General features: G+C 34.5%; 7 protein-coding genes across 22 annotated transcripts; 6 read left to right on the forward strand and 1 right to left on the reverse strand.

Annotated features, from left to right (window-relative positions):
- The first annotated feature begins 13,341 nt into the window (after positions 1 to 13,341).
- On the forward strand, positions 13,342 to 19,305 carry LOC107640192 (uncharacterized). The gene is made up of 2 exons (XM_088486800.1): positions 13,342 to 13,538; positions 18,306 to 19,305. The coding sequence occupies exons 1-2, from the start codon at positions 13,342 to 13,344 to the stop codon at positions 19,303 to 19,305; spliced, it is 1,197 nt and encodes a 398-aa protein (XP_088342926.1).
- A 30-nt stretch (positions 19,306 to 19,335) lies between these two features.
- On the forward strand, positions 19,336 to 20,577 carry LOC148563426 (uncharacterized). Its single transcript, XM_088486801.1, has one exon. The coding sequence runs from the start codon at positions 19,336 to 19,338 to the stop codon at positions 20,575 to 20,577; it is 1,242 nt and encodes a 413-aa protein (XP_088342927.1).
- Positions 20,578 to 24,929: 4,352 nt separating this feature from the next.
- Positions 24,930 to 95,505, forward strand: LOC107642999 (putative sodium/metabolite cotransporter BASS5, chloroplastic). 3 transcript variants are annotated; one of them, XR_015883707.1, is made up of 8 exons: positions 24,965 to 25,429; positions 25,535 to 25,665; positions 25,814 to 26,007; positions 26,084 to 26,336; positions 26,424 to 26,677; positions 26,760 to 26,842; positions 27,142 to 27,401; positions 95,467 to 95,505. XR_015883707.1 is itself a non-coding variant. In XM_088488867.1 (7 exons), exons 1-7 carry the CDS (start codon positions 25,169 to 25,171, stop codon positions 27,202 to 27,204), a joined length of 1,239 nt encoding a protein of 412 aa, XP_088344993.1. In that variant the 5' UTR covers positions 24,930 to 25,168; the 3' UTR covers positions 27,205 to 27,458. The 3 variants fall into 3 exon arrangements, 1 of the variants encoding a protein (XP_088344993.1); XR_015883708.1 differs by lacking the exon at positions 95,467 to 95,505 and adding an exon at positions 27,480 to 27,814 and having other exon boundaries at positions 27,142 to 27,352; XM_088488867.1 differs by lacking the exon at positions 95,467 to 95,505 and having other exon boundaries at positions 24,930 to 25,429; positions 27,142 to 27,458.
- Positions 46,793 to 79,964, forward strand: LOC107643001 (transcription factor TGA10-like). Of its 14 annotated transcripts, none has more exons than XM_088488304.1 (12): positions 46,793 to 47,077; positions 47,377 to 47,421; positions 47,589 to 47,648; positions 47,802 to 47,879; positions 48,846 to 49,214; positions 49,301 to 49,345; positions 49,444 to 49,551; positions 50,117 to 52,557; positions 53,021 to 53,065; positions 54,962 to 55,113; positions 55,286 to 55,354; positions 77,032 to 77,160. In XM_088488304.1, the coding sequence occupies exons 1-4, from the start codon at positions 46,793 to 46,795 to the stop codon at positions 47,823 to 47,825; spliced, it is 414 nt and encodes a 137-aa protein (XP_088344430.1). In that variant the 3' UTR covers positions 47,826 to 47,879; positions 48,846 to 49,214; positions 49,301 to 49,345; positions 49,444 to 49,551; positions 50,117 to 52,557; positions 53,021 to 53,065; positions 54,962 to 55,113; positions 55,286 to 55,354; positions 77,032 to 77,160. The 14 variants fall into 14 exon arrangements, with proteins under 14 accessions (XP_088344430.1, XP_088344425.1, XP_088344426.1 ...); XM_088488299.1 differs by lacking the exon at positions 77,032 to 77,160 and adding exons at positions 56,854 to 61,527; positions 63,678 to 65,069 and having other exon boundaries at positions 50,117 to 53,065; positions 54,965 to 55,113; XM_088488300.1 differs by lacking the exon at positions 77,032 to 77,160 and adding an exon at positions 79,887 to 79,964 and having other exon boundaries at positions 50,117 to 53,065; positions 54,965 to 55,113.
- Positions 95,506 to 100,868: 5,363 nt separating the features above from the next.
- On the forward strand, positions 100,869 to 102,892 carry LOC107643000 (YCF49-like protein). Its single transcript, XM_016346533.3, has 5 exons — positions 100,869 to 101,261; positions 101,347 to 101,425; positions 101,518 to 101,586; positions 101,813 to 101,928; positions 102,440 to 102,892. The coding sequence occupies exons 1-4, from the start codon at positions 100,963 to 100,965 to the stop codon at positions 101,918 to 101,920; spliced, it is 555 nt and encodes a 184-aa protein (XP_016202019.1). The 5' UTR covers positions 100,869 to 100,962; the 3' UTR covers positions 101,921 to 101,928; positions 102,440 to 102,892.
- Positions 102,893 to 126,577: 23,685 nt separating this feature from the next.
- Positions 126,578 to 134,381, forward strand: ARK3 (armadillo repeat kinesin 3). The gene is made up of 19 exons (XM_016346537.3): positions 126,578 to 127,177; positions 127,303 to 127,403; positions 127,526 to 127,648; positions 128,052 to 128,237; positions 128,392 to 128,613; positions 128,736 to 128,892; positions 129,323 to 129,472; positions 129,834 to 129,922; positions 130,105 to 130,308; positions 130,568 to 130,681; positions 131,051 to 131,173; positions 131,267 to 131,398; positions 131,786 to 131,921; positions 132,571 to 132,663; positions 132,845 to 132,970; positions 133,078 to 133,203; positions 133,346 to 133,489; positions 133,635 to 133,763; positions 133,846 to 134,381. The coding sequence occupies exons 1-19, from the start codon at positions 126,937 to 126,939 to the stop codon at positions 134,004 to 134,006; spliced, it is 2,757 nt and encodes a 918-aa protein (XP_016202023.1). The 5' UTR covers positions 126,578 to 126,936; the 3' UTR covers positions 134,007 to 134,381.
- A 3,318-nt stretch (positions 134,382 to 137,699) lies between these two features.
- On the reverse strand, positions 137,700 to 139,042 carry LOC107643005 (Putative AT-hook DNA-binding family protein). The gene has a single exon (XM_016346538.3). It carries the CDS (start codon positions 138,728 to 138,730, stop codon positions 137,798 to 137,800), a length of 933 nt encoding a protein of 310 aa, XP_016202024.2. The 5' UTR covers positions 138,731 to 139,042; the 3' UTR covers positions 137,700 to 137,797.
- Between the last annotated feature and the right edge of the window lie 5,137 nt (positions 139,043 to 144,179).

A 144,179-nucleotide genomic window follows, 5' to 3' on the forward strand; every position in this document is an offset into this window, starting at 1 on the left:
TGCAGTGGTTGGTCGGAGTGCTGGAGGCAGGGGTTGAGCTTTGCAAATAGGGAAAGAAGCAGCTCACAGATGGTGGTTCGGACGATGACAAAGGTTTTGGTTTGCGAAGAAGAGTGGTGCGGCGAGGCTAGGTGGTGGTTTGACGGTGTTCCGGTGGAGCCGAACAACGAAGAAAATGAAGAAAAAGAAAACTGTGGTGGCATTGGTGGACGAAGCGGCGCTGGTGGACGGAGCGGCGGCCGGAGACGGGAGGGAGCCGAGAGGTCTAGAGAGAGAGAGAGAGAGAGAGAGAGAGAGAGAGAGAGAGAATTCAAAATGAGAGAGAAGAGGGTTTGCACTCTCAATTTAGGGCACTATTATTGTCGGATTTATCGGCGAATAAATCCGATGGTAGGGCTTTACGTGTTACCAAAACGAATCATTTTACTAATCAAGGTCACCGTTAGATATATCTGACGGTAAATCCAACAATAATGATCATGCCAATTTTTTTCTTTTTTGCCTCCAAATATTGCTCGTGGATTTTCCGTCGAAAAAACAAATCCGACGCTAACTTACTAACACAACGAATTCATCGTAAATTCTGCTGATAAATCTCCTGGTAATAGTGCTACTAACGTACGACGGTAAATTCGACGATACACAGTATTTTTATTGTAGTGACACTTTGCATAAACATCCATCAACGTGTTCCCAACCCCCAAACTCCCGTTGAACCCCCTCTTAATCACAAAACCATGAACGCCTTCAGTAGTTCTCTTCTGGTGCACCCGAGAACAAGCCGAAAGCATTGAACCTACAATTATTGGATCCACAAAACCATCCTCCTCCTGAACACACCCCACATTCTCAGTCTCCTCAACTAATAGCTCCTTAAACAAGCGAATGGCCTCAATAGTGCAACTATTTTGGATATACCCAGCAATAATTGAAGTCCAAGACACCACATTCCTTTGGGGAATTTCGTCGAACAAATTTCGGGCGTCTTCCAAATGGCCACACTTAGAGTACATATCAACTAGAGTTGACTGGTGCACGAATTGTGAATCACACTTTTCACAATTCGTACCACTAACCAGCAAGTGCACTGGGTCGTCCAAGTAATACCTTACGTGAGTAAGGGTCGAATCCCACAGAGATTGTTGGTTTGAAGCAATCTATGGTTATCTTGTAAATCTCAGTTAGGAGGTCAATTATAATTATCAGTTGACTTGCAAATGAATAAGGGAACATAAAATAAATACTTGGTATGTAATAATGGAGAATGTGTTGGAGTTTTGGAGATGCTTTGTCTTCTGAATCTCTGCTTTCCTCTGCCTTCTTGTCCATGCACGCACGTTCCTCCTATGGCAAGCTGTGTGTTGGTGGATCACCGTTGTCAATGGCTACCATCCATCCTTCCAGTGAAAAGGGTCCAAGTGCGCTGTCACCGCACGGCTAATCATCTGCAGGTTCTCAATTGTACCGGAATAGGATTTGCTATCCTTTTGCGTCTGTCACTACGCCCAGCACTTGTGAGTTTGAAGCTCATCACAGCCATTCAATCCCAGAATCCTACTCGGAATACCACAGACAAGGTTTAGACTTTCCAGATTCTCATGAATGCTGCTATCTATCTAGCTTATACCACGGAGATCCTGATTAAGGAATCTAAGAGATATTCATTCAATCTGATGTAGAACGGAGGTAATTGTCAGACACACGTTCATGGATTGAGGAAGGTGATGAGTGTCACAGATCATCACCTTCTCCATAATTAGGCGCGAATGGATATCTTAGATAGGAACACGCATGTTTGAATGGAAAACAGAAATACTTGCATTAATTCATCGAGACACAGCAGAGCTCCTCACCCCCAACAATGGAGTTTAGAGACTCATGCCGTCAAAGAGTACAAAGTTCAGATCTAAAAATGTCATGAGATACAAAATAAGTCTCTAAAAGTTGTTTAAATACTTAACTAGTAACCTAGGTTTACAGAAAATGAGTAAACTATGATAGATAGTGCAGAAATCCACTTCTGGGGCCCACTTGGTGTGTGCTGGGGCTGAGACTAAAGCTTTCACGTGCCTGGGGCTGTTTTGGGCGTTCAACGCCAGCTTTGGATCCTTTTCTGGCGTTGAACTCCAACTTGCAACTTGTTTCTGGCGCTGGACGCCAGAATTGGGCAGAGAGCTGGCGTTGAATGCCAGTTTACGTCATCTATCCTTGAGAAAAGTATGGACTGTTATATATTGCTGGAAAGCCCTGGATGTCTACTTTCCAACGCAATTAGAAGCACGCCATTTGGAGATTTGTAGCTCCAGAAAATCCATTTTGAATGCAGGGAGGTCAGAATCCAACAGCATCAGCAGTCCTTTTTCAGCCTGAATCAGATTTTTGCTCAGCTCCCTCAATTTCAGCCAGAAAATACCTGAAATTACAGAAAAACACACAAATTCATAGTAAAGTCCAGAAATGTAGATTTTTCCTAGAAACTAATGAAAATAAACTAAAAACCAACTAAAACATACTAAAATCTATATGAAATTAACCCTAAAAAGCGTATAAAATATCCGCTCATCACAACACCAAACTTGAACTGTTGCTTGTCCTCAAGCAACTAGACAAATAAAATAGAAGACTAATAAGTCAAGAAGCAATAATATCTCAGAGTTTTTGAGTGAAGTTCAGATTCTAATTAGATGAGCGGGACTAGTAGCTTTTTGCTTCCGAACAGTTTTGGCATCTCACTTTATCCATTGAAGCTCAGAGTGATTGGCATCTATAGGAACTTAGAATTCAGATAGTGTTATTGATTCTCCTATTTCAGTATGATGATTGTTGAACACAGCTACTTTATGAGTCTTGGCCGTGGCCCTAAGCACTTTGTTTTCCAGTATTACCACCGGATACATAAATGCCACAGACACATAATTGGGTGAACCCTTTTAGATTGTGACTCATCTTTGCTAAAGTCCCCAATTAGAGGTGTCCAGGGTTCTTAAGCACACTCTTCTTTTTGCTTTGGACCTTGACTTTAACCGCTCAGTCTCAAGTTTTCACTTGACACCTTCACGCCACAAGCACATGGCTAGGGACAGCTTGGTTTAGCCGCTTAGGCCAAGATTTTATTCCCTTAGGCCCTCCTATCCACTGATGCTCAAAGCCTTGGGATCCTTTCTATTACCCTTGCCTTTTGGTTTTAAGAGCTTTGGCTTTTTCTGCTTGCTTTTTCTTTCTCTCTCTCTCTCTTTTTTTTTTTTTTGCAAGCTTTGTTCTTTGCTGCTTTTTCTTGCTTCAAGAATCATTTTTATGATTTTTCAGATTATCAATAACATGTCTCATGTTCATCATTCTTTCAAGAGCCAACATATTTAACAGTCTTAAACAACAAATTCAAAAGACATATGCACTGTTCAAGCATTCATTCAGAAGATAGAAAGCATTGCCACCACATGTTGCTAATTAGAATATTTCTTATTAAAAACTCGAATTTTATTGCCTCTTATTCAAAAGATCTACTATTTTATTCATGTTTGCTGATAATGAGAAAAATAGACTATAACTTAATTGGAGGTAAAATCAAAATAGACACTAATTACTACTATATGACTCCTAAGATAAACTCCTATAACGACAACTATCACAGAGTTAAAGCAGAAATTGGAATTTAAAAACCTTTGTTCTGGGAAGTGGATGTTCCTCGGATCTGTGGGGTGCTTGGTCCTTCAAGAGATAACTTCTGGCGCTTCAATTCCCTCAAGTCACGCCCTTGCTCTTCTTGTTCTTTAATCAAATAGCAAAGAATTTGACTTTGTTCCTTCTGTTCCTTTATTATTTGTTCCATAGCTTCTTGCATCTTGGTAACTGATGTTTCAAGATACTCCCAATATTCAGATTGAGGGATTTCTGGGAGAAATTCCTGTGTTTTCTTCTTGATGGGGTCATCCTGTGCTTGTTGTTTTTCCATTGATGCTTTGGTGATTGGTTTCTCAATTGAGATATACTCAGTTATTCCCATCCTTACTCCAGCATCCTTGCAGAGCAGAGAAATCAAGCTTGGGTAAGCCAACCTGGCCTCTTTAGAATTTTTGTTAGCAATTTTGTAGAATTCAGTTGAAATCAGTTGATGAACTTCCACTTCTTTTCCCATCATGATGCAATGCATCATCACTGCTCTTTTAACAGTGACTTCAGAACGGTTGCTAGTGGGCAGCAGAGAATGCCCAATGAAGTCCAGCCATCCTCTGGCGACTGGTTTGAGATCTTCTCTTTTGAGTTGATTTGGGACACCCTTCGTGCTGGTGGTCCACCTGGCTCCAGGAATACATATATCCTCTAGAATCTTATCCAGGCCCTTGTCTGTTGAAGGAGTTTGGATCATCTTTCAGCTGAGGTAGCTTTAAGATCTCCCTGATCTTGTCAGGGATGGTATGAACAATCTTTCCTCTGACCACGGTCCGATATCCATAGAAAGCAGTTCCAGATAGTTTTTGCTTGTCTGTCTGCCACATATTAGCATAGAACTCCTGGACCATATTCCTTCCCACTTTTGTTTTAGGATTAGCTAGGACCTCCTAGTTCCTGATTCGAATTTGCTCCTGGATCTCCGGATATTCGTCTTCTTTCAGATCGAATCTAACTTCCAGGATCACTGATCTTAGACCCATTATTTTGTAATAATGGTCTGAATGTTCTTTAGATAAGAACTTCCCTTGATTCCAAAGTGGTTTTGGAATGCTCTCTTTCTTGCCTCTTGAAGTGGGTTGTTTTCCCTTAGGAGCCATGATCTTAGTGATCACGAATAAACACACCAAACTTAGAGGTTTGCTTGTCTTCAAGCAAAAGAAAAGAAAGGAGAGGGATATAAGGAGAGCTAGGTGCAATTGTTGATGGAAGGGGAGGGAGGCCGAACCCATATTTAAAGGGAGGGGGGTGGGTTCAAAAATTTAGAAAAGATATGATAAAAAAAAAGATTGATTTGGAAAAGATTTTTGAAAAAGATAAATCTAAATTTTGAAAAAGATAATGTGGAGATTTGAAAAAGATATTAGTTGAAAAGTTTTTAGAGTGAAAAGATATATTTGTTTTGAAATTTTTGAAAAAGAGTTGCATTGGATTGAAAAAGAGGGTTTGTGCTTATGGATTAAGATACATTTGGTATTTTTAAAGTAGGATTTTTAGAAATTAGGGATTTTAGAAATCAGGGTTCTTAACATGTTTATGCAAGAAGTCATGAATTGAAACATGAAAATCAAAATTAAAATGAAAAATATGAAAAAAAAATGAATTTACATCCTCCCCACCATCCTGGCGTTTGAACGCCCAAACGCTGCTTGTTTTGGGCGTTCAGCGCCCAAATGCTGCCTCTCCTGGGTGTTCAACGCCCAGCTGCTGCTTCTTTCTGGTGTTGAACGCCAGGAAGTCCTTTGTTACTGGGAGTTTTTCTGAACGCCCAGAATGTTGTAAATCTGGCGTTAAACGCCCAGAAAGAGCTTCTTTCTGGCGTTTAACGCCCAGATGGCTATCCTCACTGGCGTTCAACGCCCAGTGGATGCTTCTGTTGGGCGTTGGACGCCCAAAACAGACTTTTACTGGCATTTTCTTGCCAGTGAGCTCTTTTTCTCTGTTTTGTGTGCAGAATCCTTCTGTAACCCTGTGAACTTATACAATTGACTCTTTACCTTAGGATCAGTGAACTTTATATAAACAAATAAAAATAAAAATAGGGCAAAATGCTTAGAGGATTGATGCCCCATGGCTGGGTTGCCTCCCAGCAAGCGCTTCTTTATTGTCTTTAGCTGGACCTCGCTGAGCTTTTAGTCTAGCTTCAGCCTTGAGCACTCTTGCTCATCATTACCTTCAAGATAGTGCTTGATTCTCTATCCATTGACAATGAACTTCTTATCAGAATCACTATCTTGAAGCTCCACATAACCATATGGTGATACACTTGTAATCACATATGGTCCCCTCCACCGGGACTTCAGTTTCCCGGGGAATAGCCTGAGCCTAGAGTTGAACAACAGAACCTTTTGTCCTGGTTCAAAGATTCTAGATGACAGCTTTCTGTCATGCCACTTTTTTTATTTTTCTTTATAAAGCTTGCCATTTTCGAAAGCAGTGAATCTGAATTCCTCTAGCTCATTTAGCTGGAGCAATCTTTTTTCTCCAGCTAATCTGGCATCAAAGTTCAGGAATCTGGTTGCCCAGTAGGCTTTATGTTCCAGTTCCACGGGCAGGTGACATGCCTTACCATAGACCAGTTGGTATGGAGAGGTCCCTATAGGAGTCTTGAATGCTGTTCTGTATGCCCACAGAGCATCATCCAAGCTTCTTGCCCAATCCTTTCTACGGGTATTTACAGTCCGTTCTAGGATTCTTTTTAGCTCTCTGTTAGAGACTTCAGCTTGTCCATTAGTCTGTGGATGATATGGAGTCGCCACCTTGTGGCGAATCCCATACCGGACTATGGCAGAGTAAAGTTGTTTGTTGCAGAAGTGAGTGCCCCCATCACTGATTAGTACTCTAGGGACCCCAAACCTGCTGAAGATATATTTCTGGAGGAACTTCAGCACTGTTTTAGTATCATTGGTGGGTGTGGCAATGGCCTCAACCCATTTTGATACATAGTCAACTGCCACCAGAATATAAGTGTTTGAGAATGATGGTGGGAAAGGTCCCATGAAGTCAATTCCCCATACGTCAAACAACTCAATCTCCAAGATTTCTTGTTGAGGCATGGTGTAACCATGAGGCAGATTACCAGCTCTTTGGCAACTGTCACAGTTACGTACAAACTCTCGGAAATCTTTATAGAGTGTGGGCCAATAGAAGCCACATTGGAGGACCTTGGTGGCTGTTCGCTCACCTCCGAAATGGCCTCCATATTGAGATCCATGGCAATGCCATAGGATCCTCTGTGCTTCTTCTCTAGGAACACATCTACGGATTATTCCGTCTGCACATCTCTTAAAGAGATAGGGTTCATCCCACAAGTAGTACTTTGCATCAGTGATTAATTTTTTCTTTTGTTGCCTGTTGTACTCTTTGGGTATGAACCTTGCAGCTTTATAGTTTGCAATATCGGCAAACCATGGTGTTTCCTGAATGGCAAATAAATGCTCATCCGGAAAAGTCTCAGAGATCTCAAGAGAGGGGAAGGACGTCCCTTCTACTGGCTCTATCCGGGACAGATGATCAGCTACTTGGTTCTCTGTCCCTTTTCTGTCTCTTATTTCTATATCAAACTCTTGCAGAAGCAACACCCATCTGATGAGCCTGGGTTTCGAATCCTGCTTTGTGAGTAGATATTTAAGAGCAGCATGGTCAGTATACACAATCACTTTTGATCCTACTAAGTATGATCTGAACTTGTCAATGGCATAAACCACTGCAAGTAATTCTTTTTCTGTGGTTGTGTAATTTTTCTGGGCATCATTTAAAACGCGACTAGCATAATAAATGACGTGCAGAAGCTTGTCATGCCTCTGTCCCAATACTGCACCAATGGCGTGATCACTGGCATCACACATTAGCTCAAATGGTAATGTCCAGTCTGGTGCAGAAATAACTGGTGCTGTGACCAGCTTAGCTTTCAGTGTTTCAAACGCCTGCAGACACTCTGTGTCAAACACAAATGGCGTGTCAGCAGCTAGCAGATTGCTTAGAGGTTTTGCGATTTTTGAAAAATCCTTTATAAACCTCCTATAGAATCCTGCATGCCCCAGAAAGCTTCTGATTGCCTTAACATTGGCAGGTGGTGGTAATTTTTCAATTACCTCTATTTTTGCTTGATCCACCTCTATTCCCTTGTTTGAGATTTTATGCCCAAGGACAATCCCTTCAGTCACCATGAAGTGACATTTTTCCCAGTTTAAGACTAGGTTGGTCTCTTGGCATCTCTTCAGGACAAGTTTCAGGTGATCAAGACAGGAGCTGAATGAGTCTCCATATACTGAGAAGTCATTCATGAAGACTTCCAGAAATTTTTCCACCATATCAGAGAAAATAGAGAGCATGCATCTCTGGAAGGTTATAGGCGCATTACACAGCCCAAATGGCATCCTTCTATAAGCAAACACTCCAGATGGACATGTGAATGCTGTTTTCTCTTGATCCTGGGGATCCACTACAATCTGGTTATAGCCTGAGTAGCCATCCAAAAAGTAGTAATAATCATGACCTACCAGTCTTTCTAGCATCTGGTCTATGAATGGTAAAGGAAAATGATCCTTTCTGGTGGCTGTATTGAGCCTTCTGTAGTCAATACACATGCGCCACCCTGTAACTGTTCTTGTAGGAACCAGTTCATTTTTTTCATTATGAATCACTGTCATGTCTCCTTTTTTTGGGACGACTTAGACAGGGCTCACCCAGGGGCTATCAGAAATAGGATAAATAATCCCAGCCTCTAGTAATTTGATGACCTCTTTCTGCACCACTTCCTTCATGGCTGGATTTAGCCGCCTCTGTGGTTGAACCACTGGTTTAGCATTATCCTCCAATAAGATTTTGTGCATGCATCTAGCTGGGCTTATGCCCTTAAGGTCACCTATGGACCACCCAAGAGCTGTCTTGTGTGTCCTTAGCACTTGAATAAGTGCTTCCTCTTCCTGTGGGTTTAAAGCAGAGCTTATGATAACTGGAAAAGTGTCACCTTCTCCCAGAAATACATATTTCAGGGATGGTGGTAATGGTTTGAGCTCGGGTTTAGGAGGTTTTTCCTCTTCCAGAGGAAATTTCAGAGGCTCTTTAATCTCCTCTGAATCCTTCAAATCAGGCTGAACATCTTTAAAGATGTCTTCCAACTCTGATTCGAGACTCTCAGCCATGTTGATCTCTTCTATCAAAGAGTCAATAAGATCAACTTTCATGCAGTCTTTTGATGTGTCTGAATGCTGCATGGCTTTGACAGCATTCAACTTAAACTCATCATCATTGACTCTCAGGGTTATTTCCCCTTGTTGGACATCAATGAGGGTTCGTCCAGTTGCTAGGAAGGGTCTTCCTAGAATGAGAGTAGCACTCTTTTGCTCCTCCATTTCCAGTACTACAAAGTCAGTGGGAAAGGCGAATGGCCCAACTCTGACAATCATGTCTTCAATCACGCCTGATGGGTATTTAATGGAGCCATCAGCAAGTTGGAGACATATCCGGGTTGGTTTAACTTCTTCAGTTAAGCCAAGCTTTCTGATAGTGGATGCAGGTATTAGGTTGATGCTTGCCCCAAGATTGCATAAAGCTGTCTTGGTGCAATTACCTCCTAATATGCATGGTATCAGAAAACTCCCAGGGTCTTTAAGCTTTTCAGGAAAGCTTTTTAGAATGACTGCACTGCATTCTTCAGTGAGGAGAACTCTTTCTGTTTTTCTCCAATCCTTTTTATGACTCAAGATCTCTTTCATGAACTTGGCATAAGAAGGTATTTGCTCAAGTGCCTCTGCAAATGGAATCTTTATTTCAAGAGTCCTGAGATAATCTACAAAGCGAGCAAATTGCTTATCCTGCTCCTATTTCCGGAGTTTTTGAGGATAAGGTATCTTGGCTTTATATTCCTCAACCTTAGTTGCTGTAAGTTTATTGCCTACAGAAGTGGTTGAAGAAGCCTTTTTAGAGGGGTTGTCATCAGCACTTGTGTGTGTCTGATCCCTCACTGGCAATTGAGTGCCAGAGTTAGAAGCTGGAGTGACGTTAGACGCCAACTCCTTGTCTGTTCCTGGCGTCTGAACGCCAAAATTGTGCCCATTTTGGGAGTTCAACGTCAGATCCTGCCCATTTTGGGCGTTCAACACCAGATCCTTGCTTGTTTCTGGCATTGAACGCCAGTCCTTGCTTGTTACTGGCGTTGAACGCCAGTCTTGGGCATGGTCTGGGCGTTCAGCGCCAGCCTTCCACCAGATTGCTGGCGTTTTAACGCCAGAATTACTTTTTCCTGGGCTCTTACTGTCCTTAGGTGAATTTTGGGTGTTTGCTCATTCCTTGGCTCTTTGCTGCCTTGAGGTGGGATATTTAATATTTTTCCACTTCTCAATTGAACTGCTTGGCATTCTTCTGTTATTTGTCTTGACAGCTGCTGCTTTGTTTGCTTCAATTGTTCTTCCATATTTATATTAGCCATCCTTGTCTCTTGTAGTTTATCCTTGAATTCGGCTAACTGCTTTGTTAGAAAGTCCAATTGCTGATTGAATTCAGCAGCTTGTTTTACAGGGCTGAGTTCAGCAGTTACTGTTTTAACCTCTTCTTTCATGGAAGGGTCACTGCTTAGGTACAGATGCTGATTCCTGGCAACTGTATCAATGAGCTCTTGAGCTTCTTCAATTGTCTTTCTCATGTGGATAGATCCACCAGCTGAATAATCCAGGGACATCTGAGCTCTTTCTGCAAGCCCATAATAGAAGATGTCTAACTGAACCCACTCTGAAAACATTTCAGAGGGACATTTTCGTAGCATCTCTCTGTATCTCTCCCAGGCATCATAAAGAGATTCATGATCTCCTTGTTTGAAGCCTTGGATGTCCAGCCTTAGCTGTGTCATCCGTTTTGGGGAAAAGTATTGATTCAGGAATTTTTCTGTCAGCTGTTTCCATGTCCTTATGCTGGCCTTAGGTTGGTTATTTAACCACCTCTTAGCTTGATCTTTTACAGAAAACGGAAACAGTAATAGTCTGTAGACGTCCTGATCTATTTCCTTATCATGTACTGTGTCAGCAATTTGTAAAAATTGTGCCAGAAACTCTGTAGGTTCTTCCTTTGGAAGACCGGAATACTGGCAGCTTTGCTGCACCATGATAGTGAGCTGAGGATTCAACTCAAAGCTACTGACTCCAATGGAGGGTATGCAGATACTACTCCCATATGAAGCAGTAGAGGGGTTAGCATATGACCCCAGAGTCCTCCTGGACTGTTCATTTCCACTTAGATCCATGATGGAGAAAGGGAGATGATGTCAAAAAAAAATTTATTTTTATTTATTTATTTATTTATTTATTTATTTATTTATTTATTTATTTATTTCAAAAATAAAATAAATTAAAATAAAATAAATAAAAATAGGTGAAGATTTTCGAAAAAATGAGGAGAGAGAAAGTGGTAAGGGAGTTTTGAAAAAGATATGATTTGGAAAAGATTTTAAATTTTTAAAAATAATTTTCGAAAATTGTTTTAAAATTAGAGAGAAAATATATTTTTGAATTTAGTGAGGAAAGAAAAACAATAAAATAGCACAAGATTTAAAATTTTTAGATCTAATGCTCCTTGTTTTCGAAAATTTTGGAGGGAAAACACCAAGGAACACCAAACTTAAAATTTTAAGATCAAGACACAAGGAAAACTCAAGAACACTTTAAAGACTCACAAGAACACAAGAACATGAAGAAAGAACACCAAACTTAAAATTTTTAGAAAACCAAACTAAAATTTTCGAAAAACAAAGAAAAATCAACAAGAAAACACCAAACTTAGAGTTTGGCACAAGATTTATTCAAAGAAAAATTATTTTTGAAAAATATTTTAAAAATAGGATAGCCAATTACCAAGAACATAAGCACCACGCTCTAACTAATTGAGTTATAAATTTAAAGTGTTTTAACAATGTATAAATAATAAAAGACTCTAAACCAAAAAGAAAAATTTTTCCTAATCTAAGCAACAAAATAAGCCGTCAGTTGTCCAAACTCAAACAATCCCCGGCAACGGCGCCAAAAACTTGGTGTTGTTGCCGGATCAAACTTGGCACTGATGTTACCGGACCAAAAGCTTGCCGAAAACTCGAACAATCCCCGGCAACGGCGCCAAAAACTTGGTGCACGATACAACTAACCAGTAAGTGCACTGAGTCGTCCAAGTAATACCTTATGTGAGTAAGGGTCGAATCCCACAGAGATTGTTGGTTTGAAGCAATCTATGGTTATCTTGTAAATCTCAGTTAGGAGGTCAATTATAATTATCAGTTGACTTGCAAATGAACAAGGGAACATAAAATAAATACTTGGTATGTAATAATGGAGAATGTGTTGGAGTTTTGGAGATGCTTTGTCTTATGAATCTCTGCTTTCCTCTGCCTTCTTGTCCATGCACGCACGTTTCTCCTATGGCAAGCTGTGTGTTGGTGGATCACCGTTGTCAATGGCTACCATCCATCCTTCCAGTGAAAAGGGTCCAAGTGCGCTGTCACCGCACGGCTAATCATCTGCAGGTTCTCAATTGTACCGGAATAGGATTTGCTATCCTTTTGCGTCTGTCACTACGCCCAGCACTCGTGAGTTTGAAGCTCATCACAGCCATTCAATCCCAGAATCCTACTCGGAATACCACAGACAAGGTTTAGACTTTCCGAATTCTCATGAATGCTGCTATCTATCTAGCTTATACCACGGAGATCCTGATTAAGGAATCTAAGAGATATTCATTCAATCTGATGTAGAACGGAGGTGATTGTCAGACACACGTTCATGGATTAAGGAAGGTGATGAGTGTCACAGATCATCACCTTCTCCATAATTAGGCGCGAATGGATATCTTAGATAGGAACACGCATGTTTGAATGGAAAACAGAAATACTTGCATTAATTCATCGAGACACAGCAGAGCTCCTCACCCCCAACAATGGAGTTTAGAGACTCATGCCGTCAAAGAGTACAAAGTTCAGATCTAAAAATGTCATGAGATACAAAATAAGTCTCTAAAAGTTGTTTAAATACTTAACTAGTAACCTAGGTTTACAGAAAATGAGTAAACTATGATAGATAGTGCAGAAATCCACTTCTGGGGCCCACTTGGTGTGTGCTGGGGCTGAGACTAAAGCTTTCACGTGTCTGGAGCTGTTTTGGGCGTTCAACGCCAGCTTTGGATCCTTTTCTGGCGTTGAACTCCAACTTGCAACTTGTTTCTGGCGCTGGACGCCAGAATTGGGCAGAGAGCTGGCGTTGAACGCCAGTTTATGTCATCTATTCTTGAGTAAAGTATGGACTATTATATATTGCTGGAAAGCCCTGGATGTCTACTTTCCAACGCAATTGGAAGCACACCATTTGGAGTTCTGTAGCTCCAGAAAATCCATTTTGAATGCAGGGAGGTCAGAATCCAACAGCATCAGCAGTCCTTTTTCAGCCTGAATCAGATTTTTGCTCAGCTCCCTCAATTTCAGCCAGAAAATATCTGAAATTACAGAAAAACACGCAAACTCATAGTAAAGTCTAGAAATATAGATTTTGCCTAGAAACTAATGAAAATAAACTAAAAACCAACTAAAACATACTAAAATCTATATGAAATTAACCCCAAAAAGCGTATAAAATATCCGCTCATCATTGACGAAACAAAGAGATCCAATTCAAAACCAAAGATGAAAGCCTATTGATGGGTCTGTTTTCCAGCGCAAAGGTCGAAGAGCGAAGAACAAGGTTTGATGGAGCAAGGGAAGGTATTGTGGTTGGGAATGAGGGACAGCTTGCACATGGAGGAGAAGGCGCCGAGGGCCTCGAGGGAGTCGCTGCATCGGGCGAGGTCGGCAATGAGGGAAAGCAAATGATATCCCTTGGTCCTTCAGCGTTGTTGTAGTTATCGCAAGCTATGCAGTTCAAGAAACCAAATCCTAGAGTAGCTCCATCGATGAAGAAAGAAAGAAAGAAAAAGGGGAAAATGGCAATGAAGAAGATGATCGAGTGTGTTTGTATTTGATCACACTTTCTATTAGCAAAAGAAATCTCCAAACAACGTCGTTTTGAGATTGTCCAGTGTGGCAAAATTTTAGCCATGTCAGTACCAGAAATGACACAGTGATCACTATGGTGCTTGGAGTTTTATCTGGAGGATCACTATGAAAAAATTTGAATTTCGAGAACAATTTCAAGTAATCGCATGAATATGAGAAATTATTATAAGGATTTATCCTTGTGTGGGATGATTCCACTTCCAATAGCTTCCTTGATCGGAAAACGGGAACAAACCAAACTTCAATTAAGCTTGTATTGTTGATTCTGCTTGCATCTACTTATGTTGTTGTTGTTTTAATTAAGCTTTTGTCATGCCTATCTAGTTTTGGACAGTTATTTAATTTATAGTTTTATACATATATTAATAATATAAGGTGAATTATATGGTAAAAATGTAAGTTTACATATTTTTCTTTTTATGGAATGAAAGAGAGATTGAAAAAAATAGGACCCACACTTTGAATAACAATAAAATAATAAAAAATAACTATAAAAAGAATTTATTTTCTCTCTTTATACCACTTCAATTTGTATAGTAGAGTGCCCCATAGTATAATAGGAGCATATGCCATTTTGATTTTTGTGCTATCTTGAGTTTCATCAATCCCCTATTAAAATACATGATTTGAGAGCTTCCATATTAGTTATAAACATGTTTGATAACTTTTTAGGATTTAATAAAATAAATTAGTTTTTGTTTGGATGTAAAAAATATAATTGATTACCTTAGGCATCAGATGATACCTTGTGATAATTTTATTTAAAAATAAAAAATAAAAATAAAATAATATGTTGCACGTGATAGTCATCTTAACTATCCATGGAGGACAAGTTTCATCTCTTCACTATTTTCTCTCTTCACGCTAACATGCATCTTTTATTTTACGTTCCTGGGATATTTTAATTCTTATTTAATTCGAAGCAGCTACTTTTTTTTTCTTTTTTTTTTTTTTTGTATTATAACGGGACTAAAGAGATGCTTAAAAAAAATTAATTACAAATTAAATGAATTCTATTTTAAGATCTAAGCTAATTCGAGTTAAAAAGTCAGCACATCTATTCTTCTTTCAATATATATTTACAAAAAGAACCTCCCAAATTTTCTTTTTTCAGCAACTAATATTTTTCAAAAGGGCATTTGGATGTTTGTTCAAATCCCATTTTCCATTAATTTTGCCAATTACCATTTGGGAGTCACATTGCACTACTACTAATTTTTTTAATGTCCATAGTCCATGCAACTTCAATTCCTTCCTCAATACCCAAAATTTAACTTTGTACGCTGAACAATTCCCAACAAAATGAGAGAAACCTACTACCGATCTTCCGTTTGCATCTCGTAGCAGCTCCCCGCAGCCAGCTTTGCTCGTGTTTCTGTCCCTTGAATTTTTCGTGTTTAGCATTGTCCATCTATCCTGGCGGTGGTGGAGTCCAACTAATGTGGATATCCTCTCTTTTCTTCATGGTAATCCTTCTTCGCCTCTTATTGAATGCTTCTTTTAATTCTTCTATCCCTTTCAGGATTAACTTGTGAGTTTAGGGGTCTTTGATAATTTTGATCATTTATTTTTCTTCTTCTCCATGTCCACAATTTTAAGCAAGTAATGATAAAGATGTCTAGCTAATTGTGTCTTTGGCTGAGACCCAATTAATTATCTAAATTGAGAGTTATTCAGTGAATCAGTGTTGCAGATTGTTATTGAAGAATTCCATTGCAATTTTAGGTTTGATAAGCTGCTTTTACATTTTTGACACCTTTGACCAGTTTTTGATGGCGTGGATAATGTCCTCCTTACTAACATTGCAAATTGAGCAGATTCCACTACTCCCAAATAGAGAATCTCTCATTTGGTATGTTAAAATTTTCCCATATATAATTTTTCAGATGACTATTTTGGATTTTTGGAGTCCTTCCTACTTCCAAATTTTTGTCTAATAATTTTGACTGAATTTTATCTAGTGTTGCAGAACTTTATTTGTAGTTCCTATAGAAAAATCTCCATTTTCTGTATGTTTCCAGCCAATTATATTTTTTTTTTTTCCTTTCCCATGCATAAACTAGTTTTTATTTGGATTTGGCAGGTTGATATGATAGGTCTTATTGACGACCCTTTTTCTTATCTTTGGGTCACACAAAAGATCTTAGACTAATTTGAATTGAATTCCTATTATCGTGTATATAATAGCATTCTTTGTCATTTATGATCACCCCTTTCACTCTCTCTTTTATTCCTTGTTTGACAGTGGAGCAAGTGCATAATATGGAAATATGAAAATTACTTATAATACATAAAAAAAAGGATAAAAAAAGTGAGAAAATATTTCAATGCAATCTAGTCTTTAAAAATTAAAAGATTAGTGTGTAGAAATAATAAATGTATTTTAGATATTAATATTTCATTAACTTGTTTGGGGATTAAATATTTAAAGTGATAAAGATAATGTAGCTGAATATTATCCAATTCTAATCTGTTTGATGTCTGTCATTTGTTACGGTAAATTTTAGAATGTTAGATTTAACGATGCGTATATATTTTTCTAAAGTGTTTGAAAATATTCTGGGTAATTTTGGAATGTTCTAAAACGTTTCAAAAGATTCCAAAAGATTCTAGAAGACTAAAAATGTTCATGAAACATTCTAGAAGAGTATAAATATATGTAGAAATATAAAAATAGATGTAGAATAATCTAAAAATATTTAGGGAAATATAGTAGGTTAGATATTTGTTATGGAAATTCTGGATATTCGATCTGGACCATTGATTAGATTTAATGCCAAGTATTCATTGAAGAAGTGGATGAATATAAATAGAGGGTGAGAATTTGAGTTTAGGCGTATTTGTAATAAATACTTGAATAATAAAGAATTTTTTCCACTAAAATTTTATTTCTCTTGTATTATTAACTTTCTTACTAAATATTGAACATTAAACTGATTTGGTCTTAATTCAAAAAATTGAGTAAATCTAAATGACAATACAACAGTGTTGAAGTGTGTACAAAATAATGACACATTACTACATGAGCGATTGAGATAATAGACGGCTAGTTGCAAGTCCTATGATTAAAATGATTTTTTATTTAAACAAATAAATAAAAATGGTTATTTCTCAGTATATGCTCACGAATTAAGCTGTAGTCCAAAATGGACAAGATCTAACCCAGAATCAGCAAAATCAATTCATAGATAGTACAGGAGAAATAGAAGTGCTATTATTAAAGAAAAGACAGACACGTGTGTGTTATATTGTAAGTTTAAATTATCTTAAAAGTTTTGATCATGTTGTTAGTAGAAATTTTTTTTATTAAAAATAAATTAAATAATATATTTATTTATTTACTGAATTTTAATGTGTGCATATAATAATTTTTTAAGAGTTTTTGATGAATCGTTAAATTTTAAAATTAGACTCAATTATTAATAAAAAAAATAATAAATCGAGTCTAATCTTTCAAAGTCAAATTTAAAATCAGTTTTCGAAAGTCAAACTTAGATTTTGCTAAACTAGATTAAACAAGAGAATAGATGAAAAAAAGAGGTTTAAAGAGTGCAAATGCAACGTTGTTTTGCCCTTCAAAACCATATTATAAAAAGATGGATTAAATTTTAATTCTTTTCGTATGACATTCATTCAATTTAGACACTAAATTTAGCCTTCTTACCCACTATTTGAATGATTATTTATTATTTATTACATATCTATTTCATTTAAATAGATTTTACATATATAATTATGATTTTATGAGTCTCATTATATATTCAAGCGATTTACGCAATTAAGTAACTAAGTCATTTAATTTATGTGTATAGGATTTCGTTTTCTTCTTCTTCTTCCTTTCTTCCTCCTCTTGCTTCTTTTTCTTCTTTTTATCCTTTTTCTTCATTTTTTTTTCATTATCGTCATCGTCATCACTATCATACCACCACATTCATCTTCTCTTCCTGTTTCTTTTTTTATTTGAATTTCTTTGATCATCTCTTTTCTTTTCTTCCTCCTCTATTATTATTATTATTATTATTATTATTATTATTATTATTATTATTATTATTGAAACAAGAAGAATTATAAAAAAATAAAATAAAAAAGAGAAGATGAAGAAAAAAAAGATGAAAAAGAAGAAGCAGTAGAAGATAAGAAAAAAAGTTTTGAATTGTGCAAAATTTATTAGAAAAATAACACCAAAATGTACCTTAATTAACTTAGCAATAAACCAAAATTACTTAATGATTACGACACACAAACTCAGTTCAAAAACAAGAAATGAACTGAAACTAAACTAAAAAATAAACCAAAAATTACTTAATGATCGTACCACAGAAAATCAGAACCAATAATACAGTCCATTAAACTAAGTTTGATATACATTAGCCAATTTTTTTCTTTAGTAGCCAATTTTTTTCTTTAGTAATAGGAAAATGATATGACCTTATTAGATGATAATTTAAAAATAATAATGATCAACTGAACCTTAGTTAATTTATAAATAAATCGAAATTAGTTAATGATTTGAACAAGTAGATAAAAGGGTTAAGTACTGTTTTCGTCCCTAAGGTCTGGGGTGAAAATTAAATTCGTCCCAACCTTTTTTTGTCGACGTGGTATCTAGCTCTGGTGGGTCGAACCGGAATGCCAACACTATAGCCACGGCGGCCGGTTCGAGCTCGAGACCTGCGGTTGCTTCTTCCTCCGTTCCAGTGTATGAGGCAGCGGTCCAGCCTGCCGCCTCCCCATCGTTTGCTGTTGATCTCGCCGGCAATGTTGGAGACGAGGTTGGATATGAGGAACATCATCCGACTGAAGTACAGTGTCCTCCACCGGCTGGTGTTGGCGAGGGATTGTGTGATGATCCAGATGATGATGAAGTCGAGCCGGATATTATCGCTGATGAAAGCGGCGATGATGTTGGAGCGAGTGATCCGATAAGGCCTACTGGTGGTTCTAGTTCTGGCACAAATCAGTACCCACCCCATTTTTCATCTTTGGATCTGGATGCCATGAGGCAGGACGAACATCTTGGGCAGCTAGCTAGATTTGGCGCTAGAGATACCGAAGGGTCTGCCGGTATGACAAAGTTCCAGGTTGGTCAACAATTCCAGGATAAAGATGAGGCGCTGTTGAGTGTCAAGAGGTACAGCATCCGCCGAGGGGTACAGTACAAGGTAGTTGAGTCTGACTATCGCCGGTACGTGAGAAAGTGTTCTGAGTTTGGAAATGGGTGCACATGGTTGATTAGGCTGAGCCTCCGACAATGCAAGGGCATCTGGGAAGTCAAGCGGTACAACGGGCCGCATACCTGTCTCGCCACCTCCATCTCCAGCGACCATAGGAGCTTGGACTACCACGTGATAGCGACATTCATCATGCCAATGGTTAGGGCTGACGCATCCGTCAACATCAAGGTGCTTCTAAATGCAACGGCAGCACACTTTGGCTTCAGGCCTACATACCGGAGGGTGTGGATGGCGAAGCAGAAGGCGGTCGTAATCATCTACGGGGACTGGGATGAGTCGTACAACGAGCTCCCTCGGTGGGTCTTAGGAGTTCAGTTGACTATGCCTGGCACTGTAGCAGTCCTCAGGACCTGTCCTGTTCGAGTTGGTGGATAGGTGGACGAGTCTCAGGCTTATTTTTATAGAATGTTCTGGACTTTTCCCCCTTGTATCGAAGCATTTCGTCATTGCAAGCCGTTGGAGAGTATTGATGGCACCCATCTATATGGCAAGTATGGGGGAACGTTGCTTGTGGCGATTGCACAGGACGGGAATTCCAACATACTCCCTGTAACATTCGCACTAGTTGAGGGTGAGAATACTGAGTCATGGTCCTTCTTTCTCTCCCACCTCCGTCAGCACGTGACACCTCAGCCAGGTCTGTTAGTTATTTCAGATAGGCATAACGGCATCAAGGCAGCACTTGAGGCACCTGATGGGGGATGGCTACCTCCGTCTGCATACCGGGCATTCTCCATTCGACACGTTGCAGCGAATTTCGCTCTCACATTCAAGGGCAAAGATGCCCGGAGGCTTCTTGTGAACGCCGCATATGCGAAGACCGAGGTGGAGTTTGACTACTGGTTTGACATCCTGCGCTCTGAGAATCCGGCAATGTGTGACTGGGCGAACCGAATTGAGTACTCGTTGTGGACACAGTACTGTGATGAGGGTCGGAGATTCGGGCACATGACGACAAATATATCAGAGTGTGTCAATTCAATCCTTAAGGGGGTAAGGAACCTCCCCGTGTGCTCGCTAGTGAAAGCCACATACGGAAGGCTGGCTGAGCTATTTGTCCGTAAGGGGAGGAAGGCCGAGGCTCAGATGGGTACCGGACAACAATTCAGTCAATACCTAGTAAAGTGTATCGAGGCCAACCTGAAGACAGCCAGGTGCTTCACGGTGACTGTTTATGATAGGGATAACTCGGAGTACACCGTGGCAGAGACGACGCCAACAGGTTCATTCTCACTTGGTACCTACAGGGTCTCACTGGGGTCTCAGACATGTGATTGTAGATACTTCCAAGCACTTCATTTCCCGTGTCCTCACGCATTAGCATGCTGTGCTTATTCACGTCTTACTTGGCAGCCTTACGTCCACCAGGTCTATCGCCTTAGTTCCGTTTTCGGTGTCTACCAGATGGGATTTACACCTCCCATTCCGGAGGGTTTCTGGCCACCCTATGTCGGGCCTACCGTTATACCGGATCCGAACATGAGGCGTGCGAAGGAGGGTCGTCCAAGGTCCACACGCATTCGCACCAACATGGATGATGCAGATCCAAACCGGCTAAAGAGATGCGGCCTCTGCAGGCAGCCAGGACACAGTCGTCGGAGTTGTCCTCAAGCCGGACGACACACCGGGACAGTTGGGATTGAGTAGGAGCGTTGTTGCGTCTTGTTTTATTTATTTTAGAATCACCACATGTATTTAATTTCAGTTATCATCCAGTGTTCTACATGGAACTAAGTTGTAACTTATAAGTTATGAAAGTTGAATGTCATTCTAGTTATGGATTTAAGTTTCTAAAACAAAGTTCATAAGGTAATGGGATGTCTGATAATACATAACATAATTATAAGGTGACTGCTTGATGAACAAATACCTTAATGAAACCATACATATGAACGATAACCAACAAAGAAGGTACAATAGATAAACATAACAACACGACATACACCAATATCCCTAAGTCATCTAAAGAGGTGGGACCCCGTGAAGCAACGGCGTGGAACACGTGTCCTCTGTGGTCGCCGTACAAGTGGCTCCTCGTCCTCAATTGAGTCGCTGTCGTCATCGGGAGCTGCCTGTGTCGGGGTCCTCGACGGGACATGGACGGGTCTGGATGATGATGGGCCGGCAACTGAATGTGACCCCATAGTCTGGGCCGATGCAGGTGTCCCACCAAGGGAAAAGGTATGCATAGGAGGCATCGTGGGTGGCTCGTTCAGATCTACACCTAGCGGTGCCTGTGGCCCTGACGTGTGAACCCGTCCTGGTGCAGCCTCATCCTCCTGCATGATGGTCCTGATATCCTCAAGGAAATGTGGTCCACCGAACTCGGCAACAACGCCATCGCTGGCAAGGAAGTCTGGAAACATGGAGCCCGGACTCACCCATGGAGTACTCTCTTGAAGGGTCTGATCGTCACTGGGAACACCGACAAAATAATCTCCAAGAGAACCACCAACACCCCCAGCGTCAGCGTGGCTCGTGGGATCCCCCATACCAGAACCATACCACTCACCGTCATGACCCCCCTGATGGGGCCTATCAACCCCCGCCGCATCACCCCCCCAGTTGCATCCCCCCCAGGCTGATGGGCAGCCTCTCTAGGCGCAGCCCCTCTCCTCCTGCCTCCACGACCACGTCGTCTCCCGCCACCCCTAACTGCGTCGTCACCGTCATCCATAGCTTGCTCCAACCAATCTACCTCACGCTGGCTACAACGTGTCCCGACTCGGGCTCTCCTCTCAATACGACGTCTGTCAGGAACATCATCGACTCGATCCATCTCTGGAACTCGGCCTGCACCCCTCTGCGTAGCCTCCTCCGGAATAGGAATACCTCTCGGATCCCCCAAGAGCATCTCCGGTGAAAGGAACCTCTTTCCGTGCTGATGCCACCATGACAAGAACTCATGGGAGGGGCCGGGATCGGGCACGATGTCGAACTGTAAAATGTGATCCGCACGCTCCTGCCAGTGAAGATGCCAGTCAGGTAAGTGCGACGGGAACCAACGGTCACCTCCTCTCCCGTCCTTCGACATCAAGAAGTCGATGTTCAGGGCGGGTCGCGGTGGGGGCTGAACGCCACCAAATTGCGGTAACACTCTATTAACCTGATGCCACTCGACCACCGCAAAGTAAATCAGGGACGTCACACACCGCCATAACATCGTATGCCGAGGCTCCAAGACCTCCGGATGGACAACCTGGATGACGTCGAGTGCGCTATAGGGCATCCATATGAACTGTAAAAAAACCAAATAAACGCAATTTTATACTTCTGACACAAAAGATAAACTGAAAGAACAGGTGGATATACATATCGGCTCAGCGTACTTACATCCCGAGGCTGTAACAAGTCGATCTTCAGGCGAGCCATCTGTACGCGGGGTCCCTTGTTGCTAATCCCAGGATTGTAACCAGACCATCTGTGTAAGAAGTTAAACATTTTATTGCAATCATGAGTCACTATACAATGCATGAAACTGCTTGCATAATCGAAAATATATACAACAGGCATACATAATACAAAACAATATCGGTACCTCGAGGCAAGGGGCCAGCTAAACGCATCATGCCCAGTAGGCCTAAAAGTAGGAAACCTCCAGAAGATCCAAGACTGCAATAACTGTAAAGGCCCAGCTAACTTCACGACATGTCTATTGGCGACCCGGCACATGCACCGGTACAACCACGCTAGTGCCACCGACCCCCAACTGTAGCCACCCATCTCCTCAAGCCGAGCGACATATGGTAGCCATCTGATGTGTATACGATTGCCGGACTTATCGGCAAACAGCTGCATGCCCAGTAACATCATCATGTAGGCACGGACAAAGCGCCTAACTGTCTCCTCGTCCGCCCCCTCGGGACACTCTCCAAATGTCTCCTGGAACCAGGTGCAGTTCACTGCGAATTTCTGAACTTGGTTCTCGGGAGGTAAAACACCAAGTAACTCATGGAACCACTGCCAGGCAGGCCTCCCACCCTCAATGTAAAGGTGGAAGTCTGTCAGACAACCACTGACGTAATGTCCGTCAACTGGCAACCCCAGCTGGTATGCGACGTCCTGAAGCGTGATGGTGCACTCTCCGAACGGCATGTGGAAGGTGTGCGTCTCAGGCCGCCACCTCTCGACGAATGCACTGACTAGGGGCTCGTCTAGTTGAAACCATCTGTCGTTCAGTCTCGCAAGATGGTACAAGCCGGCCATCTGCAAGTACGGAACGTACCTCTCATCAAGACGCATCCCCTGCTGCCGCCTAACGCTGGATATGCAACGCCGAGGCTGGGCAATAGATAAAACGCATAATTAGAACATATCCAAAAACCAATAACATATACAGTTTACTTCATAAAGAACCGAAACAAAAATCGTAAAACTTAACGCATAGTAAATGAATTATCAACATTGTCTTCAGAAACAGCTAACACAAACCACGTGAAAAAACCATTAACAAATACAACAATCACTAACAAGTAAAACCGTTAACAAAAGCAGCTACTACATACCCCTAACAGAAACCAATAACAAAACCCACTAACATAAAAATCATTTAAAAAAACCACCTCCCTACACCACTATCGTAAACCGCTAACACTGACGTAAACCACTATAAAAAACCATTAAAAAAAACCACTTGTCCATACCACTATCCAGTAAACCGCTAACACTAACATAAACCGCTATAAAAAACCATTAACAAAAACCACTTGCCTAAACCACTATCCTAAACCCCTCTCCTAAACCGCTATCTCAAACCACTTTCCTAAACCACTATCCTAAACCACTACCAATAACATAAACCATTATCAAAAACCGATAAGAAATACCACTATCACTAAACCACTATCATAAGACACGGAGAAATGGCAATATCATAAACCGCTTTCATCAACCACTACCTTGAATCACTAACAGAAAACACTATCAACAGCGCAACATCATAAACCACTAACCTCGTCGTTGATCACCCCGGCGATATGAGCAACTCCATCCAAACGATAAAGCCTCCCAGGATCGTCCCCCATCGCCTGAATATGCCGCTCCGGTCTTACTCGGCCCAAATGTTGGTCGTTTTCTCTGGGATTTGGTGGGGTATGGGAATGAGAGAGTGATTCGAATGAACTTGGTTCGAACTCCTTATATAGCCGAAACCATTGTAATTCGAATCAACTCCATTCGAATTACTCAAAACCACCAACTACACCTAATTCGAATCAATTTGATTCGAAAATCCCTCGAGTGCAACTCTCCTACTAATTCGAATTTATATAATTCGAACTACCCTATCCTAATTCGAAGCTTATCGTTTCGAATTACTTAGAAATATTGCGTGCATAATTCGAGTCTTATTGTTTTGAATTACGTTGATAAAGTTCTTGCAAGTAATTCGAATGGAATCAATTCGAATTACGTGGAAAAATGATTCGAATCCAATTGATTCGAATTACATAAATATGAGTTCTGGTGGATTGAGGTATCAAAGTTTGAATTGGCTGATTTGGGTTAAAATGAGCTGCCCTTGGCTCATTTGGGTTTTTTGTCCTTAATTTTTTTAGAGATTAAAATGTCTACCTTTAAATTATTTAGAGACTAATTTAAATAATTACTCTTAAAACAATGATAATAACATTAACAATTATAATAATAAGAATAATAGTAATAATCATTTTAATAATCAAAGAAATACTAATACTAATTATAACAATAATAATGATAATAGAGATATTATAATAATAACAGTAACAATAATAATGACCCTAATGAAAACAATAACAGCAATAATAAGTGAAATAATAATTATAACAATAATAAGAAAGAACAATGTAATAGACCAAAATAAAAAAAAGATCAGTATAGATGCAAAGATTATTGCAAGAAAGATAATATTAGTTATGACCATAAAGTTAACTTATATTTAAATTTGTCCTAATTAAAATAATTAAATATTTATGAACCCATCCTTATATTTTTAGGTATCTTTATTTATTGCTTGGTCCTTTAAGATCTGGATTATATTTTTCCCACCGAAGAAAGCTCCTTGTTGTAGTTGTAGTTTAAAATTTGAAGAATTGTAGGGAATATTATTATTCCAAGATAGTAGGTGGTCAACAGGAGCGCTGCCCGGTTGTCAACAAAGAAGCGAGGGAATAGAATCGTGTTCAGGGGAAGCTCTCGTCTGAAGAGGACGGCCAAACAAAAACTGTGCTGTGCTGTTCAAAGAAAATAAGATAATAAAAGAATGAATTCAATTTCGTTGAAGCAATTGCATACTGTGAGCTCCCCTTGTCCCATTCATACTTCAAGGCTAAAACCAGTTCTACTGCGATGCGTCTCCAATCCATTCTCCACTCCTCTCCACTCTCATCTACCGACTCCACGTCAACGTCCCTCCATCTTCCACTCCTTTCACTTTACAGATCGGAACCCCAATCTTCGTCTTCCATGCGCACCTCTTCACTCCTCCGATTCGCTTGTACCCGATCCCTCTCACCTGCCTCAGGTTTCAATTCTTTTGTTTGTCTCGTGTATTTATATCAACTATTTCTTGTTAGGGTAATTTTCCGTGTATTTGCAATTCATGACAATGCGTATTTCATTTTCTCAGGCAGTGAAGCCAGATTCAGTGCCTATTGGGGACATTCTGAAGCGGGCGAATTCATTCCTTCCTCATGTAGTCCTTGGCAGCACGCTGCTAGCTCTAATATTCCCACCTTCATTTACCTGGTTTACCACCAGGTCTGTGCATCTCAAATCACCCTTTTATAATTATTTGCATTTTGCCATGTATCTCTACGAAACCTAATTGTATAGACGAATAACGTTTTTCCTTTAAAAAGTTATTTATTTCAGCCATTAGTCCATTATCTGTTTATTTGATTCGCAGATACTATGCACCTGCACTAGGGTTTTTGATGTTTGCAGTGGGGGTAAATTCAAGTGAAAAGGACTTCCTTGAAGCTTTTAACAGGCCAGTAGAAATTGTAGTTGGTTATGTTGGCCAGTTTGTCATGAAGCCCCTTCTAGGGTATCTGTTTTCCCTAATTTCTGTAACTGTATTTGGTCTACCAACACCTATAGGTGAGGATGGGCTATGTTAAGATTAGGAAGACCTGGTGGGATATGCTTTCTAACTTCTGGCCATAAAATGAATCAGGCGCAGGAATTGCATTGGTGTCTTGTGTTAGTGGAGCGCAGCTCTCGAATTATGCTACTTTCCTCACCGATCCACAGATGGCGCCATTAAGCATAGTTATGACATCCCTGTCTACTGCATCTGCGGTTTTTGTGACGCCCCTGTTATCACTTTTGCTCATTGGAAAGAGACTGCCTGTAGATGTAAAAGGAATGGTGTTTAGCATTACACAGATTGTGGTGGCTCCTATTGCTCTTGGCCTGCTTCTAAACCGGTAGTTATATCTATAGTTTCGGATAAAGGTGTTATTCTCTGTGTTTTTTCAAAGAGTGTTATCTTTCTTACAGATTTGTTTTGACAGCTTCCTTCCTCGTATCTGTAATGCTATTCGACCGTTTTTACCTCCACTGTCAGTATTTGTGACGGCTCTCTGTGTTGGAGCTCCTCTTGCAATTAACATTGAGGCTGTTAAATCCCCATTTGGAGCTTCTATCTTGTTGCTTGTTGTTGGTTTTCATTTGGCTGCATTTGTAGTTGGTTATATCTTAAGTGGATTTGTCTTCCATGATTCTCCTGATGTAAAGGCATTGCAGCGAACAATTTCCTTTGAGACAGGTACGAGTTTTCTCTATATTATTTCATCAAGTGGTTGTCTTCTCGAATGTTACTGCTAGTAACTTCATTCATCCAACTGCAGGAATGCAAAGTAGCCTTCTTGCTCTGGCCCTTGCTAATCGGTTCTTCGATGATCAACTAGTCAGTGTGCCTCCTGCAATTTCTGTAAGTCTGGCTACCTTGTTAGACTCCAATTAGAGTAGTTTTTAAGTAGTCTCTGCCTTTTTTCGCTTTTGCATATATTTGTTTAACTGTTTATACTTTCTGCTGTTCTGCATGAATGACATATTATTTAAATGTCTTTATTTAGTACTTACTCAAAGCAACCAAGCTTATTGCTTCGTTGTGAGAAAATCTAGAGCTTTTTCTTTTCATTAAAAGAAAAAGAAAAAACTGATGCAACCATTTTCGATAAGTATATGCATTATTGTATTGCAATATAAGTAAGCTAATTTTGCTTGCAGACTGTAATAATGTCTTTGATGGGATTTTCTCTTGTGATGATTTGGGCCAAGAGGAAAGAGTAAGAGGTTGATAGTAAAGCAGATGAAAGGTATGGTTTGAGGTATGTACTGCACATTTTTCAGGAGGCACCAATAGCAGTTGGAGAAATGTCATTCAAAGCAGTTTTAACGTTTAGCTTTGAAAGTTTGAGGGAAATTTTCATGTATGAAGGTAATTGTTTGTGCAAATTGCTTAGTAGAGATCAAAATTGAGGAATCAAGTGCGAATGGACTCACATATGCCTTTTGATTTAAATAATCGTGTCTCATTTTAATTCTTTCTCCTATGTTGACGTTAGGAATGGACGAAGGAAACCCTTCACTGGCAGGTAGTTTATTGCCGGCGAGCCTTATGATATCCCCGGTTCTGGAGACTACTTTGCAGTTTTGCATTGTTTTTTTCTTTTGCAACACAACACCCTCACACGCACTACACTACATTGGTTCTTTTTATCCACCACCACCAGTGGGATTTGAAAACCAAGCCAACAACCATACATTTTTGTTTCGATTCGTTTCATTTTCTTTTCCTTTTCTTTTTGGGTACATTTTATTTTGGACTTGCTATGTTTTTATTTTTTTGGTACATTGATGAACAGGAAATTGAGACTTCTAAATTCTAAGAAAAAGAAAATGATCCAAATAAGGGGGAAAAAAGTGGGTTCTGGTTCCTAATTGCGTTAAGCTGTTGCGATAATTATCTGTTGCAATTTACATATATAACCCAACCCCCTCCCCCCTTCTTTCCAAAAATATATCTATTACAAATATTGAGTATGTTGGGTATGTCTAAAATAAGCACAATATTGTATTTATTGGATGTGTCATATTTTTATAAATTATTAGATTTTATTAAATATAAATTAAAAACTAATATAAAAGAAAGAGTATTGATAAATAGTAATAAATATAGAATATACTAGACGTCACTAGTACATAAATAAATAAGTAATTAAGTTTTTTTTTATATACAACATTCTAAATATAAAATATATAAATACAAAATTTTTTTTATTTATTTGGATCAATTATCATGTAATAAATTTTCTATAATATTAAAAAATATATTAAAATAATATTCTAAAATAAAAAATAAAAATATTTATAAATTGGCTTTTTCAATTTTCCTTATGATTAATAATTCTCCGTGTTGAAATTTTTATTACATTTTTATAGCTAAAAATTTCTAATTAAATTATATAGTATAAAAATTTGCTAATCCTTAATTTCATCGACGGATACAAAAACATCACAATAAATATAAAAAATAAAAATCAAGAATTGATACTTTTCAATTAATATTAGTTTTTTATTTTTTGATCGATTCACTATTTTGTTGGTTAATTATTGATTAAGAATAAAATTAATTTCTCAAGAAAATGGAATAAAATACTCCGCTACAATATATGATTTTTTTAATCTACAAATGAATAATAGGTTAAAAAACAAATGAAAAAATGGAATTAAATGACTTTTTACAAATATTATTTCTTGCTAATATTATTCATTTATTTTTTTAATCTATTATTTTAGTATTTTATTATTTTTTCTACAATATATGTTGGGGGGACCCAATAGTATTTGTCTTTTATTTTTTTAATAACTTAAGAAATAATATTTGTACATACTTTATGTGGCAATTTTTTATATATGGGAGATTTTTTTGTAAAATACAAAAATATTAAATTTTTTTAAATTTTATAAAATATAAAGGTGAAATTATAAAACAAGAATCACTGGGTGAAATTTTTGGTTTTTTAAATAAAAATAAAAATAAAAATTGTTGCTTGAGATTTTTATTTTTTAAATTAAAATAAAAATTTGTTGGGTATTCATTTTAAAAATAAAATATGAATCGTGGTGAGATTTTTGTTATTTTAAATTGAAAATAATAATTTGTATTAAAATAAAAGTTTTTTGGGTTTTCATTTTAATAATAATTTGTATTATATAATAATATTTTTAACAAAATAATTAATTAATAAAATTTTAATATAATAATTTAATTATTTGTCATAATATTAAAATAAAATTTAATTATTTTATATTTTTATGTTGTAATTTAGAATATTATTTTAATATAATTTTTTAATATTATAAAAATTTTATTACATGATAATAGATCTTAATAAATAAAATATTTTTCGTATTTATATATTTTATATTTATTATTTAAAAATAAAAAATTATTTTTCTTATTTAAAGTATTATATATTAAAAAATACTCAATTACTTATTTATTTATATATTAATAACGTTTAGTGTATTCTATATTTATTATGCTCTATTAATACTCTTTTTTTTATAGCAGATTTTGATTTACATTTAATGAAATTCAATAGTTTATAAAAATGCAGCACATTTAATAAGCACAAGTTGTTGTGTTTATTTTAGAGATACTTACAAATATTTATTATTCTTTAGGTAAAACAACATCCTTTTTAAGAATCACAAGGGTGAATACCCTTTTTCAGTCCTTGACCATTTTTTTTTTTGGGACATATTACACCTTAATCATCATTAAACTTCAATCAGGTTCCCACCCATTAATATAATTGGACAAACTCCCATAATCAATTGCCAACAAGTTATCAATATGACGTATTAGGTGGAGTCAGAGTTGTCAAAGTCAAGTGTCACGTATCAATAAGAATAGTTGCATGAACTTAAAATTCTCTCCGTAACACTTAACCTAGAGATCAATCAAATCAATATAATTTACCTCAAAATAAGTAACCATACTTTACAGAATTAAAGCAACAAGGAGAACTTAGTAACAATCAGGATTACAACAAAATTAACCAAACAGTTTTCACTTGTTAAAAGCACCAGACCACTGCCCTTCTCAATATTTTTGTATTTAACCATCTTTTTTCTCTATCTCTGCAATCATTTCTTTTATCTTTTTCGTTGGGTTTGCAACTCCATGTTGTGCCACTTCATCAATATATAAAGAGGCAATGTACTCATTTAGCCAAACAAAATATTTGTAATATCATGCGTTGTTCTATAGTAAAGATACCTACTATTAAATTTTAAAAATCACCAAATAACTCGGCAAACCTAACAAAACTCTAAATATAAAACTTACCTTAAAATAAGAACAACCAAAGAGAAGTCTCCTTAAATTTTGTGAAGTGCCAAATTCGAATAAGATGGCGTAAGTTCCGCAATTACACACTAGAAAAACAAATTTCTTCTTCATTCTCCTCGACATTCCTTCCAAACTACTTCCATCAATACTAATTCGAGTGCTCCAACTCCACTCATATCCATCGCATTTTTTTCGCAATTGCATGAAGAACCAAAATTTGCAGTACCCATGTCCATCGTTGGTTAGTCTTCTCACATAGATGCAAGATGAAAATTCTACCTTTTCAATCATTTGAGAAATGGGGTTTATGAATGGCAAGTGACGTCGACGTTTCAATTGTAGGTAGGGGAGTTTTTAATCCCTGCAACGATTCTTATTGACACGTGGCACTTGGCTTTAACAACTTAGACTTCATCTGACATGTCATACTGGTAATTCGTTGGCAACCGATTACAGGAGTCGATCGGTCCAGTCATATTGATAGGTGAAGACCTGATTGAGATTTAGTGATAATTAAAGTGCGATATGTTTCACAGAAAAATGATCAGGAGCTGAAAAGAATATTTACCCGAATCATCATCTAAAACTTTTATACCGAACCTTTCACTTGTTTTTCTTTTTTTCTTTGGGTCAGGACCTTTTACTTGATTTAGCAATGATTATATCTTTAGTTCAACAGATTATGCATTTAATCGTCAAAACCTTTTTTCTTTTTTCTTTTTTTTATCCTCTTTTTGGCATGAATCCTCAATAGTTTTTTTCTTTTTGGTCTTGGTATCCTAAATTTGTTTTGTTTTTGAACAAGGTATCCTCAATAGTTTGATTGTCCTATACAAATATTTTTTGGTGAACGTCCTATACTAATTTTACTACTGTTTTATGCTGGATTATTTTTGGACATCATATTGGGCTGCCTTCAGTCTTGGTTATAGGATGCACATCCAAAGGCTCAACAAAATAGGGCTTTTTTGGATAAGTGAAAAAAAAGTAGGGTTGAGCTATTAGGGGGTAAAAATAGCTTTCAAATCCGTGGGCCCTCATAATTGGGTTTAGCTTTTAGGCCCAAAATAAAAAATATTCCCGATCGTGAACAAAAAAGGAAGGTTATCCGAAGTGAGGGTTGGAAAATTGCAGTGGATAGCGCTGTGGTGTTGTGTCCGAAAATTGCAAAGATGTCGGTGGCAAGCTTGTACTCAGGAAGAGGTTGGTGTAGTGCGGAAATTCCTGTTCCGTGGAGGTCAAGATCCAGTTGCAGTGAAATTAGAAAGCTTTTGAAATGTGAGATAATGGGAAAGGTTGAATGTGAAAGCAATATATTGAAATCGGTTGGTGTAGTTGGAGTTGGAGTAACTGTGTTGCAGTTTGTGAGCTATGTAGAACCCGCGTTGTCTCTGCCGTTGCAGCTCCATGAACCACCGTTGGCCTCTCTTTGCATGCCCACGTGGGCCGTTCACGTCTCCAGCGTCGCTGAATGGTCCTTCTCTCTCTCTAACACACTCTCTGCTTTATCATTCATGCTTTCATTTCGCTTCATTATATTGTTGCTTTTCTATTTGAAGGATTATAGCCATGGCTTTGTCCTGGCAAAAAGGCGAAAAATCCGGTCATCAAGCTTGGAAGGGCCTCTCTTGGGGTATGGTGAGTTTTTCCTTAATTTTCTTTCTTGGGATGCTCCCATGCATAAAATGTCTTTTTTTAGATATTTTTTAATAATTAAAATTTAACTCATATAATTATTTAAATTGTATTATTTTCGTCAAAATTATGTCAGATAAATTAATTGATAAAAAATTAGTGAATCAAATTTTGAATCAGTTTAAATTAATATTTTTTATAAAAAATTACTACAATATTTCTATTATATAAAATGACTAAAATACTCTTATTATATATATTAATTTTAAAAATTCTAAATTCTAGTCGTTTTTTTTTCTGTCGTTATAGAGTTAGAATTTAAAGTTTTCAAAATTAATATATATATATATATATATATATATATATATATATATATATATATATATATATATATATATATATATATATAAGGATATTTTAGTTGTGTTTTAGTTGTGTTTTATAATAGGGATATTTTAGTAATTTTTTATAAAAAATATTAATTTATACCGGTTCAAAATTTAATTTATTAATTTTTTTGTAAACTGATTTGTCCAGTCTAATTTTTTTGTAATTTATTAATAATACAATTTAATTGATTATATGTGTTAAATTTTAATTTTTAAAAAACATCTTTTAAAAAAGACATTTTTGACATCTTTATCTAAGTGGCTCCCTTCTTTCTTTTATTATTAATTAGCTCTTATTTGTGTGTATGTGTGTGTTTGTTCTGATTGATTGGTTCTAGGTACTTCTTCTTGGTGGAGCACTTCGTGCATATACATGACATTTCTTTTATAACTGAGTCCTCGAGGTAACTTCATTATGTCAAATTATTATAATTTTAGGATTAATGAGTTGTGCTCTCAAATCCAATCTATGCAGAAGTCCAGTTAACATTGCTATGAAAAATTTCTTGCTGCAAAATAATAGGTGATACGTCACCCTTATTCTCGGCCGCCCGAAAAGCTCGGCACGTGAATAGATAAGATCGGCCTCACACCAGCTGCCCGATAAGCTCAGCATGAAAACAGACAGGAACGGCCTCACCCATTTGAAAATAAGAAACGTGCTCAGCAAACCTAATCACCAAAACAGAATATCATAACCAACCTACAAACTAGGACTTATTCTCAGTAAAACGGATAAAACAACTCCTATAAAGCCGAGCTAATATCCTCGGCTAAGGTTCAGGTTCCATTCTCAGTATTCTATTCTTTACTTAGCTAATTCACTAAAGATCATTACTAACTTGAGCGTCGGAGTATCTTTTGCAGGTATTCCTACCGCGGTGTTCGATCCAGACCGACGTATAGCTCTTCCTCTCCGACAGCTGCCTGCTCGGAACAGCTAAATCTCGGTCACCCCATTGCCAGGACGAAACACTTGGCGCCCACCATGGGGCCGGAATATATCTGACCTCACCATTCATTTTATTTAGTATCTTACCTTATTTTGCAGGATTCTCTATCCTCGAACATGGCTGACAATGGGAACCCCCAACCCACACAGGCAGAGCTCTTAGCTCAGATCGCCGAACTCCAGGCGGAGGTGTGGAAGATAGCTGAACTGTCCGCACAGAACAATGGAAAGCACGAAGGAGAAAGCTCTAAAAGCTCGACGCAGGGCAATACGGAACTCCTGAACATCACTCCACCAAAGGAAAAGCTCACCCTCGAGAACCCCTTTTTTGATGAGATCACTAAGTTTCAGATGCCGAAAAACTTTGTATTACCTACAGCGCTGGAACCATACAAGGGGTTCGGTGACCCCCGAGCTCATGTCAAAAAGTTTTAATCCATGATGTTTTTTAACGGCGCTAACAACGAGCCCGTGCTTTGCCGAGCTTTTCCTACCTATCTTGATGGTGCTACATTACTGTGGTTTTCTAAACTGTCTGCAGGTTCAATTTCCTCCTTTGAGGAGCTGGCAAAATCCTTTATTGACTATTTTGCTGCATCAAGAATTTATGTCCACAGATCAGACTACCTAGGCACAATCAAGCAAGGCCAACATGAGAGTTTAAAGAACTACATGACCAGGTTCTCCGAGGCCACTATGGAGATCCAAGATTTGGATCCTGCTGTCCACCTGCATGCCCTCAAGGCCGGCCTCCGACCAGGCAAATTCTGGAAAACCATTGCGATAACAAAACCAAAAACACTGGAGGAGTTCCGAGAAAGGGCTGCAGGTCAAATTGAGATTGAAGAGCTCCGAGAGGCCCAAAAGCCGGAGAGACAACCTCAGCGGAGGGATGAGGAAAAAGCTTTCAGATCACCAGGCAACAAGGATACAAAGAGGCCCTTCAAGCTCACACCAAAATATAACACGTATACCAGATTCAATACCAAGAGAGAGAACATCATAAAAGAGATTCTGAATGCCAAAATCGTGAAGCCACCAGCCCGAGCAGGGAACTACCAAGACCAAAGGTTCGTGGATAGAAGCAAGCACTGCGCCTTCAACCAGAAGTTTGGCCATACCACAGACGACTGCGTCGTTGCAAAAGACCTGCTCGAAAGACTGGCACACCAAAGGCTCTTAGGCAAATATGTCGAAGGTCAAAAAGCCAGAGGTACAAACTCGGACAGGAACGAACACAAACAAGCAGTAACAGATAAGAACAACAAAGAACATACAGCTTCTGATCCGCCAAGAGGAATCATCAGCCACATATGAGACTAACCACGTACCATAACCTTACTTAGAACAGTCTATGAGGATTTACAAGTGGTAAAGCAAATGAAGACTTCCGCTATCGAACGAATAGTGGCTTTTAACCCCTCTGTTGTGCACTAAAGGCAGTTTCCTGCTGTTATGCCAAATGTTCTTATATAGTGAAGGTAAGAGTTCAAGATGCTTGCGCTTTTCGTCTTGTTGCATGTGCCTTACGGTATCCAAATCCAGTCCTCTCTGCTTCCTATGATTGAAGTGAAGATCTGCAATAGACTGTCAGGTGTAGGCTTGCTTCGCATAGGCTCGGGTCGGTGGTAACTAAATATAGAGAGAAGAAAATCAGGAGGATACGCAGGCGGAGGTGAAACAAACTCAGCCAGAAAATAAAGCTATAGGGCAATGCTGGCAATCGAGGGAACATTGCAGCCAAAGAAGGAGGAGGACCCAGATGTCACAATATCCTTCAATCAATCAGACTTCAGATCGGCAAGCCCTAACCTCGACGACCCAGTAGTAATCTCCATCCAGGTTGGAGAGCTGTTGGTAAGAAAAACACTGCTGGACCCAGGTAGTAGTGCTGATGTTTTGTTCTATTCTACCTTTAAAAAGATGAAGTTATCAGAAAAAACAATACAGCCTTCCTCTGGAGAGCTAATTGGGTTCTCTGGAGAAAGGGTCCACATCATGGGACACGTATGGATAACGATCACGATGGGAGAGATCCCTATGTCAAAATCCATCAATATTCAGTACCTAATAGTAGATTGTTATAGCCCTTATAATATTATTATTGGGAGACCCGCCTTGAATATATTCAAAGCGGTAGTGTCTACCTTACACATGTGTGTTAAGTTTCCAGTACAGGAAAACAGGATAGCAACAGTGTACGCCGACCACCAGGAAGCTTGGCAGTGCTACAATGCCAGCCTGAAACAAAGCCCGACGAACATGACAGCTCGGGCACAAGTCCAAGCAATACACGACACTGCAGAGATCCCTACGTTGGCCGAGCTCGACCCAAGAGAAGACCTCGGCGAGAGACCCCAGCCAATGGATAACCTCCACCGAGTGATATTAACATCAGATGACAAATAGTACACACACATTGGTGAAGCACTAGAAGGAGAGGAACGCAAAAAGCTTATAAGTTTACTGCGCCAGAATGCCGACCTATTTGCATGGACACCGGACGACATGCCTGGAATAAGCCCAGAAGTCAGCTGCCACAAGTTAGCAATTGACAAGGCAGTCCGACCAGTAGCACAAAAGAAAAGAAACCTCGGAGAGGAGAAAAAACAAGCAGCACTCGAAGAAACCAAAAAGCTCCTCAACGCAGGTTTTATCAGAGAAATCCGCTTCACCACATGGCTATCAAACGTGGTAATGGTAAGGAAAATTTCAAGTAAATAGCGCATGTGCGTCGATTTTACAAATCTAAACAAAGCTTGCCCTAAAGATGCATATCCATTACCTTGCATTGATAATTTAGTTGATAATGCTTCTGGTTTCAAAGCCTTGAGTTTTATGGATGCATACTCTGGTTATAACCAGATTTTGATGCACCCAGAAGACCAAAGCAAAACAGCTTTTATAACAGAACATGGAAATTTTTGTTACAAGGTAATGCCTTTTGGCTTAAAGAATGCAGGGGCGACATATCAAAGATTAATGGAAAAGTATTCCAACAACAGATAGGCCGGAATATAGAAGTCTATGTAGATGATATGGTAGCAAAAACACCTGCACAAGGGTCACACTGTGATGATTTGGTAGAAGTTTTCAACCAACTCCGAGCATATAACATGAGGCTCAATCCAGACAAATGTGCTTTTGGAGTCCAAGGAGGGAAATTCCTTGGCTTCATACTAACCTCACGAGGTATAAAAGCTAACCCAGAGAAATGCAATGCAGTGCTGAGCATGACAAGTCCAAAGATAGTAAAAGAAGTCCAGCAAATAGCAGGGAGAATAGCCGCCCTATCACGTTTCCTGCCTGCAGTGGCAAACCGATCTTATCATTTCTTCCAGACATTCTCTAAGGGCAAGAAATTCACATGGACAGACGAATGTGAAAACTCCTTTACGGAACTCAAACAGCTCTTAGCATCACCTCCAATACTCCAGAGACCAGAGGCAGGTAAGCCGTTGTTTTTTTATTTATCAGTATCTAACCATGCCATAAGCTCGGTCCTAGTGATGGAAACAGGAAAAAAAGCAAAACCCAGTGTACTTCATTAGTAAGGTACTACAACCAGCAGAAATAAGGTATCCGAAGATAGAACAGCTAGCACTGGCACTAGTCACAACGGTAAGAAGGCTGCGACATTACTTTCAAAGCCATACAATCATAGTACGAACAGACCAACCACTAAGGCAGATACTAACCAGACCCGAGCTGGCCGAACGGTTAATAAAGTGGTCAATCGAACTATCCGAGTTTGACATCCAGTACGAGTCGAGAAAGGCTCTGAAGTCACAAATACTCGCCGACTTTGTGTCAGAGATGACCAATGAGGCACAACACACATCAGCAAATTGGAGTATACATGTGGATGAAGCATCAAACAGAGAAGGAAGCGGAGCTGGGGTACTGCTAAAAGAGGGAGAGAAAGTGATAGCCGAACAATCACTACAATTCTGCTTCAACGCAAGTAACAACCAAGCGGAATATGAAGCTCTGCTAGCAGGATTAAAGCTCGCCCAACAACTCAGAATACTTCAGATAACAGTCTACTGCGAATCATTGCTTGTAGTACAACAAATCAAGGGCGAGTACCAGGTAAAAGATCCTTTGTTAGAGAAATATTGGCTCATAACAAATGATCTCATCTCAAAGTTCAGTAAATTTGATATTATTCATGTAAACTGAGAACAAAACACCAGAGCCGATGTGTTATCCAAGTTAGCCACAACAAGGCAGGCGGAAAACACACTGGCCCTGTCACAGCTAACACTCAACAAGCCGAGCTTTGAGCAGGACACAATCTTAAGCATCATGCAGGTACCAGATTGGAGAACACCCTTTTTCAATTACATCAACACAGGTGCCGTGCCAAACGAGGAGCCGAACTTGCCGCTCTTCCGAAGAAGAGTAAGTTTCTATACAGTACTCAGAAATACCCTGTACAGACGAGGACACTCCCAACCACTCCTCAAATGCATCAGTAAGGAGGAGGCCAAAGATGTCATGGCAGAAACCCACGAAGGGGTTTGTGGAAACCACATCGGTGGCCGAGCATTGGCCGCAAAGATACTGCGAATAGGATACTATTGGCCGACAATAAAAAGGGACTGTATCTCGAAAGTAAAGGCATGTGATAATTGTCAAAAACACGCCACCCTCATGGAGATCCCGGCTGAAGAGCTCCACACCATAGAGGTAAGCTGGCCTTTCGATAGGTGGGGATTGGATATCCTCGGACCTTTTCCAAAAGCGCCAGGTCAGGTAAAGTTTCTTTTAGTATCAATAGATTATTTCTCTAAGTGGATAGAGGCACAACCGCTAGCACATATAACGGCAGAGAAAGTGCAATCTTTCTTATGGAAAAATATTATATGCAGATACGGTATCCCAAGGGAGATAATCTCGGATAACGGGAGACAATTTACAGACCATAAGCTCGCTACCTTTCTAACAAATTTTAACATTAAACATCATTTCAGCTCAGTCGAGTACACGCAAACCAACGGGCCAGTTGAATCAGCTAACAGAATCATCTTGCAGGGATTAAAGAAAAAGCTCGGCGAGGCTAAGGGGGAGTGGGCCGACCTCATTCCAGAAATCCTATGGAGCTACAACACCAGCATTCAATCTGCTACAGGAGAAACTCCTTTCAAACTGGTATATGGTGCAGAGGCACTAATCCCAGTAGAAGTCAGTGTCCCGACGTTACGGGCCGAGCTATATGATCAATCAAATAATTTACAAGTTGGGGCAGCCGAGCTGGATCTTGTGAAAGAAGAAAGAGACATCTCAACCATAAAGCAGCGAGCTAGAAAACAGTACATAGAGCGAAGACACAACAAAAGAGTAGTTCATAGGTCTTTCATTAAAGGATACCTCGTACTCAGACAAACAGAAGAAGCTCGGAAGCCTCCAGCACATGGCAAATTAGCAGCAAATTGGGATGGACCTTTCCGAGTTCTCCAAAATCTCAGAAAGGGGGATTACAAGCTAGAAACCCTTAAAGGAGATCAACTTCCGGGAACCTGGAACGTCTCCTCATTAAGGGGATATCAATCATAACACATGCTGTAAATACGCGAATGATGGTACTCTTTTTTCCCTCCGAAGATTTTTTCCCAAAAAACACTTGGATTTTACTCGGAGAGGGTTTTAATGAGGCCGGACGCCACAAAACATTATACCAATGTAACTTACATTACAAGTAAAACATTTTTATCATGGCAGTTAGCATATATTTCAACCAACAAACATTCAAAATAATCCGAGCTTCATACTCGGAAAACACAAAACGTACGCCGAGCATATTACTCGAAAAAATACAAACAAACAAAACAACATTAAGTTGCCCAAACAAAGCCTAAAGGCTCACTCCACCATACCTCCTATATCAAAGCTACCGCTCTACTTATTGACAGTCTGATAAGATAAGAAATGGCAACAGATAGCCATCTTCAATACATACACGCAATTGATATCACAACACAACATACCATTATCACAACTTTGCCAAATATCATATTTTATAAAAAACTAAACAAGTCACCGTCAAACCGAGCTATATACTCGGAAACCAAAATAACACGACCGAGAATAATACTCGAAATTGTCCAAAAGAACCAAAACAGTCAGATACAAGTCTCAAATCCAAAACACCATATACAAAACCTACAAAATAAAAGCACAAACTAAAAAAGGCCTAATCTGCCTTATCACCCATGCTGGATCCTTCGCCATCACTTCCAGCACCAGCCTCGTCATCCACAAGCTCACCATTCACGACCACCTTCATAACATCAACCTTCGAAGGGTCAGATTCCGGGTATAGCACCTTGACCTGAGAAACGGTGCGATCAAATCCTTGAGCAAAAGCCTCATAAATCCCACTTTCCAACTCTTTGATCCGAGCAGAAAGCTGATCATTCTCGGACCCCATAACCTTCAGTTTTTCAGACGATGTCTTCTGCAGTTTCCTCTCGTCAGCCAATTCCAGCTCCTTCCTCTCCATTGAAGCAGAGAGCTCAGCAATTTTTTGGTCCTTCTCCTGGATAATCCCAAATAGCTCCTCTACACGGGAAGCCTCTTTCTCCTCCCGCTCCAAGGCAAGCTCCTGTGCCCGACCAATGGCAACGATCCGAGCACCAATCACCTATGGAAAAGAAAACAAGTAAATAGGTGACATTAACAAATATTTACAACATTACAACAAAACCTGTACTTGAAGAAATTGGCTAACACCAGCTCGGCCAACTTCGTCAATCATCTTCATGTCATCCGGGAAGCAGCAAAGTTCATCAGCCATGGTGCTAAAAGGATACCACTTTGCCCACAAAGACCTAGCATGCTCGTTTTCATCGTACCCATAGAGCTTTTTTTGTGATTCATATGCAGACTCAACCATCTGCAGAATCATAGAAGACTCCCCCTTACCCTCTAAGACCTCGGCAAGGCTGCCTTGAGCTTGTCCTCTTTTCCTCTTATGCTTCTGCCCAGGACCATATTGAACCAAAGCAGCAAGACCTTTCTCGACATTAGATGAAACTTCTTTCTCACCTTTCTTGCATTGATTGAAGAAAGACTTCAAACCTGCAGTGGTGATGGCATGAGCTTTCTCGACTGCAAATCACAAATAACCAAATCAGGAACGACAGATCAAAACAGAAATAGGAAACAAACACAGTAAAACTAATTACCTATGTGATCGTATACAGCCTGTCTATCAGTATCCCATTTCAACATCTCGGCAACCGACAACAAATCTTTTGGACCCAAGGACTTAAACAAAAAATCCATCACGATATCATCATCAGGAAGCCTATCATCTACATCCAATGCTTGATACGGCTTGGCACACCAAAATAAAGGAAATCTCTCGACTAAATGCTCGTTCAAATAAAATGGGAAATCCTCAGGTACACTCCTAACCCTTACAAACATGGATTTAAAGTCCTTAAACGAAGACTTATATAGACCAAACACAACACGACGGAGATAGCTACTAAGGTTTACCCACAAGCCCCTATTCACCCCTTTTTCTTGAAATAAAGAGAAAAACAGTCTCAAAGACGGCGGATGCTCCAACAGATCCATCAAAATTTCGAACGCTCGGACAAAACCCCAGGAGTTAGGGTGAAGCTGTGATGGGGCACAATTTAACCAATACAACACCCCACACTCGAATTCGGTAAAGGGAAGTCTCACACCCAACTCAGTAAACAGACAACTATACATGAAAAAGAAAGACCAATCGTCCAGTCGGTTGCACACTCGGTCACCTCTCTCACAAGGTAATAACTCTATCCTAACATTACTACCCTCCTTGATCCAGAAATCTGAACCCAACAACCTCACCGATTCCTCATCATCAAACTAGGAGGCATACTCTTTCACCCTAGCATCCACCCAACCATATAGGTCACCCACATTACAGTTCTCCATTAACGAGGAACGAAACGGAAAGACAAAAAAGCAAAAAAGAAAAATAGAAGAGGAGTTAACACTGACCTTTCTTACTCATTCTCAGTCAGGTAGAAGACACAAACTTTTTTTCAAAACACAGCAGTGTGAAGGAAAGGAGAAATGAAACTATAGATAACTCCCCTAAAACACAAACGGTTACAATACCACAAGCATTTAATCCAGATTGTTAAAAAAGATAAGCATTAAACCCACTACAAAATCCAATGGACAGGGGTGCCTAGAAAAACGGGGCAGTTTCACATCAATCATGTCATAATGGCACGCAGAACGAAGCCACCCAAAATGTTTTGGATTCTGTACAGAACCAAGCCGAGTTTGGGGGCTGCAAGGAGCATATACGACAACAACTCAGCGACCGAGGATTGCGGTACTCTTGGTTCGAAAGCTCGCCTTAGTCCTGTCCAAACCAACGCAAGCTTGGGGGCTATGATACGTCACCCTTATCCTCGGCCTTACGCCAGCTGCCCGATAAGCTCGGCATGAAAGCAGACAGGAACGGCCTCACCCATTTGAAAATAAGAAACGTGCTCAGCAAACCTAATCACCAAAACAGAATATCATAACCAACCTACAAACTAGGACTTATCTCCAGTAAAACGGATAAAACAACTCCTATAAAGCCGAGCTAATATCCTCGGCTAAGGTTCAGGTTCCATTCTCAGTCTTCTATTCTTTACTTAGCTAATTCACTAAAGATCATTACTAACTTGAGCGTCGGAGTATCTTTTGCAGGTATTCCCACCGCGGTGTTCGATCCAGACCGACGTATAGCTCTTCCTCTCCGACAGCTGCCTGCTTGGAACAGCTAAAGCTCGGTCACCCCATTGCCAGGACGAAACAATAGGCATATATGTTGCTTCATTCCCCGTTCCATTTAGAATATGAACTTTATTAAAATAGGTTGAACATACAAAATGAATGGGTGGTTCCGTTATGAGTTGCAGGTATTGGTGTTTCTTCAAGCGGGGCTGACCGAAATTGGTAACTTCACAATGTGCATTGCTGCTTACAGGATATACAAATCGTCCAGCGAAGGCTCCATTAATTTTTGAATGAGAGCAGTATGTATATATATATATATATATATACCTTGAATGGAAGTTCTATTCTTCTCTTGTGCTGATTCTGATTGCTAAACTATATCTTCCATGAACATGCTGATCATTTACCAAAATATATTGATAGACAACTATAGAATAATCCCATAGGCAAAGGCATAGGGTTCACATGATTACTTGAATTCTTTTCATTACATTGAAAAAGAAGCTTTTCAAAGCTACAAGTTTTGCTCAGTTTAAGAATCAAAACAAAGTACCTTATTACTTGTGAAAGTAATTTAGTGAAGATTTTGCCAGGGTATTAGTTAAAAATTCTAAATAGAAAATATTCAATAATAATCAATACATTTGAAAATTTCAACATGTATTTTACATCTCTAAGATCAGCTTTGTGTGTGTTTAGATAAACTACAACTTACTAGGGTAGTGACTTGGGTAAGCTTTTGTAGAATTCATTCTAAATAAACTTCATTGGAGAAATGTAAAGCATGTGTTATATATTGAAGCAAATGGCATTTGCATGCAGCCTTCCACGAGATCAAGTAAGCAGAGAAGTCCCCTCCAAAATGGTTTGAAGATGTGGTCCATTCCTTTCATAATTCACGTCATTTTTCTTTTCAAGTAAAGAAAAGGCATCCCATCTTATCTACTCTCTAAAAAGTCCATGCCACCCCATAAAGATAATGAAAGCATTAATCATGGCTCATCAGTCACAAGTCAAAGTGTCAAACTTTGATCATCTACATGAACCTATAGTTACTCTCTCACTGCTCGTCTGCTCCCCTAGTTTCAGTACTAAAGTTACCTCAGTTGTGGATTCAAATCCACCCCTCTTTTTTTTTTCCTTTTCAATTAAACTACTGGCATTTGTTTCTATTAGCAGAACTTCCACTAATGCAGCCTCCTCTTATTGTTTTTGTTAGTTAGGATGGTGTTTAAGATGTTATTATTTGATCACTTAGTTACTTTGAAAACACATGCATGCTAGCTATTGAATCTCAAATGGATCTGTTTCTCTATTAATCCTATTTTGGCTATTCCTAGCTCCTTGAATTGCAATATTTATTTTGGAAACTAACTAAAGGAGTTGGCCTAATGTCGTGACTCGTATAAATCTATGGATGTTTCAAACTGAACTTTATTGATATGTACATACTATAGGGGAAAGAAAAAGCTGGTTCTGCGGGGTTCAATCTAATCCTTCAATTTTTTTTAAAAGCAAATATATATGTCAAACTAAAAGGGAAAAAAAGAAGATTGAAATAGAGCATATATAACAAGTGGAAAGAGAGATTAGATAAGCATTGAGAAAAACTGAAAATTGATGCACCAAAACAAATTTAAAAAGCAGGATAAGTTTGTTATCAATTTTATCAACAATTGTAGGTTTCAATTATTCACTTGCTTTTTATTTGACGTTTCGTATTCATATCGATCTATATTGGTAATGATCATAGTGTGAAACAAGGTTGTCCTGTTATAAGTTATAACTAATTTGTGTGAAACAAGGTTGTCCTATTATAAGTTATAACTAATTTTTTGGTATTGAGTTTGTTTAACTCATTCAGTTTTAAATTTTAACAGTAGATCAGAATATTAAGTCATGTTTTAGGACAATTCCTCCAAACAAGTCTAATTCCACACAAAATATGTAAAACTCATATATGATTAATAGTTCAACCCTTAATATCACTATTCGGGTAAATAACCATTTTTGACCATATAAATTTAATGGCTGCAAAACTAATAAAAAAAATTAAACTAATACTGTATTCATGAAAGATGAATATTGTTTAACAAAAGTAATCAATCATTGAAATTAAATTTGACTCTATAGAAATTATTTTAAAAAGACAAAATAATTTTGTATACACAAGGAAACAATGGCAAGAAAGAAACAAAGGATCCTTACATATTATATATGAACTAGACTATTTGTATTTCAAGAACTAAATCAACCACTTATGTAGAATGCATACTGAAATGTGAAATTCATATGAAAATGTAATAAAGGGAGCCACTTAGATAAAGATGTCAAAAATATCTTTATTTAAAGATATTTTTTAAAAATTAAAATTTAACACATATAATTAATTAAATTATATTATTTTTATTAAAATTAGATCAAACAAATCAGTTAAGTAAAAAAATTAATAAATTAAATTTTAAACAGGTATAAATTAATATTTTTTATAAAAAATTATTACAACATCTTTATTATAAACCACAACTAAAATATCTTTATTATATATAGAAAACTTTAAATTCTAACCCTATAACAACAACAGAGAAGAAAAGGACTAAAATTTAAGATTTTTAAAATTAATATATATAATAAGAGTATTTTAGTTATTTTATATAATAGGGATATTGTAGTCATTTTTTATAAAAAATAATATTAATTTAGATCGATTCAAAATTTGATTCACTATTTTTCGATCAAATTAATTTGTCTGATCCAATTTTGACAAAAATAACACAATTTAAGTGATTATAAGTATTAAATTTTAATTATTAAAAAATATCTTTAAAAAAAGACGTTTTATCCGTCTTTATGGGAGCATCCCCATGTATAAAATATCGAATGCACATATACACAAATACAATTGATGATTTTTTTTTTTGCATTAAAAAAATAATCTATGGACACCTCTATATTATATACAATTCACATAGAATATCCAACACATTGGGAGTCATATAACCTAAATCAATGCATAGTATTCTGGTGTGGTAGTTACTACTCTACAAACATTAGTTTCATATGCAATCAACACAACACAATTACAATATTCAGATAACTCAATTCTCTCATGATAAGTTTATATATTAACGGTCTTAAACAGACCCGAATCTACAACACTAAAGACATGCATTAGCTTTATATTTTGTTATCTCTCATGAGGAACAAATTTGTCTGACCATTTACTCATATTATAGTCAAACAGAGAGTTGTAGATATATCTAAATGGTGGATTTGTGAGCACAAGATAAAAATGAGATGAAGCTGCAGCAAGTAATTCATGATTACCAATGAGTACTATATTGGTCTGAAACAGATTTTCCAATTTCTATAAGTAGAAAGGAATCTCAACAGGGAATGGACGTTGACTCATCAACAAAGAAGTATAACACCAAACAAATCCATCTCAGACCTGGGATTAAATACACAAAGTGGTTGCTAATATGCTATATGCTTATGAACAAAAGATTATACTAATAATATAATGTTTTGGTTGAAATGAAATGGCATGGCATTATAGTACAACTTTATCAACACATGTTAAAGTTGTTATATATTACTAGTATTTTTTTTTAATAAATATATTAAAAACTTATATTATATATTTTTTAACTTAAATTGTAAAAAATGAAATAATAATCCAATGTCCTCCTAGGTTTAAAAGGATATCAAAGATTGACCTTTCTTTTTCACCCTTTTTTTGGGGCCATATTTTGATGGGAAAGTAAATACTAAAGAAAAAACAAAGTCTCATCAAAGGTAATTAATCTATCTCATTGCTGAATTTATTGTGTTCCCACTAAGCATTTTTTTTTTCGGTGACTTAAAAAATTTTTCGTGACTGTTCCCACTAAGCATTTGAAAAATACAAGAGTCATATTTGTTTTTAAGTACATATTGTCCTGAAGAGACCCACAAAGGGAACCAATAAGAAAACACAGGCCGTTACAAGAGAGAGAATGGAGTAGGACTCACTGATTCTAGTGCCTTCCTTCACAAGAACCCACATGTCCAATTTCCATTTTTTTATTAAATTTGTAAAATTTTTATTTTCTATATAATTTTTACTTGAGCCACCTTTGAAGGCCCACAAGGGATAGAGACATGTTTGCTGGGACAGTAATCACAGTATGTTAAGCAAGCACCACACAATATTTTTTCTTCAAAATGAAATGAAATATGATTTCAAGTTAGAGAGAGTGGCAAAGCAAGCCAAAGACATTAATCAATAATCAACCAGGTTTCTTCATAGAAAATAGTAAAAAAAAAGAAAAAGAAAGAGATAGAGACAGAGAAAAAGACAAAGACTCACCCTCCTTGCATGATTTTCTTTCTTTATTTTTTCTACTGACTCCATAACTGCTGCAAAAGGAGGAGGATTCGGTTCCTCATTTCTCTTGTCTTTTTCTATGATTTTATTTATTTTGGTATAGGCTTCAATAGTCCTTTATGGTTTGGTGATCCTCTCAGATTTTACTTTTGTGATTCTTGCAGCTTTATTCACAACAACACCCAGACCTACAGCTACACTAGAAATGTTCCCTTCATGGCAATCAGATTTCACCAAACCTCAAGGGTACTTGTACTACTCTCATCTTTGACCATTCAAAATTATTAATATAAAGTTTCTTATGCTTACAAGTAATAAGTTCAAACAATAATGATATTAATATTAATCATGTTGGGTTTGAATCATGCTCATCAAAATTAAATCTTCGCAATTAGGGAGGTTCAAAATCAGGAAGGAGAAATAGAGAGGGATGGATGTGTACAAAGTACTCACAAACAAACAAAGAGAGAATCTTTTCAGTACTTATCACGTATCAAAGTTTTCTCATTTTAAACCCCCGTGTCCTACCAAGTTTAATTACTATCCTCCTCCTCCTCCTCTTCTTCTTCTTCTTCTTCTTCTTCTCAAGTTCTAAGCCACAAAAAACAATGGCTGAAAATGATCCCTTTTGCTACCCTTATCATATTGATTATTGCATGCCTCAAGAGAAATGGTCTAAGGGACTTGATCAGCATTCAGAAACTCTTCCTAGAAATTCTGTGAGAAAATATAATCATATTTTTCTTTTCTTTTTCATTTTGGATTGAAAAAAATTGTAGCCCCCTTTAATAGCTTAGCTATCTAAAACATGTTCTAAACTTGTATCCATTTCCCTCCCTCTTTTATACCAAGAAGCTTCTGCTATGGAAACATTTTTGTTCTGGTTTTCTAGTCCCAAATTCTACACTGATTTTTTTTAGCCAAAAAAAAAATGTTTCAAATAAGCTTTTTTTCCTTCTTTATTCTGCAATAATCAATCTGTTTCAAATAAGTTTTTTTTTTTTCCCTTGAGTTGCAGAGGAAGGGAGCTGGTTCCACATCAGAGAAGCCACTTGATGCAAAGGTGTTTGAATATGAAAGCATATATTATCATTTCTCCATAAACTTATTTTTTTTGTATCTATATCTCCTTCTCTATTATATTTTATAATATAGTTTCTGCATTATTGAAGCTATGTTAACTTCTTTTACGTTTATTATTATTTTTTTCTATATTACTTTTGCTATCAGACATTGAGACATTTGGCTCAAAACAGAGAGGCTGCAAGAAAAAGCCATCTATGGAAAAAGGTGTGTCCTATTATTATATGGTTGCACAAATTCAAAAATAGTTGTTAAGAGATAAGATTAAAGCATAGCATATATTGTAAAATGGTGAAAAAAAATGATTGGATGTTGATAAAAATGAATAATAAATGCATTTTTTTGCTGTCTATGGAACAGGCTTATGTGCAGCAATTAGAGTAAAGTAGATTAAAGCTTACACAACTTGAACAGGACCTTCAAAGAGTTCATTCTCAGGTTCTAAACTCATATACATTAAAATGAAACCGGTCTCAAACTTAATCTTCTCTATTAATTACCATGGCCAAAGTGTTTATTTTTTATTGTCCATGGTTTATGATATAGGATTTAGGATTTTTTTTTTCATGTTTAAAGGTTTCGTTGTTATAGTTTTGCATTAAATTTTGAGAGTTTATGGCATTGTGTTTATTGTGTATTTTATGCTTATTTATCTTTTATTATTATAACTTTGTTTTCTGTAGCTTTATGCTTATTTTTTTTTTTAAAAAATCTCAACTAGTTTATGTTGTTAAAAGAAGTATATATTATCCTTTAATTATTCTTTAATAAATATTTTTATGCATAGAGTTTAGTGTTTATAGTATAGAACTTACGGTATAGGATTTATATAATAAAATATATAATTATCTTTCAATAATTTTCTAAGCAAATTAGGTGAAAATAAACATTAATAATATAATATTTTTTGTTATTATTACCTCACATTAGAATATTAGATAGTTATTTTTAAATTCTTCATCTTTATTTAAATTTAAATGATATTCTCTATATTTTTGAATATCAGTGTTCATAAAAATATTTTTATTATTCATCCTATAACTCCTATAACTATAACTATCCTTTAAAAGAAGGTTCATTCGGTAGTGGAAATCCAACGTGGCATGCTGCAGATTCATTCTCAACAATTCCTTATTTCCTTCCTCCTTACATCAAGCTCATCTTTCCCATCCCGTGTCATTGTTGTCACTTGCCACAAATACAACAATTGAGCATGAAATTTCAAATTTTGAATTCAAAATCAAAATTGAAAAAGAGATTCATTCCCATCATTTACGTTCTCCCTCCATTCTCAATTTCTATTTTTTTTCTTCTTCTTCATCATCATCTTTAGTTCCTCCTCCTCCTCTTCAGTTTGTTTCTCCGTTCTCTGATACTATTTTTCGATCTCTTTCTCTTCTTCAGCTCTTTTTGTTCCTAATCTAACTTGAAGGTGGAGATTATAGAGTTTCAAAGCAGTTGATATCACTGTACCTGATGGCTCCAACCTTCAGGGGTGGTCGTGGTGGTGGAAGGGACAGCAGCGGTGGTGGTAGGGGTACGAAGATGGATGCGGTGGCGATGGCGGCTATGGTGGTGGAGAAGTCTAAGGCAGCATGGGTCCACTGTCGTGCATGCTACAGCCGTGTTGGAATGGGTCAAGGATTGCAACCAGAGAGGAGGCAGATGCAGAGGTAGGTTCGGGGCGTTTGTGCCGGCAGAAGCTGCTACAACTATAGGCATTTATGGGCATTTTGCAACAGACTGCCCAACAAGCTCTATGAGAAAATGAAAGTATAAGATTTTAATACCCCTGCTCATACTTCTCTTTGTTTTTTTTAATATTATTTTTGTTTATTTAAATTGTGTCTTCAATACAGGTAGCAGCACCAGATCACTCTCAAGAGACGCGCTCCCACCTAGGGGTATTTCTTTTTTCTTTTTCCAATGACAGATTCGTAATGGTTTGCGATGATGAGTTGTGTGTGTTCCTTACTATTTGATCTGCTGTAAATGTCTGTAGTGTTGTTGTGAGGCGTCCTTCTCCGTTGATGCCGAAAATCCACCGTTGATGCAGAAAATTCAGAACCGTTATATTGTTGCCAGGATTCTAATTGCCCTTCACCAAAAGGTCTTAACCTGTTTCCTTCTTATCTTTAATTTTGCATCCAATAAGAGCAAGTGATTTCAAAATAATTTAGCAACTAAGGTAAAAGAAGATCTTTCTACAGCTACTGTGGAGGTTTGTATCCACTCTATTGTGTTTCTGTTAATTTTTTGTTCAATTCCTTAAACTATATCTACTATATTCATCACTCTTCAAGGTAATGAGTTTCGATTCTCAATTTTGGGTCTTTTGTCTTCTAAAATTGGGTCAATTTTTTTTTTCACTACCCATTTCAGCTTTGTTGCTTTCAAATGAAACTTTGTAAATTCCATGTTTATGTTAACTCTGCTACATGATTCTATTCTTCTTTCTGTGCTTAATATTGCGTGCATCTTGGTTTGAATTAATATTGCATTGTAGCTAATATATTATATCCTTCTTCTCCCTGCATAAACAATCTTTTACTGTGGAAAAAACTTTTTGAAAATTGGACTGAGAAGAATTTAGCATAAATACATTATGATTTAATCAACTAGCAGTGTTTGACATGATAGAAATTAAACTATATCTACTGTTGTTTTCGTTCAAGGTGAATCTGATCAGAATAAATTGAAAGGAGTTAAGTTTACCTACTGGCAGCAAGTAGCAACTATACGCCTGGTTCATCCTGCACCACCTGCTCTGCCTTTTTACTTTGTGCTTTGGCATCGTTAGGTAATGTTCTATTTGTTGTATTGTTGTTGGATTCCTTTATAGTGTTTGTTGCATGGCTCTCATATAAGGATAGATGCCATATAAGGATAGATCTCTAATGTTATTAGCGGTTTCAACATAGGAAGTTGCTAGGGTGTCAGCATTTGTTCTATGTCCTTCTGGAGGTCCTTGCACCGTTTCCTTCAACCGTACACAATTTAGCATCCATAGGTTTAAAAATAATTAACCAATGACTAAAGCACAACATAGTTTTAGCCTCATAGTGATCACCAAGTCCTGTTGCTGTTGATCATTACAAGTCAAAAGGAATATAACCATGCATTAATGATTAAATTCTTAAACCTTGAAAGTCTCTCTCTCTCTCTCTCTCTCTATATATATATATATATATATATATATAATTAGAAATTTTCATTTTTGCTGTTTTATTGCTTCCCCAACCTTCATTTTCGTTTTATCCAATCGAGAGAAAAGTTAACATAAGGGAGGGTGATGTGCATGAAAGTTTTTACACACTACAAAATTCAGTTATATAGTCTCGACCAGTTGTAAATGAATTTATCAAGAAGAAAGACTTCACTGAAAGTAAATTTTATAGATGAAATATGTTATATTCTATTTCTATCAAAGATTCATTATCAATCTTTCACTCCACAGCATAAAGTATCATAGTTTAGCTAAACATATACCACGTACAACCAATCCCCAACATTTTTAGATGAATTTTAAAATTCTCTATGATAGTTCCCCTGATGTTCAATTCATCACCTTAGATCCTGTATATCTCTAATTTTCTATTTATTTTCATGTTAAACTTGGTTTCACAATTTCCATTAAGCATATTTTCTTTAATTAAGATCTCTTTCATATGCCATAATTTGATGTTACCTTATATCTAAATTTTAATTGTTCTTCATTCTTGAGCATACTGGAATTTTAATAGTGATATTTCATTTCAGAAACTTCATTTCCTCTCTAAGAGGGTTCTTTATTTAGGTTTTGATGTAATTTGAAATTTATTGGACACTGGACTGGTAAGTGTTTTTAGTTGTGAGCTATTAATTATTAATTTGGTGTTGTAAAGTAACATGATAAGGATATTTATAAAAACTAGCTTCAATTTGGTTTATATCATGTTAAGTTTGTCTACTCAAGTTTCAACCTATCCGTTCTGATTGTGAAAAACTACTGCTCTTGATATGATGTGGTTAGTCTTGAAAATAGATGGTTCAGATTTAGGCACTTCTAATTATTGTAAGGCTTTACATGTAAGTGCATCATAGTTTGCATACTTGCAAGACTATTTCCACTAATGAGTATTCGTTTATTTTTAGTATTATATAATTTGGTAGTTGTTTACAAAATAGTGAAATACTCCACATCTGATCAAACTATCTTTTATTGGTGCTTTTCTTAAAACTACATTACTCTGATTTTATTTTTACATTGTTATTGACCAAAACTCATGCAATTTAAAAGTTATCTGCTCTTCACATATAGAATGTGTCAAGTCATTTTTTTATAACTATAAAAGAATGGTGCTTTTTAATTTTGTTGCCTTATGATATGTAGTTATTAGTACAAGTTAAACACGCAAATTATGTGTGCGCAAGAAAAAGAAAGAGAAATAAAAACGTAAGCCAGCACAAAGTTTACATATCTAATATAATTCTTAACTACGCTTATCATAAACCACAAATATTTGCTCATTGTTTTTTGAGGAAAAGATTCAAGAAAATGTAAAGGCGCAATGCAGTTGTTGGCCACATATGTTCATCATATCAATCTTATCCACTGTTCAATACTATTATATTTAATATGTACAATGAGAACAGTTTATCCTTTACTTTCTAAAGAGTAGTTTTTTTTTTTTCAAAAAAAAAAACTTTTTCAGGTGTGAAGTCTCAATAGGCTTGAATTCTTCTACCTTTTTAATTGTTGGTTTGAATTCTTCTCAGTAGGACCCATTCTCTTTATCTGCTACCTATTACGTTCTGATTTCTAAATACCATGAAATAGGTGCTCATTCTCATGATGTATAGGTATTTAATTCTTTCAAAATATTTTGTAAGAGAATTAGTTAGTTTGAATTTGTTGTAGTTTACTTAATGCATCCATTGCTTTCATTTTTTTTTTAATTTGTGATTATGTTGTTTCTCTCGGTTGATCAAATAAAAAAGTTTTAATATTTCTCTTTTAATATATATTGAGTATGAAATTGAAGCTGTGGTGAAAGTAGATAGTACTGTGAGTGTGAATAGAGGCATGATTAAAGGGAGAGCCACTCACGGAGAAAAGAGAAAAGGGCAAGAATAGGTACTCTTACTTATCCAAGTGCTCTGGATTCTGGATGCTTATAATTTTTTTTTGTTTAATTCTTGAGTATAACAAATTGTGATTTTTCCTTTCTTTAAAATTTGTTGTGGTCATTATCTTTATGTTATAATCTTGATACTCTTTATATAAAAGTGGTTGTTGATACATTTTTATCGAACTCTAAATAAAGTTTACAAATTTCAATCACTTTGCGTTCTACATCTGCCCTCAATGCTCCATGGCTCACCAAAACCACCTTCTTCCTTACCAATTTGTAACGAGATTAACATCTAACTAAGGTGCTTGAAGCCACAAAGTTGTTGATCCATGAATGATGTTATACAAATTACTACTTATTGTAAAAAATAAAAATCAAAGGGGATATTCCATTGATGCCAATTTTCTGGATTAATTTCTATAAATGACAAAGTTGATTCTAACTTTTTTATTTTGCTCTTTTCAGAAAGTTATTGCAGAATCTTCTTCCTCTTATTATTATTACATTCAGGTTTTCTTCTTCTTATTATTATTCGATTTATTGGCTAAAACATTTGAGATTGGTTAGCACCCGAGTTTTTAGATAAATTTGAACTATGGATATAATTGAGTTTGAGGAAAAACTGTTCCCGGAAGTGATGCTCAGGTAAGAAGATTGAATATATCTTCAATGATGAGTGGTAATTGCATTGACTATATTGTCTCTTTTTTATTCTTATAGTCTTTATGGTAATTTAAGAGTTATGATGGATGATATTTTATTTTGGGTTTCATTAGGTTATGATGAAAATTTTTAAACTTTTTATTTTTCAGGTTAAGTCTATATAGATATGTGGATGTCATCTGTTTTATCCATAAATATTTTTGTCAATATTTATTTTGTTTATAATTTTTTACTACCACGAAGACAAATCCTTAGTTATCAAAATATTTTCATTAGTGAGCATCATTTGAAAAGTTTATACTCATTGATGATGAACACAAGTCAACATATCTTTAATGACAGTTTTGGAATCCATACGGTGTCAAATCGTGGTGATAATGTATTGTACAAGTTGTATTTTTGGGGTTGTTTATGATCTTTGTGAAAAATGTCTTATCACTGAAAAAATTGTGCATTAGCTACAATATGTATCAACTAATTTTTTTTGTATGCTTTTTAGTTTTACAGTCTTAAAAATAAAATGGTTGAAGATAATATATTACAATTCATTCATGATTGATATATGTATATCATAATTATTTTATCTTTAAATTTATTTATTTCTTGCATTATTTTTTATTTATAATTGTCCCTCTAAAATTAATTATCAATTTATAATACACTTTCAAATTATATAAGATTTTAAATGTTATATACAATGACAAAATAAAATACTTTAGGTAACAAAAAAATATGGTAAATTATAATAATTGTTAAAGTTTTTAAACAGTTTTATTATTTTAAGTGTTTTACATATTTATTATTGTATTTTATTTTCTAATTTTGAGTTACTAACTAATTCTACTATAAGTCATACCGTACAAAAATGTGTATAATTAATAAAAAAATTTTATATTTCATTATTTTATTTATGTAATTTATGAATGCATTTCGTTTTTGTTAACGTACTTATTTTTATATCACATTATATCACATTATATCACAATTGATATGTGATACATTTAAGAAAAAAATTTGAAAATCTTAAATCTCATCTTAATTTTTAAATAAGAAAGTATTAAATCTTTTTAATAATTTCAAAAATAATATATGTTTAAATTTTTATTTTTTTTAAATATTAAAAAAATAATTAATATTTCAAATAATTACTCATTGTGTTCTATAATGCACGATGTCAATCAAATTTTGTTATTAGTTGTTAAAATAAATCACAATTGGTAATTTTATATATTTATGTCATTTATACCTATAAAAAGATGTCATTATGTTGACTTAAAATGTTATTATTAAACTTATACGTTGAATTCCGACCGCAAAAAAAAAATTACAATAAACATGTAGAGTTTAATTTTTATTTCTTCAATTCCATTCACATAAATTAGCATGCTTATGAATTATGACAGTAATTATTCCATGATGCTATATTAAATCCTGAATCTTATAAATAAATTGATCTATTGTATACTTATATTTTTTTTTGTCAAATTTTAATCTATATATGTATTTAAGCTGATTGAATATAATTTTTATACCTTATCTTTTTTATACATATACCTAATATATCTTTTATTATTTTTTTTGTCATGCCCGTGCAACTCACGGGTCGATGCACTAGTATAAATCAATTTTAAATTATGTTAATCGGTTAATCATCATGATTTATGTTGGTGACGGTCTTTTAGACTTTAGGAGATAATATTGATGCTAAGTCCATGTTTGAAATTCCTGAGTTGTTTTTATTAGCAGACGAATGTTCAAACTTGCAAAATTTGGTTGACTTTGTGTACCCTGGTATCTGTAATGAAATCCGTGAGTATTGAAACAAAGGTGTATCTTAGCACCCACCATTGATGCTGTTTCTGAAGCTAACAGCCACATGATGTCTCTGTTGCCAGGTGATTGTAAGATCTACGATTTCAATTTTTCTGTTCCTTATCCTTGTATGATTACTTCTTTTTTTTTTTTATTTAGTTCTGTGTGGAATGTATGCTTCTCTTTCCATCGAATTCTGTTTTCCTCTTTGCCAATTCATCTGTGAAAAAAAATGCTGCTGAAATTGCAATGCAGGTTTACTCGTGAATTTCTTAGTCCATTTACTCGTCGAGGAGGAAGGAAACACTGCTTCTTCATCATTAGGTATGATTTTATTTTTATTTTTAAATAACACAAATAATATTTAACCGAATATAAATGTTATTATTAATACTATAAAGCCATTTTATTCAATTTGCTCCATAGCACTAAAATAAAAACTACGCTAGTTTATTTTAATGTTCTTCATGTTTTTAATACGATAACATTTTTAATGATTATTTATTTTAGTGTTCTTTTTTGTTAAGATAGGGTTAATTTTAAGAAAAAAATTTATTCCCTCGCTGTTATATTATCATTGGAATCTTCGTATATTTCTAATTTCTCATCTTAACCTCCACAAATTCTGACACAATCTTCATATATTTTTAATTTTTTATTTTAATCTTTACAAATTTTAAATCAAATACATCTCTATCACATATTAGGTATAATATAATAAATATTTAATTTTTATATTATATGAACTTTTAAGGAATTTAAAAAAAGAAATTATTCTTCATTAAAAATATATTTATTATAGTCTTTTTTATTTTTAAAAAAAGAAATTATTCTTCATGATTCATGATTCGTTGGAAAACTTATTTCTAAAAGAACGAGTTGATATAAACTTTGCACATTTTTCATATCGATTGCTCTGGTTTAAGTAACAAGTATCTTGTGGATTCGGCCTAGAAGCTATTACTTTATTCTCAAGGTTAATAATTAGATCGCAAAAAACTAACTCAATTTTAATTTGTTGTATAATGTTGGAGTTGCTAATAGCCAGCTGGCGTATGTGTTAATATATAGGCATGTTCATTGACTAGGAACACTGACCATATGAATAAAATAATTCACATTTCATAGATTCTATTTCGTGATTTATAAGAGTAATGATCATATGAAATTCGTTCTGCTGTGGTTTATTAATTTATTATATTTGGTCAGCTGCTTGTACTAAATTTTATTCAGGTTTATAAGAGTAATGATCATATGAATTGTAATAAAAATAATTCACATTTCCCACATTCTCTTCGTTTATTCAGGTTTTTAAATTTTATATGGGATGCCCTTAATTACTAAGTAAGCATAAGTTACTTTGAAGCCTATTCTATATATAACTTATATATTATTTAACCACTGGCCACCATAAGTCTATATGATTATCGTTTTGTATATTGAATATTTTTAACTCAATTGAAAGCACTAGTATGAATAGTAGTGTTAACTACATAATTTTTCTTAAAAAAGAAGGGAATAGGAGCACGGTCATTATAATTTTAACTTCAATTCAGGAAGAATCAATAATAAAGAAAAAGAAAAACTATATTTGTGTTATAAATAAGTAGAAGGTATTGTTAGTTTTGTAGGATTGGTAAGTTGAGCATGAAAGAAGCTTTTCAAAACTCATGTTCTATTTTACTTTTATTTTAAAGTATGATTTTCCTTCCATTATTCTTTATAGTATGTTGTTATTTATGATATTTTTGAGTCTTGATTACAATTCACAAGTCACTTGTTTTAATTTTTTTTTTATATTTTCTTAAACTCCCAAATATAAGCTCATTATAGAACACACATCTTGAAAAAGTATAATTTGATATCAAAACTATGAGAAGTTGCTGCCCTGGATTATAATTCATCAACTACAAGAAGGTTCTCTATCAGGTACTGTTATTTTTTTATAATTATAGTTCTGTCATTCAATTGGATTCTTATTATATTAAAAAATATAATTAGTTATTGATATTTTTTTATTGAAACCTGTGTATTTATACTTTTAAACCTCATGTATATCAAAGTTCTTTTTAAAATTGTTGGTTTTCTATTTTTGGAATTTCGGATTTGGTAAAGTCAACGGTACACCTTATCTACATTGATTGTTTAGCCATTGTAAGTTACTAAACTTTATTATTTTTTATTTTTTCTTTTAGTCGAATGTTTTGTTCATGCAATTTTATCTTTTACTTTCTTGGTTAGCCGACTTGAGGGGCAAGGAGTGCCCCAAATGTAGGCTGAAGCTCTGACGGAGGCCATTATCAATGTTGTGGCCAACAACAATGAAAATATTTCACATTGACTAGATTTTACGCTAGTTTCGTATTAATATTTGTTTTTTTTTCTCTGTGTCTTTGAAAAGTGGATATTATTCTAACGTTGGGTGAAAGTCAAAAGCATACAAGTAATTTTATCTAACTAATGGACAGAGAATTTTTTTTACACTGAATGAAATGGCTTTTATAATTGAAAGAGGGTTTCAAAGAGAGATTAACATCAAATTCATAGATTTAGGAGTGATAGAAGGACTGACAAGGAGTTAAAAATTGAAGTAGAAAATGCAAAAATTCTTTTCCAAGTATATGTAAAAACCACGAAGTCTAATAAAATACTATATGAATACTGTATTGTCTAGCAGCACATAGAATAATATATCTTAGTTGAAAAAAAAAATTAAGATGTTGAAATGTTTGATAGTAGTGTAATGCATTGTATGAATATATAATACTCTATGGTTTCAAGTTGAGTTCATCGGTTTCCCATGAAAACTCCTGCCAAGATTAAAGAGGTGTTTTCGATGAAGGTTCCGTGGAAAAGATCATTCCTCAATTTGAAACAAACATCCAACATTTTAGTTTTTTTTTTTTTTCAACCAAGATATGTTATTCTAACTGTAGCAAAATAATACTGTATTTTATTAGATTAGGCTTTGTCTTTGAAAAGAATTATTTTCTACTTTAACCTTCAACTCATTGTCAGCATCTTTCATGTCACTCCTAAATCTATGGATCTGATATCGCATGTCTCTTTGAAATTTTTTTTAAATTATAAAAGTCATTTCACTGTATAAATAAAAAAAATTTCTTTGTCCATTAGTTAGGTAAAGTAAAATTATCTGTATGTTCTCGACTTTCACCAGTTCAACTTTAGAATATTATCCAGCTTTCAAAGAAAAAAAAAAATATTAATGCGAAATTAGCAGAGAAATGAGGGAATGTGAAATATAGTCTGTGCTGTGGGCTACAATATCGATAATGGACTCTATCAGAGACTCGGCTTGCCTTCGGAGCACTCTTTCCCCCTCAAGTCGGCTAATAAAAAAAGTAAAAGATAAACTGTATGAGCAAAAAATCGATTAAAAAAAAAAAATAAAAATAGTAAAGTTTAGTAACTCACAATCGCTGAACAATCTATATAGATTAGGCACGTTGACTTTACCAAATTCAAAATTTTAAAGATAAAAGATATATAAATTTCAATGAAAAAAATATCAATAACTAATGGTATTTTTTAATATAATAAGAACTCATAGGGGTGAGCACGGGTCGGTTTGGTTCGGGTTCAAGGTAAAATTAGAACCGAACCGATCAAAAAATAATTGGTTCGGTTTGGTTCGGATTTGCGTTTTTTTATGCTTGTACCCGAACCAAACCAAACCGATAAAGAGTGGGTTGGTTCGGTTCAGGTAGCGGGTACCCGATGACTTTGAAATTAAACAAAAATTGGCAAATTTTTATGTTAAAAATTCAACAAATACAATAAACATGTAACATCAACAAAAATAATGCAAACATATTAAAAACCAAAGACATTAAAAACTAAACTCATCAAAATCTAAACATATTAATAGTGAATAATCTTGTCTAATGAAAATATAAAAGTGCAATAGAAATATTAGAAGTTAAATACAAAAGTCTAGTGAATAATCTTTGAAAAAAGCTAAAACCAAAACACAATAAAATCTAAACATTAGAAGCTCAATACAAAAGTGCAATAGAAATATTTGTTTTTCAAAGTCTTCACTCCATAATCCTTTACTCCATTAACCAAGCATATTCAAGAGAGGAGTTGTAACCTTCAAAAAATCAGCATATAATTAGCTAATGTCAACATATAAAATTGATTAATTAAAAGAAATTCAACAAATAACAGTAAATAAAAATGTTAACCTCAAATTGTTGTAAATAACATCAACTCCAATGGCTTGATTAGATATTGTTAAAGCTGAGAGCTCTATATTAACAGTAATTAAATTATTATTAGAGACTCAACAATAACAACAATTACATAATAATTTAAATAAATATAATTTAAAAATAGTAAACTAATTCAAGTTTTTCTTGGTCCTCAAGTTCTTGCTTTAAGTCATACATCTTCTCTTGAGTCTTCAACCAATTTTGTGCGTAAATTAGAGACTCAACAGTAGAAGGACTTAATGAGCTTCTAAATTGGTCAAGCACATGACCACTAGTACTAAATGCCGACTCAGAAGACACGGTAGAGACGGAAATAGCCAACAAATCTCTAGCCATGTGAGCAAGAGCATAATACTTCATTGATTTCAATTTCCACCAATGCAAAATGTCAAAACCGGGAATGTTATCCTCCATCTTCCATGTATCTTTCCAATTCATTCCTTTTGACCTCAACTTGCTTTTTTTTAACCCTCATTCTAAACTCATCTTCGAAGTCATCTTCCTCCTCAATTGCATTTTCACCACCAACCCCATGATCATGAGAGGCAATGCTAGAATTAAAACTACCAAAAGAACTACCATCCGAAAGGGGATACATCATGGAGTAATACTCAAACAACTTATGAATGATATCCTTCAATTTTTTCAACATATCTTTGGCTTGATTCAACCTATACACCCGATTAAGACAAAATTCAACATAATCATACTTGTAACGAGGATCAAGAAAAACAGCCACAAAGAGAAAGTAATTTATCCCATCACCCTCCCAATATTTGTCTAGTTTCACTTTCATTTGTGTCGCCATCTTTTGCAAACCAACATCATTACTCTTTCTCCACTTATTCAAAGTTTTTTGAATATCACACAACTTATTGAAAAAATTATTACATGTAACATTCAAAGAACCAGAAAAAGTAAGAGTTGCATCATAAAATATCTTCAAGAACTTCACAAACACACGTGCCCTTGTCCAATCATTAGCATCAGGAGGTCCTCCTTCAGACTCAAGCGCCAACAAATAAAATGAGTCTTGATAACTAAGCCGACTAAAAGCCGATTCAAACTTCTCAGCAGCCTCTAGCATCAAATAAGTAGAGTTCCACCTAGTAGGCACATCTAACACTACACTAGCTTTAGAAGTTATATTAGCCTCTCGAACACACCTCTTAAAAGCTTGCATCCTAGCAGGAGATGACCTAACAAACTTGCATGCAATTCTGATTTTAGTTATTGAGCTATCAATCTCTTTCATACCATCACCCACAATTAGATTTAATATGTGAGCACAACACCTCATATGCATGAACTCCCTATTTAACAATGTTGACCCATTCCAATCACCCATGCCTCTAAGTAAATACGAAATTGCAACACTATTAACACTAGCATTGTCAACAGTTACACAACATATCCTTCTAATACCCCACTCTTGCAAGCACTGTTCTAAGGCTCTCCCTATAGTTTCACCCTTATGATCAGTAATCAAACCAAAATTCAAAATTTTTTTATGCAATGTCCAAGACTCATCAATATAATGCGCAGTCACACACATATAATTCAAATTCTGAATTGAGGTCCAAGTATCGTAGTAAGGGAAACCATTTGGCGATTTTCAGATAACAATGTTCTCAACTTCTCTTTCTCATATCTAAACAAAGCCATACAATCTCTAGCAATTGTCCAACGGGAGGGAACCTTAAACCTAGGTTGTGCTTTACTCATAAATTGTCTAAAGCCTTGAACCTCAACAAATTTAAAAGGAAGTTCATCAACAATTATCATATTTGCAAGATCAAGACGAGTTTCCTCTTGATTAAAATCAACAAGCTTCATAGTGACTGCATTAGGGTCATCCTCAATTTGGCTCCCAAGTGCAATAGTTTTCTGCCCATTTTCAGCTTGCTTATGAGGGTTTTTAGTGCAAATTCTTAAATGTTTATGCAAGTTTGTTGTACCATGACTAGAACTATTGCATATATATATTTTTTTACAATAGTTGCAGCAAGCTTCATTAGGAGAACTTTTAGTAAAATGCGCCCAAACACTACTAGGTGCTCTACTGGGTTTACGTTTTACCTCTTTTGGAGGCTCGCCAGTAGTTCCAGCAGCTTTGGTTTGTGTTTCTGATGAAGGATTTGAGGCAGGCAACTTTGGGGGAGCTGGACTTTGCGATGTTCCACCAGAAAGAACATCGTTCTCAACAGTGGGAGTGGCTGCACTTGGAGAAGAAGTACTTCCAACAACCGAATCACTTTTAGGGTTAGTTTTCCCCCATTTTTTTGAATCTGCAAAATACATAAAATAAGAGAAGTCATGTATTTGTTAAATTATTAGTGAAATTGCATGATAGATAAAAAAAAAGAATAAATACATATACAAATAGGAATACAAATATCATGATAATTGCACTCTATCATCACTTGCTACATCTTTAATGTCATCCTATATCTTATGATTCAATACAAAATAAACTCAATTAACAAGATAAAATCACATATTAGTGAAATCAACTTGCTGAAGAGGGAAATTAATACTTAATGTTACAATTTGACAGCACCTAACTTCTTCTGATGGATACTACTTTATAAACACCGGTTTAAATTAATCAAATCAACTCAATTAACAAGATAAAATCACATATTAGTGAAATTGCATGATAGATAAAAAAAAGAATAAATACATATACAAATAGGAATACAAATATCATGATAATTGCACTCTATCATCACTTGCTATATCCTTAATGTCATCCTATATCAGTATATCTTATGATTCAATACAAAATAAACTCAATTAACAAGATAAAATCACATATTAGTGAAATCAACCTGCTGGAGAGGGAAATTAATACTTAATGTTACAATTTGACAGCACCTAACTTCTTCTGATGGATACTACTTTACAAACACCGGTTTAAATTAATCAAATCAACTCAATTAACAAGATAAAATCACATATTAGTAAAATTGCATGATAGATAAAAAAAGAATAAATACATATACAAATAGGAATACAAATATCATGATAATTGCACTCTATCATCACTTGCTACATCCTTAATGTCATCTTATATCAGTATATCTTATGATTCAATACAAAATAAACTCAATTAACAAGATAAAATCACATATTAGTGAAATCAACCTGCTGGAGAGGGAAATTAATACTTAATGTTACAATTTGACAGCACCTAACTCCTTCTGATGGATACTACTTTACAGACACCGGTTTAAATTAATCAAATCAACTCAATTAACAAGATAAAATCACATATTAGTGAAATCGCATGGTAGATAAAAAAAAGAATAAATACATATACAAATAGGAATACAAATATCATGATAATTGCACTCCATCATCACTTGCTACATCCTTAATGTCATCCTATATCAGTATATCTTATGATTCAATACAAAATAAACTCAATTAACAAGATAAAATCACATGTTAGTGAAATCAATTTGTTGGAGAGGAAAATTAATACTTAATGTCACAATTTGACAGCACCTAACTCCTTTTGATGGATACTACTTTACAGACACCAGTTTAAATTAATCAAATCAACTCAATTAACAAGATAAAATCACATATTAGTGAAATTGCATGGTAGATAAAAAAAGAATAAATACATATACAAATAGGAATACAAATATCATGATAATTGCACTCTATCATCACTTGCTACATCATTATATCTTATGATTCAATACAAAATAAACTCAATTAACAAGATAAAATCACATATTAGTGAAATCAACTTGCTGGAGAGGAAAATTAATACTTAATGTCACAATTTGACAGCACCTAACTCCTTCTGATGGATACTACTTTACAGACACCGGTTTAAATTAATCAAATCAACTCAATTAACAAGATAAAATCACATATTAGTGAAAATGCAAGATAGATAAAAAAAAAAAGAATAAATACATATATAAATAGGAATACAAATATCATAATAACTGCACTCCATCATCACTTGCTACATCCTTAATGTCATCCTTAATATCACCTTGCCTTCAGCGTAATGTTTTATGTTTGGTTTCAACTTCAAATTCTAAGGGGACTTCTAGTTTTTAGTGAACATCAATTATCAAACTCTAAGGGTTTGGTCTCTGTTATAAATATTTGCTACCATGAATTATAATAGTAACTGCATAGCAATTAGCATAATATTTTTGAAGTTAACAAATCAAAATTAGCTTATAGAAGATCCTCAGTTCAAAATCAAATCTAGCTTTTACACAAGAGCAAGATTCTATTAATATTTAAAAAATTGAACAGCACGATTGTTTCAGAGTGATCAAGATTGCTTTATTCAACAACAAATAAGAATGTATAATTTCAAAAATTGAACAGAAAATAAAACAATTAATAGTTTAACATATAACATTCCCCAAAAATTATAGACTAACCTGAATGAGTGACTGGAGAAGACGACGCTGGAGCCTGGGCCCTGGAGGAAGCTGGCTGCTGGAGAGGGAACGGCTGGCTGAAGACGAAGCTGGCTGCTGGAGAGGGAACCGCGAACAACGATGCTGACAGAGATACCGAATGAGATGCCAATGACCGGGACAAAGTTGATTGCTGCGTCACTGCCGCTACGAGGAAGACGATACACCTGATGGTCCCACGGACGAGGTGGAGAAGACGATGCGCCTGACGCCTAATGGAGAAGACGAGCCTGACGCCTAATGGAGAAGACGATGAAGATTGGAGAAGCTGCCAAGCTGGTTACGTGGTAGGAGGAAGCTCTGCGCCTCTGCCTCTGCTAGGGTTTCGCCATGGTTTGGTAACTTTGGTTGCGCCGTTAGTGAGATTGTGTATTAGGGTTATCAGGTTATGCGTTTTTACAAAGTCATATATATATATTTTATTTAATTAATTATAATCGGGTATACGGGTTGGTTCGGGTTCCGCGTCCCCAAAACCGATACTCGAACCAATCATCAGCAATTGTCATCGGTTTGGTTCGAGTTGGACCCGATTACCCGTCGGTTCCTGAACCAATTTTATTGGTTCGGTTCGGGTCCGGGTGGGTAATCGGGTACCCGCTACCCATGCTCACCCCTAAGAACTCAGAGAATGACAGAACTATAATTATAAAAAGACGAGTACTTGATAGAGAACTTCCTTGTAGTTGCAGCAACTTCTCGTAGTTTTAACTTTTAATATCAAATTGCACTCTGTGTTCTATAATAAGAGTATATTTGGGAGTTTAAGAAAATTAAAACAAGTGACTTGTGAATTGTGATCAAAGACTGATAAATATCATAAATAATAACATATTATAAAAAATAATAGAAGGAAAATCATACTATCATACAGTATTTTATTATAGAGGAGTGATAGGGGCCAGCAAGTAGCCATTAATGATGATTTTAACGGTGTGAGATTAGTGTGAAATTTCATCTTATAGCTCATTTTTCAATACTCGTTACATGCTGGCCAAAATTTAAAAAAGTTGTTAGCTCTTTAAACTTTTCCTTTATTATATTAGAGTTCGTGGCTTCCACCTGTGTTTTGGAAAGAAGTTTTGCATTTTCTACTTCATCCTTTATGTTGCAATTCTATTTGAAACTTTTTTTGAATTATAAAAATAACTTTATTGTGCAAATAAAAAGAAAATTTCTTTCTATCCATTAATTAGGTAAAATTCCTTGTATGTTCTTGATTTTCACTTGGTTCAATTTTAAAAGATTGTCCACATTTTAAAGACACAAAATGAAAAAAAAAATATTAGTATAAAACTAGTATAGAAAAAGAGGATTCAACCACGTGCATTAGAATGGCACACACTAACTCGCTACTTACACTTTTTTTTTTTGAATCAAAGGGAGCTCAACACAGCAGAGTGGAGCAGATAGCAAAGCTATAGTAAGAATAAAACAAGATAACATACAACTCCTAGACACTGTGACCCGGCCATCAACACCCAAAGGGCTCAGCACCACTCCATTCTTCGTAGAACGTAAACGATCTGTTAATAATGTCCCCTACTCTTGAACTCTTATTTCGGAAGAGCCTGTCATTCCTTTCTAGCCAAATTGTCCAGATAACAGCAAAGAATTCAGTGAATCATCTCTTCCTATCTACCTTCCTTCCTATAAAGCTCGTCCAACTCTCAAAATGTTCCTTCAAAGTACCCGGAAAGCTCCACCTTTGTTGAAAGGCCATTAGCCAAGCACACCACACCTGCCATGTAATCTCACAACTAAGAAACAGATGATACGCGGTTTCCATAGGCTTACCACAGAGAAGACACCTATTGTCCTGCTGGTCAATAACCCGTAATCTGCACAGTCGATCCTTTGTGTTGATCCTTCCGACTAACGCAAACCAAGAAAGGAGTTCAATCATCGGGGGGACAAATCCTTTCCAAACAGCACTAGTGAAGCTATAGCTGGTAACCTCCTCCAGTAGGACTTCCTCCTTCATCACTCGCACAAAGAATTTTGTTGAGTAGTCACCTGTTTTATCAAATTTCCATACCACACTATCTTCCCTACCATTTATAAGCTTGAATGACTTATTCATATGCAAATGATGCCCTTTCTATAATGGAAACTGGAAACCTCAACTATTATTATGTGTCCTGTCCTATATGTGTGTTCGAGCTTGAGTTCTCACTTCTCAGTTACTACCACCAACACCGGGTGTGTTTGGCAACCACGTTAGAAGAAGAAAAGTATGTTACAGTTTCTTAAAAGTTTCAATTTTTGGTTTGGCTAATTTTTCTCTCTATAAACATAGAAGTGATTTTAGTCTCAAAACCACGTTTATAAGAAGCAACAATTTCTAGCTTCTGCATTTAGCTTTTGGCTATTAATATTTAATATTTATTTTTCTTTACCGTTTTTATCCTTTATACATATTATTGTATTATTTATTGAATTGTTATTATTTCTCTTTATATGAGTTTTTTTTATTATTTATTATTTATTATTTATATTTTTTATTAAATTTTTATTTGGCATTATATATTATTATACTGGTAATTTTTGTACATTATATTTATTATTATCTTTTTATAATATAATCTATTGATCCCATTAGGTAAAATAAAATAAACAAAAAAAATTAACCATAAATAATAATAATAGTGTTACGATGGGTAATCGGAGATTATTGGGTTGGATTAGTTTGGCTGGCCCAATCGTCTGAATGAGGTGTCCAAATAGGTTTGTAATCCAAGGGCCCCGTCCGACTTCAGTGTGAGAGAATGGGGGTGGTACCTGCAAAGATACTCCGATGCCAAAGTCAGCAAAAAGAGCAAAACAGGTCTAGAGAGTATTGGCCTTGGTGATACCTGAGAAGTGTCAGTGTATTTATAGTGGTGAACCCATAACCACCGTTGAAGTAGTTCCGCCATTTAAGGTGGATAACCGTCCCCTTATCTTAGGGAAGTTGAGATATGGCTCCTGGAAGTGGTTAGAGAGATTTTAGGGGCAGTTACTCATTTGAATGAGTGTTTATCTGCCAGCTAATCCTCGTCCCGACTTCTTTAGGGTAAGTCATGGTAAGAACCGACTTCGTAGGGAGAAGGTCGGTGTAGGGCGAGACTCAATCCTTTGGATTGGGCCTTTCATTTGGACCTGGGTCTTATCAATGGGCCAGGGTATGAACAGTGCCCCTATTCGAACCCAATTTCTTTTGAGACTTGGGTTCGAGTATTCTACTCGGGGTCGTAGCCGACTTGTGAGGGAACCGACGTGATTGTTCGGAACCGACGTGACTTTCGTGACTTTTGGTTTTCATAGTTACGTCTAATTAAACGTCGCGTCCGTTAGAGGTTTGCGTAGGTATTAATTACCTTGGTAACGGTGAACCCATTAATGACCGCTTTCCGTTTTTACCATTATGCCCCTAACGTGTCTATAAATAATTTTCCTTTCTTTCGTTGTTTCGTTTTTGCGTTTTTAAAATTTTCTTCCCATCTGTTCGTGGGGCATTCTTCGTTTGAAGGCTTTCATCTTCCTCTACCTTGCTTCCAGACAAAGGTTAGTCTTTTCTCCTCTTCTCTTTTATGAAATGCTTCTAATTGCATGCTTTTACTTTTTTAGAGAGAGGAGTTGACTTTGTAGGCTACTGTTTGATTCCATGCCCCCTTAGAGACCCTGTTCTTGACCTTTTTCTTTTTCCCTTTGTAGGTTTCACGAATCCTTTTTTAGGAAAAGAAAATGTCTTCCATAGAAACTCTTGCTCAGTAGGTCGATGTCACAGTTTTAGGAGAGGAACCTTTGGTCGATACCGAATTTATCACCAACTTTCGCACTCACCACAGAATCTGTACTTCTGAGGAGGATAAGCCGAAGTATGAATTGGTGGTCCCGGGTCTGGAAGACCGGATTTGCTTCGGGAGGGCTACTGAGACGGCCCCTCATTTCTTCTACATGTATGAGAGCATGGTTACCCGTTTGGGTGTTTTTCTCCCATTTTCTGACTTCGAAATGGCTGTCTTACGTCACTGCCGTGTTGCTCCTACCCAACTTCACCCCAATTCCTGGGGTTTTCTGAAAATCTACCAGTTTATCAGCCACGCTTTAGACTTTCTGACTTCCTTGAGGATTTTCTTTTTCCTTTTCCACATGACCAAGCCCTTCAGTGGGCAAAATAATAAGCAACAATGGGTGTCTTTCCGAGCTATACAAGGTCGGAGAGTCTTCACCCTTTTTGATGAATCCTTCCATGACTTCAAAAATTATTTTTTCAAAATTCAAGCTGTAGAGGGTCACCACCCCTTCTTCTTAGACGAGAGTTCTTCCCCTCGCTTTCCTCTGTACTGGCTAGAGGCCTCCACTTGTGAGAAATATGGTTTGGATGATCTGGATGAGGCGGAGGCAGCTATTGTGGAATTCCTCCGAGAAGTGTGGGGGCGGGCCCCATATCTGGACACTAAAAAATTTCTCCAGGGGGCTCCGACCTTTGTCCAGACGCAATTAGGTAGCCCTTGATTTGTTTAAGCTTTCCGTGCCAGGAATGGCGGCGCCAGGGTAACTAGTTCTCCTCTTTTTCCTCCTCCCACTTCTTCCCAAAATTTGGAGACCCCTTCCCGACCTATCGTTATTTCCTCCTCGGCTTCTTCTCAGCCGTCCCCTCCCCCCAATCTTTCCCTGAGCCAGAGAAGAAGAAGCGCAAGACTTTAGAGTCTAGCTCTTCTTTTGAAGGTGAGGCTAAGGTGGATGCGCCTCAGTTTGTTCGGAAATACATCTATCCTCATACCCGTATAGGTATGGATGATGTTTCTATTCGGAATCACCTCACTATTCTGGCTCAGGAGAGTATCAGGGCGGCAGGAATTTGTACAAAGTTCCTTGATATTTTTGAGAAAACTCCTCTTAGCTCTCTGGGTTCAACCTCGAGGGTTGAAGAGTTGGAGGGGAGGTTTCTCTTATATCAAGGGTAGGAGAAGTTGCTGAGGGAAGAGATCGCCAAATTGAAGGAAGAGAAAGATGGCCTCCAGGAGAGGGAAAAGAAGTTGCAGGCTCAGTGTAACATGGAGGAGGGCCTAAGGTTGAAGGTGCAGGAGAGTTATTCGAGCCTGTTCACGGATCTTGTGGAGGTGAGGAAGGACTTGTTGAATGCTAGGAATGCTTATGCCGAGGAAGCCTGGAGGATTTTTAAGAAGCAGGTCGGAGTTCTTGCTCCCGACCTGGATCTATCTCCCTTGGATCCTGACAAGGTTGTCATTGATGGGGCGATAGTCTATCCTCCTCCCTCTCCCAAGCATGTCACCGATTCAGATCTGAAGACTCGGGGGCAGAGGATAATTGAGTCCCCTCCTCGTTCCAAGGATGCTCTGAGTTCCTCGAAGGTTCACAGAACCTCCTCTCCGACTACTCTCCCTGATTCTGGTGGTGATCCGACTACTCCCTTCGACTCTGGTGGTGATACTCTTTAAAATATTTGTGGCTATATGGGGCCCGGCCTGTGGGTCCCCTCTTTTTTAAACTCTTTTTTATGTGGTGGTAACTTCTTGACATTTTCCTTGGCCTTTTAAGGCCGTAAACAACAAAAAATATTTAAAAATACCCTTTTTTGGATAAGGGTTTAGGTTAATGAAGAATACCCTTTCTTGGATAAGGGTCTAAGTTACTTTTTTGCGTGCATGCTTTTCTGAGGTTGGTTTTTGAAAAATCCCCTTTGATCTTTTTGAAACCTTTTCTTGGCTGTCTGTCCTTTTTGAGTCTTTTAACTTTAAGGACTTAGGACAATCTTTTGGCTCTTTGATAGGTTTTTCGATCTCTTTTTGGTATTCCTTATACTCAATTTTTTGATTCATTGAGTTCCTATGACTTAGGTTATTTTTGCGATGCGTTTTCTTTGCTTCTCGGGTTTTCATTTCGACTTATGAGTCGGAATTTTTTCGAGTTTCTCACGATCAACTTTTATGACCTCTTTACACCGACTTGTACCTCGTCGTTTTATCCTGACGATCATCTAGGTCGGTTCATGGAATTTTCACGTTTTGTCAAGCTTAAGTCGGCGCGTTTCGTAGAAAAAAAAAGACAAACGAGGAGGAATTTATAAGAGATATTGTAAAAAGATCTTTATTTATTTGGGAAGGTACTTTACTGCTACTAAGGGTTTTTGATAATCCATTCTCCCTTAGTCTCTACTTTGATGCCTCGTTAAAAACCCTTCTTCAGAAAAACCCTTTTATTTTTGGGAAAAAATTGTGAAGTTGGGAAAAGAGTACATCAGGGAGTAGAGTTCGCTTTTAACTATAGTACCTTTTCATGTTACAAGCATGCCACGACCTTGGTAACTCGGTGCCGTTTAGGTCGGTCACCTTATAATAACCTTTCCCTAAGACTTCATTAACTTTGTATGGTCCTTTCCAATTAGCAGCGAGCTTTCCTTCTCCCGATTTGTTGACTCCGGTGTCGTTTCTGATCAAGACCAAGTCGTTTGGGGTGAAACTCCTTCGAATGACTTTTTTGTTGTATCTGATAGTCATCCTTTGTTTCAATGCTGCTTCTCTTATCTGGGCCTGCTCTCGGACTTCGGGGAGTAAATCAAGTTCCTCCTTGTGCCCCTGTATATTCCCGATTTCATCATGGAGAATCACCCTAGGACTTTGTTCGCTGATTTCTACTGGTATCATGGCTTCTACTCCATAGACAAGTCGGAAGGGTGTTTCTCCAGTGGCAGATTGTGGCGTCGTCCGGTAAGCCCATAATACTTGTGGGAGCTCCTCTGTCCAGGCTCCTTTTGCCTCTTATAGTCTTTTATTTAGCCCTGCTAGTATGACTTTGTTGGCCGCCTCGGCTTGTCCATTTGCTTGTGGGTGTTCTACCGAGGTGAACCGGTGTTTAATCTTCATACTAGTCACTAGGCTTCTAAAGGTAGAGTCGATGAACTGGGTTCCATTATCTGTAGTAATGGAGTAAGGTATCCTATACCTCGTGATGATATTTTTGTAAAGGAACCTCCGACTTCTTTGGGTTGTGATGGTGGCTAATGGTTCTGCTTCTATCCACTTTGTGAAGTAATCTATTCTCACGATTAAGTATTTGACTTGTCCTGGCGCCTGGGGAAAAGGACCTAACAAATCCATTCCCCATTTTGCGAAGGGCCATGGAGAAGTTATACTAATGAGCTTCTCGGGGGGAGCCACGTGGAAATTTGCATGCATTTGGCATGGTTGGCATTTTTTCACAAACTCTGTGGCATCTTTTTGCAAGGTCGGCCAGTAGAATCCAGCTCGGATTACTTTCCTGGCTAGTGACCTGGCTCCGAGATGGTTCCCGCAGATCCCATTATGAACCTCCTCTAGCACTTCAGTGGTCCTTGAGGTCGGTATGCACTTCAACAATGGCGTTGATATTCCTCTTTTATAAAGGATACTTTTTATCAGAGTGTAATATTGTGCTTCCCTCCGGATTTTCTTAGCCTCTTTTTTCTCTTTGGGGAGGGTGTCGAATTTTAGGTATTCGACCAAGGGATTCATCCATCCGAGGTTTAGCCCAGTTACCTCAAGGACATCTTGTTTGCCCTCTGCTTTCACCACAGAGGGCTCTTGGAGAGTTTTTTAGATCAGGCTTCTATTATTCCCTCCTGGTTTGGTACTTGCTAACCTGGAGAGGACGTCTGCTTTGCTTTTAAGATCCCGAGTTATGTGTTTGATCTTGGTTTCTGCAAAGCGCTCGAGAAGCTCCAGAGTTTTTTTCAAGTATCTTTTCATATTCGGGTATTTGGCCTGATACTCTCCATTTATTTGGGAGGTTACTACTTGAGAGTCGCTGTATATCATCATTTTTGTCGCACCGACTTCTTCTGCCAGCTTCAATCCTGCAATCATGGCTTCATATTCTGCCTGATTATTTGAAGTTGGGAATTCAAATTTGAGGGATACCTCTATTTGGGTTCCCCTTTCATCAACCAATATTATTCCTGCACCGCTTCCTGTTTTATTTGAGGATCCATCTACATAAAGTTCCCATGCAGTTGGCTTTTTCTCTTGATCTCCCGCGTATTCTGCTATGAAGTCGGTGAGGCATTGGGCTTTGATTGCTGTCCGAGTTTCATACTTTAAGTCGAACTCGGAGAGCTCTATTATCCATTGAACCATTCTCCCTGCAACATCCGTCTTTTGGAGGATTTGCTTCATGGGTTGGTTCGTTCGGACTCTTATCGTATGAGCTTGAAAGTAAGGTCGTAGCCTCCGTGAGGCTATTACTAAGGAGTACGCAAACTTCTCTAGCTTGTGGTACCTTAGTTCGGGGCCTTGTAGAACTTTGCTGATGAAGTAAACTGGATGTTGTCCGACCTCGTCCTCCCTTATCAGGGCTGATGCGACAGCTTTGTCTGCTACAGATAGATATAGGACGAGATCTTCCCCAACTAGAGGTCGGGTTAGGAATGGAGGTTGACTTAAAAACCTTTTGAACTCCTGGAACGCTCATTCGCATTCTGGAGTCCATTCAAACTGGCATCCCTTTCTTAACTCCTTTTCATCCAACCTAGTTTGTCAAATGCAGGCTTGAAAAGGATGTCTGCCGAACTTCCTTGATCTACTAGGGTTCTGTGGAGGTGGGCATTGGCTAGGATCATGGTTATCACTACTGGATCATCGTGTCCAGGGATTACTCCTTGCCCATCTTCTTTTGTAAATGAGATGGTAGGGAGGTCAGATGATTCGCTTCCGACCTGGTAAACTCGCTTGAGGTGTCTCTTGCGAGAGGACTTGGTGAGTTCCCCTCCCGCGAATCCTCCTAAGATCATATGTATATATCTCTCCGGAGTCTGCGGTGGTGGGTCTCTTCTATCCGCGTCATCTCGCTTTCTCTTCCCATGATTGTCCGACCTTTTCATGAGATATCTGTCAAGTCGGCCTTCTCTGGCTAGCTTTTCTATCACGTTTTTAAGGTCGTAACAATCGTTTGTTGAGTGACCATATATCTTATGGTACTCACAGTAATCGCCGCGACTCCCCCCTCTTTTGTTTTTAATAGGCCTGGGAGGTGGCAGCCTTTCAGTATTGTAAATTTCTCTGTATACGTCAACTATAGAGACTTTCAGAGGAGTATAAGAGTGATATTTTCTGGGTCTGTCGAGACCGAGGTCTTCTTTCTTTTTGGGCTCCCTCTCCCTCTCTTTTATCGAGGGGAAGTGCCCAGGTCGCCAACTCGACTCTCTCAATCTAGCATTTTCCTTCATGTTGATGTACTTTTCAGCTCTTTCTTGTACATCACTTAAGGAGGTGGGGTGCCTCTTTGATATGGACTGTGAGAAGGGACCTTCTCTAAGCCCATTTACCAGCCCCATAATGACTGCCTCGGCGAGCAGGTCTTGAATCTCTAAGCATGCTTTGTTGAACCTTTCCATATAGTCCCGTAGAGGTTCTCCGACCTCCTGCTTTATTCCCAGGAGGCTCGGTGCATGCTTTACTTTATCTTTCTGAATGGAGAACCTCATTAGAAACTTTCTAGAGAGGTCCTCAAAGCTGGTGACCGATCTTGGAGGGAGGCTATTGAACCACTTCATCGCTGCTTTCGATAAGGTGGTCGGAAAAGCTTTGCAGCGCGTCGCATCAGAAGCATCAGCCAGATACATCCGACTTTTGAAATTGCTTAAATGATGCTTTGGATCTGTGGTTCCATCATAGAAGTCCATATCAGGGCTTTTAAAGTTTCTTGGAACTCTTGCCCTCGTTATGTCCTCACTAAAAGGGTCCTCCCCTCCTGGGGGTGACTCTTCTCGATCGCCACGGGAGTTCCGACCTTTGTGGGAGGATTCTAACTTTAAGAGTTTTTCTTCTAACTCTTTTCGTCGTTCCATCTCCTCTCTTAGGTGCTTTTCTATCTCCCTTTGTTGCTCCCGCTCCTGTTCCAGCTGTTCCAAGCGACCTTGGTGGCCATGGACTAGCCCCATTAGTTCAGTTGCATGGAGTGGTCCATCCTTTTCCGATTCACGCCCCTCCGAGGAGTTCATCTTCGGATTTTTAAATCCGGAGGTGCCTTCCCTATGTTGGTCGTTGGTTTCCTGGTGAAGGGTTAGGTCTGCGTCATTGTTTCCGGTATCTAGATTCTCTTGTTCGGAATCCGATGCCACATGACCGTCTTCCGGTGACATGTCCGCTATTACTGGTTGATCTCTCGGGTCCCCGGCAACGGCGCCAATGTTACGATGGGTAACCGGAGATTATTGGGTTGGATTAGTTTGGCTGGTCCAATCGTCTGAATGAGGAGGTGTCCAAATAGGTTTGTGATCCAAGGGCCTCCGTCCGACTTCAGTATGAGAGAATGGGGGGTGGTACCTGCAAAGACACTCCGATGCCAAAGTTAGCAAAGGGAGCAAAACAGGTTTAGAGAGTATTGGGCTTAGTGATACTTGAGAAGTGTCAGTGTATTTATAGTGGTGAACCCATAACCACCGTTGAAGTAGTTCCGCCATTTAAGGTGGATAACCGTCCCCTTATCTTAGGGAAGTTGAGATATGTCTCTTGGAAAGTTAGAGAGATTTTAGGGGCAGTTACTCATTTGAATGAGTGTTTATCTGCCAGCTAATCCTCGTCCCGACTTCTTTAGGGTAAGTCGTGGTAAGAACCGACTTCGTAGGGAGAAGGTGGTGTAGGGCGAGGCTCAATCCTTTGGATTGGGCCTTTCATTTGGACCTGGGCCTTATCATTGGGTCAGGGTATGAATAAATAGTAAAAAATTATAACGTACTAAAAAAGAATACTAAAAGTACTAAAAATATACTATATAAAAACATGTAAAAAAAATATATAAAAAATTAAACCTATATAAAAAAATAACATTATAATTTAATGTCATGTCCATTTTAGTAATTATTTATCTAAAAGTAATTTTAATTAATATTATCCAAACAATATTTATTTTATCAAAATTAATTTTAGTATAGAGTTGCCAAATATAAATCACGTTGACACAAACTTACTTCTACCTAAAATCAATTCTATAAAATCACTTTTATTCAAACTGAAGTTTGACAAACCATAATCCAAACACACACTAAGTTGTCCTGTTCCTGTGTTGTTTTGAGTAGGGACCACTTTCTCTTGCCCGGGCATTTATTCTTCCCCACCAACCAAGCCACAACACCACCACCTTAATCACTCTCTCAATTATACTACTGCCACTACTACTATGCAACAGATAGATAGATAGATATAGATATAGATATATATTGAATATGCTTTGAAGTTTGAACATTCATCTTAAACAAGAAGATGGTGGATTGATGGTAGAGGCAGGGAGCTGTTTTGTCTGTAGTAGCGTTTCTTGGTTAAGGCTTTTGCTTTGCTTTTATTCCAAGACATGTTATGTATCCGTTTCATTAGGGATACCTTTATTAGTTGGAATTCGTCGGACCAGCTTATTACAAAGTAGTTAGTATTAATCAACTACGGTACCAATAATGGAAAATATAGTCACATCATTGTACTAGTATGATAAATTAATTTTATAATTATGATATATTTAATAAAAAATATTGTAAAATTAAACTTATTTGAAGGAGTAGTAGAATATTATGTAACATGCATAGTTAAATCAAATAATGTAATAATAAAAGTATTAATATGTATAAATTGTATTTTAGTATTTGTAATTGAAAATTTTTATAATTATTATTATTATGATATTTTTAATGTATATTTATTTTATTTAATTAATAATTTATGCAAATTTTTATAATAATAATAATAATAATAATAATAATAATAATAATAATAATTTAAATTATTATTATTATTATTATTAATGTATATTTAATGTATTTAATTAGTAATTTATGTTTTAATTGAATAATAATAATAAATAAAATTTTTTTATTTTAATTTTTTAAAATTTTTATTAAAATATAATTAGTTGATATCTAAAATTTGTCAAGTAAATAAAATTATTGACATAACATCATTAAAAGAAAAAATATAATTTAGATATAATATAAAAGAATTTAATTATTAATTTTTATATAATAAGAATAGATAAATAAAAAGATAGTTAGATATTAGTTATTTATGAATTGAGTTATTGTGTTTCATTAATTAAAAAAAAACGCTTCGAGTGAGTCAAGTACCACATTTAAAGACAAACATCATTATTGGTATGTTAGTATTAAAAATATAAAAGATAAAACATACTTAAAAAAATGTATTATAAGATCAAATAATTTTATAATCGTGACACGGGAGGCTGTATAGAGAACTTTAGTTTATGATATTCATCGGAGATGGTCTTTAGTGATGAGATTAACTTTTTATTTACCTGAAAAGTAAAATATCATTTTTAAAGACGATGACAATTTTGAGAAAATTATGGATCAAAAGAACGGAAAAGGTACGATATTCTTAGCATGGATGGAGACCAACAAAAAATTTGAAGTTGGTCAAGTTTTAACTTATGCTGAGTTTCCAAATCAATTTGTTTATGATAGCGAAGAAAGGGAATGATATCCACGCAAGAGAGAGTATTCTATTGGGAGGTTAGACTATGTTTCACCGGGTACATGTGATGATATCTACTATATGAGAATTTTGTTAATTATTCAAAAATGTTGCACAACATATGAGTCTATTAGGACAGTTAATGGGATTACATATCCTAGCTTCCAAGATGCTTTCTATTTTATAGGACTACTGTGTGACGATAAAAAATTCATTGCAGTTATTAATGAGATCTGGTCATCAATTGAGAAAATTGTTTGTGATGCTATTGATATCTGATAGTGTTAACAAATCAAATCGTATTTAAAATGTAACTTAGACGTTATTGGCTGACAGGATACTATATATGAAGAGAAAAATACTGAAAAACTAAGATATTTCACTATGTGGTAAATTATTATCACATGTAGGACTTTGCTTGCCAAAATCAGTGTTCACTAATGGCCAACTTTACATTGCTTTGTCAAGAGTTAAGAGTCGCAATTGTTTGAACATTTTAATTCTAGATGAAGACAACAATCCAAACTCATCAACAACAAATGCCGTGTTCAACGAAGTTTTTAATAATATAAATTTAGATAAGAAAATAGTATTTTCATTTTAGTAACATGTTATGATTTACACTTTTATACAAATATTTGTCGTAGATATAACTAATTTATTAACTATACTTTCAGACTTGAAATAAAGTATATATCATGGAACACAACATTATATGCCAATTATTTTTCTAATGAGATTAGTAAAATACTAGGTTGTCTATAAATTTTTATTAGCCTTATAATATAAAGTTTAGTGTAAAACTGACATGCTACTATTATAGTTATATATGTTCTTATTTTTTTCAGGTCTCTTTCTTTATGGCTCAAGAATATTATAAACTTCAAACTGTTCCATTTGTATTTTACTTTGAATAAAGATAAAACAACATTTTAAATACGTTTATTATATAATGACGATGATAGTGTTATACTAAACTTAAGAAATTTATGATTATTAAATATTATTTTCAATTTACCATATCAAATTAAAATATAAATTCCGTGCATCACACGGGTTCGATACTAGTTGATATCTATAAATAAAGGGTAAAGCGGTACTATATTTTTTTTTAAATAATATTATTACCATAATTTATTTAAAAGTTCGTTACTCATTAATAAATTATTTATTTTTTTTTGAAACAAAAAGGTCAATACTGTAAGGTGGAGCATTTAGAAAGTCCAAAATTATAATACAAATACTAAAAAAGAAACTGTAGTTATTTCCGGAATGCCTGTTTCTTGATTTTTAAAAATCCTGTCATTTCTTTTCAACCACGTATTTCAAATGATAGCAAAAATCAGTCACCTATTACGTTCGTCTTTTCTTATAGGAGTTCTTATCCAACTCTCAAAGTGTTGCTTAATGGTTCCTTATTCCGATTTCTAGGCCGGCTCTTTCTTGCTTTCTCCTTTTACTTTGCTTGCCTTCGTTTCTGTTCAAGCACTTCATTATTCTGAGCTTGAAGAGCTGCCATAATGTCGTCTTCCTCATATGAGACAGTTCTTGATTCCACTGCTAAGGTCCAAGCAACTCTGTTTTCAACCAAGTCTTCGTCCCAGCTTTTTATTTGCTTCACAATATTATGATCACTGATTACATCCTTTTTAGAGTTCCCAACATCCTCCAAGTTCCTGGCCGTCCCATCCTCTTTAAAGCATGTTCTCTCCCAGTATCCTCTCCCCCTGAATCTGCTTCCTCTACTCCATCATCCCTTACCAATCTTGTAACGGTGGTCTTCTTTACACTCCCATCGAGACTTTCGTGCACCGTATGTGATATGGCATCAGTTTTATTCAAGCTCCTTATTATTCTTCTCCCTTCCTCCCTGTCTAATAGATTGTCGCCATCTATCACAAAGTTGTTGACCGCATGAAGTATCCCTGCACAAGAGAAATCATTCATCCCTACGCCATTTACCTTCTTTACCATAGAGGTTTCTACCATTGGCACTGGCTTGTGCCCTCCAACATCGTCATGCTCCTTCACGGCACGAAGTGGACCAGCGGCGGCACCGCCAAACCTCAAACTCGTCACTCGCTATGATAGCAACCGCTTTCCAAACATCTCCACTAGCACCACCGCTGACCTTCTGCCGGCCATCTTCTATCCCTACCACTCCTCCACCATATCCCGCGTCACTATTGTGATTCACGTTATCCACCATAGCTGTGTGATACCCAAGACCCTCCTCCCTTATCACTGTCTAATGCATCGTATCCCTACACCACCACCCGTAGTCGCTGCCAAGAACTTCTTGTGAAAGCCTAGTATGATGAAGTCACCGTTACACCTTACGGTAGTAGCAACATGAGTGTGATCAACTCCAATCCCCTTTCCCATCCCAACCCGACACCACGCTCCTACCTGGGAGTACATCCCATGTTCCACATCCTGGTTGGGTTACTCAACCCGCCCATCCTCCAGGATCAGCTAGCTCATGAGCGCTTATGTGGTTTTGGCCCACATCACATATATTCCCTTTAGTGTGTTGATCTACGTTATTGGACCCACCCCTGGAGCAGCATCTTCATCAATTAAATGTAATCCCATAACTGTCGATCTAATTATAGGAACTTTCGTTGCTTTTTTCAAATTTATTGAAATTTCCGTACGCCATTCATCCAGTTCTTTGAGGGAAATGATCTTTCTATCCATTTTCTTTCGTCAGCCAGTGTCATTTGTGTCACCATTTCTGCCGCCATGTCCCACCCCATCTTTAATGGTATCTCCCGTGATTTAGCACGGATGCCAAACTCTAACTCTGGGTTGCATTCTACTCTACTTGCCTCTCTTGTCTCTTGTCTGCTTCACGCTGTTCAGACCAGCCACCACGGTCACTTGGTGATTCCCATAGCCAATTAAATTCTTCTGAATATATCTGGTATTAGCGGCATCTTCTGTATCATGTTTCACCTTATCATCAAGCTATCTCCGATACTTAGCCTCTCCCACAAAGATCTCTTTATCCCGCAATCGCATTCGGTCCATCTCTTGTATTGCTTTCAGTGTCCTCCTTTCGTAGTATACCTTATGAAAGAAAACAATGGATCCGTCCATTCTTCTGCTTACAGGACAGATATGTCATTTATTCGCCCTGTCCACTTAAATAAGTGAAACAACTCTTTTTTCGAACTATCTTCTGGTAAATTTTTCACAAAAATAATAAATGATTCTTTTTTCAAACGTTGATACTCTTCTCGATTCCAAATAATCCACGAATCTTTTTCATTGAGTGAATGTCTAACTCTATCCCACTCTGTGTTTTTCCACCTTACTCACCTTTTCTCTCGTTCTCTCATACTCTTAGGAGTACCTACGTGTAGAGAAAAATATTAAATTAAATATACAAGTACTTCATCGAACAAATTATGAAAGAACTTCTTGTCAGAAGCATTATTGTGAGGTATCTCCTCTAATTTGTTATAATTAGTGGTCTCTTTATTAATAAATTATTACATACATATAATGAAATTTAAATTTTTTATATTTATTTAAATAATTTAGTAAATTTACCACTTAACTAACCCAATTAAATTTCTTTCCTGCTATTTCTAAAGACGGAAGATGTTTGATTTATTTATTTAATATTTGTTGAAGTAATAACAATTTATAAATAAAAAATAGTGTTAATAGAATTTTCTAACAGCGAGCAATACAGGAATTGTGATGCGACCACAACGAGTCTTTGGGAAAAGTATGAGGAGCCAATAGAATATTTATACAATGTGTACAATGGAAGTTTAGAGAATATTAGAAATATAATCATTAGTGTTACTTTTTTTCATCAGCTGAAACTTTTGAGATGAGTAGTATCATGCATGGTATTAGAACGCTAGATTCAAAAGGTCAAAAGTTCGAGCCTTGGTGAACCCCAAAATCAGTTTAAGCTTTTGGGAAGATGTTTATTATCGCGTACTCGGATGGTTATTCTAGTTAGTATGGGAGATGTTCATTTTGTAACTCAATAGTCCATTGTACACATTGTACAAATAGTCCATTATCTCCCTAACGGAATCCGAATCTTTGACACGCGGCATATCCTTCGCTGTCTTGCTCGTTGTATTAGGTAATTTTGGCCCCGATTTATTTTATGTTATTAAATACACGAAAGAAAATTGGTTAAAAAATTTAAACATGGACAATTTTTTTGGAGTTATTCTTTAATACAGGTATATGAGGTGTTAAACTTTCTAATGGTATTCACTTTCTTGTCATTGACGAGAGATGAGCATGGAATAAAGGGAAAGCAAAAGTTTATCGTCAACTACGAGGAGTATTTTTTATATTTTCTTAAATTCATTTCGTAGGACGCAAGATTGGTGGCTAAAATTTTTATATATGAATAATTTTAATGTGAAATACAAAAATATTTGATCATTTTGGTGTTCTACACGGTTATGGTAGTAACACAAAACGTCGTTGACGTTTTACGATAAAAAAAATTTTTTAATCATGAAAGAACAAAACGTCGCTGACGTTTTGTAATAAAAAATATTATTTTAATTATTAAAACACAAAACGTCATTGACGTTTTGTTAAAAAAATATTATTTTAATTGAAGAAACACAAAACGTCACTGACGTTTTGTAAATGGCCATAGTTGTGCTCAACACATAGTTTGGTTCATGATGAAGGATTTCACTTCTAGTAATACAATATTAAAAAGAAAAAGTTCTGATTTATTTATTTTAAAAAATATACTTATAAAAAATATTTGAAAAAAATAATATTTTAACTTAATAAATTTTATATGATGGGACATTTTTATTAATTTAAAGACGGTGAAAAGTGTAATTATTTAATATTATTTTAAATAAAGTTAACTATTTTGTGAAAAAAGGTCGTTAAAAAATAATAAAAAATTAGTTTTTTTTTCCTATATAAAAGAGTTAGTATTCCAAAAGCAACATTTATTTTCGTTGAGAAGTTAAAACTGTGATTTTGTATAAGTCTTTACATATGAGTTTTTTTGAGAAATTTTTATTTTTGGAAGTCATAGAAACTAATGTGTGTTTATTAGTATATTTTGAGGATGAGATTATACCATATATAAATAAAGGTATAAAATTGACTTGTGCAAGTTGTGAAAATTAGTAAAGCTAATTTTAGAAAATATATAAATAAATAATAACTAAATAAAATGAGCGGTAATAAATAATCTTAGTTTATAACCTTAGAATTTTAGTGGTTGAAAAAGAGAAGAATTATATATCTCTAATTGACGGATGGTTCATATTGAAGAGACTCACCTATAAATTGAGTTTTTCTTTAATTCATTTCAATCATGTCATCCAAAGAGAATAACATAATATTTCTTTGAGTAGTTTTCTTCTATATATATATAGAGAGAGAAGTGTGTTCTCCTTTTGTCAAAAGAGAGTGTTATTGTAGTCTCCTTGTGATAGAGAAGTTGTAATTCTCAAAGAAAGTTATTCAATTGTTTCCATATTTTATACAAATTTCTAATTTTTCATCTCTATATTTTGCTGTGTCATTTGTCTGGTACCTAACAGTGGTATCAGAGCCAAAGGTTGCTGATTAATATATTTTTTTCCCGCTGCGAGTTACCGTCTAAAAAAAAATGGCAGCAAAGTATGAAATTCCGAAATTCAGTGGGAGTAATTTTTCCGTATGGAAATTGAAGATAAAAGCCATTATGAAAAAAGACAATTGCGTGATAGCAATTGAAGGTAGACCCACTGGAATTACAGATGAAAAATGGAAGGAAATGGACAACAATGCTGTTGCAAACTTACACTTGGCACTAGCTGATTCAGTTTTATCAAGTGTAGCAGAGAAAAAGACAGCAAAAAAAATTTGGGATGCTCTCACCAAATTATATGAAGTCAAGTCACTTCACAACAAGATATTCTTGAAGAGAAGACTTTATACTCTTCGAATGAGTGAATCCACATCGGCAACGGATCACATCAACAATCTAAATACGCTATTTTTCCAACTCTCATCGTTGGAATATACCATAGCGGAAAACGAACGTGCAGAGCTCTTACTTCAAAGTCTACCAGATTCATATGATCAGCTTATCATTAACTTAACTAATAATGTTTTGACTGATTATCTTTCTTTTGATGACATGGCTGCTGCGGTTCTTGAAGAAGAATCTAGGCGCAAGAATAAGGAAGATAGATTAGAAAGCTCAAAATAAGCAGAGGCTTTGTTGATGACAAGAGGGAGATCAATAGAGCGTGGTTTCAGTGGGAGTCAAAGTAGACCAAAGTCACAAAGTAAGAAGCAGGTCAAATGCTACAATTGTGGTAAGAGAGGGCACTTCAAGAAAGATTGTTGGAATAAGAAGAGTATAGAGAAGGTTCCAGAAGGATCAAGTTCTCAAGGATGTGTTGCAAGTACCTCTGATGATGGAGAAATCCTGTATGGCGAAGCAACAATTGGTTCTAAAGGCAGTAAACAGCTCACTGATGTTTGGATTGTTGATTCAGGAGCAACATGGCACATGACTCCTCATCGTGATTGGTTTTGTACATATGAACCTGTCATGGAAGGATCTGTGTTTATGGGAAACGATCATGCCTTAGAAATTGTTGGAATGGGTACTGTCAAAATAAAAATGTTTGATGGTTCTATTCGTTCACTTCAAGGGGTAAGACACGTGAAAGGCTTGAAGAAGAATTTGTTGTCGATTGGGCAATTGGATGAACTTGGTTGTAAGACCCATATTGAAGGTGAGATCTTAAAAGTTGTTAAAGGAGCTCTTGTGGTAATAAAAGCAGAAAAGATTGCAGCAAATCTATACATGCTTATGGGAGATACTTTGCAAGAGGCAGAGGCATCAGTTGCTTCAACAAGCCAAGAAGAAATGACGATGATATGGCATTGCAAACTAGGCCACATGTCAGAACGAGGCTTGAAGATTCTTGTAGAACGTAATCTCATTCCCAGGCTCAAATCGGTAAACTTACCATTTTGTAAGCACTGCGTTACAAGCAAACAACATAGATTGACGTTTGGTAGATCAACTGCTCGGAGCAAGCACATATTGGAGTTGATTCATTCTGATGTGTGGGAATCGTCGGAGATGTCCCTAGGAGGAGCAAAATATCTTGTATCATTTATTGATGATTACTCTAGGAGGCTATGGGTGTACCCGATCAGGAAAAAGTCAGACGTGTTTGCGATGTTCAAAGAGTTCAAAGCAAAGTTAGAACTTGAATCTGGAAAGAAGATCAAGTGTTTAAGGACAGATAATGGAGGAAAATATGTTGATGGTGATTTTCTAACATTTTGCAAGCAAGCAGGTATTCAACGACAATTCACAGTTGCATATACGCCTCAGCAAAATGGTGTAGCAGAGCGAATGAATAGGACTCTCCTAGAAAGAGCACGAGCTATGTTGCAAACTGCAGGTTTAGCCAAGTCTTTTTGGGCAGAAGCTGTTAAAACTGTCTGTTATGTGATAAATCGGTCACCATCAACTGCAATTGGGTTAAAGACACCAATGGAGATGTGGCAAGGTAAGCCACCTAATTATTCTTCTTTACATATATTTGGTTGTCCTGTGTACGTGATGTACAATTCCCAAGAAAGAACAAAGCTAGACCCAAAGTCTAGAAAATGTATATTCTTGGGTTATGATGATGGTGTTAAGGGGTATCGCCTGGGGGATCCCACTGCCCGCAAGGTAGTTGTCAGTAGAGATGTGATATTTGCAGAAGATAAATTGCAAAAAGAACAAGAAAATGACAGTACTATTAAAGAGATAACCACTGTTCAAATAGATGAAAAATGCAGAGAATGTGATCTTTCTGAAGCAGAACCACAGCACGAAGAACAAGAAGCAGAGGCTAATGACATAGAAGTTCGTCGATCCACTCGACAAAGAAGAACACCATCATGGCACTCATATTATGTTTTGACAAACCATGATGCATATTGTCTTTTGACAGAAGATGGAGAGCCAACAACTTTTATGGAGGCTATGCGCAATCCAGACGCTTCTATGTGGATGACAGCAATGCAAGAAGAAATTGAGGCATTACATAGGAACCATACATGGAAACTTGTTGAACTTCCAGCAGGTCGAAAAGCCATTGGTAACAAATGGGTTTACAAGATCAAACGAGATAGTAATGATCAGGTGGAACGATATCGTCTAAGATTGGTTGTCAAGGGATATGCTCAGAAAGAAGGTATTGACTTCAATGAAATATTTTCTCCGGTGGTGAGACTAACTACTATTAGAGTAGTTTTGGCTATGTGTGCTGCATTTGATTTACATCTAGAGCAATTAGATGTAAAGACTGATTTTCTTCATGGAGAACTTGAAGAAGAGATATATATGCTCCAACCAGAAGGTTTTGAAGAACAAGGAAAAGAAAACTTGGTTTGCAGGTTAACTAAATCTTTGTACGGTCTAAAGCAGGCGCCAAGGTGTTGGTACAAGAGATTTGATTCTTTCATTATTAGCCTTGGATACAACAGACTTAGTTCAGATTATTGTACTTATTACAAGAGGTCTGGTGATAATGATTTCATCATTCTACTGTTATATGTGGATGACATGTTGGTGGTAGGTCCCAACAAAGATCAAATCCAAGAATTGAAGGCACAGTTGGCTAGGGAGTTTGATATGAAAGACTTGGGAATAGTAAACAAGATTTTAGGGATGCAAATTCACCGAGACAAAAAAGATAGGAAGATTTGGCTATCGCAAAAGAATTATTTGAAGAAAATCTTGCAACGCTTCAATATGCAAGAATGTAAGCCAATTTCAACCCCACTTCCTATGAATTTCAAATTATCCTCAAGTATGTGCCCTAGTAGTGAAGCAGAGAGGATGGAAATGTCTCGAGTACCGTATGCATCAGCGGTGGGAAGCCTTATGTATGCCATGATCTGTACAAGGCCAGATATTGCTCAAGCAGTTGCGGTGGTAAGTCGATTTATGGCAGATCCGGGTAAAGAGCATTGGAATGTTGTTAAGAGGATCTTGAGATACATCAAAGGAACCTCAAATGTTGCATTATGTTTTGGAGGATCAGAATTCATTGTCAATGGATATGTCGACTCAGACTTTGCAGGTGATCTTGATAAACGAAAATCTAGTACAGGCTATGTGTTTACACTTGCAGGAGGAGCTGTGAGCTGGCTATCTAAATTACAGACTGTTGTAGCTTTATCTACTACAGAAGCTGAATATATGGCAGCTACACAAGCATGCAAGGAAGCTATTTGGATCCAAAGGTTGATAGAAGAACTCGGCACAAACAACAGAAGATTTCTGTGTATTGTGATAGTCAGAGTGCCTTGCACATTGCAAGGAATCCTGCCTTTCATTCAAGAACAAAACACATTGGAGTACCATATCACTTTGTTCGGGAAGTAGTAGAAGAAGGAAGTGTTGATATGCAGAAGATTCACACTAAAGATAACCTAGCAGATGCCATGACAAAACCAATCAACACAGAAAAGTTTGAATGGTGTAGATCCTCATACGGCCTATGGAATACATGAGCAACATGAATTTTTTAAAATTTATCAAAATTAGCTTTAAATGGGAGATTGTGAAAATTAGTAAAGCTAATTTTAGAAAATATATAAATAAATAATAACTAAATAAAATGAGAGGTAATAAACAATCTTAGTTTATAACCTTAGAATTTTAGTGGTTGAAAAAGAGAAGAATTATATACCTCTAATTGACGGATGGTTCATATTGAAGAGACTCACCTATAAATTGAGTTTTTCTTTAATTCATTTCAATCATGTCATCCAAAGAGAATAACATAATATTTCTTTGAGTAGTTTTCTTCTATATATATAGAGAGAGAGAAGTGTGTTCTCCTTTTTTCAAGAGAGAGTGTTATTGTAGTCTCCTTGTGATAGAGAGAAGTTGTAATTCTCAAAGAAAGTTATTCAATTGTTTCCATATTTTATACAAATTTCTAATTTTTCATCTCTATATTTTGCTGTGTCATTTGTCTGGTACCTAACACAAGTTCAGTATCTTCTGTTATTCTTTACACGATGTCATTTGTAGAGTTATAAAATAGACTATGTCAATACATATGCGGTGATTTGTCAAAAAGAGTTAGCAATATTTTATACAGGCAGTCTGTGTTAGTTTTCAGTGATTGTAATACAATCTCAAGTAATGAATGTGACTGATGAATCCACCATACTAGAAATGTTAATGATTTATTGACAGAATCAAGCTCATATGTCGATGATCAAACTGTATGTTGAATTTGAAGAGTTGGCTATTAGTTACGAGATTACCGCATCCTTCCTAATTGAAGGGGGCAACACAGATTGAGAAGAAAATGACATGACAATGAAGAGGAGTTCTTATCTAACAATGACATGTTGGGAAGAAACTGAGATTACCGACACAGAAGTTCAGGCTGCAACAAGCATAGTTAGAAGCCAACATTCATTTGGTGTTCCATCTTCCATGCGTGCTTTGGATCTTAAAGCTGTGAACGCACTCGAATTTCCTGAGTTGGCAAACTCAGGTATGTCATCCTATTATTTTTTTGTCATGACAATTTTACTTTTATTTATCAAATTTCGGTTATACATTCTAATTTTATTTGTTGAATTATTTAAAATATATTTGTTTCTAAGTTATCAGCTAAAGTGTTCAAAAATTGTTCACTATCTAAAAACGATAAATTTTCCTCAGCTTGAGAGTACTTTTTAAATTAGATATACTTTTTTTAGAACTTAGAAATTGTTATTCTGCATACATAGGTGTTCCTTTTGTGTAAGATGGTGAGTTTGCTGTTAGAATGGAGCTCAGTTCTAGAGAGGCTGTAGTCATGAAAATTAGGAATTATACCATTTTCAGGGGTGTCGATTACAGTGTGTTTGAGTTTAAGCCATTGACATTTTATGCAAAATGCATGCAGCATGGCAGATGTTTTGTTGGCTGATGATTCGCGCTAGTTTGATTCAGAGAAAATGTTGTTAGAAAATTAGACGATACAATGGAAGTCATACTTGCATTATGGACACAATTTCTAAGACCATTCTCAATAGAGGACGCTGTAAGACCTCTAGTTGAAGTCAATCTATCTCTAAAGATCCGAGTTGTGATCACAGATGTTCAGTTGAAATTTAACTATATGATAAGCTATCGTAAAATGTGGTTGGCAAAGTAAAAGTCGATTGCAAAAATCTTTGGTGGTTGAAAATCTTCCTATGAGTATTTTCCAGAATGGTGTATGACAATGTGTGTTCAGAACTCAGGATCTGTGGTTCAGGTTGATACTATACCAGCATATCGTGGATTGGAGCTTCCATCCATGCATTAGAGCATTCTGACACTGCAAGTCACTCGTGCAAGTTGATGGAATACATCTATATGGGCGATATAAAGGAGCTCTTTTGGTTGTCGTGTCTGAAGATGAAAACTAGAATATTGTGCCACTTATTTTTGCCATCGTTAAAGGAGAAACCGCTAACGCATGATACTTTTTTTTAAATAATCTACGGAGAAATGTCGTCAGGAGGGACGATGTCGGTATTATTTCTGATAGGCACGACTCTATCAATGCAGCAATGGCTGGATGTAATGGTGCATGGAGTCTTCCTAGAGCATTTCATCTATTCTGTGTCAGACATATTGCATCAAACTTCCTACGCAGATTCAAGACCCCTTACTTGCAAAAAAAAATCATAAACATGGATAAAACAGGTTCTTTATATTGAGTTGATCTTTGTTGAACTTAAATTTGCTATATACTATTTGAATTACTAATAAGTGGTATTATATTGAAATGATTTTTTCTGTAGGGTATTGTAAGACAGAACAATAATACAACGAGCAGTACCAGCGGGGTTGCAGAATCGATGAGAGACATATACTTAATGGTGTGACACTATTGATCATCGATAGTGGGTTATGGCTTTTGATGAAGGGCATCGCTAGAGTCACATGACAACCAATCTGGTTGAGTGCATAAACTCTGTGTTGAAATGTGCATGCAACATCCCGGTCACAGCATTGGTCAGGGCAACCTTTTATCGCTTAAATGAGCTATTTATCCAAAAGAGTGCCGAGACTCAAGAGCGCATCAATGCTAGACATACCTTCTCAGAATTTGCCACTGTGAAGTTGCAGGCAAATTTACAAGCATCAGGAAACATACAAGTGCATCGATTTAATAGACGCAACGAAGTTTTTGAGATTCGTGAGATACCTAGTGGGGCTGAATACACCGTCAATCTTAGGTACAGATTATGCGGATGTGACAACTTTCAAGTGATCCGACTTACGTGTCGGAATGCAAATAGAAGTTAGCAAACGCAAATTTATTTATTTATTTTTATTATATCTCACAATTTGTAGTTATTACTCCTTCAGGTTGCATATCGTCCAGCAGCTGCCTAACTTGTGCTACTTTCATTTCTCTGTGGATCTAGTGTTCCCTCCAATTATTCCACCTTAAAATATTAACATTTCTAATTACTAACATGACAATAATGACTTAATACAGTAGTATAATTTACCATGGATTAATACTATTTTTGAAGTGAAAAAATAATTTTACCTTCGTGCCAACGAAAATACTCCACCTGCAGGAACAGGTGCGAAAATTGGAGCTAGCCAAGGCATTCGCTCCCATGTCCAGACATGCAACAGCACTAGTGGACCATTCATGTCCTTCGTATCATAACGCGAGACCCGGCACAACGACTTATACAAATATGCCAAACACGCTGATCCCCAACTGTAAGAACTGATTTCCACAAAATTTCTCAACAAGGGCAAGTACTTGTAGCTCACCAACGACGTCGACTTGTCAGGAAATAAAGTGGTCCCAATCAAGAAGAATATGTGACAACGAACATAGCGTTGCACAGACTCTGGAATGTCTAACGCCTCCGCATCACGAATTTGTCTGATCCATGATAGCTTGATCGCACTAGATACATGATCGTTTTCGTCCGACAGTATCCCGAAGTTGGTCACACATTTATCGACTAGGTGGGCAAAACTACTATCTGTTCTTCTACTTACAGCACGACCGTAAGTCGAAAGACCATAGATGTGTGGGATCCAGAAAATATTAATAGTGGGGGCGAAATATATATAATATGATAATAATTTTTATAATAAAAATATTACGTTTACATAAAAAAATAACTATCAAATTATCTACTATAAATTTGTGTATAAGTATATATATCATTTAACTTATTTTTAATGTATATTTTATATTTTAAAATTTGTATTTTAAGATTTATTCTGCACAAGTGATTATTTTATGTATACATAGCATAATTGTTGTTATAATTATATTTTTTTATTGTAAAATATGATTAGGTTTCAAAATATCTAATTACAAATTAAAATACTAAAATAGTAATTTAAATAATAACATATAATTTAAAATTTAATTTTTTATATTTCATATTTTAAAACATTGATAATATAATTAAAATTTCTTTTTTTTTGTATATGTCGTTAAACAATCATTTAAAATTCAACTTTCATACAATTAGTTCTTGATTATATTATTCATAGTTGAAAAAGTTCATTTAATTAGTGTAGTTATTATGAAAAAAAACTAAAACTAATTTTAAAAGAAGAAATACAAATGGATAGATAATATTCTTTCGAGTCGATTTCTAAGAAAAAACATCAATCTTATTTAAATTTAAAATTTGATCATTATAATAAACATCTAATATGAAGTTCTTAAATTGACTATTAAGTATCGAAAGTTAAATAAAAAATTATTATGGAGTCAAATTTAATAATTTAGTAAGACAAATAAATATTATTATTATATATTACCCAATAAAATTTTAAATTGCAGTGAAAACAAGCACCTTAAAAAATGGACCCGTCCCTGGATGTGTGCCACATTCTCTATAGAGTGATTATACATACCCCCTAAAAGATGGAACGTATATATCTCTGGTTGTCATCTGTCTATTAATGCCTTCATTAGGAATAGTTTACAGTTTATTCTTCCTATTTAAGAAACATAATAGAATTCAGTCCCTCGTAATGCTTCCGTCACCAAATTGACTATGCTGTTCTGAGGAGACCAAGTTTTTCGGTTTTAAAATTTTTTGTGCCTGAATATGAATAAAAATAAAGATATAAAAAATTAGACTAACATGCAAAAAGAATAACAAAAATTATACTCATAATTAAAATTAATAAATAAAATATAACTAACGTATCTATTTTTCATAATATAACATAATATATATATATATATATATCATAATACTATATCAATAATATATTTATGTATGTTGCGTACAGCAATATATTTAGAATAAATATTTTAATATAAATATATTTAGTAACATCAATATATACAATCCTTTAATCTAAATACATATTCGTAATTAAATTCGGTATAAAAATTAATAAATAAAATCTAAATTACGTATATATTTATTTATAACATGACGTCATATATATTAATATACATATATTTTAACTCTAATGATGTATATTATTATCGTACTATATTTATTACTAATATATTTATATATTTTTGTATCATTTATTTTTTTATAATATATTTAAAATAAATATAACATAAATATATTTTATCAACATGAATATAAAAAATACTTTAACAATTACTATATTTATTACTAATATATTTGTGTATGTTGCATAATTTATTTACAATATATTTAAAATAAATATATTTTACTAACATGAATATCAAAAATACATTAACGTTAATAATATACTATTATTTGAAATATGACTACTAATATAATTTTAATTTAAAATCAATAATAACATATTATTTTCAGAGTATTACACATTATTAACATTTTAAAATTAATAATAAGTAATTTTTATATTATTAGACATAATAATGTTAATATATAACAATTATAAATACAAAAAAAAATTAACGCAAAAAAAATACTTTCTTTTATTGAATATTTTGTCTTCTAATATTAACATTCAGATACTCATTTTAATAAATTTAAATATAATATTAACATACGTAATTAATTTTTTTGAATATTTAAAATGACAATAATATTAATATATTAAAAAAAACAACACTAATAATATAACATCTATATATTAATATAAATAAATTTAAAAAAATAATAACTTACCTATTGAGAATGATTTAAATGTGAAATAATATTTTTTTTGGTAGAATTAAATTTCATACCATTTTAACTCAAATCACACTTTTTTCATTAATAATCACATTTTTATTTTTGTAGATAGAGATACAAATTATCAAAGAACTATAATTTAAATGACATAATTTTTTTATACTCATTTAAAAAGTTGCAGAATCAAATTTCTTTATTTTAGGTAAAAAAAAAAAGAAAGACAATTTTATTTTATTTTATCTCTCAGGAAAAAGAAGACCCGAATTTATAAAAGCCTCCCGCTCTAACTCCTGCATAACATCGAGAAAGTCCCAATATAAAAAATAATTTCTGAGAAAATTGGTCCTTCTCTAATTTGTTCAACCTTTCCTTTTGGCATTTGACTAAGCAGTAAAAAGCTTTTGGATCCACTGTCTTTTCACTTTATATTCAAGAATTCTCGATCTTTCTTAAATAAAAGAGAGTGGGGTTTGATCCACTGTTAAAACATAAACACAACAAAATGATGAATTGACACATACAATATGCAATAATAAGGGTATGTTTGATGTTTCCATGTAATCCAAAAAGAAAAAGTGAATGTCTCCTATGGGTTTTCTTGTGCCACGGTTTCTGCCATGTTTCGAAATTCATTTATTTGGTGCTTTTTCTATCTATCTAATAAGAATAAGAAAGAAGCATGGTTCATGTAAAAAAAAAAAAAAAAAGAAAGAAGCATGGTTGACTTGTTTCAGTTGTGGACCCAGGTCCCTCATTTTATCTCCTACTTTTTTTTCTACTAACCATTACTCAAAATGGTGTTGTTTTTCTCTCTAAAGAAAATATTAAAAATCAGGTATAAATATCTCAATTAAATTCAGAGTGATAAATTGAATACTAGAATAGTATGAAAAAATATTATTTGTATATTAGAATTAACATTCGATTTTTGGACACCGAATTTATAGCAATCAATTAAATTATAGTTTTCAAACGTTGAAATAAAATGTTAGTGATTCTACACTCACTATGGTCACTTGTCATTTTTACATCTCGGTTCTTGTACTTTACTAAATGTAAAGGTTCATGCGGCAAAAGGAAGCTTTAAGCATAAGCAATTGCGAATTCAGAAAAGAACTCCCTAAGTGGAAATTTCATTCATAAACAATGACAATTGAGCTGCAAGCATGAAGCAATCCAGAAACAAAATTTCATTTTTATAAACAAAATGGAAAAAGGAAGAGATGCCAATTGGTTTGTGTTATAGCTAGCTCCTCCTTGGTCACCCCTCCCCCCTACCTGCGATAGAAAATTCCTATATTTGGCCCTCCAATTCCCATAGATGATGATGTTCAAGCCTCACCCAAATTCTGCAATGTTAGTAGTGACGCTATCAAATTTGAGTTGAAGTTAGTTGATTACCCCAAAAGCCGCTGATCTTCTTTCTGGAGCTCCCTGAGCTGCCTCTTTGCATAGACCGTGAAAAAGATCACTGTACCCACAATCATGCTGAAGCCAACCAAAGTTACTGAAACGTGGGGCGCAGCAGATGATAGAGTGTTCTCTTTATGCACAGAAGCAAATGCCCTTATCAAAATTCCCCTACAGAGACAGTCATCCATCCATACAAAGAGTTCGACACCATTATTCCTTTTATTTGGAATAGCTAACAACATATGAACATGTCAAAATGAGGGGAACTGAAAGAGGAATACGTAAGGGTCATAACTGTTGACTACATATTCGGCAAAGGATTTGACTTAGTAGAATGTTTGGATAATTAAATAGTTTCATAATAAAATATATTTTTTAAATTTTTTAATAATTATTAAATAATTTTTATTTAATTTTAATTCTAAATTAATTTTTTATATATTATTTAATTATAAAATTTATTTTTTATTTTATAAATTATTATTTTATTATTTATCTATCATATTTATTAATAATAAAAAACAAAAATAATAAAAGATCTTCCATTAATCGTAATAATATTTTTGACAATTCTAATCGATTAAAATTTTATCTTTGATCCGTTACATTTTTATAGAATTGTGAAATCGTGTTTCTTCAAAAATCAATCGATTGAATTTCAGATTTTCCATAATTCAATCGATTGAAATTCTGGTTTCACACAACAATTGATTGAATGTTGGACGATAGTATTGTTGTTTCAACAATCAATCTATTGTAACTTATACACAATCGATTGAACGATGTTTAAAAGATGGATTTTTTCTAATTCAATCGATTGTTCATGTTACCCAATTAATTAAAGACTTCAAAGTAATATGAAGTTTTACAGTTGGTTGTGTTATCCAATCGATTTACGTCTTTTAAAGTAATATGAATTTTCACAATTCATAAGATTCTGGTAGAAGGAAAGAAAAAGCTGAGTTATACGAGACAGAAAGAGAGGATCACGACTTTCACATCTTCAACCCTGATTCTGATAATGCTAAGAGCATGCTTAAGTGCATTGCTGCTTTCATCAATAACCAGGATTGAACTCTCAACTTTAATTAGATTTTAGTTCTAGCATTTTTGTTAATTTATATGTTGTTTGTTGTGTAAAGCAAAATAAAATTCAATACGGGTTCTCTCGGACCGTAAGAATTGCTCAATGAATATATTCGTCCCTGTACCCATCTACCACTAACAACTAATTTGGCATCATCTTTGGAAAATCATTTACCTTTCGTTTTAGTTATCTTTACATGCCTGTATTTCACATTTCTTATATCACAAATTTTTGAAATATAACAAACAAAATTTTGCATATAACACAAATTTATAAATATAATATACAAATTTTTGTACACAACACATAAATTTTTGTAACAGTATATAATTTTTACTGCAAATATATTTTGTTAGTTGGATGAATTAATGTTCTAATTATATTATTCTCTAAAAATTTTTGTGCTATGGATCAAAATTTTTATACTATACATTAAAATTTATGTGTTATACGTATTTTATTAGTATAATATACAAATTTTTAAATATAATACATAAATTTTCGAAGCACAGTACACAAATTCATGTGGTTCCAAAATTTTTGTGTTGTCCATCAAGAAGAAGAGAAAAACAAGGACGATAATAATCTTAATAAAGGAGGATGAAGAGAAAAAAAAAAAGAAATTAAATAACAACAACATCAACAAAAATAAGAAGAAGAAGGTGATGACACTTATGACAATAATAAACACGACAGTGAGGCAGCAGCTATGACAACAACGACATTAAAAAAGAAGTACGCAAAAAAATATAATTTAATTTCACAAACACTACCTTGTAGATTGAAAATTTCTGAAACAATATATAATTAACATAAAATTATGAACAGAATACACAAAAAGATCCAGTACAATGCAGTAAAAAATCGGAAAAAAAAAAAGAAAGAAAGAATGAGGTATAAAAAATGAGCCGTTATTAATTGAAGGAGAGAAAGAATGAATGTAATAAAAAATTAAAAATGAGTCGTTATTAATTGCAGGAATGCAAAGTAGCCTTCTTGCTCTGGCCCTTGCTAATCGGTTCTTCGAAGATCCACTAGTGAGTGTGCCTCCTGCAATTTCTGTAAGTCTGGCCACCTCGATAGACTCCAATTAGAGTAGTTTCTTTGTGCAATTTAACTATTTAAGTATTCTCTATCTTTTTTCTCTTTTGCATGTATGTATTTAACTGTTTATACTTTCTGCATGAAAGACATATTATTTAAATGTCTTTATTTAATACTTACTCAAAGCAACCAAGCTTATTGCTTCGTTGTGAGAAAATCTAGAGCTTTTTCTTTTCATTAAAAGAAAAAGAAAAAACTGATGCAACCATTTTCGATAAGTATATGCATTATTGTATTGCAATATAAGTAAGCTAATTTTGCTTGCAGACTGTAATAATGTCTTTGATGGGATTTTCTCTTGTGATGATTTGGGCCAAGAGGAAAGAGTAAGAGATTGATATTAAAGCAGATGAAAGGTATGGTTTGGGGTATGTACTGCACATTTTTCAGGAGGCATCAATAGCAGCCGGAGAAATGTCATTCAAAGCAGTTTTAACGTTTAGCTTTGAAAGTTTTTGAGGGAAATTTTCATGTATTATAATAACAATGTAAGAAGGTAATCGTTGGTGCAAATTGCTTAGTAGAGATCAAAGTAGAGGAGTCCGGTGCGAATGGACTCAAATATGCCTTTTGATTTAAATAATCGTCTCATTTTGATTCTTTCTCTTATGTTGACTTTAGGAATGGACGAAGGAAAACCCTTCACTGGTAGTTAGTTTATTGCAGGCGAACATTGTGATATCGCCGGTCCTGGAGATTACTTTGGTCTTTGCAGTTTGGTACTTTAAAGACTAATTATAATATAAGTCAACTAAATTATTTTTTTTTTTATTTTGAAATTAAAAAAATTTGGATAATTTTTTTTTGTAACGAACCCGTGTTTTAACTAGTTGATTGGAGTTGATTTCACTCTTAATTAATTTTGTTTTCATTCTTTTTATTTTTTTTTGGGTATATTTTATTTTGGACTTGCTTTTTATCTTTTTGGGTACATTAATGAACAAAAAATTGAGACTTCTAAGAAAAAGAAAATGATCCAAATAAGAAAACAAAAATAAAAAAGTGAGTCCTGGTTCCTAATTGCGTTAAGCCGTTGCGTTAACTATCTATTGCAATTTTAATACAAAAAAAAGGAGGCCACTCAGATAAACACGCCTAAAACGTCTTTTTTTAAAGATGTTTTCATATTGTGTTTTAATTGGTTTCTGTATAATTTATTCGGTGTTCCTCATCACATATTATTAAATTCCTCAAAAGATTTTCTTTCCAAAAACACTAAAAAATATTTAATTTGGACTAAAACAAAAAAAGTAATAGATTAACTATTAGATTTTTTTAAAAGATTATTTACATAAATAAATAAATAAATAAATATATATATATATATATATATATATATATATAAAACAAGCTCAAGCGTTTAAAAATTTTTATAAATAAAAAAAAATAATTAATTTATATTCGTACAATATATAAAATAATTACTATATTATTATTATATTATAGATTAAGATTTACTAATTTAATTTTTTTTATTTTTAATATAAGTATTAGAAATAAATAAAATTTTTATAATTAAATGTAGTGTAACAAAATATATATAATATTAATTAGTTCTTAAAAATTTTAAAAAAATAGTTTCTCATTTTAGTAAAATAACTATTTATTAAAGTAGACAAATTAATTATTTTCTTCTCATATACGGTTTTTTTAAGACATAAAAGCAATTAATTAGGACATTGGTTAAGATAATTAAAGTCACTATTTCATTAAATTTTTAATTTAAAGAAAAATCCTAGTTAATTTTGGTATAGAAATTTCGAATTTAAAAACATTGATAAAAATTATGTTGAATTTTGATTTATTTGATTTTCATTTAAATTAATCACTACATAAGTTAAAGTTCTGTTTTGAAGTTATATTCGAGCTTTAATCTGATTTTTAAAGTTTCAATTTACTTAGTTTGATTTTTTAACTTAGGTATCCGTGACTCATATTAGGGTTTTAAGTGTTTAGTTGAAAATAAAAAATAAGGTAAAAAAATTTCAATTGTCACATCAAATAGTCGCTAGAATGTATAATGTAGCAGTCGTTAGTCCATTTCAGCATGTCGTTAACGATTTTGTGAGACAGTGACAAAAATAAGATTAGGAACCAATGTGAGTCATAACTATTAAGTTGGGAGACATAATTGTTAGAACTGATTAGGAACCAATTGGGAGACATAATTTGTTGTTGCTTGATTAGGAACCAATTGTGAGTCATAACTATTAAATTGAGTAAATCGAAATTTTTGAAATTAGATTGAAATATAATTGTTAGAACTGAACCAGTGATCGAACCGATCAAGCTACTGGTTCACTGGTTTATTGGTTCAACTGATAAATCACTGGTTGAACCGATAAAACTGGTCTCACGTAAATATAAAATATAAAATAGTTAAAAACTTAAAATTAAAATTTGAAATGCATATCTTCACTAACATTTTATGAAGAATCAAGTCTCAACTTCTAAAAATAACTAATATAAAAAAAATCATAAAATTTTAATACTACAATAGTATCTTATTTTGACACAATAAAAAAATAATTAATTCACAAAGCCTATCATCTAACTATAATATCAGTAGATTTTAACACTAACATCAAAACAAATAACCTTAATCACAATACTAGCAATAAAATAGATCAAGTAAATTAATAAATTTTTAGTGAAATTTATATTTATATTAATAATGGTATATAATTAAAATATAATTAATTTTAAAAATAGAAAAAACAAAAATTAAATTAAATTAGATATTTATATATACTATATAATTAGTATTTGTCAAATATAGTACTTAGAAGTGCAATGGCTAAGTGGCAAGTAGAGGTTACTTTTACTCCAAGATTCTTGGTTTGAGACCTTGTGGAGACATTTTAAAAATTTTTTCAAGCAGACCAGTTTGGTTAGACCAATTTGCACCGGTTCTTACCAGTTCACACCGATTTTATTCCTTAAACGGTCCAAAGAGTAAACCGAACTGGACTATAATCCAGTTCTAGTCCGGTTCACTAGTTTTTTGGTCGAACCAACCGATCCAGTTCGGTTTTTACAACTATGGATATAATAATGGTAATTAAGTTGACCATTCAGTTGTTTTAATGGTAATTAAAATCTAATAATAGTTTATAATAAAAGAAACATTCTTTTGCAACAATGAACCTATAGTAATAGTTAGGGGTGTTCATAGATTAGATCATATCCATATAAATTCACAGTATTTATCCGTATCTGATCTGTAATTTGAGAATATGATCTGATCTGTAAGATGATCGGATTGGATCGAATCGGATCCACACTCTAATCAGATAGAAGTAAATATGTTTAAAAAAGTAAACAAAAAAAATTATTGACTTTTTTTTATAAAAATAAATTTTTTTATATTTTTTATTTTATGGATATATGTGATATCTGATCCAAACATAAAAAGTGCGAATATCGAATTTGATCTAATGAGTTTAGTGCGGATTGGATCGAAATTTCAGCCATATCCCATCTGTAAACACCCCTAGCAATAATAACTAAAAAATTATAATGATTATATTTTTAACTAAGAGGAAGTGCAAAAAAAAGTACTAAATACAAGAACATTTAATCAAATATTAAAAAAATTTTTACTTTAAAACATACGGTTGGACTTTTTTTGCTCATAATAATAATAATAATAATAATAATAATAATAATAATAATAATATTAATAATAATAATAATAATAATAATAATAATAATAATAATAATAATAATAATAATATGATAATTGCTTTGTATATCACACAAATATAAACGTTTTTTTTTCTATGATCTTAAGAAAGGTTTTGTAAGTCTCTAACTTTGTTGTCGATTTTTGTAGTGTTAGCTCTCATATTATCAATTTGATTCATATATAATTCGGATGATAAATTATTTGGTGACGTGCTTTCTTTTTTACTGTGATATACTTGTTTTATTATTATTATTATTATTATTATTATTATTATTATTATTATTATTATTATTATTATTATGTACATTAAAAAATAACAGGCCAAATTATTGCCATAACATAATAGAAGTATGGAAGTTTATCATTCTTCTCTAATGGAGGAAACAAAATTCTTTTCAATAATTTATTTAACGTTTAGTAGAATAAAAATAAATTTTATTAGAATAAATTTTAGTATGAGTTTAATATTTTTATTCATCATAAAATATTTATAAAATTACTCATAGATAAATTTTGGAAAAAAGAAAAAAACCATGATTTTTAATTTTATTTTTAATTTTAAAATAAATTTTATTTTTATTTTTTAATAATATTAATTTTTTACCGTATATAATTATTCAATTATTTTTTAATCATATATAAATAAATTACTCTTAATAAGACTTTTTTGTGTTATTCAATTATTTTTTTTTAAAAAATAATTAATTATTAAAATAATTAAATTTTTTACAACAAAAATAATAAAAAATTATGAATGAAAAAATTAACCATCCTGATACTTTTTTGTATTTTATTCATATTTTAATTATAAACATAAATATAATTTAATTATATTATTTATGAAATGTGACTATAGATGCAGATAAAATTTAGTTATATTACTTATATATAGTTTCATTGTATTGTATTGCTTATAAAGTTAGATTATAATTATGACAATAGAATTGTTCTTGTATTTTTATATGTGTGACTAATTGGTGGTGTTAAAACATTACTCTTAATTATAAATAAGGTTTATAATTTAAAAAATCAAAGATTCAATTAAAAAGATACGAAAAAAATGATGTTAAAATATTCTAACTCTTTAAAATAAAAATATTTGAAATTTAATTAAAAATTATTTAAAATTTAAACTCAATAAAAATTTATATTCAATGTATTTTGTATTAAATATATTTAATAACCTATTATATCATATTATATCATATTGGTTGAAATTAGTTTTTATAATGTTAATTTTTTAATAACACTTTATTAGAAAAAACTATCTTTTCAGAATTTTTTAAAAACTAATTAATATTATATATATTTTATTACAATATATCTTGTTATAAAAAAATTATTTATTTTTAATGCTTATATTAAAAATAAAAACAAAATTTAAATTAGTAAATTTTAATCTATAATATAATAATAATATAGTAATTATTTTATATATTATACGAATAAAAATTAATTATTTTTTTATTTATAAAATTTTTTAAGAGCTTTTATATATATATATATATATTTTGATGAATGTGATATATTTTTTTATGTAAATAATCTTTTAAAAAAAAATCTAATAGTTAATCTATTACCTTTTTTGTTTTAGTCCAAATTAAATATTTTTTATTGTTTTTGGAAAGAAAATCTTTTGAGGAATTTAATAATATGTGATGAGGAACACCGAATAAATTATACCAAAACCAATTAAAACACAACATAAAGACATCTTTAAAAAAAGACGTTTTAGGCATGTTTATCTGAGTGGCCTCCAAAAAAAAATATATATTGCAATTTGCATACATATATACCGAAAAAAAAAAAAGAATTATCTATTACAAATATTTATTATTTCTTAGGCAAGACAATATCCTTTTTAAGAATCATAATCTAAAACTTTTATACCCAATCTTTCCCTTGGTTTTTAATTTGGGTCAGGATCTTTTACTTGGTTTAGCAATGATTATATCATTAGTTTAACAGATTATGCATTTAATCGTCAATACCTTTTTCCTTTTTTGGTATGAACCCTCAATAGTTTTTTTTTTTCTTTTTGGTCAGCGGTATCCTCAATAGTTCGAATCTCTTATACTTTTTTTTTTTGGGTTAATGTCCCATACTAATTTTACTATTGTTTTCGGCTGGCTTGTTTTTGGACATCGTGTTGGGCTACCTTCAATAGGATGCACCACCAAAGGCCCAATAAAAATAGGGTTCAAATGCGTGGGCGCTCATAATTGGGCTTATCTTTTAGGCTCAAAAGGAAAATATTTCCTACCATGAACCAAAAAAAAGGCTATCCGAAGTGGTGGTTGGAAAATTGCAGCGGATAGCGTTGTGGTGTTGTGTCGGAAAATTGCAAAGATGGCGGTGGCAAGCTTGTACTCAGGAAGAGGTTGGTGTAGAGCGGAAATCCCTGTTCCGTGGAGCTCAAGATCCAGTTGCAATGAAATTAGAAAGCTTTTGAAATGTGAGATAATGGGAAAGACTGAACGTGAAAGCAATATATTGAAATCGGTGGGTGTAGTTGGTGTTGGAGCGAGTGTGTTGCAGTTTGTGAGCTATTTAGAACCCGCGTTGTCTCTGCCGTTGCAGCTCCATGAACCCCCCAACGCCCTCTCTTTGCCCACGTGGGCCGTTCACGTCTCCAGCGTAGCTGAATGGTCCTTCTCTCTCTCTAACACACTCTCTGCTTTATGATTCATGCTTTCATTTTGCTTCATTATATTGTTGCTTTTCTATTTGAAGGATTATAGCCATGGCTTTGGTCTGGCAATACGGCGAAAAATCCGGTCATCAAGCTTGGAAGGGCCTTTCTTGGGGTATGGTGAGTTTTTCTTCCTTAATTTTCTTCCTTTTATTATTAATTAGCTCTTATTTGTGTGTATGTGTGTGTTTGTTCTGATTGATTGGTTCTAGGTACCTCTTCTTGGTGGAGCACTTTGTGCATGTACATGGCATTTCTTTTATAACTCTGAGTCCCTCGAGGTAACTTCATTATCTCAAATTATTATAATTTTAGGATTAATGAGTTGTGCACTCGTGCTCTCAAATTCATTCTATGCAGAAGTCCAGTTACATTGCTACAAAATATTTCTTGCTGCATAATAATAGCCATATCTGTTCCTTCACTCCGTGTTCCATTTGGAATGTGAATTTTATTGAAATAGGATGATCATACAAAATGAATGAGGGGTTCTGTAATGAGTTGCAGGTATTGGTGGCTCTTCAAGCGGCGCTGACCGTTATTGGTAACTTCACAATGTGCATTGCTGCTTACAGGATATACAAATCGTCCAGCGAAGGCTCCAAGAATTTTTGAACGAAAAAGTATGTATATATATACTTTGAATGGAAGTCCTACTCTTCTCTTGTGCTGATTCTGATTGCTAAGCTATATCTTCCATGAACATGCTGATCATTTACCAAAATATATTGATAGACAACTATAGAATAATCCCATAGGCAAAGGCATAGGGTTCACATGATTACTTTAACTCTTTTCATTACATTGAAAAATAAAGCTTTTCGAAGCTACAAGTTTGCTCAGTTCAAGGATCAAAACACAGTACCTTATTACTTGTGAAAGTATTTCAGTAAAGATTTTGCCAAGGTATTAATTAAGAATTGTAAATAGAAAATACTCAATAACAATCATTACATTTGAAAATTTCAACATGTATTTTACATCTCTAAGATCAGCTTTGTGTGTGTTTAGATAAACTACAACTTACTAGGGTAGTGACTTGGGTAAGCTTTTGTAGAATTCATTCTAAATAAACTTTATTGGAGAAATGTAAAGCATATGTTATATATTGATGCAAATGGCATTTGCATGCAGCCTTCCACGAGATCAAGTAAGCAGAGAAGTCCCCTCCAAAATGGTTTGAAGATGTGGTCCATTCCTTTCATAATTCACATGTCATTTTTCTTTTCAAGTAAAGAAAAGGCATCCCATCTTGTCTACTCCCTAAAAAGTCCATGCCACCCCATAAAGATAATGAAAGCATTCATAATGGTTCATCAGTCACAAGTCAAAGTGTCAAACTTTGATCATCCACATGGACCTAAAGTTGCTCTCTCACTGCTCCCCTAGTTTCAGTACTAAAGTTACATCAATTATGGATTTGCCCCTCTTTTTATTTATTAGCAAAACTTTGACTAATCTAGCCTCCCCTTATTGTTATTGTTAGTTAGTGATGATGTTTAAGATCTTATTATTTGATCACTTGGTTACTTAGAAAACACATGTACGCTAGCCATTGAATCTCAAATGAATCTGTTTCTCTACTAATCCTATTGCGGCTATTCCTAGCTCCTTGAATTGCAATATTTTATTTTGGAAACTAATTAAAGGAGTTGGCATAATGTCGTGACTGTATAAATCTAAGGATGTTTCAAACTGAACTTTATTGATATGTATGTACTATAGGGGAAAGAAAAAGCTGGTGATGTGTGCTGTGTGGGGTTCAATCTAATCGTTCAATTTTTTTAAAAGCAAATATATATGTCAAACAAAAAGGGGAAAAAAAGGATTGAAATAGAGCATATAACAAGTGGAAAAAGAGATTAGATAAGCATTGAAAAAAACTGAAAATTGATGCACCGAAACAAATTTGAAAAGCAGGATAAGTTTGTTATCAATTTTATCAACAATTGTATGTTTTGTTGGGATAAACATGAAATGAATGCCCATTTATCAATTGGGCGGTTAATAATCTTTTCCATGCAAAGATTTATTTTCAAGGAAGAAATTTGAAGACCAACCTTTAATGAAGGTTGATTTTGTACTACTATAAATAAGGCATCATAGCCTTTACGTATAACACACAATAATACAAAATAAAGCATTCCTCTCTCCTCTTTTACTATAATATTTTTCTTATACAATAATAACAATTCTCTCTTTTTATTTACACTGACTTTTCTTCTCTCTTTCTTTCATACATTACTACATATATTATTTATATATATATATATAAATCATCTCTTTTATATTAAAATAGTAATTGTGGTGAATATTACTAGAGTTATTTAATTATATTTCATATTTATATTTGTTACCTCTTTCTTATTTATTTAGTTATTTTACAACACGTTATCAGCACGAGACTCTGATCAAATTTTTAGGAAGACTCAGGTAACAAATTTTCATTATGTCAAAACTCTCTCATCTTGAATTCAATGCTCTTGATATATCTGGAAACAATTATTTATCATGGATACTAGATGCTGAAATCCATCTTGATTCAATGGATCTTGGAGATACCATTAAGGCTGAAAATAATGCATCCCAGAAGGATAAAGCCAAAGCCATGATTTTTCTCCGTCGTCATCTTGACGAAGGATTGAAAAATGAATATCTTACATTAAAAGATCCTGCAGATCTTTGGAAAGACCTTGAAGAAAGGTACAATCATCAGAAAACGGTGATACTTCCTCAAGCCCGGTATGAATGGACGCATTTGCGTTTACAAGATTTTAAATCTATAAATGAATATAATTCTGCAATGTTTCGGATCACCTCACGAATGAAATTGTGTGGGGAAAAAATAACTGATCATGATATGTTAGAGAAAACTTTCTCAACCTTCCATGCCTCGAATGTGCTCCTGCAGCAGCAGTATCGAGAGAAAGGGTTTAAGAAATATTCTGAGTTAATTTCTTGCCTTCTTGTTGCCGAACGCAACAATGAGTTGTTATTGAAAAATCATGAAGCGCGCACAGCTGGCGCCGCCCCATTTCCTGAAGTAAATGCGGCAAATCATTACCCCAGAAGAGGTAAATGGCAAGCTTTTAATAACAAGAAAAATTATGGAAGGAAAAAGAATTATGTTCAAAAGAGTGGATCTCACCAGAAGTGGGACAAAGAAAAGAATATCGGGCAGAATAAATCAACCGAGGAGAAGTGTTTCCGCTGTGGTGGAAAGGGCCATTGGTCTCGTACCTGTCGTACCCCAAGGCACCTAGTCGATCTTTACCAGGTATCTTTGAAAAAGAACGACAAAGGAAAGGAAACAAATTTTGTTTCAAATGATACTGAGAACTCCACCACTCATTATGATGTATCTGATTTCTTTGAGGATCCTGAAGGAAATATTGGTCATTTAATCAATGATGGAATAGTTTAATCTATGGGATTGTGAAGTATATATGTAAATAAATAATGTAAAGAACTTATTGTTAAGTTTTATTTTCTATGTATTTAAGTTTCAAATGTGATGTACATAAATAATGAAATATTAATATTTATGAATTTTGAAATTATTAATTGTGTCAAATTTTAAAATAAAATTTTAGTATATGACATTATTTTATGTGCAGTGTTTCTTAGAAAAATAATTCTGATCAAATATTCAATTTAACTATGCATACTACTCATTTTATTATTATTTGTTTTTGAAGAATGGTAAGGATATGTAATGAAGATGTATGCCTTGCGGATAGTGCAAGTTCACACACTATTCTCAAAAGTGATATATATTTTACCCATCTTGTGCCAAAAGAGGAATATGTTAACACTATTATTGGCTCAGGCAATGTGATAGAAGGCTCCGGAAGAGCTATAATTTTGTTTCCTGGAGGAACAAAATTTATAATAAATAATGCACTATTATCTACCAAGTCTCTGAGAAACTTGTTGAGTTTCAAAGATATTCGCCGAAATGGATATCATGTTGAGACGATGAATGAGGGAAATCATGAGTATTTATGTATAACAACTCATGATTCAAATAAGAAAGTTATATTAGAAAAATTACCCTCACTTTCATCTGGGTTGTATTATACTAAGATTAGTGCAATTGAATCACATGCCACTGTAAACCAGAAGTTTACTAGCCCAAATGAATTCATAACTTGGCACGACCGTTTGGGTCATCCGGGAACAACCATGATGAGAAGAATTATTGAAAACTCTCATGGACATTCACTAAAGAACCAGAAGATTCTTAAAACTAGTGAATTTTGTTGTGCTGCATGTTCTCAAGGGAAGTTAATTTTAAGGCCATCACCAGTAAAGATTGGATTTGAGTCCCCTGAATTCCTAGAAAGGATTCAAGGTGATATATGTGGACCTATTCATCCACCATGTGGATCCTTTAGATATTTTATGGTCCTGATAGACGCATCTTCGAGATGGTCACATGTGTGCTTATTATCTTCTCGCAACCTGGCGTTTGCGAGATTACTGGCTCAAATTATTCGATTAAAAGCACAATTTCCAGAAAATCCAATTAAAGCAATTCGTCTTGATAATGCTGGTGAATTTACTTCCCAAGCTTTTGATGCTTATTGTATGGCTAATGGAATAAGTGTTGAACATCCAGTAGCTTATGTTCACACACAAAATGGGTTAGCAGAATCACTTATTAAGCGCCTCCAATTAATTGCTAGACCCTTGCTTATGAGAACAAATCTCCCAACCTCGGTTTGGGGGCATGCTATTTTACATGCCGCAGCACTTATTCGTTTGAGGCCAACGAGTTATCATCAATTCTCTCCTATACAATTAGCTTTTGGCCAGCAGCCAAATGTTTCCCATTTAAGAATATTTGGGTGTGCGATATATGTTCCCATTGCGCCACCTAATCGCACCAAAATGGGACCCCAAAGAAAATTGGAGATATATGTTGGATATGATTCTCCCTCTATAGTGAGGTATCTTGAGATACAAACTGGTGATGTGTTTAAAGCCCGGTTTGCCGATTGTCATTTTGATGAATCAAAATTTCCAACATTAGAGGGAGAGAATAAGTTTCCTGAAAAGGAACTTAATTGGAATGCATCATCGTTGATGCATTTAGATCCTCGATCAGCGCAATGTGAACTAGAAGTTCAAAAGATTGTACATTTGCAAAGAATAGCAAATGAATTGCCTGATGCATTTTCCGATACAAAGAGGATAACCAAATCTTATATACCAGCGGAAAATGCCTCAATTCGAATTGATGTCCCAGTAGGACAAGTAGCTACTGAAGCGAATTCACGCCAGAAGCGTGGCAGGGCGGAAAATGTCCCAATTCGAATTGATGTCCCAGTAGGAAAAATAGCCACTGAAGCAAATACACGCCAGAAGCGTGGCAGGCCTGTCGGTTCTAAAGATAGAAATCCTCGAAAGAGAAAAGAGGTAAATACTATTCCTGTTGAAAAAGACATAGTAGAGACACCCGCAGTTGTCCAAAATTCTGATATAACGCCAGAAGACGTTCAGGTACCTGAAAATTGTGAAAATGACGAGATCTCGATAAATTATGTCTTTACAGGAGAGAAATGGGACCGAAATAAGACAATTGTCAATGAAATATTTGCATATAATGTGGCATTAGATATCATGCATGAAAGTAAGGATCTTGAGCCAAGATCAGTTGAAGAATGTCGACAAAGAAATGATTGGCCAAAATGGGAAGCAGCCATGAAGGCTGAATTAGACTCACTTGCAAAACGTGAAGTCTTTGGACCTGTAGTCCGTACACCTGAAGATGTAAAACCTGTTGGATATAAGTGGGTATTTGTGAGAAAACGAAATGAGAAAAATGAAGTTGTACGCTATAAAGCCCGACTTGTGGCATAAGGTTTTTCACAAAGGCCCGGTATAGATTATGAAGAAACGTATTCCCCTGTAGTGGATGCGATAACATTGCGTTATTTGGTCAGTTTATCTGCATATCATAAACTGCATATGCATTTAATGGATGTGGTAACAGCCTATTTATACGGCTCATTAGATCGTGATATCTATATGAAAGTCCCTGAAGGACTAAAGATATCTAAACCATCCAATGAATATTCGCAAGGGTTATACTCAGTCAAATTGCAAAGATCTTTATATGGTCTAAAGCAATCTGGACGAATGTGGTATAATCGTCTTACTGATTATCTGGCCAAAAACGGATTCAAGAATGATGATATATGCCCGTGTGTTTTCATAAAGAAATCTGCATCCGGATTCATTATAATTGCTGTGTACGTTGATGATTTAAATATCATTGGGACTCCTGAAGAGATTCCAACAATTATAAAAATTCTAAAAGAAGAGTTTGAGATGAAAGATCTTGGAAGAACTAAATTTTGTCTCGGCCTGCAGATTGAGCATATAAAAAGTGGGATCTTTATTCATCAAACAACATACACAGAAAAGATCTTGAAAAGATTTTATATGGATAAGTCACATCCATTAAGTACCCCAATGATCGTAAGATCTTTGGATGTGAAAAATGATCAATTCCGTCCTAAAGAAGAAAATGAAGATATCATTGGTCCTGAAGTACCATATCTTAGTGCCATTGGAGCGCTAATGTATCTTGCTAATAATACGCGACCCGATATATCATTTGCTGTGAATTTACTAGCAAGATATAGTTCCTCTCCAACCAGAAGACATTGGAGTGGAATCAAACAAATCTTTCGATATCTTCATGGGACGGTTGATATGGGATTATTTTATCCCTATGGATCCAAGTCACAACTAGTTGGCTATGCAGATGCCGGATACCTGTCTGATCCACATAAAGGGAGGTCTCAAACAGGATACCTATTCACATATGGTGGTACAGCTATATCATGGAGGTCCACGAAACAGACGATAGCAGCAACCTCCTCTAATCATGCTGAAATACTGGCGATTCATGAAGCTAGTCGCGAGTGTTTTTGGCTGAGGAGTCTGATTCAATATATTCTGTCATCATGTGGACTAATTGATCATAAGATAGCTCCAACTGTCCTGTTTGAAGATAATACAGCATGCATTGCTCAACTTAAGGGTGGATACATCAAAGGCGATAGAACAAAGCATATTTCTCCCAAATTCTTCTTCACTCATGATCTTCAAAATCAAGGGACAATTGATGTGCAACAGATCCGCTCAAGTGACAATCTGGCAGATTTATTCACAAAATCACTCCCAAAATCCTCCTTTGAAAGATTGGTACATGAGATTGGAATGCGTCGATTTCGAGACATTAAATGATGTCGGCAAGAGGGGGAGACTGTACTCTTTTTCCCTTGGTCAGGTTTTTTCCCATTGGGTTTTTCTTGACAAGGTTTTTAATGAGGCAGTCCCCATCACTAAAGGATATTGTACTCTTTTTCCTTCACTAAGGTTTTTTCCCATTGGGTTTTCTTTAGTAAGGTTTTAACGAGGCATAATCCTTAATGGGCATTCAAGGGGGAGTGTTGGGATAAACATGAAATGAATGCCCATTTATCAATTGGGCGGTTAATAATCTTTCCCATGCAAAGATTTATTTTCAAGGAAGAAATTTGAAGACCAACCTTTAATGAAGGTTGATTTTGTACTACTATAAATAAGGCATCATAGCCTTTACGTATAACACACAATAATACAAAATAAAGCATTCCTCTCTCCTCTTTTACTATAATATTTTTCTTATACAATAATAACAATTCTCTCTTTTTATTTACACTGACTTTTCTTCTCTCTTTCTTTCATACATTACTACATATATTATTTATATATATATATATAAATCATCTCTTTTATATTAAAATAGTAATTGTGGTGAATATTACTAGAGTTATTTAATTATATTTCATATTTATATTTGTTACCTCTTTCTTATTTATTTAGTTATTTTACAACATGTTTCAATTATTCACTTGCTTTTTATTTGAAGTTTGGTATTCATATCGATCTATATGGTAATGATTATTAATAAAATTGTGAAAGAATAGGAAAATAAAAGAATTGTGAAAGAAAAAGATGAAGAAATTTTATTGATTATTGATTGAATGAATTGTAAACTATGAAGGTAAAACTAAGTATATATAGAGTATTGGCCTATGAAAAATAAAATTAGATAAAGATAAGATATAGATAAAGATAAAGATAACTATAAGATAAGATAAAGACTAAATTATAATTTAATTTGTGTATTCTGTTGGGCTGAATTTGTGGGCCGTGAGACGTCTTTATTGTTGTCATGGGCTAAGGTGGAAGAGTGGTTTAATACGCCCCCGCAAGCTGGAGGATGAAAGATGTCAAGAACACTAAGCTTATTCAGATTAAGATGGAAGGGTTGAGGAGACAAAGGCTTGGTGAAGATGTCAGCTAGTTGCCCAGAAGAGGGAATTGGGAGAAGTTTCATCACTCCAGCTTGAGCTTTTTGTCGAACCAAGTGACAATCAACCTCTAAATGTTTGGTCCGTTCATGAAAAACCGGGTTAGCAGCAATATGAAGAGCACTCTGATTATCACAATATAAAACTGGTGGGCGAATAGGAGAGATGCGTAAAAATTGTAACACATTTATTATCCATTGAAGTTCACAAGTTGTGTTGGCAAGTGCACGATATTCTGCTTCCGTGGAAGAGCGGGCAACGGTGGTTTGTTTCTTGGTCTTCCAAGAGACTAAAGAACTGCCTAAGAAGAAACAATAACCTGTTAAAGATCGCCGAGTGTCAGGACATCCGGCCCAATCAGAGTCACTGAAGCCGAGAAGCTGAATTTCTGATTCCCTTGGAAAGAAAAGTCCTTTGCCGGGACTAGTTTTCAGATATCGTAACACATGCTTGGCAGCTTGAAGATGAGATTCAGTAGGAGATGCCATGAATTGACTTAATTGTTGAGTAGCATACATGATGTCCGGTCGAGTAGTGGTGAGATAGATAAGACGGCCAACCAAACGACGATATACAAAAGGGTCGGATAGCAAGGGACTTTGGTCTTGATATAGTCTTGTGGTACTATCCATTGGAACAGAGGCAGGTTTAGCACCTAATAAACCAGAATCCTCCAAAAGATCAAGACAATATTTTCTCTGAGATAAGCAAATTCCCTTCTCTGATTGAGCAACTTCAATACCCAAAAAATATTTTAATGGGCCCAAGTCTTTAATTCGGAAGTGTTGGTGTAAAATAGACTTGATGGCAGCAAGTTCAGAAATAGAATTACCAGTGAGAACAATGTCGTCAACATAGACTAAAAGGATAGAAATTTGATCACCAATGAATTTGACAAATAAACTATAATCAGATGAGGTCTGCTGATATCCATGAGATAGCAAAAGATGAGAAAGTTTGTCATACCACATACGACTAGATTGTCGTAAACCATACAGTGACTTTAGTAGCTTACAGCATTGATTCGGTTGAGGAGATATAAATCCGGGTGGCAGAGTCATATAAACATCCTCAGAAAGATCCCCATGTAAGAAAGCATTATTGACATCCAACTGATGTATAGGCCAATGCTTCATAGAGGCCAATGCCAAAACTAATCTGATAGTGGCAGGCTTGACAACAGGGGAGAAAGTTTCCAAGAAATCAACACCTTCAGTTTGAGTGAACCCTTTAGCCACAAGGCGTGCTTTATATCGATCAACTGAACCATCAGGCTTGCGTTTGATGCGATAGACCCATTTACAGCCAACCGGCTTAACCCCTGCAGGGCAATCAACAAGACGCCAAGTTTTGTTCAGCTCAAGAGCATCCAACTCATCTTTCATAGCACTACGCCAATTAGAGTGTTGATTGGCGTCCTTAAAAGACTTTGGCTCAACGTCAGAATGTAGAGATAAAAGAAACTTTTTATGTGAAGATGAAAGAGAAGAAAAAGACATGACTGAAGATAAAGGATACTTGCACTTTGAGGGAGATTGATTTGTAGAGATGAGAGAGGAATTACACAAGTAATCAGAGAGATATGCTGGAGGTCGGTGAGGCCGGTCGGAATGACGAGGATGGGGTTGCTCAGGTGGTGAAGAAGGTGACGGGGGATGAGAAGGTGATGGTGGGCTGGTGTCTAGTATTGAAAGGGATTCGGTGGTCATGGGTTCAACTTGGTTAGGAAACGATAGTGAGGAAGAAGGAGAGGTTGTTGGAGAAAATAAAGAACTAGGTGGAGTTGGGTCAATGGGTATAGGTGAGGGTTCAACTGGAAGACTAACCGAATCTTGTTTTTGAGAAGGTGTGTTTGGCAATGTTGGGCTAAGTGTCTGAAATTGGACATTTTTTGTGACTAAGGGCAAGATCTTTTCATAAAAAATTACGTTTCTAGAAATCTCAATTCTTTTATCTTCTAAAACATAAACAATATACCCTTTAAAACCAGATTGAAAGCCAATAAATACAGCCTTTTTGGCTCTTGGATCAAATTTTGATCTATTTGTCATTTGGGTAGAAACAAAACATAAGCATCCAAAAACTTTAATGTCATGATAATTTGGTGGAAGATTGAGTAAAATCTCAAATGGTGTTTTAAAATTAATTGCGGATGATGGAACTCTATTAAGTAAATAAACAGCATGTCTAACAGCATAAGACCAAAAAGATGATGGTAAATTAGATTGAAACATAAGAGCACGAGCTATATTCAAAATATGTTGATGCTTGCGTTCTACCCTTCCATTTTGTTGAGGAGTTTCAACACAACTACGTTGATGAATAATGCCCTTTGAAGCATAAAAATCAGGTAAAATAAATTCTGGTCCATTATCAGAACGAATAGTTTTGACTTTGGAGTTGAATTGTGTTTCAATTAAAGTAATAAAATTTTTTATTTGATTCTGTACTTCTCCTTTTGATTTTAATAAAGTAACCCATGTAAAGCGGCTAAAATCATCAACAATAGTAAAAAAATATTTATGATTATGAATAGAATTTTGTCGAAACGGACCCCAAATATCAAAGTGTAATAAATCAAAACTTGCATTAGCTTTGTTAAAACTTTGAGAAAAAGAAAGTTTCTTTTGTTTAGAAAGATGACAAATGTCACAAGCCTCGTCACGATGCATAGAGATAAAAGGAAATTGTTTATGTAAATGATTAAGTCTTTGCCCAGAAAGGTGTCCTAAACGAAAATGCCATATATTGGAAGGTGTAATGGGTGGAGATTGGATGGAATTTATGGAGTGTGTAGTGGATGAATTTTTACCGAAATTAGGTTCAAAGACATATAATCCCTCTCTCATTCTGGCCAAATCAATTGTCCCCAAATTGTTGCTCTGTAGAGTGCAAGAAGAAGATGAAAAAGTGAGTTCACATATGAGTGCTGAAGTAATTTTTGAAACAGAGATAATATTAAAGTTGAAATGAGGTAAATAAAGAACATCATGAAGAACCAAGGATGGTGAAAATTGAACGATGCCTTTATAAGAAACAGTAGTTCGAGAACCATTTGGTAAATGAACAATAATAGGAGAAATTTGTGTGTAAGAAATAAACCAAGACAAATTTGATGCAATGTGATCTGTGGCACCAGAATCAATGATCCAAGTATTCAAGAATGAATCTCGATTTGAAGAATTGTTAACAGTAGAAAAGGTATTGAAAGAACAAAGATAATGAGTAGTTGGACTTGGCAGAAGCTCAAGTTGGTTTGAAGGACGAGCTTCTTCATTGAAAGGAAGTGCCATGAAAGAAAAGTGTTGGGCTGACGAAAGGTCCAAAAGAGACTCCGGATGAAGTTGCTGGTGTGCCCTTTCTCCTTGATCCATGGATGTCAGCAGAGCTCAAGAGGAGCTCTGATACCATAATAAAATTGTGAAAGAATAGGAAAATAAAAGAATTGTGAAAGAAAAAGATGAAGAAATTTTATTGATTATTGATTGAATGAATTGTAAACTATGAAGGTAAAACTAAGTATATATAGAGTATTGGCCTATGAAAAATAAAATTAGATAAAGATAAGATATAGATAAAGATAAAGATAACTATAAGATAAGATAAAGACTAAATTATAATTTAATTTGTGTATTCTGTTGGGCTGAATTTGTGGGCCGTGAGACGTCTTTATTGTTGTCATGGGCTAAGGTGGAAGAGTGGTTTAATAATTATAGTGTAAAATATTTTTGTACTCTTATAACTATTATAAAATTATTAGTACTCTGGATGTCATATAATGGAATATGAAATATTATTAATTAATGGAACATGAATTTTTATAATTTGCTTGTACTAATTAATAAGTGGGTTAGGTAAATAATACTCTACTATTATTTAATTCAAAATTTTAATTTATACATAGATCCTAAAGAGAAGGTTTTAACACACTCAAAATAATATGTTGCATAGAAAATATATAGTTATTTATCTCAAGTAGTTTTTTTTTTTGGGCTCTTTTGAGAAGAATATTGTAGATGCAATATTAGTGTGAATGTGTTATGTTATATTGAGTAACACATGTTGAGAATTAATAACAGTTTTTTTATTCTCTTCTAATTTTCTAGTTTTAATGCTATCTATTCGTCTTAATTCCACAACACGTTATAGCACGAATGCTCTTAAGATAAGAAATTTTAATTATGTCAAATTTTTTTTGTCTGAAATTTGTACTACTACTTATTTTTGAAAAAAATTATTTATCATGAATTATAGATGCTGAAATTCACCTTGACTCAATGGATCTTGTAATGCCATTAAGGCAAACAATAATACAACACTAAAGTATCGCATTATGGCAATAATTTTCTTTCGTTGTCATTTTAACAAAAGATTAAAAAATGAATATCTTATTATAAAAAAAATCCAACAGAATTATGGAAGAGGCTAGAGAAAAGGTATTATCACAAAAAACCAGTGATTCTTCCAAATACCCAAAATGAATAGTTACATTTATAGTTATAGGATTTTAAACCAAATGCCCAAAATGAATAGTTACATTTATAGTTATTCTGAAATGTTAAAATAATCTCACAATTAAAATTGTGTGGAAAAAATGTTACTGATAAAAATATGCTGGAGAAAATATTTTTAACATTTCATACCTCGAATATATTCCTGTAGCAGCAATATTGAGAGAAAAAATATACAAAATATTTTGAATAATTGCATGTCTTCTTATAGCAAAATAGAGTAACGAATTGGTCATGAAAAATCATGAAATTTACCTCTATAACTTTTCTCCATTCATTGAAATAAATGTGACACATTGTAATCCCAAAAATAATAAAAATCAATATTTTAGTAACAAATATGACAAAGAAAAGAAGAAAAAATTCTTCCATAATAAAAGATTCTATAAAAAGTGGGATAATAATAAAAAAAATAGCCACAATAAAAATATAGAAAGCAGATATCATCATTATAGTGGTATAGTGGTAAAAATTATTAGTCACATATTTGTCACACTCCAAATTACTTGGTTAAATTTTATGAGTCATCTTTAAAAGGGAACGAGGAAAAGATAAAAGCTAATTTTATTTTAAAAGATATTTCTACCACAACTTATTGTGATGTGTCTGTTTTTGTAAAGATGTTTATGAAAAAAATATTGGTCATTTAATCAATAATAAAAATATTGAATAGTTTTTGATATATTAATGTATGTTTTTATTTATTTATATTTGAATGTATTTACTTTGAAATTTATCTTTCTATGTAAGTTTTAAAGAATCAATAAATAAATTTGTATTATTATAATGTGTACAATAAATAAAATAACTATGCAAGTAAGAATATGATTTAACTCATTACATATATATCCATTAACAAAATGATTGAGTTATGAATTTTAAAAAAAAAAATAAAAATAGATCATATGTTAGATTGCATTTTCACATTTTTTTGTAAAGAAAATAATGAAGGTACAAGAAGAAGATATTTGTTAGCGAACAATGTAAGTACACACTATTCTCAAAAGTAAAATTTATTTTGCTAATCTTGTACACGAAGAGGCAAGTATTACTACCATTATTAGTACAAATGAAGAACTGTTATTTTATTTTCTTTAGAGGAACAAAACTCATTATAGATAATGTGTCATTATCTCCAAAGTCTCAAAAAATTTGTTAAGTTTTAAAGATATTTGTGAAAATGGATATTATATTAAAATAGTAAATGAGGATGAGAATGATTTCTTTTGTATTACAAGTTATCATTCAAATAAAAAAGTCATATTAAAAAAATTATCTATGCTTTCTTTCAGTATATATTATACTCATATTAGTGCAATTGAATCACATGTTATAATAAATCAAAAACTTTTTAGCCCAAATAAATTCACCATTTGTATGATCAATTAGCTCATCTTCAAATAATAATGATTTGAAGAATCATTGAAACCTCACAAGGACATTTACTGAAGAAGAATAAGATTTTTTAATCCAATGAGTTATATTATGCTACATGCTCTCAAGGAAAACTAATTAAAAAGGCCATCAGTAACAAAGATTGGATTTGAATTTCCTAAATTCGTTGAGCAAATTAAAGGTGATGTGTGAATCAATTCATCCATCATGTAGATCTTTTACATATTTTATGGTTCTAATAGATGCATCTTTCAAGGTAATCTCATGTGTGTTTATTATCATCTCGTAACTTGATGTTTGCGAGGCTCTTTGTGCAAGTTATAAAATTAAAAGCACAATTTTCAGAAAATAGAATAAAAACAATTCGCCTTGATAATGTTGATAAATTTACTTCTCAAACTTTTGATACTTATTGTATGATCACTTGTATATATATGTGGACACCCAATAGCTCATATTCATACGCAAAATAGGCTAGCGTAATCACTTATTAAATGCCTCCGACTGATTACTAGACTCATACTTATCAGAACAAATCTCTCAATTTCTACTTGGGGACATGTTACAATACTTATTTGTTTAAGGCCAACAAGTTATCACAAATTCTCTTTTTTACAACAGAAAAGCTCTGCATACAAGTTAATTAACGAATAAACCCCAAAAACGCAATGCAAGGTCTACGCTCTTCTTCCTCTTCCTCTTCTTCTTCTTCTTCTTCTTCTTTTTCGTTTCTTGCTTTCTCTTTCTCGTTCTTCTTCTTCTTGCACGTTCTTCTTCCTCTTCCTCTTCTTCTTCTTTTCTTTCGTTTCTTGCCTTCTCTTTCTCCTTCTTCTACTTCTTCTTGCTGCACGTTCTTCTTTCTCTTTCTGTTCTTCTTCTTCATTTACATATTTTTCTCTCTGTTTTCTTTCTTCGTTATTCTTGATTTTCATTATTTTTTGACATCAAGCTCTGAAATCGTTTTTGAAGAAGAAGAAGCAGCAGAAGATGAGGAGGAGAAAGAGAAAGAGTTCTGAAATATGCATAAGGTGTAATTCAACGAATTTTGGGTGTATTTTTTAAATTCTTTGGGTGTATTTTTGTAATTCTTTGGGTGTATTTCTGTAATCCTTTGGGTGTATTTCTATAATCGTTTGGGTGAATTCCTATAACCGTTTGGGTGTATTGCTGTAATCCTTTGGGTGTATTTCTGTAATCGTTGGGGTGTATTTTTGTAATCGTTTGGGTGTATTTCTGAAGTTCCATTATCTTCAAATTTGGCAAGAAAATTATTTTCATGGAGGAAGAAGAAGAAGAGTCGTTTATAATGCATGGTGAGTAGCGCACTTTGGAAACAGGAAATTGTTGAATAACGTGCGTTTTATTTACTCTTGAATGAGTATATATTATACTCATATTAGTGCAATTGAATCACATGTTATAATAAATCAAAAACTTTTTAGCCCAAATAAATTCACCATTTGTATGATCAATTAGCTCATCTTCAAATAATAATGATGTGAAGAATCATTGAAACCTCACAAGGACATTTACTAAAGAAGAATAAGATTTTTTAATCCAATGAGTTATGTTATGCTACATGCTCCCAAGGAAAACTAATTAAAAAGGCTATCAGTAACAAAGATTGGATTTGAATTTCCTAAATTCGTTGAGCAAATTCAAGGTGATGTGTGAATCAATTCATCCATCATGTAGATCTTTTACATATTTTATGGTTCTAATAGATGCGTCTTTCAAGGTAATCTCATGTGTGTTTATTATCATCTCGTAACTTGATGTTTGCGAGGCTCTTTGTGCAAGTTATAAAATTAAAAGCACAATTTTCAGAAAATAGAATAAAAACAATTCGCCTTGATAATGTTGATGAATTTACTTCTCAAACTTTTGATACTTATTGTATGATCACTTGTATACATATGTGGACACCCAATAGCTCATATTCATACGCAAAATAGGCTAGCGTAATCACTTATTAAATGCCTCTGACTGATTACTAGACTCATACTTATCAGAACAAATCTCTCAATTTCTACTTGGGGACATGTTACAATACTTATTTGTTTAAGGCCAACAAGTTATCACAAATTCTCTTTTTTACAACAGAAAAGCTCTGCATACAAGCCATAGGGCTTGTATGCTTTACAAGTTAATTAACGAATAAACCCAAAAAACGCGATACAAGGTCTACGTTCTTCTTCCTCTTCCTCTTCTTCTTCTTCTTCTTCTTTTCTTTCGTTTCTTGCCTTCTCTTTCTCCTTCTTCTTCTTCTTGCTGCACGTTCTTCTTCCTCTTCCTCTTCTTCTTCTTCTTCTTTTTTTTCGTTTCTTGTTTTCTCTTTCTCGTTCTTCTTCTTCTTGCACGTTCTTCTTCCTCTTCCTCTTCTTCTTCTTTTCTTTCGTTTCTTGCCTTCTCTTTCTCCTTCTTCTTCTTCTTACTGCACGTTCTTCTTCCTCTTTCTGTTCTTCTTTTTCATTTACGTGTTTTTCTCTCTGTTTTTTTTCTTCGTTATTCTCGATTTTCATTGTTTTTTGACATCAAGCTCTGAAATCATTTTTGAAGAAGAAGAAGCAGCAGAAGATGAGGAGGAGAAAGAGAAAGAGTTCTGAAATATGCATAAGGTGTAATTCAACGAATTTTGGGTGTATTTTTTAAATCCTTTGGGTGTATTTTTGTAATCCTTTAGGTGTATTTCTGTAATCCTTTGGGTGTATTTCTATAATCGTTTGGGTGAATTCCTGTAACCGTTTGGGTGTATTACTGTAATCCTTTGGGTGTATTTCTGTAATCGTTGGGGTGTATTTCTGTAATCGTTTGGGTGTATTTCTGAAGTTCCATTATCTTCAAATTTGGCAAGAAAATTATTTTCATGGAGGAAGAAGAAGAAGAGTCGTTTATAATGCATGGTGAGTAGCGCGCTTTGGAAACAGGAAATTGTTGAATAACGTGCGTTTTATTTACTCTTGAATGTGGAAGTGTGTAATGCGTTAATTAAGTGTAACTAGAGTGAGACCCGCGCGATGCGCGGAGAGGTAGATTATTTATACTATATAGCATATTTTAATAAATGTTATATTAAAAATATTTTGGAGAACATATTATAAATAGATTTTGAATTTATTTATTTTTAAAAAAGATATAGGTTATTTATATTAGAATTATACAAAACTATATTTTCATTTTTTTTTATTTTTCGATTTACATTAATGGCTACACTTTGTCTTTTCTTGTAATTTTTTTGTTTGTAAATAATTAAAAAAATAAATGAATGAGAATGAAAAACATATAAAAATGTTATATTAAATTTAAGGAATTTTTGACAATTAGTATGAGAGATTAAGAAATAAAGAGTAGTAAGAGTGTTAATATGTATAAGTTGTAGAATTTGAATATTTGTAACTGAAATTTTTTATAATTATTATTATTATGACACTTTTAATATACGTTTATTACATTTAATTAGTACTTGATGTTTCAATTGAATAATAATAGATAAGAATTTTTTGTTTTAATTTTTTTAAAATATTTTACTAAATAGTGATTGGTTGATTTTTATCTTTTGCCAAGTCATTAGAATTGCTGATGTGGCATCATCAGCAAAGAGCGTAAACTCATTGTGGATATTATATTAAATTTAAGGAATTTTTGACAATTAGTATGAGAGATTAAGAAATGAAGAGTAGTAAGGGTCTTAATATATATAAGCTGTAGAATTTGAATATTTGTAACTGAAATTTTTTATAACTATTATTATTATAACACTTTTAATGTATGTTTATTGCATTTAATTAGTACTTGATGTTTCAATTGAATAATAATAGATAAGAGTTTTTTGTTTTAATTTTTTTAAAATATTTTACTAAATAGTGATTGGTTGATAGATAGATAGATGAAAAAGATTTCATTTTCATCCTACATAGCAAACAATTACAACAAACTGTACGAATTTTTTCCTATTAATTAGCTATGAGTAGCAACAATTAAAATAAAGCATGTTATAAAATCATTTCTACTTACCTAAAGTGAAAGCTGAATTGGCAATACTTCTTAATCTAAGACATAGCTTTCTCTTCAATGGTTGTAAAATTATTATTGAAGTAATTTTTTTTTAAAAAAAAATTATCCCATGAAGTATTAAAAATACAAATAGGCTTCTTAATTTCTTTCTCAATAATTTAATTTAACTAATGGATTGAACAATCTTATAACACAATAAAATTAGAAGGATATTCATATTTTTTTACGAATTGTAAAATTACTATTCATGTGATTTTTTGACCCAAAAATTATCCTTTTTTTACCGATTTTTATGATTTTAAATAATACAAAATATTTTATTTAAATCCTACGTAATGATTCGTAAAGAATTACAAAAGAATTTTTTTTCTATTGGTACCAAAAATCAATACAAAAAACAGAACAGAATATGTTATAAGACTCTTTTGTACTAACCTGAACTGGAAGCTAAATTGACACTCCTCTTCGACCATGTTGGAGGCACATATCTTCTTGTCTTTTTTTTTTAAAGGATTGCTCTCCGCCTCTTTAATCTAGCAATTTTGGGTATTAACTCTTCTAATCTGTCATTACCACTGCAAATCCTTCTATAACAAAGAGAATAAGACATGGTCAAAGAATGATAATCCATTCCAAGTAAATTGTGAAAGCAATACCTACTTTTATGGAATAACAATTTGAAAAAGAGGAACAAATAAATGTAAATTGTGAAATAATTTTAAATGCACATTAATTTTGGTTGTGATTGTTGGACAGAACCCGCTAAAAAAAGAGGAATACATAAACCTGTGCTACTTGCAATGATTTCACAATTAAAATATTATTTATAAAAATAGAATGAGAAGAGAAAACGACAAATTTAAAAATCTTTAGGAAAATACATGGGAAGAATGGTGACGTTGGCCTGAGATCCAGAATCGAGTTCCAGCAGGAAAACCGCAACAGGAGGAATGGAGTTTGGCATGGTTTCTACAATTTATGCAATGTGGCTCCACGAAGATGGACATCGTGATGGACAATTTGTTTTGAGAAAAAAACAATGGCTCATGGGACCAGAAGAGGATGTAGGTAGAAAAAAACAATGGCTTATGGGATGGTATGGAGAAGTGCCAGAAAGAAGAGGGTTTTGAGAAGTATGAGAAAGGTAAGGATTTTTTTTTGGGTAAATGTTAATTTGTGTTTTTGTTGTTTTAGAAATAAGAATTGATTTGGAAAAAGTTAAGTTATTGGTTTTTATTGTGTTTTTTAGTTTTGTTTTGTATTTTTTTTTTTTGAAAATAAAAGTTGATTTGGTAAGATTTGATTGGTTGATTTTAATATTTTGCCAAGTAAGCAATGTTGCTGACATGGCGTTCATAGAAGAAGAGGAATAACTTCAAAGTAATGTAGGTAAACTTATGTATCTACTTTTATATATTAAGAATAGATGCGTGTTTTATTGGACTTGTAAGACTTGTAAGCCAAAAAGACTTGTATGTGTAGCAGGCCTCTTTTTACAATTGACTTTTGGCCAACAACAAAATATATATCATCTAAGAATATATATGTTCTAATTGGTCCACCTAATCGCATCAAAATGAGACTACAAAGAAAATTGGGAATATATATTGGATATGATTTTCTTTTGTGAGGTAACTAGAGATACAAACTACGAAAGATGTATTTAAAGCTCGATTCACAAATTGTCACTTTAATGAGATAATATTTTCAAAATTAGGAGGAGAGAATAAATAATTGGCAAAAGATTATATATTTGCATAAAGTTGCAAATAAATTGCTTGATGTATTTTTTAATACAAAAAGATAACAAATTTGATATACTGAAAATGCTCCAATTCGAATTAATGTTCCTGTTGGATAATGGTAAAAATGCAAATTATGATAAAAAGGTAAATACTCTTCCTGTTGAGGAGGACAACGATATAGTTGAGACACCTGTAGTTACCCAAAGTTACGATACCTGATAATTGTCAAAATGACGAGATCTGAATGAAAAAAATATAGAACTAAGGAGAGAGAAATAATTGTTGACAATATATTTGCATATAAGGTAGCGCTGAATATTATGCATGAAAATGAGGATTTTGAACTAAAAACTGTCGAAGAATGTCGACGAAGGGATGATTGGCAAAAATGGAAATAAGCCATAAAAAATAAATTAAATTCACTTACAAAATGTGAAGTTTTTGGACATGTAGTTTGGGATACAAATGGATATTTATAAGAAAATAAAATGAGAATAATAAAATTGTACGCTACAAAACTCGTAGTACAAAATTTTTCACAAAGACCTAGTATAGACTATGAGGAGACCTACTCTCTTGTAGTTGATACAATTAGCTTGAGATATGTGATTAACTTATATGCATATCATAAGCTAAATATGCACCTGATGGATGTAGTCACGATCTATCTATATGAGTCATTAAATCGTTATATCTATATGAGAGTTTCTGAAAGGCTAAAAATATCTGAATCGTTCATAGAGAATTCTCGAAGACTATACTCAGTTAGATTACAAAAATATTTATATCATTTAAAATAATCTAGACAGATGTGATACAATCGTCTTATAGAATATTCGATGAAGAAAGAGTTCAAAAATACTAATATTTGCCTATGAATTTATATAAGAAAATTTACATCTAGATTCATTATAATTGCTGTGTATGTTGATGATTTAAATATCATTGAATCTCCTGAGAGATCGTAACGATCATAAATATTCTGAAAGAAAAATTTGAGACAAAAGATCTTAAAAAAACTAAATTTTGTCTTGACATTCAAATTAAGTATGTAACAAAAGGTATATTTATTCATCAAAAGACTTAAACAAAAAAAATGTTAAAGATATTTTATATGAACGAATCACATCTAGTAAGAATCTCAATGCTTGCCGCATCATTAGATATGAAGAAGAATATGTTCCGACTAAAAGAAGAAAATGAAACAACACTCGATCTTGAAGTACTATATCTTAGCGTCATAGGACACTAATGTAACTTATTAACGAGATGCAACCTATCTACAACCAGAAGATATTGGAATGAAATAAAAAATATGTTTCGGTATTTTTGTGGAACGACTAATATGAGATTATTTTATCCTTCTGGATGCAAGCAACAATTCATTCGTTATGCAAATACTAATTATCTATCTAATTTCCGTAAAGGTAGATATCAAATAAGATATTTGTTTACCTTTGTGACACAACTATTTTATGGAGATCTATGAAGTTAATTATAGCTGCAACATTTTTTAATCATGTTGAAATACTTGAAATACATAAGGCAAGTTATGAATGCTTTTAGTTTAGGAATTTGATTTGATATATTCAATCATCGTGTGAGTTGTCTCGATAAAAATATAGCCCCTACAATATTGTATAAAGACAATGCAGGGTATATTGCTCAACTCAAGTAGATACATTAAAAGTGACCGAACGAAATATATTTCTACAAGTTCTTTTTCAAACATGACCTTCAAAATTAAAGAACAATTTACATTCAACAAATTTATTCAAGTGATAATTTGATAAATTTATTTATAATCACTTCCGGCATCCTCCTTTAAAAATCTGGTACACAAAATCAGAATGTGTCGCTTTCGAGATCTTATATGATGTTACTAAGAGGGAAAACAATGTACTCTTTTTCCTAATTAGTTTTTATCTCATTAGATTTTTTTATGAGATTTTTTAACGATACAGTTTTCATTACAAATGATATTGTACTTTTTTTTCTTAATTAGGTTTTTATTCCACTAAGATTTTTTTTGATAAAATTTTTAACGAAACATGTCTCTAATGACATCGAAAGGAGAGTGTTACAAAATGATTATTATTGTAGATGTCATATAATGGAGTATTATCATACATAATAGAGTATGGAACATTATCAATTAATGGGACGTGAATTTTCATAATGTGTTTTCACTAATTAGTAAGTGGATTAGATAAATAATGTCATACTATTATTTAATTCAAATTCTTCGCCTATAAATAAATCCTAAAGAGAAGGTTTCGACACACTAAGAATAATGCATAACATAGAATACACATAATTACTTATCTTAAGTAGTTTTTTGACTCTTTTAAAAAGAATATTGTGTATCAATATTAATGTGAATATATTATGTTATATTGAGACTGATTTTTTTATATGAAAAAAATATTAATATTTTTGTTGAAAATGGAATTATTTGGTGTAATTACAAGTGTGTTAAACACATAACGACATTTTGACCAACAGGCGTGTTAAAACACGTGAGGAGCGTACTGTAATACAATTCAAATATTAGAATTCAATGAAAACACCATTTTATTTCCATATTAAAAATAATTTGCGTTATATTAAATGACACATATTAAAAATTAGAGAAAGTATAGGAAGCCAATGAAATATTTGTACAATGTGTACAATGGAAGTTTAAGGAGTATTAGAGATATAACCATTAATGTTACCTTTTCTCATCAGTTGAAGTTTTTGGGATGAGTGGTATCATGACATAGTATTAGAGCAAGTTTTTGGGATGAGTGGTTTCATAACTTAAAATGTTTATTATCCTAGTACCCGGATGCTTTGTACACATTGTATAAATATTTCATTGGCTCCCTAGCAACACTCTAAAAATTAATAATAAAATTTTCGTACTCTCTCTTATAATTTTCTAACTCTATTTCTATCAATCCAACGAAATTTCATAACAACAACTAATTTTTTGGTATTAAGTGTTAGGATTTGGTTGAATTAGTCCCACATTGCTTAGGATAGCAAATGGAGTGGGTGGCTTAGGCTATAAATATGAGGCTAAGTTCTTCATTTGTTTTTGCACCAGTAAACACTTTAAGCTTGCATTTGATTTTTCTTTTCCTCTATACTCTTTGATTAGAGAGTGTTGTGAAGTGTAGTTAGATATTTGCTTTGAGAGAGTGTGGGTGTACTGGGGTGTCGGTATTAGAGAAAAAGAAGTCTACAATTTTCACATAGTGATATTCTCTGGTTGTCATTTGACAACGGCCGTGGTTTTTTCTCCGGTAATTGGAGTTTCCACGTTAAATTCTTATATTGTGATTGTATCTATTTTATTTCTTTGTCAAAGATGTTTTCTCAAGGGGGAATGGTGTCTTATTCCTAACATTAAGTTTGTTTTACTCATTCAGTTTTAATATGGGATCAAAATTTTGAATTTTTCATGTGTAATTAGGTAGCATTTCAAATATCCAATACCAGTATATATATATATATATATATATATATATATATATATATATATATATATATATATATATATATATATATAAGTGAGGACCACTGAGTTCACTGGTGTGAAAGTTTAACTTGGGAAAACTCTTTATCTATCATCAGTCTTCATCATGCAAGCAGAAAGTGTGTGACTCGATCCAATGTGGGTGCCTTTAGATTATATTATTAGACATATCCCACTTCTGAAACCTAGCTAGGGCCTTCTCATTCCGTGCCCCTCTATAATTTATTTTATTTTATTATTATTTCTATGAAAGTAATTAGTAAGTAGTAATAAGATGACACTAACTAGGTGAGTGTCTTAATGAGACAATATACAACATTTGGAGAGATCCTTCAATTATGGTCTAAGATTTGCACTTGTCACCCATCATCCACCTAATTAATAATTATGTGTCCTCCATTTGAAGCAATATATTTCTAATTAATTAATTATTGGTTTGATTCGTTTTGTTAAACTTTCTAGAAATGGAGTTAATTATTTAGAGTAACCTCATTCGTTTAAGAGGGACCTAGATGGATGTTATTATTTGTTGCTCTTCTGTTAAATCTTAAATCACACTTGAATTGTGTTTGCCAATAAATTTAAATTAAGAGTTGATAGGGAAGAACAAGATGCAACCTCCGACAAGTTCCAAAAATGCTTAATTATCACCACCTCCACCTTTTCATTCGTATTCATTTATATTCCTTCTATGTTGGTGAGGCAAATTAATCACTTTCAGGAGACCTGCTTGTTCCATGCAGTAGTATACGTATCTTATTTGTAAGTTTTTGGCCATTAACTCCTCATTATAGATCCGTACGTTACTATATACTCTACTATAGTAGCGGATTGAAGAAGTTGTTAATTACTAACTACTAACTACTAAGTAACAATTAAGATTCATGGTTTAGCAAATCTTAATTGGTAGTACTAATAATTAAGATTCCTTAAGAAACCTATATATTTCAATTGATATTTCATTAAACTAGTTTTTGAAAAGAATAGAAAGTCGTACTTAATTAAAGTATTAGAATTTGCATGCTCTCACAGTCACAACCGACACAGTTTCCAACCATGGGAATTGAATCACATTATAATTAAGTTGGTAATAACACAATGTCCAACTCCAACCAATGGAAGGCTAATCTTCCTTCCCTCCAAGATTTATTCAATTTAAAAGGATCCATATCTTTTATTCACTACTTGCTACCCTTTTTAATGACAATTGTTAACTTTGCACTTTGCACTCCCTAGTCCCTCCAACCGCCAAAAAAAAAAAAAAAAAAAAAAAAAAAAAACAAATAAAAACTTCAAACGTTAGTTTTTGAAAAGCGCAACAATTTTAGAATTTCTAGGTTAATTCTTGATTTTTTTTTAAAAAAATATTCGAAATGATTAGTAATGTTCGCTTGCCAACTAGATGGTATTGACTACTAACTGTACTATGCAACTTAGATGATTAATATTAACTGAACAGTGAATAACCATATGTTATGGTAACTTTAAGAAGCTTCCGCAATATTCGAAAGCTCATGTAGAATTACTATGATTAATTTTAGGAATCTTGTATATTCTGCAATTTTGGAAGTATATCTGTGACATTAGTAACTTGTAATGGTCCACCTTTGGTGTTAGCTAGATAGCGAGACTCCGAGACAATTGGACAAAACTCATACGGCAATAAAAAAGAAATGAAATCCATAAATTGCATGATATAAAGAGTTAAAGACACAGAATGAAAATGCAATAGAATTCGTATAATCAAGTTAGATGGTAATAATAAAAATGCAGGCAGCATTGGATTGGGGCGGTTGGGAAGGGGAGTTGAAATTGAATGCCGCCGGCCTACGCGAGACTATGAGGTGACCACCTGTTACTTTCCCATTCTGCCCATGCTTAAGGATCGCTAATTTGAATTACACAAGGGCTTTTTGGGTACTCAAAAGAGTTAAAGAACTGGAAGAGAGATCTGGACCCCACGATTTCCACGACTAGTTCAGTAGTTCTAGACTTCTAGTTGGACCATCATTCTCCTACTTACTCTCTTTCATTTTCAGTTTCAATTTCAGTTCCAACTTTCAACTCAGCAATGGCCACCTCCTCTGGTGGTGGTAGTGGTAGTGGCGGTGGCGGCACTTACAGTTACAGAAATGGCGCCACTCACTCTCACAAATCCTCTTCCAAGCTCGATACTCATACTCATAAGCCTCTCTCACTCAATTCCAGTTCCAATTCTAGTTCTAAGAACCATGTCAAGTCAAAATCTTTGGGTCCTTCCTCCACCACCCAACGCCGCAACAGCACCACCTCCAAGGACCACCATCCTTCTGGTTAGTCTCTTCTCTGTGTGTGTGTGTGTGTGTGCGTGTGGCTAATTATTGTCAATTACGCCTTCAATTCCGCCATTTTACGATCACACTCACTTTTTGCTTTGGTCCTACATGGTTGGGTAAAGTTCCTGGAAGAGTTAGAGTGGCTGTTAGGTTGCGGCCGCGAAATGCAGAGGAATCTGTGGCAGATGCTGATTTTGCTGATTGTGTGGAATTACAGCCTGAGGTATACTAAACCAATTCGTTAACTTGCTCAAAACTGTTTCTTTGGAAATTAACGAATTGCCTCTGCCTGTATTTCTATACGGTTGTTGTACAATTAGTTATACTTGTCTAGCTATATTGCAGCTCAAAAGGTTAAAACTTCGGAAGAACAATTGGGATGCTGATACTTATGCATTTGATGAGGTGCTCACTGAATTCGCATCACAAAAACGTGTATATGAAGTTGTGGCCAGGCCTGTTGTGGAGGTGGGTATTCATGACCTTGTTGCTTGGCTTTCAAACTTTGTTATTGTCTCACTTGTTTCCAGATGACATGTCAAGATGCATCAACAACTGGTTTCAGGATCTATGTTAGAAATTTAATTGCTGTTTGAGAACAGGTTGATCAAATATGCTTGAAGTCACGGGATTTAAGTGAAGAGATGTGGGTTAACTGTGATTTCTCCCTTAGAATATCCCTACATTCAAGCATTCATAATTATAGTTTTCTCATATGTCAAGTCAACCCTGAAGAGTTTAAATTCCTTTTGGTCATGTATCTCATCACAGGGAAATGTGGAAGAGACTAACTGATTGTGGCATTTACGTTACTTATTGCATCCATGCTCTTGCTTTCCTTTTATTACATGTCTTACTTTTACATCTGCAGAGTGTACTAGATGGCTACAATGGGACAATCATGGCTTATGGACAGACTGGTACTGGTAAAACGTACACTCTCGGACGACTAGGGGAGGAAGACACAGCTGCACGTGGAATAATGGTCCGCTCTATGGAGGATATTTTAGCAGATGTTTCTTTGGAAACTGATTCAGTTTCAGTCTCTTATTTGCAGGTAAATAGATTTAGTACATCTATCTAATTTGGCCCCACTTCAGTGTATAAAGTTAGCACGTATATTTATTCAAATTTCTTAAAGCATTTGTTAACTTTCTAGCGAATGATTTCATGCTCAATGTAATAACATGTCTCTTACTGTCAATATTCAGCTTTACATGGAAAGTATACAAGATCTGCTTGATCCTGCTAATGATAACATAACCATTGTAGAAGATCCCAGAACTGGTGATGTTTCACTACCTGGAGCTAGCCTTGTTGAGATTAGGGACCAACAGAGTTTTGTAGAACTATTAAGATTAGGAGAGGTTCATCGCTTTGCTGCAAATACTAAATTAAATACTGAATCTTCTCGAAGTCATGCTATTCTGATGGTAAATGAATTCATGTATCTTATTTATGGTGTCATGTTCTTCATTCCTTGTGTTTTTCTGTACTTTTCAATGTTTCCATTTCTGTTATTACTGGAGGACTGAATATACCTCTGATTCACTAGGTGCATGTTAGGAGATCCATCAAGGGAAGAGATGCAGGTCATTCAAGTGAAAATGGCAATCATCCGCATTCGGTCAAATCATTAAAGCCACCTGTTGTCAGGAAAGGCAAGTTGGTTGTCGTTGATCTGGCTGGTTCGGAACGAATTGATAAGTCAGGTTAGTACATATAATAAAGTGGACACTGTTTTCTCTCCATTCTTGTCTGTTTGTAGCAGGTTTGCTTTCGTTTCTCTCCCATAGTTTTCTCGTTATTTGCTTTGAGGATATACAAACTTTTTCTAATTGGTTGGCTAATAGTTCTGTCTTCCATACTCATGATAATGACGTATAATTTCCGACTCTGCTATTTTCTAGTTTCGTCATTTCATCATTGTTATGAAGGTGATAAAAGGATATCAGGGTTGCAGTGCAAATGCTTGAAAACCAAATAGGGTTCCTGTCAAATTCAAAGTTGCATGTTAACTTTATGAACTTTAAGGATGATTAAATTTTCATATAACATTGCCATGGATATATTACTCTGTTGTTTTACTTATTATAATATCCAAGCTGCTGACTGATGATGTTTCTATGAACTACTCAATAGGAAGTGAAGGGCATACACTAGAGGAAGCAAAGTCTATCAATCTGTCGTTGAGTGCATTGGGGAAGTGTATTAATGCACTTGCAGAGAATAGTGCACATGTGCCATTTCGTGACTCAAAGCTTACAAGATTGTTACGTGATTCATTTGGAGGTAATATGAAAGTGAATATAAGCTTTCTCTTAGCTTAGCTTGTCTAACATGAAGTATTGGAAACTTGTGTCAGTGACAAAATTCTCCATGTATGAATGAAAATTTTGTTTAACAAATAAAGGAGTAGATTTTGAATCTGTTCATAGAGAATACATTCTGAAGCTTGTATTTGCTTAGTAGATAAGGAGTAGATTTTAGCTAAATGTATTTGAAGTCTCTGAGTCATTGTGATTAAAAGGAAATCTTGGGTTGGAAGATTTTACATTTTAGATAAATCTGTTCATTATAGATTAGCAATATTGTCAAGCATCTTTAGTTTTTGCCATGGCCCATGTGTCCTGACATCTAAAATGTTTTACAGGTACGGCAAGAACTTCGCTGGTCATTACCATTGGACCATCTCCAAAGCATAGGGGAGAGACTGCTAGTACTATAATGTTTGGACAGAGGGTGTGCTTGTCTATAGCTTGCATTACTTTCTCTTCCTCTATTTTTTAGATTGCCATGCCATTGGCTGATGATTGAAGCAGCTGAAATTTTCTATGTTCGTCATTCCATAGAATAAGATGTGATTGAGTGCCTTCTAATCACCATTTAAAGTGCTGATTGCTGAATATGTGTTCCTCTTGTAGGCTATGAAGGTGGAAAACATGGTGAAGTTGAAGGAAGAATTTGATTACAAAAGCTTAGCTAGAAAGCTAGATGTAGAATTAGACAAACTTATTATGGAACACGAAAGACAACAGAAGGCATTTGAGGATGAGATTGAGAGGATGGCCACAGAAGCACAACATCGGTTATCTGAGGCTGAAAGGAACTACATTGATCTATTGGAGGTTGGTTAAATATATAAATTCTATTTAACTGTGTCATTTTGTTGCAGTTTATGTGAAAATGTTTGTTAGTCCTTTCATCCAAGAAATAAAACTTGACACATTCAATGAATCAGGCAATGCATCCATAGTATGTGGCTACTCTTTAAAATATGTTGTTGCATACATGGCTATGGTAACTTCTTGAAGTTCAATTTGCAAAATACTGACTTGATGTTGGTAATTGCCGTGATCTGTACTGATATACATTTTTCTTTCTCAGAAGGAAAAATCAAAATATGAGAAAGACTATATGGACTCAATTAGGAAGCTTGAAGACCAGCTGGCGATGAATCAACGAAAGAATGAGGACTCTCATATTAAATCAAGAGCAGAGGTAGTTTATCATACTATATGCCTTGAGTTATTACAATGGGTGAAATTACTCTGCATAGTAGAGTAGGTCACACCCTCAGAGGACTTAAAAATGATATTTTTATTGCCAACTAGTTAAAATTCTAGAACATTTCCAGCAAGCTTATGACTTCAAGTTTTTCTTTTATGTTTGGGTTATTTCCTCACAAATTTAATGACTGGAAATTGGAATGTTCTGGTGGAGCCAGATTAAAATTGCTAGTTTTGAAATTTGCAAACAATACAGCAGCTCAAGATTCATTAATAAAATATGCCAATTTAGTGATTTCGGAGTTAGATCCAAAATGAACTTGATTGGTTACGCTCACTTGACTTATCCTACACTCCCAAGGTGTATTCTGAGGAGCTGGCTGATCTGAAAAAAATGCTTCAGAAAGAGACTCTTCTGAGGAAAGCTGCTGAAGGGGAAGTAAATCATCTGAAAATTCAAGTATCTGAACTTAAAATGTCAGAGGTACATTGTGCCCCCAGTACATTTTTTTCCCCTTGCATGCCCTTTTGTTGTATTATTTCTATCAGTTTCACCTGCATATCTTTATTGTCATAGGCATCCAGAAAGTCAGAGATATTGAAAGTTCATAAGATGTTAGAAGAGGAGGTACACCAAAAAGAGAAACTTGAAAGAGAAATAGCAATATTACAAAGTCAGTTGTTGCAGTTAAGTCTTGAATCCGATCAGGTAAGCTATATATCTAACCCTAAATGCACAGATGTGAGTTATTTGACTATTATCTTGGATGACCCTTTCTTCAGTATAATTTGTTACCTCTCCTGCTTGTCCTTTTGTAAAGCTTTCTGAATATTTCTTTTTGGTTACAGAATCTTTTAAATTAAGTAAATACTCAATTTCCAGTTTATTGTCATATCCAGTAATTCAGAGTGAAATGTTTGACCTCATTCCTAAAGCAGTTTTTTGGTAACAAAAGTTCAAGATAGTTGTTATTTTGTATTCATAAAGAAACATGCATTATTTTATCTTCACTTTTCTTAAGAGAAGGAAAAGATTTTTCATGCATGGCCATGTGCTGGAATCATTTATGTTGTCTCATTGTCATTTATTTTGTAGACAAGACATCAGTTTGAAAGAGATGGATTGGAAAAGGATGTGAGCAGTGTTGATTCTCTCACGTCCCAAGTTAAGCATCAGCAGCAGGCTTCAGGAAATGGAGAGAAACCCTCAATAGCCAAGCTCTTTGAACAAGGTCGTAATTATTATGTAGGGTAAAGTACTAAATTGGTCTCCTAGGTTTGGGCGTAATTCTGTTTTGGTCCTTAAGGTTTAAAGTGTTCTATTTGAATCCAAAAAAGTTTCATTTAGCATCAATTTAGTCCCATAGTGAGGTCAAAATTAAATAATTAACAAAATGTCTTACATAACAACAATTCAAGAACAAAATCGATAATCTGGAGAACAAGTACAAGCTCCAGAGGCACAAAATCAACCATTGATGCATCAATACATTTATTTATCATTTTCTTTAGTTTTATAGAAAATATTATAAAAAAATAATAAATAAATGTATTGATGTATCAATGGTTGATTTTGTGCCTCTGGAGCTTGTACTTGTTCTCCAGATTATCGATTTTGTTCTTAAACTATTGTTATGTAGGACATTTTGTTAATTATTTAATTTTGACCTCACTGTGGGACTAAATTGATGCTAAATAAAACTTTTTTGGATTTAAATAGAACACTTTAAACCTTAAGGACCAAAACAGAATTACGTCCAAACCTAGGGGACCAATTTAGTACTTTACCCTATTATGTATTGCGGTTAATGACAACTTAATACATATTTGATATATTAATATGTGAGTTTTAAGTTATTTATAAAATAAATATCCTTTCAGTGGGATTGCAGAAGATTTTGTCATTGCTTGAAGCAGAAGATGCTGATGTGCGAATTCATGCTGTGAAAGTTGTAGCAAATCTAGCTGCTGAAGGTATTTGTATACTTTGTAGTTTATACTCACTTCTAGAAACTAGAAATGTAATTTGTAGCAAAAGGAAAAAGAAAAGGACTGAGGCAACTGTACACAGTTTATCCTCACATATTTCTAGTATTTGAACCTGTTACCTTAAAAGAAATATCAACCATAACAGCTATCAACCTTTATGTTACAGAAGCAAATCAGGGGAAGATTGTGGAAGCAGGTGGGCTCACATCCTTGCTTAGGCTGCTTCAGAGTTCTCAAGATGAAACCATACATAGAGTAGCTGCAGGTGCTATTGCGAATTTGGCAATGAATGGTAATCTTGTCCTTCCTCTACTTTCCAACAAGTAATATTAAAAATTCAACTTCTACTACTGGGATTTTCTTTCCTGATCATTGCAATCTTGTTCTGCTTCTTAACAGAAACCAATCAAGAACTCATTATGTCCCAAGGGGGCATTAGTTTATTGTCGATGACAGCAGCCAGTGCTGAAGATCCTCAAACCCTTCGAATGGTTGCTGGAGCCATTGCTAATCTTTGTGGCAATGGTAAACTGCTAATCTTATTCTTACAGCCATCTGCTTGTTCAAGATACAGTAGCATACAATCAATCATACTTCATTTGTTCCGATTTGATTCCCTTGAAACAATCACCTGCTGCCACTGACAAGTTTTGTGGCTGCATTTTAGATAAGTTGCAATCGAAACTAAGGGGAGAAGGTGGTATCAAGGCACTGCTGGGAATGGTCAGGTGTAGACATCCTGACGTACATGCACAGGTTGCTCGTGGAATAGCAAACTTTGCAAAGTGTGAGTCAAGAGCATCTAGTCTAGGTAAACTTCCAGCTGGCTAACCCAGGCATATATTTTGATTGTGATGAACACAGACACATTCATGAAAATGACACTTTTGCCTTGAAGATAGTCATTTGATCAATAGTGCCTATTTTTGTGTTAACAGTTTTTCCACAATGTACAGGGACAAAGAGTGCGAGATCTTTCCTCATTGAGGATGGTGCCCTTGCATGGATCGTGCAAAATGCTAACAACGAAGCCTCGTCAATTAGGCGCCATATTGAACTTGCATTATGCCACTTAGCACAACATGGTAAGTAGAGTACACTCTAAACTGAAAGCTAAAATTGCAATAGGTCATGTCGCTTAGACCCTTTGTTTGATGTGCATTCCAGAGACAAATGCAAGAGACATGATTAATGGAGGTGCATTATGGGAGCTAGTTCGCATTTCGCGAGATTGTTCAAGAGAAGATATCAAAACTCTTGCACATAGAACACTAGTTTCTAGCCCCACTTTCCAAGCTGAAATGAGGCGTATGAGGATAAGTTACTGAAGAATTCTGCAGAATAAACCCAAGCGGGGTGAAAGTATACATAACAATAATTTGGATGTAGTGCTCTAATCAAGCAGGAAAGCTTTCTTCAATGTTCAAGCTGAAATTTGAAACTAGCTAAAGTGAGCTCTTTTATGTGGTTGGTCCATCAAATGAATGGCCTTAATTTAATCAAGTCAACGTGGTGTTTAACTGTTTATATGGTCAGTTGCTTGTAGTTTTGTCTAGCTTGGGGTATGTAAATTGATTTGTATATGAAATAGAGAGGGAAGGGTAGTGGTGCTTGACAATTTTGAATTTCTTCAAATGGCTCGGTGCTATTCATAACAAGATGAGTGTATTTGTTAATTAATGATGATTTGAATTGTTTCAACCGATTCTATTTGCTGAAGTGCGGACCCCATGAATGTTCATGATATATTTTTTTTCCATAATCAGCGGCCCTAGCGAGTAGCAAAAGCCAATACCAGTGTGATTATTTGACTTAAGTATGTATGACAATAAAGTTTTATGTCCCTCTAACTTACTTGGGACTGAGAAAAGCTAAAGGAAAGGTAGTCTTTTGGCTATTTATCATTATTATCCTAATTATTATTGGGTAATGATGTGTGCCTAGGGGCTGCGCCTTTTTTTAAGTTTATACAGTATCACTTACAATAAGACTTGCAACAATAAAAGCACTTCAAATGCATTACCATTAGTCTGATCCTAATTGTAGCGGTTTAAATTGTGATGTGGAATTGTGGACGCTGCAAAATTCTGCAATAATTTAGATATAGAAAATTCATGTTATTATCAAAATTGAAAATATATTTTGAACATCTGATCTATCAAACCTAAGTTGTAATTTTCATTCTAATATACAAATTCTTGTTAGCTAACTAGATAGTTATTTTAAGATGTTAAACATCAGTATCTCAATTAAATTTTGTAAACCAGTTAGTTAGTTAAACATAAATACAAATAAGGGAAATAGGTGCAAAATAAAATATGGTTGTTTTGTGATATGGGCGGTGTTTAGTTGCAGAAGGGCAAAATACATCTGAATGAAATAATTAGTGTCTGCTGTGGTCGTTGTAGTTGTATTATGTATGGATGGTATCAGAGGGTGCTGTGGCTTACATTACAAGTTACAAGAATAGAAGATGCCTCTCGTATATTATTATATATAAATAGATGGTCAATTGATCGATGACCAACATTTCTCAATCAGAACAAAAATTAGCTATTAGACCCCTTTTTAAAGGAAAACATCGTTTTCCAAATAATTATTTGGCAAGTCATACGCTATGGCAATACAAAATTGATCTCTGGACATTGTTATTCACTTATTTGTCTTCGCATAATGATAATAGTTTTACATTTAATTCCTGAATATTCGTTCATGTGCATGATTTAGGCAAATGTGCATCCATATATAAGACCCGTGAATTACCATTATTCGATCAATCTAATCCGGGGGGCCCCATATCACACACAATTTAGTTTGTTTATTGTTTTGGATAGTCAAGCCGAGGTTTCATTAATATATATGTATTTATGGAAGATTAACCCATTAAATAATTGTTGCATTATATTATTAAATTAATTCTATGTATATATGTAAACTCACATACTGTAAATGTTTAAAATGTATTTAAATAAACTTTATTAGATTAATTTTTTCTGGTGTTTAATGTGTATAAAAATATTCTATATATAGTCTTAATCTATATATGAATGTATATCACAGTATGAGTACTTATCAATGAAAAGTTATCCCTAACATAATTATATATACTTAATTATACGCACGACGGCACGAGTATAAATTTATCCTTGCAAGTTAAGTTCTTAACGAGAATAATTAAATGAATGGATCTTCAACATGATCATCAATTAGTCGCGGATGTAATAAATAAATAAATCCCTATGGATAATTCTGCCACCCAGGCACTGTTGAAGATTAATCTCTGTTTACCGCAGCACAATTATTTGTTCTCCATGTCAATTTCATAATCTTTATTTGAAAAGATAAATTGGAAATTATTTCAAAAGAAAATGGAAGGTATTGTTACTCTATAAATTGTCTAATATAGCTAGACAACTTTAAATGGTTTGATAAAAAAACATAATAATAATTACCTGAAGCACATGGATAAAAAAGGAATCATAATTTGGATGAAGACCTGATGAGAACAGTGGTTAGAGCCGCAAGATGGACAAATAATAATGCATAAAGCTTCCAACGAAGAATGGGTTGGTAAGGAACCTACCACTAATAATATTAAACTAAATTAGTATTCCTAGTTAGCAACTTGGAAGAAAACAAACAAATAAATAAAAAAGGCAAGAGATTCTCAGTTAGCTTTGACGAAACACAACAGCAGCTAACTCGATCAGAGAATCCTATCTATCTATGTATAATTAAATTCACTGACCGATTCAGAATAGACCTAGTTCCGTAGTACTAATTGGAACAACGCACAAGCATTTCAATGAAGACGCGAAAATAATGTATGTTCTAATAATTAAATCTTTTATAATAAGAAATTTGATATGAAGATCATGAATAATGCTCTAATATGAATTGCTCCGAAGTTGAAATTATTTAATATTGGTGGGTTAAGGAAGAAATGATGAGTCCAAGTTGAGAATGAGATGGCGGGAGTAGTGAGACTGAGACAGGGTGCACATAAGGATCGAGAAGCCTGTTGTCTTTGTTGTTATAATTGCTTTTTAATGAAAGTGTGGGTTGAATGCCTCGAAAAAGAGCTTTCCTCAGACACCGCATGTGTGATCACGCACTCTTGCCAAACTACTTGCTTATATCTTTATCTCCTCACTCTACTTACTCATTTACTACTCCATAATACTAACTAGAGAAAAACACAATACTGTTACACCATTGTCTTAATGTCACTCCTTGAAGAATATCTTGTAATAGATCTTTTTTTTAGTGAAATACTTTCTATTTTTAGTATCTAATAATTAAGAAGGTCATCCTTTTCTTCTTCACCGATATTATATCAATTAATTAATTATACCTAGCAAGACCAATGGCTAAAGGAATTAATTATTTTCAATCCAGAAACATATGTAATGCAAGTCGAAATACAAAAAATGACGAGAACAAGGAATAACAATCATGATCATCACCATCTAATTCAATTCACCGTGGTCCATAACATACAGTTAGAGAAGTAGCTAGCCCGTGTCAGCTGCAACCATCAGTAAGCACCGCCACCAGAACTGGAAAATTAAACTTGCTCAGTAGAATTGCTTCCTTCCGAATTAGCTTCCATTATTCCTAGCTAGGACTGCTACTAAACACTACTAATAACTACTTAATTGTACTGCTAATTTCTTCAACTACTTGTACATCTCCAAGCTAATTAAGCTAAGTGGATTGGATAGAAGCAAGATGTAATGTACTTCATCACCACCTACCTCCGTTATTCTTGTCATAATTAAACACAAAATCAAACCCACCAACTAAACTATTATAGAGAAGATGCATCAATTTAATTACAGCAGTCTTATCAAAAAACACACGCAAATGCTACATAATAATAATTAAGCGCATAAGAAGATAGAACCTCAGTCAACATTCCTATTCAATTCCACTAGCTTGAGTTCGGATCCTAAGTAATTAAACACCCAAAGAAGAAGAAGCTGATGATGATAAGAAAGGGAAGATAATGGAAGAAGAAATAATTAAACAAGGAACTAACACGGTGGAATAGTAATAATAATAATAATAATGGAACTTACAAAGACACTGTTCCATATCATGATGATGATTGTGATGATCAATAAGGAGAGCGACCAGGAGTATTCCAGAAAGCTTCCGTTGGCATCTGAACTGAATTCAGAAGATTCGGATTCAAACCATGGAAGAGTGGAGCAGTTGCGTCTCCTAACATCTGCTGCTGTTGCTGCTGCTGCGCATGCTGCTGACCACCACCGGGGGACCCGATTGAGCCGCCGCCGCCACCGCCAGAACCTTGCAAGGGCATGGAAGGGTCCTCTTCCTCCAAAGGAAGTCTCTCATACGCAGCGTTGCTGAAGGAAGCGGACATGATGACCACCGGGCCGGAAGCAATTAGTGTCCCCACCACACTCCCTCCGACCACCTGCCCTTGCCCTCCGGCTAGATATATGGTCAAGCCGGAGGCCGCAGGTGGAGCAGGAGGAGGGAGGAAGGATCCCGCCAGGGACAAGATCTCGAACCTTCCATGGAGGGAGACGACGGCTCCAGAGGAAGCTGGTTGTCGGAGTGTGACGTTGGTGACGGTGCCGGTGCCGCTCATGATGCAAACCCCTCTTTGGCGCCTCCTTGCGAAGTTTGAGACGCTCTCAACGATGTCGCAACCGTCTGCAACCTCCATGACGTGCGTCTTTAGGGCATTGGCACTGTCGCGGGTTATGATGATCGGTGGCTTGGGTTTGTTCTTGGATCCAGCTGGTCTTCCTCTCGGTCTTCTTGTCATTTCGGTTTCACCGGATCCTCCTCCTCCAGGTGTTCCGTCTTTTCCATCGCTGTTGTTGTTGTCTTCTCTTTCCCTCTTGTGAGCGAGGTTGAGGCCTCCGCTGCTTCCGCTTTGCTCGTCTTCTGTTTGTTGCTGCTGCTGCTGTAAGGAGTGAAACTGCTGCTGCTGCTGTTGCTGATGGTGGTGCAACAGATCTCTTGCTGTGTGGAATGGTGGTGGAAGTGAATGGCCGTGTGCTGTAATTGGATCCATTATTATAACTCTATACACTCTATTAAGAAGATCTTCTTATATATCAAGCTTGCCAGCTTTTTTCTCTATATATATCTCTCTTCGATCTTCGCTTCTTTCTTGCAGCACAACTTAACTAAAACCTTTGAGGCTTGAAATTCGATCATCCAGCGATAGATGCTCAGTGGCGTAGGCTGTGAAAAATGGAAACTACTACTACTGCTGCTACTACTACTACTTCCTTTTGATGCAAGAATAATAATAATAAGAAAGAAAAAGAAAATAGGTAGCAGCGAGTTTCGTGCAGAGTTTAGGGTTGGATTGGATTGGAAATAACAAAAATATAGATCGAAGGTTTCGGGTAACATATCCGTGTGTGTGTGTGGGCGGTGAATGGGTCCCCCCCACCTCTGCACTATACTCTCTTATTTTATTCTAATTACTCTTTAACACCTCAACAACCCCCTGCTTATATTTACTTTTTGCCTTTTCATTTTCTAAAATTAAGCTTCTAATCTCTCTATAAATCATCATTGCATACTCTTTTTTAGTGGCATTGCACTATTAGCTAGCTAGAATATCCTACTTATTGTAAATTCTCCAAAATTTATATTTTTTTTATGAATTAAATATGTGACTATTGGGGCCTATTAAATTTAGTTGTTAAAGCTAAGAGATTTTGTGTTTCCTCTTCTCCCTAAAACTGTCATATCCACAGAGTAAAACAAAATATATTTAATGTACATTTCAATAGATATAAGTACTGATCTTACTATAACCATTGTTGATGAATTAAAAATTAAAAGTTTTATATTAAAATAATAGAGAAAAATGTAAATATATAATATATTAAATATGTTATGGGTTCACAAAATTGTCGATTATTTCATCATATCTAGTGGTGTTCAGAACATACAAGCATTGTTGAAACCCTAAATCTATATATATGGGTCAAAACTCGGAATTTGAGTTCAGGTGCGGCTTCTTGTTTCCTTTACGGTCTGGATATATAGCAAGTTGAGCTTTTCGTAGCTGGAGCGCTTCAAAAGTTGTTTTTACAAATAGTTATAGCCAAATGACAAAAGCTTTTTACAAAATTTTCTCTAATGCTACTTTTTCATGCTTTTTTAACGGCTTTGCTTCCACTATCTGTGGTGTTTTAATGGATTATTTGATGGTTTAATCCCTTAATTAGGATCTGAATTGTGTGACTGTCCACTTCAATTCAGTTCTCTTCTTTGAAAAGGTGTTCCTTTTGGGATAATAAGAACAATTTCTAATTGACGTTAGTTGCATAGAACGAATCTTAATTAATATTTTATCTATATATTTTGAAGATAATTCTATTTTCTACCTTGTGTTTCTTATTCATATAACTTATACTATACTTCATTAATTGCTATTAGTATTATTTGTACGTCTGAATTGAATTAGGAATTATATATTGCTACAACATATTTCACTTACAAAACATACAATTCATGCATTAAGTTGATTCATATGCATAACACTTCTCTATGCTAATTAACATCAGTATATATGCAGATGCACATGCAATATAATATATGTATCTATAGCGAGTATACATACATATATGTATATATATGGTGGTTTGAAGTAGTTTTTTGACGTTTTCGCAAGAATATCCACATACAAACGGGAACTACGGTGGTAATATGGCAGAGTGTGATTTAATTAATGAAAGAATAGCTGGCATAATTAAAGCTTAATTGGATTAAGTGTGTGAATGTGTTTGTTTGTGACTTTGTGCTTCAATTTTCTATGAGGCAACCACATGCACCACTTGGGTCCTCTGCAAATTCCATCTCTATAATAATATTATCTTAACGAGAAGTCCAACCTTTTAGATTGAGGTCCACCACCTCAATGCATGACACGTGTCTATTCCCCCGCTTCTTTCGGGTCTATTCCTGTGACCTTAGCTTCATCCCCTCCTTCCCTCCACTTTACTCATCAGTTTTATAATTACCTTATTTTCCAAACTATCTATATATATATATTCAATCATGTCATGATTCATGACTACCTCAATCATATAATATCATTTTTTGGTTCTCATGGTTCATGGCACAACCTGTCTTTTTCTAACTTATAATGGCCTTGTTCAGGAATCCCAGAAAGCTTACGAACTAAGTACCACCCTACACATCGATCTGAATTCACAAGATGCAAGCAGCAAAAGAAAACAAGGTAGCAAGCATAGATTGGTGCATGATGCATAACTAACCAAACATGGCAATCCACTATATTAGAAGCAAAGTAAATAGAGTAATCCATCCCTAATAACAAAATGAATATATTATTAATTAGGTTAAGTTTTTTAGAGTATATATAGTATATGATCGAGCAATAGAAATGTTTAGGATATGGGAAACAGGTGCATGATGCATGTTGGTCGAAATGCAATGTGATGAAAAGGTTCATTAGGAAGGCATGAATAATAATTAGCTTTTCTCTGTGACTAGTCTATGGGTTATTAGTTAGTTGTTTCGTGGGAAGTGGCACTACATACTGCATGCCACACTCATCACATGCACCACACTTTGGGAGAACCGGCGGCTTCAACACCTACCTAGCTAGCTAGATCAATTGAAATAAGGAAAAGTAGAAGTAGACAATAAAAATATTAAACAATATGAACAATGAATATATCGAATGTTTAATTTACTAAGTGTACAAATGGTTATTCTAATATTAAGATTTAGGTGAGTAATTTGAGAATGTAGTGTGTTTTACTTGAATTTAGTCAATTTTAGAGCTCGTTATTCATGTTATTCAAGAAAGTCATTTCTTACTTAACATAACCCAATAAATAATTAACATTCATCGAGATTTAGGATTTATTAATTAACAAGACATGCATCAAGCATGTGTGCACTATATATATACCAATACACTATGAAACTTTATTATATATGATGAGTCTTACGAGAACAAATAAAGATATGTATGTAGCTTATACTTGCAAGAATTGAAGGTGTGCTTGGTGGACTCTTGTCAAATGAATTTCCAGAATAAAGATTACGCACGCCATTTTTGTTTTCAATTAAAACTACATCAATTAAGGTAGATATATAGACAGCCACCGGGATGACAATTGACAATGACAGCATGCCGAAGTATTAGTCGCAGCCGCAAGAGTTAATTCAGATGACTATTAATTAAATGACGGACACCTTTTTTTGTGTTAACTTAAAAAAATTGCATGTAACGGTGAATAACCCAATATAACATAATTAAGAGTAAATTAATTAGGGAAAATTAAATGTGAGCATAGCATATAATATAATAAATGGGACGCAGAAGAAACAAAGAGGTAAAGGGTTGTATGGTTGGTGGAGAGCACGGGGTTGAGTGCATAATCCAGATTAGTGTCCGAAAACAGACGCGTGGGTGCCCCTGCCAGATGCAGCCATATATAATGATAATAATATAATAAAGAAACTGCCACATATAACGGCACCAGCGCCGGAGGCACTTTGCTTAGCTCAAATAACTCATTAATTCATTATTTCATTTTTTTTAATATTCGATTCTCCATAGACAGGTCGTTCCATTGCTTAAAATTGATCACTAGATTAAACCTCCCTCTGAAATTCAAAATTGAGTAGTTAAGGTGGGACGAAGATGAAGGGAGATTAGTAAGTGTTGGATGAATTGTGGCATGGACGTGCGTAAATTGAAAGCCATGAATCGCAAGATGCTCTTTGTCGGCCTGTGTGATGGTGTGGTGGGCCCCCATGCACACTGCTGGTTAACTCTCTTTTATTTCTACCAGTGCAGTCTTTATGTAGGTGTGTGCGTGTATGTGTGTATGTGTCAGAGATTCATGGACGCATGCCACTCTCTTCAACTCTTATCCACAATAACCCCATTTCTCTTCACTTCTATCAAGGCTTTACCCAATGCAAACCATCATCATGTGAATCCTCTTCTCTCTGTAACCTACCTTCACTACTCTTACCGCAAACCCCACGCCTTTAATTTTACTTCTTGCTAACTCTTTTCTCTTCCAAAACTATTTAGGGATCCAGTTGGTTCGGATTTGGACAAAATGAGAATTCATACAGTTAAATTTTAATTGGTTTAAATTAATTTTTTTTTACCGATCCAATCTAAATCAATAAATTTAGATTATATCAAGTTTTATAATGGATAATGTTATATATTCAAGTCTTTTTATGAACTAAATTTAATTAAATTAAATCATAAGACTTAAAATAATGTTAATTATAATTAATTTTTATTAGGTTAGACCAACTTAATTGAATTTAGTTAATGAAAAGATTTGGATGTATAACATTATTATTCTTTGATAATTGGATATCTGATTAAAAATAAAATTTAAAAATTAAAAAAAAAATTTTAAATATTATAAATATAAAATAATAATAAAAAATAATACATCAGCAATTTACACTTAAATAAATATATTATTAGAATTAAAAAAATATTTGTATATCTATATTAGATTTTACTTATTTTTAATTAGTATTAAACTAATCTGTTAATCGGGTTAGTTTGAATTTTGCGGTTTCAAAACTAATACCCAAATTAATTAAAATTAGATTTAATCGAATTAGACTCCATTATACTTAACCATCCTTCGAATCTAGAATCAATATAATCGAATTAGTTCAGTTTTAAACAAATAATTAAATTACTTCTACTTGTAAATACTCCTCTCCAAAATCCTACATTTCTACTATTAAGTAATACAAAAATCAACTTAATCAAAAAAATATTTAATCTATATTTTTATATAAATATATGTTATCTTTAATTTATTTTTAATATATATTTTATATTTATAACTAATTTAACAGATAATTTTTTTATATACACATAATATAGTTATAAATAATAATCTTCGAATACACATAATATACTTAATAAAAAATGTAAACTTTTTACTTTAATAAATAAATAATAAATACATTAAAATTTAATTTTTGTATTTTTTATACAATTTTTTATTTATAATCAAAGACACATTTTAATTAAAGTCTTGAAATAATAATTATATAAAATAATTGATTTGGCTAATAATCATTGAATAAAAAGTATTATTATATAAAATAAAACCGAGTGTCTCAGATTCATAAATACAACGAACCTGTAGGTCGTTGGGAGCCAGTAACATTTAGATCGTTTCATCATTATTAGTATGTACTTTACCACGTAATTTATGAAACCTATGGCTTCTGTGAGTTCTGTCTTCCTTCATGGGATTAATTTGAGTTATCAGAGGTACTGTCAATTGTCAAATACCATTCTCTCACCTCTCTCACTCTGAATACCTTCAATTCTCTCTATTTCTGATCGAAACAGTAAACATCTATTAAATATTATATATCTCTAATTCTAAGGTCAAAATGTGCCACATGTCATTTTTTCATTGCAATTGAAATCAAATTTTTTCCTCTAAAATTAAAGAACTCTCTTCCTT

Source organism: Arachis ipaensis, chromosome B5, assembly GCF_059453495.1.
Source record: "Arachis ipaensis isolate K30076 ecotype BB chromosome B5, ASM5945349v1, whole genome shotgun sequence".
Taxonomy (NCBI): Eukaryota; Viridiplantae; Streptophyta; class Magnoliopsida; order Fabales; family Fabaceae; genus Arachis; species Arachis ipaensis.

Excerpts from the sequence above, each read along its gene's own strand:
- LOC107643001 (XM_088488300.1), top strand. The coding sequence starts at position 46,793 with ATGTGTACAAAGTACTCACAAACAAACAAAGAGAGAATCTTTTCAGTA. Across the intron at positions 47,078-47,376 it reads AAACTCTTCCTAGAAATTCT|AGGAAGGGAGCTGGTTCCAC; the intron begins GTGAGAAAATAT and ends CTTGAGTTGCAG. Across the intron at positions 47,422-47,588 it reads AGAAGCCACTTGATGCAAAG|ACATTGAGACATTTGGCTCA; the intron begins GTGTTTGAATAT and ends TTTTGCTATCAG.
- LOC107642999 (XM_088488867.1), top strand. The coding sequence starts at position 25,169 with ATGAATTCAATTTCGTTGAAGCAATTGCATACTGTGAGCTCCCCTTGT. Across the intron at positions 25,666-25,813 it reads TTTACCTGGTTTACCACCAG|ATACTATGCACCTGCACTAG; the intron begins GTCTGTGCATCT and ends TTTGATTCGCAG. Across the intron at positions 26,008-26,083 it reads TGGTCTACCAACACCTATAG|GCGCAGGAATTGCATTGGTG; the intron begins GTGAGGATGGGC and ends AAAATGAATCAG.
- LOC107640192 (XM_088486800.1), top strand. The coding sequence starts at position 13,342 with ATGGGTCTGTTTTCCAGCGCAAAGGTCGAAGAGCGAAGAACAAGGTTT. Across the intron at positions 13,539-18,305 it reads CTTGGTCCTTCAGCGTTGTT|CTCTGGTGGGTCGAACCGGA; the intron begins GTAGTTATCGCA and ends CGTGGTATCTAG.
- ARK3 (XM_016346537.3), top strand. The coding sequence starts at position 126,937 with ATGGCCACCTCCTCTGGTGGTGGTAGTGGTAGTGGCGGTGGCGGCACT. Across the intron at positions 127,404-127,525 it reads GTGTGGAATTACAGCCTGAG|CTCAAAAGGTTAAAACTTCG; the intron begins GTATACTAAACC and ends GCTATATTGCAG. Across the intron at positions 129,473-129,833 it reads GTTACGTGATTCATTTGGAG|GTACGGCAAGAACTTCGCTG; the intron begins GTAATATGAAAG and ends AATGTTTTACAG.
- LOC107643000 (XM_016346533.3), top strand. The coding sequence starts at position 100,963 with ATGGCGGTGGCAAGCTTGTACTCAGGAAGAGGTTGGTGTAGAGCGGAA. Across the intron at positions 101,426-101,517 it reads AGGGCCTTTCTTGGGGTATG|GTACCTCTTCTTGGTGGAGC; the intron begins GTGAGTTTTTCT and ends GATTGGTTCTAG. Across the intron at positions 101,587-101,812 it reads ATAACTCTGAGTCCCTCGAG|GTATTGGTGGCTCTTCAAGC; the intron begins GTAACTTCATTA and ends AATGAGTTGCAG.
- LOC148563426 (XM_088486801.1), top strand. The coding sequence starts at position 19,336 with ATGTTCTGGACTTTTCCCCCTTGTATCGAAGCATTTCGTCATTGCAAG.
- LOC107643005 (XM_016346538.3), bottom strand. The coding sequence starts at position 138,730 with ATGGATCCAATTACAGCACACGGCCATTCACTTCCACCACCATTCCAC.